Source organism: Calypte anna, chromosome 24 (genome assembly GCF_003957555.1).
Source record: "Calypte anna isolate BGI_N300 chromosome 24, bCalAnn1_v1.p, whole genome shotgun sequence".
In the NCBI taxonomy this organism is placed as follows: domain Eukaryota; kingdom Metazoa; phylum Chordata; class Aves; order Apodiformes; family Trochilidae; genus Calypte; species Calypte anna.
The window spans coordinates 5206977-5323061 of NC_044269.1; the positions used below are offsets into that span (position 1 = coordinate 5206977).

The following is a 116085-nucleotide window of genomic DNA, read 5'->3' on the forward strand; positions in this document are numbered from 1 at the left end:
TAACATGGCACAGCCTGGGAAGGGTAAGAAAAGGCACTGCTGGCATCTTTCCTGCTTTGCATAAACCCAGCTCTACTTGTAATCTAACAAACCAAAAAAAGCAACTGAATTACCAGATGTGTGCTTGAATACTGTGAAGATTGGTAAAGGACAGTGTGATAAATTGTGGATACACTACCTACAGAATCACTCTGTAGAGAAAGGATGCAGTAAAACTCTTGATGTCTTCACTGGTGGGTGTCCTGCCTGCTACTTCTTGGCAAAAAGCCACCCAGCACTGAGCAGCCCTCACAAGAAGATTCAACAGGCTTTGTTATCAGTGGATAACAATCTGAACAAAGAAAACCCAGATTTAGCTCAGCTGAGCTGAACTTTATCTCAGAGACCAATGCCTCCTGTGACACATTGCCATTGCCATAGCAACGGGAAGGCCTGGGCTACAAAGGGTCCAGACTTCTTTCTACCCTTCATCTTTGGTGCTTTAAACTATCACTTTTTCACCAAAGTCATAATTTTCTGGGAAAATGGACATGAAAGAAAGGTATTTGGAGATCTGGGCAGGTATTAAGGAAGATAACCTGTGCCTGCCCCCATAGTCCTGCACATCCCTGACCCTGAGATGTCATTTCCCTACTGGTACCATGTTCACTGTAAGCTTTGGGCTTTCCTTTAAGAAAATCTCTCCTCACATAACCTGCAGTTCAATTCAGGAGGTCTGAGCAACTCTTGTCACCACCCATCAGTGTTTTGTTTGTACAAGAGAGCACCTGGAGGGAGGCAGCTCGGGAGCTCGGTTTCCCTGGGAACTGTGGAGATTCCCCAGGGGTATTCCTGCAGGTGGGAGCCTTGTCCCATCAGCTGCCCTGCTTATTTCTAGCAGAATCAAAGCTACTACAAAGACAGGCATTTTACAGAGCTCACTCATATTGCTTCACTGGCTGATCAGAAGCTGATGTGTTCAATTAGAAATTCAGCTCAAATTTGTCATTTAACACAACTGAGGCTGCAGCTTTTCTTGAGACACCCATTAGAAAACCCTACAACAACCATGATATCAGACCCTTAAATGTGATGTCCCTTGGATGCTAATGCCAGAAAAGTGTTGCAGTTAATTGCAACTTGTGGATGGAGACGGATGGAATCTTGCTAGGAAAGAGATTCCTGTTGGTGGGTACTGTGTCAATATTTATGTGCTATCTGTGGAGGAATGCCTGGGGATCAGAGAAACCACACAAAGTCAAATGGACTCATCAAAAGAAACCACGAATGAAAAGCAAACATTAAAAAAAAAAGAAAAAAGAAAAAAGAAACCAAACCACCAACAAAGAACCTCCCTTCTGAGTGAACCAAGAGCCCAGGTGGCACTGAGGTGTTTTCCTCAGAGAAGATTCAGTTTCTATTTTGCAGGTGCCTCTAGATGATGGGAAATATATAATGGGAAATGTGGCCCAGACCATCTGAAATGTCAGGAAGCTGATTTTCATGGAAGTGCCATGTTGTGTTAGCACAAGGGAGAAGAAAGGCAGCATTTACTGAGAACACAAGCACAGCTCTTCCTCAAACACAACAACTTTCAGCTGCTGTCTGCTCTGAACCCAATATTTTGTCCTGGTCACGGTTTAGAGCCCTTATTCCTAAATGTTTGGTAGCAGCAGAAAGGGAAAGTCAGTTTTGTCAGTCAGAAAGTCAGCACAAAGTGTTCTGTCAGTGATGGTTCCTTTTTTTTTAGCTTTATTTTTTTAACACCATCAGATATCCCCAGCACTAAAACAACATTAAAACTTTGTAGGAAGTTTGCAGCATTACATTTATTTATACTGTAACTAAATTTTAATGGATTTTTTCATTACAGATAACAACAAGAACAGCATTTCAACAGAGAGAGATGCTGAAAAATCTGTAGACTCTGCTTTTTTCATGCAGAAGAATGCTGTTTCTTGGGAGCTTTAGACACACAGCAATGTTAGCAAACAGCATATGCACTGGCTATAGATATGGGCTGCCTGCCAAGCATGGAATTTCCATGGGGTTTTGCTTGATCACAGTAACAGAAGTTGTCAGCACCAGCAATCAATATCCAGAAGGTCACTGGACTATCCAGCAGAGCTCGTGTCTTGTCAGCCCTTTGGCATCTGGTTTGGCAAAACTCCATACCACCAAAATATAGCAGAGAGACAGAGCTCTTTATGTCTGGAGAGTTACTGGGAGAGATAAACACAGATAGAGCACAGAAAAGTAAGTTTAATGGCCAAACTTTGAGTCTTCTGTTACATTCTCTGTACCAAAATGATTTATTCACACACCAGGGAACCACACAGTTCAAGTTCCATCCAGTTACCTATTCCTAGCACAGTGATTAACTACTCCTTAGCCAGCAACTTTGGTTCAGAAACTTCTTTTGAATTACATTTTTTTCTTTTCTTTTTTCTTCTTTTCTCTATGTAATAACTAAGATTCAGCTTTCTCCTCAGCCTTTGGGAAGGGAGTTTTTTCGTGGCTGTAAGGAGCACTCTCTTCTCATAGAAATGCAAATCATTAACTACCCTTCCCTGCCCATGGACTGTGGAAATAATGGATTTCCAGGGCAAAATACAAATGAGCTTCACCAGCATAGGAGACCACTCTCTCTTCTCCAGTTTTGGGCTGTACCCTTATGGAATATTATAATTTACATCTCAGAATCCATACCCTGATGGATGTGCTCATGTTAAGGTGAATTGTTTGACAGACCAGGCAGAGCTGTGGTGCAAAGGCTTAATTAATTCCTAGGAACATGCAAGGAATGTACTGAGGAACTCTGGAAGGATGACTGATAGGTTTGTGTAGGAAACTTGGAGTGTAAAAGCAAGAGGGGATGGGAGAACTGAAGGGAGCAGTAGGCAGAAGATGGTGCTGTGGCTCTCCAAGAAGCCAAAAACCTGGAACAACCAATCCTCAGAAAAACTCCAGAAAATCCACAGAGCATGCTTGGCAAATGCTGAAACAAAAATGTCAGCACCTTGCCAAGCCAGCAGAGAGAGACACAACTTGGGAGCCCTGCCTGCCACCAGTGTGTCCTTAGCACAGGCTGGGAAAGGACCAAGGACCAGTTCTCCAGGAACCATCCCCCTCCCCAGCTCCAGCTGCAGCCTGGGTTGGCATTTTCCTGCCTGCCACATCCCAGCCCAAACCAAATCCCTGACTTCATGGGCAATGTGCTTTGCAAGGCTGTGTCAGCAACCAGACCATGCAGTGTTCTGTGGCTGTCTCACACCAAGATTCATTACCTTGCCACTTTGTCCAGGCTGTTAAACGGTGAACAAGGGGTGTGCAGAAAAAAGGATCTGTGGTTAAACTGGGTTCCCTCTTTCTCGTGGATTTACTAATTCTGAAATCTGCCTCCAGCAAAGGCAAAAACTGCAACAGCCCTTGAGCCCAGCTGGTAAGCTGTTCCTTAATGACACAGGTCTGGACAGATGAGTCTTTCTTTATGGTCACTCAACCATTTCAAGATCTGTTCCCTTAATAAGGTGTGCAGGTGAGCAGAGAGGCTGTAGGAACAGACAGACAGGCTGGGAGTCAGGAAATAGGGAAGGGCTTGGATGGATTTAAGTCCTCCTGAGACTCGTCTGGCTGGACAGCCAGGTAAAGTGCTGAGCCAAAGCAAACCACTCCACAGAGTATAAACTCTGAGGGATGAAAGCCAATGGTAACCTCCTTCCTCTGGCTTTAGAGGGGCTTTTGAGCTGCTGCTCTTTTGGGATTGCTCTGAATTTCTATCTCGAGGCTGGGATAATGGTGTGAGTAACTTCACACGTTACAGAGATCTTAAAGAAGTGTGAGAGGAAGGGCTCTAGAATGGAAGACATTATTTATGTTCTAAATGTGCAGCAAGTATCCTCCAGGAAGATGTGTTTTCCATATGTAACACTAAAGGTACTATAAATAAACAACTCTGCTCCCTCTGCTGAATATTTTGATCTTTGTAGCAAGAATAGGAGCTGCTGCTTGAGCCAGACAGAGGGTTGCTTAGCAATGGGAAAGGGTCAGCTCCTGTTCTGTCCAGGAGAATAAAGCAAAGCTCTCCCTTAATGCCTTTGACAATGCACAGGAGTGTGACAAAGAGTTTTGTGAGAGTTCAGGTTCCTACCTGAATAAAAAAAATATCACTGCAACAAAGAGTGAGGGTGGCACTGCCATGCCATGTCCTGATGGCTGGGCTGTGCCAAGGGACTCTGAGCAGTACCAGCTACTACAACAAGTCCCTGTCTTTCCCAGCCCTTTTCTGGACCTGTCACTCAGCCAGCAGTGAGTACCTGCCCTGAAATCTGTCAGTCTGGCCAAATATTTGCAAGCTCAGGTAGAGGCATCACTGGAAGGACTGGGTGCACCTATTATTCATACCATGTTTTATCCACAGTGTTCTACAGGGCAGTGTCAAGATCACAACTGCAACATTCATCAAGGCTGGACAGTAAATGCAGGTAGAGTTCAAGAATATCTTTTTTTTACCATGGGTCTCAAGTCAGCTTCAAGGAGCATCTCAGAGGAGCTCTGTAGTGGTAACCCTGGAGGATGCTGGCTTAGTTGGAACTTGGTGTAAAAGTGGCCCTTTAGTATTTGCCTCAGTGTGGCTGATTTGTTGGTACTTCAAGCATGCACAGAGAGATTTAAAGTCAAACACTGCTAAGGAAATACCAACCTGACTCCAGACACATTGCCTTTGGGCTGTGTTCAGGATCAGAAGCCTCTTTAGTGGTAGGATTATTTTAGAAGTCAAGCTTGGTCAGAAACATAAAATGGAAATCTGCAAAACCAGCAGTGTGATTTCCTTGCCCAGTGCACCAACTTTCATAACCACTTCACCTCTTTAAAGCAAACACTGGCATCAAACTGAAGCAGGTTACAAATAGCTGTATTTATTAGCCTGATTACATGGACTGACTCTTAGTATTACTGTGAGAGAAATACATTGTGGGTATTGATTGCCAGTGTAATTATGAGTCATTTCCTTTGATATAATGCTTGTGCCACTGAGGCTAGGATGCCCAAGGGGCTGGTTTAGGCTTTAAAGAAAAGGGAATAGAAAGGGAGTGTGCTCTGTAGAATGGCAATGACTTTATTTCAGACAACATCAAGGAAAGTATTTATGTCCCTTTTGGAATCGTAGGAAACAAAAGTTAGAATAGGAAAAGAAAGCAAGATACCAATAAATATTTAAAACTAAAACAACCCTTTGATTTAGGTCAGGCTGCAGCAGATACTGCTGTAAATTAATTCCTATTGCAAAAGTCACTGTGGTGAGCAGACAGAGCAAGGAAAGGTGGTGGGGAAGGCAGGGAGGCTGAGTTCTGAGCCTCCAGTGGTTCTGCAGGCAGCCTCTGAATTACTGACAGCTCTGTAATAGAGCTCTCTGCAAAGTGGATGAGGGGAAAGGGGAATAATCTTTTGTTGTTCCTGCATTTAATTCCAATGCTGGCTTTTTGGTTAATGGTTTACACTGAGGCTCAGGAGATCAGTTTTCAGTTTTTCTATTGGCCAGAGATTTCCTGTGGGGAAGCAAAAGGCACATCACTAAACCTGATTTCTCAGTAGGTTTGGATAAGGTGATTTTGTTTTGTGTATTTAGATTGTGCTGTCCTGAGCAAGGACTGTTTTTTACTGTGCTTTTACAAGTTACTGAGTTTGGTTCTCCTAAGTGATCCATGGTTATATTTAAGACTTTGGGAAACCAGATTTTATATTAGTAATCATCACCAAGATTAAACTAGAAATATGACATAATAGGATCATGTTGAATTACACTTTCTTGCCAGCACTGCTAATGGGCTGCAGAGAAATCCACACCATATGAGCTGTATTTAGGTGTAATGAGATGTTTATCTGCATGTGATTTATCAAAATAAGTTGTGTACCTTAGGGACAACCCCACTGCCAAATGTGGTGTCTTCCTCTGATTGTCCTACCTGCCTGGGATTTTTTTTCCTTCCCAGAGCTTCTCTAGAAAAACCCTGGTGTTGCTTTGCAGATAGCAGACATCTGCAAAATAAAAGCATTGTCTTGCATCATCTGGTATTGCTCATCCTCACTGGAGGCATGGAGCCACACTTGTGTTGCCCAACAAGTGTCTTGTCAGAGACAAAAGCTCTTCTGTGGAGAGAGTTAATGCCATGCATCCCAGACATTGCCCTAATCCTGGTTTGATTTATGCTGCCCTAGGAACTTTTACCTATGTGTGGAGACAGAAACTGCCACATCTACTCATGTGAAATGCTTTAGATGGCAGCCAGTGCCTTGCAAAGGTTTGGAGTGTTGGTCTCCATTGGGTGTTCCAGAGATTATTCAATCCTGTGTAACCTTGGCTTGAATGTTTCCAGTGCAAGAGCTGCAGTTACAGAAACTGACTTTAAAAAAATCAAGGAAAGGTTCATCAGACAAACCTCTGAGAATTGTCTGGAACCGAATGGGCAGCAGCTGCACTGGCATCACTTGGAGAGTCTCAGGAGTGGATTTGGCCCCTGTGTGTGCTACCAAACTGGTTGTGGCAAAGATTGAAGGACTAACGTGGTGCCAGAAGATTTCATGGTTGAGCTTTAGCATCCCAAATGAGGCAACTTCTCAGATGTGCCTGGGCAGTTTCCTCCAAACAACCTGGTCTGCTTCCAGGATATTGTGTTCCAGGGTCTAGATCCAGTGTTTGGTGGTAAAGCAGAGAATATGTTCAGCTCAATAACAATTATTCTGCCTCAACAGCAAGAATTTATCAGCATTCTTTCTTTCTCACTGCATTTCAGCACCATCTTAAGACCATTATGCAAAAATAAAAAAAAAATTCCTCATATTTTTACCCTCTCTACAATATTTTTAGAGAACTGTAAAGCTGAGAACACAAAATCAGACATTTAGAGGCTGTTACTATCCTTACTCTTCTGTGCTTTAAATCTAGTTGCAACCAAAAGTGTTAGGAAAACAGAAGGCAACCCTGAAAGGGAAGGAGAAATGCTGCATGTTGCCTTAAAGTGTGCTCTAGGCTGATGTTTAAATGGAATATTTCCTTTTTCTGTTTGAGTGACTTTCTACCTGTGGGGCTCTTTATGCAATCAGTGTAATCCTATTTGGTTGCCTTTCATCTAGAGGAAAGTTAAAAGCATGGTACAGCCTGGGTTTATTTCAGGGCACTTGGCTTCAGAGGTGATTCCACTCCTTCAGCTGGTGACCCAAGTGCCAGTTTGGGGCAGAGCAGAGGACAAAGCCTCCTGGTTGCTGTTTAGGACTAGGATGGGAATAACAGAAATAAGGGGGAACGGTGAAAAGTTGTAGTAGGAACCTGGAGAGAGCCTCTTTCTGGTCAGCTGGAGGGGGTTTTAAGAATGAAGCTTCTTGGCACTTAATTTTCTAAGGGGAAAAATCCCCAGCAATTTGCAGTCTTCTCAGGCTACACTGCAGATGGGTCTTCTCCAAACTGTGTAAATATGAACTGTGTGTTGGTGATGAAGCAATATGGAAAACTGTTTGCATGGCTATTATGTCTTCTTTAATGTTTTATTTCCTTTAAAATATTTTCCATTCTATATTTGTCCTGTGTGCTTTTCCTTTCTCCCTGTGATGCAGGCAGATGTTTACATTTTATTTATAACTTGTTCCCCCCTCTCTGCTCTCTCACCCACTTGTACAATTTTCTCCCACAGAAATTGAGAGAATGGCAAGATTCATCTTCTGGAGCCTTGACTTGAAAGAAGCTGCCTCTGCCCTCTTCCAAAGAGAGCAAGTCCCACTCCAGTGGGGAGGAAGAAAGAGGAGAAAAGGATTTTAGAAGGTTTTTTTATGCTGCCACTTGGATAACTTGTTTCCTATGGGGGCTGGGGGAACCTCAGTTAGGTTTATGCTTTAGATCCACTTCTGTGGAAAAAGAAAAAAATCTGTTTAGCTTTAGTCTCAATGTGAAATGTTGATAGAATGTGGTTTCTCATAACTTTCATATGTGTTTGAACATTCCTGACAGGCATATTTATACTTTTTTAAATAAAAGCAGACTGAGGGATGAATTTTTCCAATTAAGATAACCATTTATTGCTTGCTACCAACCACTTAGCCAGTGACATCCCAATGGTTTAGTCTCTTCTAATTCTATTTTTGCATGTACTGCTTTTACACATGTATTACACCACACAATACAATGGTGAATCTTCTAATTAACATTAGTATAAATACCAACACAGCTAGAGCAGCTGTTTCTTTAAAATAGTTAGGTATTAGTGATGGTTATGCTATTATTCAGAGGCACTGGGTGATGGGTGTGCTTCAAATGCCTTGGCTAATTGGAATGCTTCAAATTAAAGTAAATACTGCTCTTACCATGGGAAGAGTGGAGAAGAACAGGGATCCTGAAGGACTCCTCACACCCCCCTTATTTTCTGAGGTTCTCTGATCAGCTGAATTGAAACATCAGAGCTGACTGGGCAGATTAAAAAAGGTGAAAATTAAATATTCACTGCACAATGTAATTTTATCTGAAGTTCTGATGACTTCAGCTGAGTTCTTGTGGTTTTTGACATCACTGGAAGTTCCTCAATGGTTAATTTTGCAATCTGTATTGCCTAACGAGTAAAGGGAGATCCTGGTACTTGTTTTCTGTATTAAGACTTCCTTACAAAATGATCTGTGAAAAGAGAAGGATATTTTAAGGACTATCTTTGCTTGTATTGCCTACCTGTGAAGCAGAATATTGATCTGAGGTGCATTTTGCATAGTGTTATCCATCATAACAGAGATCTGCACAGAACAGGTTAGCACTTGGGCCAGAGGAAAGCTGAGGTGTAGCACTAATGTTATGTCTGTAGCCTACAAGTAAGTAATAAGTCTTTGTGTTTTGTAAATCTGGGGTCTATTAGTTCCTGTGGAAAATCCTAAATAATTCTTTGCAGACTCCCTCTCCTTAATGATGCCAGCACAAAGAGCATGTTGATGAAAACGACTTTGGTTGCTTTTCAGTGATTAACAACATGCAGCATCTGTCATTACAGCAACTGTTATTACTGCCCTGTTGCATCAGGTTTGAATCTTGGGAAATGACATCAGTAGCAACTGTAAGTTGTAAACTTTTCTCCTCAGACTGACTACAAAGCATAACTGTCTGCTGTGTTTTGGTATTTTTAATTTTTTTTTATTATTATTTGGCAGCTAAGTCCTCTCTTGACCCCACATGATGCTTTCATGTCATAGAGAATTTCCAGTGCATCCCGTAATGATAATCTTGCCTGAAATGCCAACCAGTGAACAGGAAAAGCAGAGTGCTCAGGATAGAGAGGGTTATTTCAAAATCTTTGGATTGGAGTTAGGGACTTGGGTAGTTTTTGTATCGTTGACTTCCATGTGAGTACTTCCCTTTACTTATCCTGAGAATTAATTCTCCTATGTCATGGACTAATGTGTGACTTAATAGGAATAAAGATATGCTAGATATCTCTAAGAAATTACTTCTTATGGTATATAATGGTTAATGCTATTTTATTATATGTTAAGTCTTTCTTTGCATATCTTTCTGTTCCAGCTTTAAGCACTGCCAGCTTTTAGGGGAGAAAAAAAAAAGCTGTCTTAACTGATTCAATGTTCTTTACTTTGACACATACTTATACTACTGTCTTACAAGTATTTGGCTGTTTTGTTGATTTTTGTACAGAAGATGGTTAAGACTTCATAGGAAGATCTCAGTTGCAGCTTCTAAAAAGTTGCATCTTGTAAGTTAGTGTCATAACTTCTTTATTCAATACATAGACCCGTGCACTCCTGTGATCTCTTATTACAAGTGCTAGAAATGTAATTTTTACAAGGTAGTTGACTATCTAGATGGTCTTTATAGTGAAGGAAAAGAAATAGACACTTGTGTGAGGCCTCTGGGAACTAGAACTAATTCTACAAACTATTTCTGACAGTGCTAATACCAGCATGACAACTCAGTTTCTTCTGTGTAGGAAATGATGGAGCATTAATCTGCCTGAATGCAAAAGAGTTTATCCAAGTGCTTAGGGCAGAGACTCAGAAATTCCCCAGTGCCAGGAATCCAGCTGGTCGAGCTGGTATTAAAAAGAACAAAACAAAACAAAGCAAAACAAACCACAACACCACCTCTAATAGAACCATCTTTTGTTATCCTCTGGGCTACTTTTTATAGGGCAAGCTCATTGTGAGAGTTGATGGCAAAGAGAGGGGAGACCCAAGGAGAAGCAGATGGCTTGTTGCTGCTGCCCCACATTTGTCAAGCAGCAGCTGAAAGGATGGAGAAACAAGGTGGGAATCTTGCAGAGCTGCTGATTTGATGGATAACAGAGATCCTACCTTTCTCCTCTACAGCCACAAGTTCATTGAACTTGCTAAACTCCTGTAATAATTGTAGTCATTGCACTGTTTATGCTAAGGGGAAAAGTACACAAAATATAGAGAGAAATTGACTTTCTTTTCAAGCTAAAGGATACTGTTTCTCCTGAAGTTTGGTTGTTCATTTTAAATCTGAAACAAATACTCTTAGTGAGAGGTTGGTTTCCTACTCCAAAGTGGTCTGAGCTGTGCATCTGTATGATGTGAAAAACTTGAATATTAGCATCTTCCTGGATGAATGACCTTGTGTTACGGGGGGAATGCAGAGTCCAAAGAATGCAAATCTGCAGAAGAGTTGGGGATTGGTGTGAACTGAGAGAGCAAGAGGGAGGAACAGCACATGGCATGGCTGAGCAAGGTTGCTCTCTGCAGATAATCAATCCAATATGAGGCTGTGGGCTCAGAGGAGCAGGGCAGGCATGTTTTCAATCACTGGGCAATAAGTGATCTTGTTGTTTCTTTTAGGGACGGATTTTTATAAAATGGAAAGGGGGAAGGGATTTTTCAAACAGAAAAGGATAAAAGAATATGATCTGGCCTGGCCTGATCCTTCAGAACACTTCACAGCAAAGGACTGGAGTGGATTGACAAGATGACATTATTGTTGAAATGCTGGTGTTGAATTGTGTTCAAAGGGTCTTGTTTCTGTAAGTAAGAATTATTCTCACAAAAATGGTTTCCACTTGGCAATGTTCTGCTAATAAAGTCTCTGTGTCATTAGAAGTCCCTACATGTTCACAGCTACTCCAGGTATTTTGAATTTCATTTTAAAATAACTACTATTAGCCAACTCAACCAAATTATTTTGCATGCTATGACAAAGGTCTACTTCAGTTGAAGTGCTGCTCTCTGATACTCATGAAATGAAAACACAGTCTGCAGGCTATGCCTGAATAACATTTTAATATTTTTAAAGAACTTTCTCCCCATTAAAGCACAGATCCCAAAGCAAGAAAACAACGTTAGGAGGGTTCTTAGAAGTTCTTGTAATTTGGGAATGTTCTGGAGCATTACCTTTAGACCATAATAATGTGAAGAAGCCAGGCTTTATTGTTTGTAATGTAAACCTAGTTGAAAACTGACTTTTCACCATTGCCTTTTTTCTGTACACCTGGTACTGAAGCTGTGTTAACTTTGATGCCTGAGTGCCCACTGCCTCTCAGATCTTGAAGGAAGGAGAGATGCTGCTGGAGGTGGTGGTGTAGACAACAAGCTAATTGACAAGGTATTCTGTATACGTACACAAATAACTCATTAAAACGGCTTTGATGCACCCAGTGTGTGGGCTGGGGGTGGCTGGAGGGCTGGTGCAGAGCTGTGCCAAGGGAGACCGAGCAGAAATGGCTCAGAAGTGGGCAGAGCTGGGTCTCCAGCAGAGCATCTCTTCATCCACGCTTCTTCCCCCGGCTTTTGTGACAAACCTTGGCTCTGGCAAAATGGTGCCTGGAAGAACCTCCTGGCTCGGGGATTCTTGCTGAGCACGTTCCGTGGTTTCTGAGCAAGCTCTGGCCCCCTTGTGCAAAAACGCAGAAAAGCCCAGGGTAGGCACAGGGATGGCTACAGCCGCCTTCCCTTTCACTCTCTTTGTTTCCCACCTGCAGGTCTGCCCTGGAGCCGGCGGGGCTCTCCCTTCCCCGCTTCCCGCACGCCGGGAATTGCTTAATTTCACTTTTTGGCAATAAAACCACCGCCGAAGGGGCCCCTCCACCGCCCTGCCCCGAGCCTGGGGCGGTTCCCCCGCGGCTGGGCACGGGGCCGCTCCCGAGCAGGCTCCGCGTTCCTTACGCACCTCTAACCCCCCCACCCCCCTTTTCCCTTACACACCCCCAACCACCCCCTGCGCGGGCTGCGCTGCACTATTTGCGGCGTGCGCGGGTGGAAGAACACGGCGGTGCCATCCGCCGCGGAGAGGCCGTCGGCGCAGGGATCCGTTCCGCGGTGCTGAGGCCTGTCAGTCACCGCGGCGGCGCCGGGACGCGGCCGGGGCGGTGCGGGGAGTACGCGCGGTAACGGAGCCGGAGCGCGGCCGGCAGCGGGCAGGAACGGCGAAGGAAGAGGAGAAGGGAGGGGGGGAAAAGAAAAAAAAAAAAAAGGAAAAAGAAAAAAAAAGGGTGAGGGAAGAAAAAAAAAAAAAAAAAAAAAAAGGAAATACAAAAAAGAAGCGAGCTGCGTTTCTTCCGAACTGCAGGAAAAGGGTATTTCACTGAGCCGGCTGCGATGCTGCCAGCCACCCTGCTGCCCTGGACCTGGGTTTTGCTCGGAACCGCAGGTACGGCCGAAACCGGGGCGCTGCCCGGGGCTGGGGCGGGGTGGTGCCGGGACCCGGTGGGGCGAACAATGGGGTCGGGCGGACCCTGCGCTGCCGCGGGGCTTGCGGGAGAAGGAGGAGGGGGGGGACACAGGCACAGCCCGTGGTGGGGTCCCCTCTCCCAGCCGCGCCCGGTGTGCGTGATGGGGGAGCCCGGTGGGTGCACATTGTTCGGTGATGGTGGGAGTCGGAGGGGAAAGATGGCTCGGGCTGTAGTAATTTGACAGAAGAAAGCGGAGAAGGGGGGGTAGGTGAGAAGGGCGTGAACGAGCGGCTCGCTCTGCGCTCCGGTGCTGCCGTCCGCGGGTGCGGCCGGGGGGGAATCGCTCCCCCGGGCTGGGGTTTGGTTGTGCTGCGAATCCCAGACAATGGAGATGGGGAAAGAGGGAGGCGAGCGATGCAGAGGGGATGCTGCGTGCGCCGTGGCAATGGTGTCGCCGTGCGGGAAGGCGCTGGATTGTCGTTGTCGCGTCGGCTTCATTGTGAATATTGGGGATGCTACTGCGCTACGCAGCGGTGTCCGCTCCCCCCCTCCCTTCTCCCCCCTTCCCCCGTCGCCGCCCGTCCGCCCTCCTCCTCCTCCTCCTCCTCCTCCTTGCAAGCGGCGCATGTGTGCGGCAGAAATTGCAGCGAGCGCGGGGAGAGAATTGCAATGAAAGGTGGGGGTTAGAGCAGCTGCACAAAAATTAGGGGGAGGGCAGGAAATAAAAAAACAACCCCAAACCAAAATAAAACCGGAGTGGCTGTGGAGGAGAAAAGCGGGGCGCGGCGGGAGGGGGGTGGGCAGGGGTGCGGGGCGGGGGCGCGGACCGCAGCCGTTAAGGGAGCGGCAGCGGAACGCACGGGGGGGGGACGCGAGGGGGGATCGATGGCGGCCGCGGCCAATGGGGAGCGGGGCGGCCCCGTTACCGCGGGGGTCGGCGGCGTTGGTAACGGCCCGGCCCGGCCCGGGAGGCGACAGGTTGCTCGGGTGCGGTTACGGCCACACCTGTGCTGGCACCGCCTTCTCCGCCAGCGAGCCCCGGGTCCGCCCCGACGTGCCGCCCGCCTGTTGCCATCCCTCAGCCAGCTTCCTGGTCCCCAAGCCCTCCTTCTGCGCTCTCCTTCTCCGTTCCCGTTAGGAAGTGTTCCCCGGAGCCTCCTGCACCCCGCTCCTTGTTTCACCGTGTCGGTGTTTCCTGCCCGTCCTGTCCTACAGCTCCTCAGCCATGCCCCCCTCATCCCTTTGCAAGCATCCTGGTCTCAAGCACTCAGACTGATTGTCCCTGCTGGTTTTACTTGTCATTGCCTTCGTCTGGCCTCTTCTCAGAGCATCTTTTTGTCACTACTCCCCAGTCGCTGCTGTTGCTGTCTCAGTACAGCTCTTCCCTGCGCAAAGCCCTGCTCTCCTGGGACACCTCCTGTGCCCCTTTCTGGGTCCATGCAGTGTCTCCCAGCTGCTGCTCACCCCTCACTTCAGCGCTGTCCTTAACTTCTCAATGCCTCCTTCCCATGCTGCTGATCCCTTATCTCCTTAAGCAATTCCTTCTGCTGTAGGTCTGTGCACTAACACAGTAACCATTCCAAGCTTGTGCCTTAATTCCAACTCCAATGGTCCTGCTGGGGACCATTGCCACCAGCATGCTCAAATTTGCTGTTGCCAGATCAAGCCACCTGTTTAACCTCAGCACAACACCAGTTCTTGGTGACACGCAGCTCTTCGTGTCATGAGCACCTCTGTATAGCTTCTCTTCGTTATAATTTTTTTTTTTTTTTTTACAAAATACTACTGCTTATTGGAGGGTACATATAAAAAAAGAGTGGGTGGTGGTGTGGTCTTTCCATTTCCAGCACAGGGAAGACCCTGTAGCCAGCTCTGCATCTGTTTCAGCCACACCCTCTAATCACCATTTCTGCATCCACCCTTGATCTTCTCTATTATAAAATGCCAGACTACTGTCCACGATTCCATTGCTGTTGCCTCTCTGACACATGCACACAGCCTTTCTCAGCTGTGGGAGGGAAGAACAAAGCTTTTTTTAATTTTTTTTTTCGGGGGAAATTGATGGGAGTAAGCAAAGAAAAATTATCTGCATGTCATCTGTTGCCCCACTCAAATACGTGTTTATCCAATAATAATAATTATAAATGCGTAGGGTGCCTAGGGAGCTGCACAGCTGGAACTGGACTGTTAAATCAGCACAAAATGGAGAACACAAAACCCAACTAAAATATTAAAAAGCTAGAACAAAGCAGCAGCACTGTTTATGGTAAAAGCAGAACCCCAGCACGTTAGTTATGCTTTCCACCCTAAAGGATGCTTTGGTCTGCTAAAGCTTGTACCCTCTTTTTTCCTGACCTTTCCATAGTTTGTGATCAGGGGGAAAGACCACTGCCTTGGGCTTTGGGAGAGATGATGGTGAAGGAGGTATCAGTGGAAAAGGGGGAGAAGCTATGATGGTGATAATAAAGAAACCCAAACTGCATCTTTACAGTGGTTTAAATATAAGAGGAGGCAAGAGATGGTCATTAGTGAAGAGTCCCTGAGGAGGCTGTTTGGGTGGCAGGTTGAGAACAAAAGTGTCTTTACATCTTTCAGGATTATTCCATGTTTTGTATGTATTCCCGTGGCCTCTGATTGTGATGATTTATTTAATCAACTATTAAACCATTCTGTTGCAACTCAGAAGCTGATTTATAGACACAGCAGATGGCACATTTCCTAATTTACGTCTTGAGAACTGTGGTTTCGTAAAAGAGAGTATTTTGGTATAAACTTTATTCTCTTGATGTATGAACTAGAGAAGTCCTGACTTGACTGTTAGTTTTTGGGGGATGATTTTTTTTTTATGGATGGGAGTTGGTCTTTTTTTTTTGGTCTATTTGTTTGGGGTTTTTTTTCTTAGTTTGGTTGGGGTTTTTAGGACCTTTAAGATAATAGTCATTTAATGAATACCCAGGGTTGTGGCTGCTCTCCAGACTGAAAGTGCCTTCACTTTTTTTTGACTCATCTCCAGAAACATATTTTAAGGATAGACTTTTATGCCATTGGGCATAAGTGATTGATTTCTTGTTCATAGACAGTGGCACGGGGTTTGGTTGGTTGTTTTTATGTTGTTGGGTTTGGGTTTTTTGTTGTTTGGTTTTAATTTTTTGTCTTTTAAAAATATATATATATTTTCTTTAGTCTTATTTTGCATAATCCAATGGATTTGCCTTAACTGGCTGGCAAGAAAGCAGAACCAATTGATGGGGGAGGAGGAGGGGACACTGCATCTGCTGCCATCAGTCTTCAAGGAACAGAAAAATAGCTTTAGTATGAGACAAAAGCACATTTTATTTTCTCATGTAAAAGACCATCCTGCCTGTTTACCCATTTTAAAACACAGCTGGTGATCATGTTTATATAGAGAATGTGCAGTTCTTGGGTGTTTCTTGCTGTTGTGTGGGTTTTGAAGTGCTGTTTTTTCAGGGCAGGATGAAAATGCTTCAGGAGGATTTGATCTGTCAGTAACAATTCTGTTGTGCTCTGACTTACAGCCTGACAATAGTAAGGTGGATATTCCCTTCTGTGGAAGCAGGCTGGGAGAAGCTGTCTTTGGGAGTGTGTGTCAGAGTTTTCATCCAGGGAACTGTAAGGAAAATCCAAGTAGGAGATGTTATATTATTCCAGTGGAGTGGGAAGATGGGGTCTTTGTTGTTTGCACCAAGATCTGGAACGGGAGATGAAATAAGTAAAGCGATACAGCTGTAAATATAAAAGTTTGAAAACAATCAGGAAACAAGATCCTGCCTTTTGTCTTCCTACAATAGCTTTCTGTTCCAGAGGGAATGTCTGGGAAGAAGAGCTGTGCTGAGGGTGTGTCTGTCCAGAGAACTACAGCTCCCAGGCAGCTCCCCTCTGCTCAGAGCTCTGCTTTGCGCATGTTTTCATGGCACTCAATGTCTCGGTCTTTATCAAAACACCCTGGAGCCCTGGAGGGAAAAAAAGAAGAAAAAAAAAAAAAAAAAAAAAAAAAAAAAAAAAAAAAAAAAAAAAAAAGAGCCACCAGGCAAATAGACTTTGAGACATTAAAATCACAGAATCAAATTTGAAGGTCAGCTCCGTGCCGGCTCTTGCTTCTTTTGTTTAGGAAAACACATTACCATCGTTTCAAGCCTTTGGGGATGCAAAGGGATGTAAATGAGGTGGGTTTGGCAGTGCCATTATGCCCTTTCAGCTCCTGGTGTTGCAGCTGCTCATTAGGAACGTTCCCTTTTGAAGTTACCCTGAGAGCCAAATGGCAGGACAGGCGCTCAGCCCCTCCGAGAGGTTCTGTGTCAGTCCCTGCTCAATACCACAATGAGATCTGTCAGTGTACAGTATAGGTGCCTAAAGAAAGTGGAGTTGATAAAAATGAAGGATAAACTAGAGATTAAAATATTTTTTTTTCCACTTAGTTTGAGTCTTACAGCTTCCACTGTACATGTCTAAGCTGGTGATGAGATGGGAGATAATTGTTATCCTTACAGTGAATCATAGCTGGAGCTCCCAGGGATAAATGAAAGAGAAGAATGTCACAAAACACATTGAGGTGTATGAGGGTAGGTAATGATATGTTTGGAAAGGACCAAGGCTACCTGAGAGCTTCCAGTACAGCATTTTTTGGACCTCAGCATGGGCTTTGGCAGTGGATGTTGCTTTTATTTTGCAGCAAACAGATATGTAGTAGAGGTACTGTGGCAAAGCTATGGCTTGGACAAATCTAGAACATCAATAGCCTGAGTCCTACTGACTTCAGATCTTCAGGCAGCTGCTGCTGGAATAGCCAGCAATGGAAGGTTTGTTCTGCTAAACAAGTGCAAATTGCTTTAAGATACCAAAGGCCTTCTCTGAGGGAGCAGCAGCTGTATGGGGTATATTCACATAGTGCTGTGTAACAGCTGGATGAGTTACCCAGGTCCTTGAGCCATCACTGAAAAAGTGAATAGTTGGTAAGGACATCCAGTAATCATGTAGAGCTGCATACCTGCAGCAGGAAGAAGGGAGAAGAAGAAAATAAGATGCTTGTGCCCTAAGATCAATGTATCTCAACTTTACATTCACAGCGAGGCCTCAGATTTAAAAATAAGGGGGAGAGGGGTTTTCAGCTTAAGTCTGTAATTCACTTTTTCTACAGTGCAGGTTCTGTGTTACTTCCCTGTCCAGATAACCAAGGAGCTAAAGATCTGCAAGGCTCTGACTGTCCACAGAAGGCAGCAATGAACTTGGCATCACTTGGCTTGAGGCCAGGTCACAGAGGGACCCAAAATCAGGGAATAGCAGAAACTGCTCCTGCAGGTATTTCTGCCAGCAATCCATAATGGCAGGGATGAAGCCCTATATCTGTAAATCTGATACAATTTAGGGTAGAGACAGTAATGTAATTTGGGTCCTAGCTGGTCCCTTAGCTATCTACATCCTAGATCTTATGGTGAGAGAGCTAGAGAGGTGAGCAGGGTGTGCTATGAACACTGGGAGCTGCCTTAGTACAAACTTGGTAGAATGATGTGGAAAATAAGTTGGAAATTTCTTGAGGTGGTTAATTTCTTGGAATAGAGAGACCATTTGATTTATTTTGACTTAAAGCAAGTGTCCATCCTTATCTGTTTATTGTTTGCCAGGAGGGAATGAATATAAAGTCTTGACTGTTTAAAGTGTTCAGGAATCATCAGTGTCACAGTATCTTGAATTAAAATATTTTGAAAATGAAAGATCCTTTCCATAGAAGAGTCCTGGCTGAGTTTTACAGAGAAAGTGTAGTTGACCAGGGGACAGGATATAGAAAACAGTGATGAAAATTTTATACAATGGAAATAAAGTCATTTTCCCTGTATCTGAATGGGCTGTTCTGGATGTTTACATATTGAACTTCTAGTCTCAAATGCAACTCTAAAAATAAATCTATGAATGTTACTGGAACTGCAATATATTAATATATTAATACAGGTGTTAGTTAATTGCCCCAGAAATTAGTTTGTAATATTAAAGAAAACAAGATAGTTTGCAGTAAGGTACTTTTTAAAATAAAAAAATGCAGACTTTTGTAGTGGGTTTTAAATGCAGTCTTTTGAAGAAGAAGATTGATATGCATTAAGGATTCAAAAATTTAAATCCTGTTTTTTTTGCAGTGCCTTCATAGCCAGGATAACCACGGCTGCATTTCAATATGATACAAAAGATGAACAGCCAATTTGGTGATGTTTACACAACACTGGCAAATTGGTCTTAATGTGTGGTATTATTGTATAATCTTATGTTTAAAATAAACAGGGGAAATAATTGAAGAAACCTCAGAATTTGGAAATGCTTGTTGGTGGTTCTTCACATCCCACTAAAAAGCCCTCTGTCTTTGCATATTAATCACTCTTTCAAAGGAAGTTTGCCTTATTTGCATTGTGCATGCACTGAGGAGTCCCATAGTGTGCCTGAGGAGGGGAAAAAAAAAAAAAAGAGAGAGGAGGGAATTGGAATTGTTGTTCTCAAAAGGGTTTTTATTCCATTCAAGTGGAAAGGCTGAATGCAGGAGAATTAGCACAGTGTTTTGTGGCAGAACAGCCCCATTGGGTCATCGGGTTTCATGGGGAGCAGTCCTGGCTTGTAAGGAGTCTGAGCACTGGGGTAGGGTTAGGAGGGGACTGACTCATCATGGGCTGATGTCATCTGCAGGATGCAAGATGCTTGTGATTAAATGTGCAAATACTCGGTGGGTTATTGAGCAATTGGGGTGGAAAATGAAATATTGGTGAAACGCTCAGGGTTTGCCTTTTATGAATACAGTGGCCAAAGCTCCACTCCTTGGTACCTTTGGAGAACGTGTGGAAGAGGTAAAGATGGTGAAATTTTTGAGGTTTTTGCATTAACAGTTTCTCTGCATCACCCCTCTGCTAATGTGGTTTTGTGTTGCTTCACCTCTTCCTTTGGAGCAATGGGAGGTGATGTTAAAGGGTCTTGCTGCCTGTCCTGTTCTGGCTGCAGAGCCAGGAAAAATGAGCTTTTCTGATACCTTTACATCAGCCAGGAAGCTGTCTGACAGTTTGAAAAAATCTCCAATTTTTCCCCCCATATTTTGAAACCTGAATTTTTGGGGTGATGGTAGAGATGTCTCAATAAGTGATAGCTCTCACATTACTTTGTTTTCCTAGGATGTACAGAAAAAAAAACCAAGGTGTGTGTGTAAATAGTAGAGCATAGTGGGAATTTTATTTTGAGAGGAGCTGTGGCACAATGAATGGGAATACTGCCCTGCAAAGCCAGCCTGGGATTTGTGGTGTTTATGAGCAGCATTATCAACAGCTTGTGTTGTAAGCACAGGTGGAACCTAATCCTGTGGTGATGTTGTTTCTGCTGAAGACGGAGAAATAAAGGCAACTGTTGGAGGAAGAAACTGCACTCCATACAACTGATATAATCACTGGACTGCCCAAATCTAAAGATGTTATCAGATGTTTGTGTTTAGTCAATAGATTGAGCTCTGCTGTTTGCTGAAGCCCTCGTTATATATCCGATAGTTTCCTATTAATGGGGAATTCACAAGGTTCCAAGTAAAGTGAGGTAAAGCAGTGGGAGGTTCAGAAGCAGCTGTCCTCTGAACTAAGGACTGCAGAAAAATCTTGCATTGATGTGCTGGCTGGTGTAAGGCTCATTTCATTCTGGAAAAGTCCTTCCCAAAGTCAGGAATGGGAACAGAGCTTTTGGTGGGTTTGTTGGTGCCATCTGTAACACAAAATGGTAGCATCTTGCCTGAACAGAGAGTTTGCTGTTGTTCAGGAGGAATTTCTGGGTAAATTTGGTGAAGCTATTAGTGCAAGAAGACAGGGAGAGCATCCTGCTGATAATCTGTCACAGGTTTGTGTGTTCTAGTGGGAACAGTTGGTTTATGACACGTGTGCCAGTCCATAGAGGGTAGAAATGGAGATTTTTTCAGGCTGTATCAAAGCTTTGTCTCCATGGCCTTGTGGTTACACTTACACTCAGAAGGAACAAACCCAAAGCCATCTGTACAATACATTTTGCATTATTTTCCACATTTATTTTCTTCATATCTTTTATATCAAGCCCCTTGCAGTCCCAGTGCTCAGAGGCTAAGTGTAGCAGTAACAACTAATCCATACAACTGCTGTTGATGTTACTTTTCCATCTGGGATGCATGTTAATGAGAGCAGTCCCTGCATTGTAGTGCAGGCTGGGGCTTTGTGAGGATAAAACAATGCCCTTAGCACAATGCACTCTGTGTCCTCTTTGAAAGCCTTACAACCCTTTTTACAGCATCTCTCTAGCTGGGGCTATAAATAACAGTTTTCTATGTGCTTAAAACTTCCATTCTTTGCAGTTCAGGATCTAGCATGCAAAATGCATGCTCACACTGCTGGCTAATTATCATTTCTCATGAATTTAATTTTGTGCTTTTGAATATCTTAATAGTGAAAGAAACACTCATCAGACACTCGTGTGTGCTGTTTTAGAAAAGGATAATCAACAGCTGCTTGTCCAAGTAACTTATTAAATTATTATAATTCACAATTCAAAAGCACAGACTACTGTAACCAGATTTCACTTGTAGTGTTTTCAAAAGATAATCTCTGAGAAGTATAACATGCTTTTAGGGGTTGTGAACAAACATACAGAATTACTGCTCCCCTGAATCCTTTGAAGGTTAAGCTCTTAATGATCTGTGGGATGCAACTTGAAGGTGTTTGGCATTTATTATATTCTCCCTAGTGACTCCTATACGTTAGGAAAAGGCCCAGGTACATTAGCATGCTATTGAGAAAATCAAATGCAAATATGTGTTTATTGTGGACACTTATTCTGCAAGAACCAGGAGATTTCTTGTGGGTTTTGTTGTGGAAGGGCTTTGGCCAGTCAACTCTATAATTTTATTATTTCTTTTTATTTCTCTGTAAAATTAGTGTTTTGTCAAATACTTCATTTGTACAATCAAATTTGGAGTAGTTTGTACTTTCTGGACAGAAATAATGCCAAGAATGGGGAGTTCCAGTGCATGCTTGTGTTTGCATTTAGGGAAAGATTGTAATTTTCTGCTTCAAGCTAGCATGAATGTTAGCTCCAGATTAGGGCTGTAGTGTGAAATGGTTCTCTTTAGTAGAATAAAAGTTATCTGAGCACTTGGAAATGGGTATGGCTGCTGGGAGGATGCTTTTTGTAGTGTAGGTTTATTGGTCATGCTCCTGTTGAGTTTGCTTTTGCTTAATGAGTGACAGTCATAGGAGGTGGGTCCTGCACTGGGATGCAGACAAACTGGGGAAGGACTCTGCTTTTCAGTCAGAGGGATGAAAGTTGTGGAAATCTTTCTTACACCTGCTGAAAAAAAGAAGGATTTAATTGAAAGAGGGGAAAAAAGTAGCCTTAGGAGATAAGCTGATTTTTTTTCCTGCACAGGACTTGCCTTACTGCTGACATCAGAATTCCTTCCATCTGTTGTTTCCAGGGGTGATTTGTTGTGCATGGTCACATAGGGAAAATGTATATATACAGTGATGTTTTTCTTGCTCTCAGGTCCTTTAAATGGTAGCACTGTTAGTCCAACATTTTGTGGTGCTTGACACACGTTTTCCTCTGTTGTAGGAATGAAAATGCTCCTCTTATTACCACTGCACATCATCAAGTAATGCATTAAAAAAACCCCTCACACCTGTCTGATTTATTTTTATTCAGTTTCTCTGCCAGAAGGGAATTTGCAGTGCATTGAAGTGTCTTAATTGGACCCCTTTTTTTTTAAACAGACATTTTCTGTAGCAGTTATATTTCCATTATTTTGCTAAATAGACATTGAATACTCAAGTTAAAAAGGTGCTTTTTATACTTGGAGGAAAAGCTGTTGAGACAATATCTGAAGTGTGTTTACTTTGCATTTTTCCTGTAGTTTGTGCATAATCACAGGGCAAACACACTTGAAATATTTCTCTTTTTTTTTTTATGATTACAGTGGGTTATACACTGCTTATACAATGACAGAAACAAACATTTTAGATACAATCCTCTTGGGTTTGTGCTTGCATCATCCTATTCTTCAAATTAAAACCTGTGGTAAATGCCAGAACTCTACTGGCTGTGCTGTCCTGAAAACAGCAATAAATGAAAGCAGTCACCCTCTTCTTCCCATGTCCACCTCCATTTCTGATATTCTGTATTTTGTAAATGTTAATCTGCAAGGCAATCAGAGTATGATCATCTACAGAGGAAAGCCCTCATGTATTCTGATTTTGAAACTTATTTTGGTTAAAATAGACAGTCTGTATCTGGAGAATACACGTTGTATGAGAATGGATCTAGATTTAAATGATGCCATAAGGCAAATGTGTCTGAAGATCAGCTTCTGTGGTGGCTCTGCAGCTCCTGTGGGCAGTGTCTGAGAAGGGTTTGTGCCATTTTCAGAAGCCTTTTGTGTATTCCTGGTTGCTGTTTCTCATGAAGCTAAATTGGTCCATACCAGCAAGACTTGAGATAAAAATAGCAGATCCCTCACTAACTTATTTTGTGTGTTAATGCACTCTGTTATTCCTGTATTTCTGCAATGCCTTTGGTGTGGAAGTGCAGCTGTCATTTATTATTTACTGGGGCATCAAGAGATACCTGCAGAGACTACAAAATAAAGATCCTTTTCTCATCAGGTGAAGGTTGCAGTGAGTAGTGGGAGCAGAAGAATTTAGGTGAAGTGGTGAGTGAAAGCAATGCTGCTGATTCCCTTGGAATGTAGCACTTTAAATGGATTAGAACTAAAAATACCTCTGTCAGATCTGGCATCAGGTCCTGAAGTGTCTCTGCATTTACATACTCAGTGTCAATTTAAAAAGATTTCCTCACTTGAGCTAGGTGACAGCATTTCCAAAACTGCTGGAGAAATACTTACAAATTGATGCAATATTTTTTTCCCTTAGAGCAAACATTTTTGCCCCGTAATTACTGCAACTGTTAGAATTCATCTAATGCTGTATTTCTGCTGATGTTGAAGAGGTTTTGGTCTTCATTTGTTGCTTCTTCAGATTTCTACAGGTTGAGGAAGAGCCAAGTTGATGCTGTATTGGTGTATCAGCTGTGTGTGCTGCAGGGAAGGTCTTTGGAGTTGTTGCTGCTTTCCTTTAATTCAGATGCTTACAGAGGTCATAAATTAAAGGCTTCAGAAAAAGAAAAGTACAGTTTGAAAGCTCTGGTCCAGGTGACGATTTTGAACTCCACTAGGTGGCACCAATTTATTGTTCTGTTAATAAAGTTGTTTCCTCTGGAAAAAGCCTTCAAATGCAGTTTGTGAGTAATGGTTGGTGGTTTTTACTTTCAGAAGAGGAAGCATAAAGGAGGTGCTGGTCAGTAATACTCATCTATTTATCTTGTGTGTACATATCCTTCATGAGCCTGGGCTTTTTGGAGTGCAGAAATGAACTGGTATTTTGGATGGTATAGACAAATATTGCTAATTATTAGAATATTTATGCAGTTATTTCTTTTGAAATTATCTTCCCAGTTCTAGCTTTTTTTTATCCTATTTGCTTAAGCATTCCCTGCTGAGCTGAGGTGGATTATGATCATACCAGTACTAGATCAAACTTATTTCAGTGTGATAGTGCTGAATATGACATGAGCAGATTTTATTCCAGCACTAAGGGTAGAAATAGCTGTGACAGATACTTTTTTTTTTTAAGTTGATACACAGGGAGTTCTCAACATAGATTCTCTGGGTTGTGCTAAGCCAAGCTCTATGAGCTCTGTACAGAGCTGACAGCCTAATCAGAGGAGCTGGGCTGGTACGTTCCCTCTCCATCCTTGAAAATGTTATTCTGAGAAGGACAATTGGAATAGTCTTTGACTGGCTTAACACTCAGCCATTTTTGCCTTCTTAAAAGAAATTTCCTTTTGCAGCTGATAGAATGTTTAGCTGGGACAGAGAGTTTTGCATGAGGTGTAGGGGTTGTGCTGATTACACTTGTGGCAGGGTAGAAATGAGCAAGTTAGCTCACTATGGCTTGAGCAGGCAGTCACTTTATTGCTCTTGTCTTTCTTTTCTTTTTTTTTCTTTTTTTTTTTTTTTGCATTGTCTCTGCTATCAAATACTGCCTCTGATGGCATTGTAAATGCATGAGTCTCATGTGGACCTTGGTTTCAAGCCAGTAGGGGAGATTTTTCAGATGCTGCATGAGAATAAATTTTGAATAAGGCTTTGTTCTACCAAACAGAACCTTATTTCTTCATCTAATCTTGTTTTCCATCAAGCTGAGGGGGAGCTATAAGCAATGTTGCAGTTTTGCCTTTGTTGATTTTAAAAAGCCCACCAGTTCTGGGTTTAATCTGGTGCCATGCCAGAGAAGTGGAGCTTCTCTTAGGATTTTTGTCTGAACTGAAGAGCTCTTGTGCTTGGAGAGCACATAAGGTCCATCTCCAGTTGCCTCACTCCATGAAGGGAAGGCTAAGAAATGCCATTGCCTCTTCCTTCCAGGCAAGTGATCTGGGAGCAAGTGGTTTCCAAAGAAAAGTGGTTTCCCATTCTTGCTGTTGTCTGTACCCACTTTCTGTCTGGTCTCTGCTTGAAGGGATGAAGTCTTCCAGGAGAACCTGCAGTCCCAGAGAACATCTGAGAGTGAATATCCATCCATTTAGCAGTGGATATCCAGTAGCAGTACTGGAGGTGTTGGATGGTTTGTACCATGAGGGTTCTGAACCTGTAAGGAGATGTTTGCTTGGGCAGAGGTTTGTTTAACCAGAGCAGACACTGCAGTGGAACTGCAACACGTTTTTGTTTAGCTGGCAGCCTGCCTGCAGGCATTTGTGGTTTAGGTACTGTGAAACAGCTTGATTTATGTGCTGATGCTCTTTGTCTGGTTTAGGGTTTGTTGTGGTGGATTTTTTTTTCTCTTAAACTGCAGATTCACTGGGTAGGCTGGCTCATAATGCATAATTCAAGTTATCTTTCCCCAAAGTACAGTGCAGTCTGCACAGGCTCCTCCCAGTGAAATTGTCAGTGTTTGGAAAAAATACTTCCCCCCCCTTAATGCTATTAATTTTTAGATACATTTGTGTGCTTTAAGAATTTAACCCTTTAGGAAGCAGTTGGTGATATGTTAAGGCTTTGAATTTTGTGCTTGTCCCAGTGGTGCAGTTTCCATTTTTAGTGGATCTCTGGTTTCATGACAGAAGGATTTTCCTTTGAATGAAAATGGCAGATGGGTAAATGCTGTAAAACTGTCCCAATGCAGAGTTTTCAGACAGTATGTAAAAGGTATGAGCTGACAAAATGTTAATTCTTAGCATCCTATTCAGGCACACGTTGCTAAAGATTTTACAGACTTTGTGGGGAGTTGTTGCATCAGTAGATTTCCTACTGAAATTTTCCACTCCCATTTTTTCCCCTCTTCTTCACCTTTTCTGCCTTGTTTGCTGCATATTGTTTAGCAATTGGAAGTTTTGGTACATGGATTGTTGATAACTCTCCTGCCCAGGGTGGGGAATGGTCCCTGTCTGCTCTCTGGGGCTGCTGGGGACTGGATCCCTGCTGTTCTTTGGACACAGCACAAACCTCATTGTAAATTAGCCTAAAAAAGGGGAATTTACTGAAGCGTGTCCGGGTCTGTTTGATTTGTTGTGTTGGGATAATCAATCAGGAGTGACAAGAGGTGGGCAGGGACATGGGCAGGGCAGGGGGTGAGCAGGCAGAGCATGAGTACAAGGTCTGTTCCCCAGAACAGAAGGTGGAATAGTGATTTATTATCTGACATTCTTTGAAAACATATGGAAAATACCAGGCTTATAAATTTCCAAGGGAAATCATTTTGGAAGCAGTCTTTGCATATGTCCTTCCCCCCTTTATTGCATCCTTGGGAAAAGTGGAACAGTTCAGTCCTTCGTTGTTATTGAAAAGAAAGTTGAATGGTGGTGAGTTGGGTCCTGAGCTGGAGAGCACGGATGGTCTGCAGACAATCCAACATGAACCTGTTAAATAGATTGGAAAAGTGTAAATAAACCAGGAATGGCTGAGAACTACAGTGAATTCTGGGAGTTATGCATAATTCTCAGAGCACAATTTGCTTTTTTTTTCTTTTTAACATGATCCAAGGGAGTAGCAAGAAGCTCTGGAGCCATTCTGCCCATTTACAGTAATTCCCCATTTCTGTGCTGCATCGTGGTTTGGTTTTACTTGTTTGTGGCATTTTTCAAGGTGCCTGCTAATTCAGCCTTCATTCTTGTGTTACTTTCATGTTGCCACAGAAGTAAAAGACAATTTTGAAGGTTTCCTTGTTTTTTTTTCCCTTTCAGTCAGTGTAATTACCAGGTAATTTCCATCCTCTACAAATGCAAAGCAACTGCTGCTGGATTTAAGGTCCTGGCAGAGCAGTGTGGGCTGCAGGTGATCACAGCACAGCTCAAGTAGGACTTGAAGGATGGATTCTCTGCATTTCCTTCTTGGTGTAAGCATCAGAGAAGCACATGTCTGGGCTTTGTCATATGTTCATCAGCCCCTCCCAGAAAATTATTTTACTAAAAAAATGATTCTGATTAAAAACTGCAAATCACCCCCTATATTTACCCGGTCATTAACTTCTTTTTTTTTTTTTTTTTTTTTTTTAATTGTTTATTGTGGTAATTGCAGCTCATTATCTCTGTTCTGATGAAGTAATGGAGGAGGATGTCCCAGGAGGCACTGGCTGATAACAAAATCACCTTCCAAGTTGTGATTCAGAAACAGGCCTCCTGTGTGCATTTTATAATGAGCTTACACAACAGAGATGTATTGTCCTTTACACAAACAATTGTGAGCTTGTACTGTTTTGGAACTCTCTGATAGGACAGAATTTAATTGTCTTTTTTTTTTTTAATATTGGCATTTCTTCAATAGATACAAAAGGGAAATCATTAAACTTCTTATTCCATTATTTGGGCATTAGTGATACAATGCTGCCATTACATTGCTTGTTAGAGACAATATTTGAAACACTTTCCAGAAAGTACAATCAAAGCAGTAAAACCAAGACCTGTCCATGGCAGGGCTGTGTTTACACCCTCAGCAGCCTGGTTGGACTTCACTGGTGTAAGACCTGGAAGGCACCTGGGGCCAGGTGAATCAGGGATATCACAGTTCCCATCAGCTGATTATCATGCCTACAGCTCTTGTTTCTGTAGAGCCAATCTTGTCCTTACTTGTAACAGGAGGCATTTTTCAAATACTCAGTTAGCAAGCTTGGATTTTTATATTTTTTAATTTTTTTATCTTTCTGTTATAAATCTTAAGTAGACAAAATCTGCCTACAGCTGAGATTCCCTATGCTAACCTATGCACTAGGTATTTTCCCCCTTATTTTATGGCAGCCTAATTGCATATGCATTAAACAGAAGGATGTGTCCACAGATGTTAAGCTCGGGGTCAAAACTCCTTCTGTATTTTGAGCTTATTTTTCTCTCTTTCTGTGTAGACACCTGTGTTCCTGGGGAGTTCAGATGTCAGCAAGTCTTCAGCAGGAGCAGAGTGGTCTCAGCTGATGGCACCACCAGGTGTCTTGTCTTGGATGATTAAAGTCTGGTTAAAAAAAATAAATTACAACTGGAAACAACCTGCAAAGGATGTCTTCAGTGTCAGTGTAGGAGCTGGGTTCCATTCTGGGCATCCAGTCTGTGTTCTGCAAAGTCTGATGCTGGAACACAAGCCTTGTTCCTCTGGGCATTACGTCTGTTGTTTTGCTCTGTCACTTGCTGCCTTTTTGCTCTTGTTTGCTGTAGCTTCTCTGTGCCTCTGTCTGTGGAAGGGCAGTGGGAAGCTGTATGTGGATTCATCTGTTTGTCCACTGAGCTAAAGCGTATGTGACGAGGTGGAAGACATTAAGAAAGCTGTGTTGATTCTAAACCATTCCTTTAGATGATAATTTGTCTTAATTTCACATTATTTTACATGTGCTCTTCATATCCTGGCAGAAGCTCTGGATAACTGGCATCCAGACAAAGATTTGTGGATCTGTGAGCTCAAATCATTTCTCCCCAAAGATCAAGCCTGCACAGTGAGATTAGTACCATCTTCCTATTTGTTTCTCCAACTTCAGGTACTTCAGAACTCTTTGGAGATCTAATTACCCCTCAGGCTGGAAGCAAAACCTAGAACAGTTTGTTTTACAGTATCTGAATTTCAGGGAAATGGATTGGTGTCTGCTAAGTAACCTTCCTCCTCTGGAACGTGAAGTCTGTGACCAGGTTTTTGGCTTGTCTGACTTGCAGTTGTGGAAGCTTTGCTAAAGGAAGTATTATCTTCCGTGTGCACAGATGATATAAAATGAACATTAAAACACTGTTCAGTACAGATGCCCTCTCAGAGAAGTGACATTTCTTGTGCAAGCAAAACCATCGGATGCTGCCAAGGAGCAGAAAAACGGAAATAATGAGATGCCAGCAGCACAAGCTGTGCAGCAACCCATTCAGCTGCCTGCCCACAAAGCACTTCCAGAAAAAGTTAGAGCCAAATCTTAACTTGGCAGCACTTGCCTGATTTTCACTTTAAAAAAAAAAAAAATTATTTTAAATTATCAACTCCCATAGAAAACCTCTGACTAAATTTCCTTGTTCTAAGGCTTATCAAAACTGAGCACTTCAGATCTTTTCCTTTTGATGTGAGCGGCCTGGAAACAAGTGAAGTTTGTAATTGTGGGTAAGGTTTTGTCAGGGCTGGGATTTTCCCAACGATGTGATGATAATGGATTTTTCCATGAGTGGCAAAGCCAGTCCTCATGTATCTTGACTGAGCATCAGTCCAAATGGTGGTGTTGAAGGCATTGGGAAAGAGAGTTCTGCTTAAATAACAGACAGAATTAATGTCATGGGGAGGTGAGTGGGGAAACCCCTTCCACTTGTGAGCTGGGAAGGAGCACTGCTGCATTTTGGGTTTAAAATCTTCCAAGGAGACTTTAGAGGTGTCTTGAGACCCCTCCAAGCCTCGGGTTCCTGTAGCTGGAGGAACAGCTGACTCTCCCAGACTTTCCCTGCTGAAAGGCACATTCCTGAGTGATGAGATGGGCACGCAGGCTGATGTTACTCTCAACCATTATTTTCTCCTGTTTTCTCTGTCCTTTGCCTGGCTGCTGGGTGCGTTCTCCAGGGAGTGAGCTGGAGACATAATCCTGGAAAGAGTTCCTTTGTTCCAAGGTGCTGGGGAGCTGGAGCCTTCCTTTGATGTACCCCAGAGAAATGTCTAAATTGTTGTTTTAAAGTGATGGGTGTAGAAACAAAGTAACCATTGACCTTTGAAAGGAGAAAGGATTCTCTTGTCGGAACAGAGGGAGTCTGTTTCCAGCGGGATAATTCAAGTGTTTGGTATTCTGATTTATTTTTACTTGCTATAGATGATGCTCTGTGTGTCTGTGTGGAATACTCATAGGGCTTTAATGTCTTTAAAAAGCTTTCTTACCATGCCACTTGAGTTGCTGGTTGATTTTTTTTTTTTTTTAATTTATCCCTCCCCCCCTTTTACTTCATTTAGCACTGTGCACAAGGTATTTTCTTTCTTTTATAATGAGTATAGTGCCATTAGTTGGGCAGACACAGGAATACAGTGTCAGTGTAATACAAAGAAAAATGCTGTTTCCTTGTTCTTTGAAGCTTCCATAGCTTAAGTGAAGGATCTGACTAGAAACCTGTGCCTCCTGATGCCACAGGATGAACAAGAGAGATGTTAGTAATTACAGGACAGTTCTCTTTACAGAAACAATGGAAATATTTAATACTTAACAATATGGAAAAATAAATCAGTGACAACTCTTGTCCCAGAATGTGTTTGAGCTGTTTGGCTTGTCCTTGGTTTCCTTCATCCTGGAAAATAAATTATAGAAATTCTCCTTTTTTTTTTTTTTTTCCTCCCAAGATATGTGTAACATTTTAAAAATAGAATCTGATGTCTTTGTGTATTAAACACTTTGGTGTTGCCAAAAATATTGGAACTGAGTCAGTGGCTGTGTTGAATTAGGTCTTGTGCATTGATCACTGGCTCAGAGGCGTGAGGAAATGTTTGTGTTTGGGGGATTTTTTGGTCATTTTTGTTGTTGCTACAGATCTCTGGCACTGGTGTCTTTTTGTGTCTTGGGAGGAACGTAGCTGCCAGAAATGATAAGAGGACCCTGGACACGTGGTGTTGGGTCCCTTCCTGCATTCTTTGTGCACGTGAGAGGAGCATTACATCAGTTGGCTTCTGGTTTGTAAAAAAGTCTGGAAGGGACTTGAAGTCACATTGCCTGATGCCAAAAAATACTCTTGTGGTGGTTCTTTCAACTGCTAAAGTTGGATATAATCATAGAAAATTGCCGAGCCTTGAAAATAAGGCTGAGGTTTTTCTCTTAGTTGTGTTTTATCTTGTGGCAAAATGTTTTCTTGTGTCTGTTTGTTTAGCAGTGGGCTCACAGCCCTCTGAAAAGCTGCTTTAAATATCTGTGACGCTGGTCAGTAATACCTTGTGACTTTGATGCAAGTAGATTTTATTTTTATTGATGACCTGTCAGAAATGCAGCAAGGTTTAGGTTTTGTGTGCTCGTTTCCATAATGAAGGAAATGGCAGTGTCTACACATCTTCAGATGTTGGTACCAGAGAAGGATGGTCAGATCCAATGTCTGTTCTTAAAACATGAAATGGGACAGTTCAGTATGGAGGAACAGAACGTGTTGAAGGACTGGAAATAATGTTTTAAAGAGCTGTGGGGTTTATACACAGGGTGGGCTCTGTTCATAGTGGAGCCTCCAAGCAGAGCTCTGCTTTCTGCATATATACAGGTGTTTATCTTCACTTCCTATTGTTTTAAAGGCAGCTTTTGCTGCACTTAAGAATCAAATAATCCCAAAGAAATCTGTCTTTAACCTACAGCAATTACTTAAGTAATGGGTTTCCTATGGGCTGGTTCTGTTCATTTGAGGGTGCAGGAAGAGTAAAGGGGCAACTGTTGGCTTTTCACTTTCAGGTTTGTATTGGTCAGACAGATCTGCTCAGCCTTTTGTTTCCTTGGGAACTGGATACCTCCCTAACATGATTCCCACTTAAACTGGGAAGTCCAGGTCTTCCTCCATGTCTTGTTCCCCTGCTCCTGCAGACAAGTGGTAGCTCAGTGCAGGGTCACTGTGTGTCTGAGCCCTTGCTTGGCTGGAAGTTGCCATCTCTGCTCCTGCCCATTGGATCAGGTTATTCCATGACTTCAACGCTTTCCTTGGCTTGGTGAAATTTGCTATGAGGGAAGTGATTCCATTTGGAAGATTAGTTTCTGTAACTGCATATTGCTTTTCATTAAAATTTCATGGGGCTTTTATTTAACATGCATTCTAGACTTGTTTATATAGGAGCTGTTGAAAGTAAAGTGGATTAGACCATTTAAGCCACGTATAAACCATTCCCTGGGGACTTCTGGAAGACTGTTCCCTACCATATGTCTGGCCATAATTTTTTTTCTGTCTGTCCAGCTCTCCCCCCCCCCCCTCTGCTCACAAGGAACAGGATTTTTTAAAATAAATTAGTACTCTTTTCATTTCATGATAACAAACTTGTTCCAGGTCTCTCTCCAGCATACTTAGCAGCTGAGTTTCCATTTTGCTTCTTACAGAATGCACAGTTTTGGGTCTGGAGTTTTGCCAGTTCTGGTTCTGTTGTTTACGGGAGCTGACACAGAGATTTCCTCTTTGTTCTCAGCTGACTCTGGGGAGGTGTTTCTTAGCTTGGAGATACAAGTTTGTTCAGTAATTTCTCCTCTGTGCTGGGTCTGTACAGCAAGAGTCTGTTGTGCAGGCTGGTTCTGACTGCTCACTGAGGATGCTGCTTGTTCTCATTGAGTCAGTAGACCAACCCCACATTCCCCATTTTATTCTATTTCTGCCAGGTTGGAAGTAACTGAAAGCTTGGATTTTTAGTTCTTGCTTTTTCTGAAGGTTTTGGTGTGCTTTTCCAGACATAGTACATAGGCCCAGGACTTCATGGCCCTGAGTTTGCTTCTGCTGTGAATCCCACCAGCTATGGATTCTGGAAATTTGCAGTACTTTGTTAGGATGACAGCAAAGTTTGACTTCATAGTACAGATAAAACATTGTTCTGCATACATTGAGCTTTATTACAATACACAGCAGTCTTCCTCTGGCTATACTGAGTAAAAACCATTACTAGTATTTACAACTTCAGACAGGGACTGTAATCAGTTGCATCCTACCCCACAAGCTGGGAGCTGTTTATAATAAATACATTTAATGTCTTTTGTTGGTATTTCAGAATTAAACTTCAGAATTCTTTGCTGAGTTGATAATGAGGATGTAGTCATGGTTATGAAATGGAGCTGTTGGATGTGAACACTGCTTATGGCCTGTGCTCTGACTTTAGCTTTGCCACAGCTGATCATAAAGCAAGGAAGGATGATGAATGTGGAAGTGGTCTTGCCTCACGATTGGAAGGAACATCCCAGCATGTTCTTGATTGTCAGTAAGAAAGCACAGAATTCTTCATGCCAGATCTGGATAGGATGCCACTTGGCTGTTCTGTTAAAATGGCTAAATGCATGAGTGCAGTTCAGTAATAACAGCAGCAGATATTATGTCCTCTTCCATAATAAGGGCTCTGCTCTGTGAGTTTTCAAATGGAGATACCCAGTGTGTGCAATCTGGCAATGATTTACTGTTTTACTGTTGATCTGGAAACTGAGGAAGGGGCCTTTGTACATCTGAGGTGCTTCTAAAAGACTGAGATGCACTTTTACCCCTGAACTCTCATACTTTTTTTCTGATCCTTGAGCAAACAGAGAAATGGTAGAAATTCAGAAGCTTGCTACTTGTCTTCTGCAGATGCTTCCTTTTTAATGGAGCAAACATTTGTTTATGGAATGAGTCTAAGGGCTTGGCATTGGAATTCAGTCCTGGACCAGCAGGCAGTGACAGTGGCTTAAGGGCACAGAGTTCCCATTGGGAAATAAGAGCTAACACTGGTATTCCAGGGCTACCTGGTGCAGGCTGAAGGACAGCTGAGAAAATCCCTTTTGTCTGACCTGTCTGCTAACCAGCTGAGCTTATGCTGAAATGTTTGGCTGCTGCCTGCCATCTGAGCTTGCTCCCTTCTCCCTTGGGAAGGAGCACAGCTGATGTGCCCACGGAATACAAGTCCAGCTCCTTTATTCCCACGTGATTTAATGACCAGTCACATCATGTGCTGATAACCATTCCATTTATAACACAGAACAATGCAGGCTGGGCTTGGGAGGGTGTAATTAATGTGTGATTCAGTTTTAGAAAACTGCTGCATCCATTCTGAACATCTTTAATTATAGACTCCAATATGTGGTGTCAGAGAACTGGGTAATTCATTTCTTATTAGAAATGTTCCCATTCCTAAGCAAATATTCATTATTAGGGAAGAAGAGAGAGAAAAAAGCTGTCAGATGTGAGATCCACTTTGGAATACTGCAGTGGAGACAGAGCACATTGCTGTCCTTCCTGGGGAGAATTCCTGATAGGAATAAAGCCCAGATCATTCCTGCATGCAGCATAATGCTTGGGAAGGAGGATGTGTTCTCCTCTCAGCCTCTTGCATTAATGGGCTGTAAATGAATGTACACTGCTTATTTTAGTGGTCTGTCCACCTATTCCTGATGGGGCACTTTGCTGTGGGGTTTCAAATAATTTCTTTCAGCTCCATTCTCGTGCCCCTGCCTTTTTTTGACTCTTCTAGTCTGAAAGCTCTTTTCAGGACTGTTTCAGTGGGTGTGGTTCCCTGGACAATACACCACTAATTTCAGGGAAATTCCAGCCCTGGTGCATGCCTTAGCTTTTGGCCACATCTGACCTTTCAAGACGTTCTCAATTAACTAATGGGAAGCTCAGGATCAAGTGTGGAGAGAGAGAAGTCCCTTTCCACAGCAGCTGGCTGAGGATCTTAGGTAGCAGTCCCCAGTTTACCACTGACATTCACATGGGAATTTCTGATGTAGTCTTGCAGAGAGTAGCAGTTTGTATGGAAGAGAAGATCTGTAGTGCTACAAAAACCATTGTGAAATATCAGTCCTGAGATGGAGGGTGGGAAGAGACAATAATTGGCAAGCAGAGATGTTAGACTCTGATTGTGGACTAATTGTGAGATTTATCTAGTGGAATAATGTGTTGAGTTTTTAGCCATGTTGATCCATATCACTCATGATTGTATGATCAGTATTAAAACCAAATGAATTAAATTTTTTAGTGGTATTTTTGGGCCTCCTCTTGGTGCTTTACTTGTGCTGCCATTGCTGTGGACACAGCTCCCAGGGCTGGGCAGTTGAGTTACCAGGTGGAATTAAAGGAGTGAGGAGTTTTTCTTTCCCCCAGATGCTGAACTCTTCTGATTTTCATGGTGTGGAAGGGCCCAGTCAGCATTAGAGATGTGTGGACAGATTCTGCAATTACAGCTGTGACAACTTTCTGCTCAGCATCCTCAGGAAACAATAATTTCCCTTGCTGTTGTTTTAAGAAGTTTTTTCCACTGGGATCTTCAGTGTGATGCTCCCTTCACCAGTGCAGCATTCCTGTTGCATTGCTTTGTCATCTCCTGTCCCTTTCCTCCTCTTATTTTTATCTGTCCTTGTCTGTGTTGTCCTTCAGTTCACCAGAAACAAAACATCCTTTGTGGCTGTAAACTCAGCGTGCCAAATAGTTTGAATAACTGTAGCCCTCCAAGAGTGGATGTGAAACATAAAAGCCACAGTAAATTCCTTTTAATGCCATCCTATAAAAACCAGAATTCCTGGTTCAATAATTGGGGCAGGAGAATGGGTGACCTCCTTGTTTGATGCAATCATTAGCTTGCTTGGCTTGGTTCACAGTCTACTTACATTCTGTATTTAACTCTGCAGCCAGTCATTTAGTGTTAATGATGCTGCATTCATTAACATCCCAATGAGACTTCTTTTCTTTTTCATGCTTTTCTTCATAGGGAAATCATTCAGGTACCTGAGCCTGGCTGCCCACGTGCTGCCATGGAGCATGGGTGGGTTTTACTGCTTTTGTTGGGCTCTGGGAAGGGAAGGGCCCTGGAAGCAAATTGGTTTTCATGTCTGTGGCTGCAATTTGCATTAATGCTTCTGATAGACACAGGTGAAAAAGTAATTGGATGTTACAGTGTTAAGAATGCCAGTTAGCATCAGCCTTGAGAAGATTGCATGGAAGTTTATTATTATTATTATTATTATTAATTTTCAGCCATATTTCCTTTTCTCCTTAGAGATGAAAGAGCATAAATCATACACCAGAGTAAAGAAAGGGAAAAATAAGTTATCTGTGGATATTAAAAACAATTGGACTTGACTAAGCAGGCTGAATCTGGGGCCTCACAGCAGTTCTAAATCACAGAGGAGAGATCTTGAGAGAAAATAAGGCAGCAGCTTGGCTTTTGTAGCACACGTGTGGTTGGCCCAGGCTGTTCCCTTGCAGATCACAAGTGTTTTGTCTGTTACATCTTGCTGGTGGCTGCTCTGTGATGCAGGGAATATCCCCAAAGCTGTGATTTACCTCTGCAATAGGATGTGGGCAGGGGTATGCAGTGTGAGTGGGCTCCAAGGTTTAGGTCAGTAATTTGTGTGATTTATGTATGTTATGTATACTACACACCGAGACAGGCAAGTGTGGCTTGGTTTTAGGATCAAACCCTGTTCTTCTATCAGGGCAGCAGGGATCCTGCTGGCATTGCCATCTTACTGTGCCCCTGGCTAAGCATTCACTGCTCCCCAGACACCAGCTGGCTCTGCCATGGACATGGAGAGCAGGATTTATTTATCTGCCTCCTCCTGGCTCTCACTTGAGTGTCCCAGAGAGGTCCCTATGGAAATCCTGGCTAGCAGCTGTCCCCAGGGACCTCAGAGCAATGTGTAAAGCACTGACCACTGTCTGGAAGTCAGCTTCTGCCTCTGAGCTGAGCTGAGCTGGCAGGGAAGCCAATTACATCTGTTACCATTCCAGATCCTTCGTTCTTTAGGATCACTTTCAGTGTGTGTCATCTGTAGGGATGCTTGCAGCCCAGATGCTTGCTGCCTCATCTCAGGAGCCACAGTCAGAGCAGAATTTGCAATGTACAGTCTGATTTTTGAAGGGCTGAGGAATGGGCATTGGGGTCACATCTGCTGCTTCCTCAGCTCAAGGAGGGAAGGAGCTTGTGTGATACATTTACACGTTTTCCCTGTGGCCACAGGAACAAAACCAAAAATACCTCTTGGAAATGAGGAGTTAGTGACCAAGTTCTGATTTCCTGATAGGAAAAGTACCCCCGGTCTCCCAGGCAAATGAAAGGCATTTTGTTGGTTTGTGGGGTATACAAAGGAGAGCTTGGACTCTCTCAGTGGTCTCTAGAAGCAGACAAAGGGCCTCACCTACATTTATGATCATAGCAAAAAAATTAATAAGTAGATACAGCAGTGAATGTAGTGCTGTAGCTCCACCTGGTTGTTTTTTGGGTTTTGTTTTTGCTTTTAATTTTTTTTGGTGGGTTGTTTTTGTTGTTTTATGGGTTGTTTTGTTTCGTTTTAACTTTTTTTCTAATATTGCAAATGGAGCTGTGTTCCCAGTTTCTGAAAAAAATCTGATGTCCAAGATGAGGCCACTGAGGAGAGTGTACTTGGTAGTGACCTTGAAGTGCCCATTGCTGTTGTTGGAAATCACTGCTGCTTTCCTTTCATGCTTCAGAAACTTGGGTTTGTGGGTAGGCTTCTTAATGGATTGACCCAATCAGAACAGAAGCAATTTAGGATTAGTGGACATGTTTTTCTTTCCTGTCAAATGACTCTTGGATAAGAAGAGTTTATTATTTTAATTCCCTGATCTGCCTTGTCTTCTTGCAGACTGGCCTAGCTGTTTTTCCCTGTGATTTTTGGGGAGGGGAGAGTCATCTGGCACACGTTTCTAGAATTTAATTGTGGCATACAGAAATACACTGTGGCTCAAAATAAACCCATCCATGGCTCTTGACACTGGAAGAAAGCTTTCCAGACCCACTGTGGTCTTCATTACAGCAAAGAAAGCAGTTGTTAGTGGCAGGAGAAATTTATTCAGGAGATTGCTATTTCTGCAATGTCAGAGTTGTGCAGCTGTGTCCAGGGAGTTGATAATATGCTTGCCAGGGCCCCCATCTGTTTCCAATAAAACATGTAGGGGAAAAAAATGCAAGTGTGTCAGGAAAGAGCAGTTGTGCAGTGCAGATTGGGAGGTAAGTCCTAGCAGTTGTCTGCTGCCAGGTTTCCCTCCCTCTCTCTCCATATCTTCATAATGAGAAGTGAGCATCTACGTTTTCCTCTCCCTTTTTTTTTTTTTTCCTAAGAATAGGTATTATTATTATTTATGCTCTGACAAATGAGCTGGAGGGAAGTACATTGCATAGCTGTGGTCCTGGGCAGCCAAGCAGCAATGAATCTCATTAGGCCCATGCAGCACTCAGTGTTCAGTCCTCTTCCTGCAAGTAAATGATCCAGGGTGGGTGTCTGCTGCCTCTTGGAATGCCTGGTCAGAAGATGCACTCTAGCAGGGTGGGTGGAAGTTTTACTGAAATGCTTTCTCCTCTACAGAGATGAAGGGGTGTGATGTAAGGCAGAAAATAATGAGATTATTTTAGGAAGAATTTGAAACTCAGTTTGCTTTCACTTGAAAGTCACAGAGTGCAGGCAGCATTGTACCTTCTGTAACTTTTCTTCAGTTTTTCTAGCTTTGTAACACAAAATCCATAATGTGATTAATTGTAGTGAAACCAGTCACAGATGGGATGAGAGGCACTTGAGCCAAAGATTTCGTGGATCCTCGTATCTTACATAGAAATTTTTAAGCCGTTCTGATGGGATTTGGCATCTCAAACCCGTTGTTTTTGGTGGCTGCAAATGAATATTACTTTTCCATGAGACTGAATTAACTTTGGTGTCAGCCCTTCGTTCCACATCAAGGCCTCTTGAGACAGTGGGAGAGGGAAAAACGGGAACAGAAGGTCCTTCTTTGCCCTTCCATGGCTATTAACCTTCTGTTGTCTGCCTGAGTCAAATGTCTGAGTTCCAGTGGGAAGGGTGCTCGTCCCTGCCTGCAGTGCCACTGCCTGGGGCTGTGTTTGGAATGCTCAGAATGTCTTTAGATTTGGGCTCCCAGGAGATGGATGCTTTCCAGTCTGTTCCATCCTGAGCTTTGGTGGGTTTGTTGGTTTGTTTGTTTGTTTGGGTTTTTTGCCATGCAAGGTTTGGTATAGGAGCACGTTAGGATCTTGGTGTATGAAGTGTTATGTGAACATAGGATAAAAGTAACAGGTGGTGCTTTTACAAAACTGAATTTCTGTTGGAGCAAAAGGGATGGAATGGATTGAGAAGTGAAGAGAATAAGGAATGGAATAGGTGGAAACAGCCTGGAAGTTGGACAGTCTCCTGAGAGATCAGAAAGGCATTCTGGCACCTGTCCTCACATGGCAGAGAGTCCAAATGAAATACTGGTGACATTGTCAGTCCAAGTGAAACACTGGTGATGTTGTCATTTTGCCATTTTGGAAGAAGAAGTAGGATCCTGAGCAGTTCAGCAGCAGTGAACTTAGGCTGTAGAATCCCAAGTTTCATCAGATAAATAAAGCATTACAGGCAGCACCTTCCCGACAGGAACAGGTGACTTTGGGAACAGAGGGTGCTTCAGAGGTGATTCAGTGGGGTTTTAGCACAAGGAGCAGTCCAGGCCTTGTGCCAGCTGGGAATTTACAGCTGTAATTGAATGAAACCCTGATGTACAGAGGTGAAAGCAGCTGCTGCTGATTGCATGGCATTAACACTGAATGAAACCCAGGAGTCCACCCAGGGATAACTGCGTGTGCTTTAAGTGCTCTACAGCTTCCCACCAAGCAGATATTTAGGGAAAGGGTTTGCTGACTGTACTTGCAGTTTGTGTCACCCAACTCTGATCCTGGTCTGCAAGGAGCTGGGAGTCTGGTGGTATAATTGTGAATGGGGTCACTTTGTAATACAGGCAGCAAGTGAGTGCAGCTGCAGGGGCTGCATGTGGGGAAGGGCTGACCTGTAGGCACAAGGAAATGAGGTTTTAAGGAATTAGGGATGTGCTTGGGACAGCTGGCTGAGAAACCAGCCACAGGGGGGAAAAAAAAAAAAGCAGGAAAAAAACTGAATCTGGAAAGCAGAAGCAGCTGTTTGTGAAACTGATATTAAGTGTTCTCTCAGATGAAGTGTTTGCTTCTTCTAATAACCAAGGGTATGTGCAGCTTTTTATTTGTTGCTGCTTTTTGGCTTCCCACCCCTCCTTTGATCCACAGGTAATTGGTGTTTGTAGCCCAGGAACCAGATTCAGGTATCCTTGTGCATCAGTAGCAGAATGAATGGGGACTTGGAATGCTCATGTTTCTGAATTAGTTGCCACTGAACAACTTCTGGGGCATTGCTCATCCCATCAAGCTTTTTTTCCTACAACCTAATTCTGCTTTCTGGCTCCTTTCTGGCCTCACCTCACCCCGGAGTCTTCCTCAGCCTCATTCTGCCTTCAGTTCCAGGGATGTTTGCTGTTCCTGAGCCATGGGTTACACACTCCCTCTCGTGGTTTGCTCAGGATGGTGCTGGGTAGGACAGGGAACCCTTCTGGTTCTGTAGCAGTGCTGAAAGCATTCACCCAACCCTGCTGGTAGATGTTTCTTTGTGTGTTTTAAAATGCAAAGCTATTAAGTAATTGCATTTGACATTTACTACTCATTCCAATAAAGTGGGTAGATTTTTTTTTTCTTTAATTTCTCCTTAGAAGGAAATTGCTTCAGTAATTTCTTTGGTTTATGGTAAAATTATTTCTGGTGTCCAGAATAAAATGTTTCTATATGCTGTATGTTTCTGAAAACTTTTCTGAAGGGATTGCTCTTTGTCCTCCCTGAGGTATTGATGTTGTGCATGCAGAGAAGGCACTCACACCCAGGGATTCTGACTCAGGGATTCTCCCTGTGCTCCTGCACTAACTTCTCAATTAATCTTACAGATTGTAGAGAAGTGATTGAAACAGATTCTCTGCAGAAATGTCAGCAATTGCTGCTTTGACATGGAAATGTACAGTTATGGTAATAGAGCTAAATCAGAACAATAAAAGACTGGACTGTACTACACCCCTTTGGATTTTGGGTCAGATAGCTTGGTTTCAGTGTTCAAAAGCAAACAGCAGCCAGGTTGTAGCTCTGGGAGCTGAGCCTGAGTGCGCTGCTCTGCAAGTGTGCTGTGTTACTTCAGGGTGAGATGTTCCAGCTGTAATTAAGCAGTCTTTGCAGCCTTCTCCAAAGGCTGTGTTGGCTCTCAGTCATTCTTACAGAATTTATTTCATTAGTAAACTGAGAAGCCCCAATGTGTGCAGAGAGTGACTGCAGAACTCTGAGATTTTTCTCTTTTCCACCCATGCAATTATCTGACTTGTTCCCTATCAGATTTATTGGCTCTGCTGGATGTAGCATAGGTCCTGCTAGGGCAGTTTGCTCATGGAATAGATTTCATCTGTCTGTGTCCTGTGGAACTGGAATTGTTGGGGGCTGCCTTGCTCCATTTTGGGTTCCAAAGCAGCAACCACAGAAATGCTCTGGCATCCTCCTTGGTTTAGCATTGGTGGAGCCCAAACTTTGCTCTTCTGCTCCATTGAAAGAGAGGTGAGGAGACTGAAGTGTAGGACCACGTTGAATCTTTATGGGAATGTAAAAGAAAAGAATAAAGCTCATGTGAGGGTAAGCTGAATTTTTTCAATCCTTTGTCACTGTGAAATAAAGATAATGGAATTTAGTGCTAACTGCTGCTGCTGTGGCTTCCAGAGCAGATTGGTAATGGGAATTATTGATCACCTCTGCCAACTTTATTGTATCCATTTAGTTTTTATGTAGTACATCATCCTTAAAGCTTATAGAGACTCCCTTCTACATAGTCTCTGTAAGGCCATTTTACACTTCCCTGCTCAGCTGTCTTTTTGTCTGAAATGAATGCAAGTGTTGGATGGATAGAGACAGAGCTGTGCTCATTTTTGCTTAATTTTGCTGGTGATTATTTGCACGGCTGCAGATCTGGATAAGGTTGTGAGATGTAGCACTGGGTGGTTTGGGTTTGTGGTTTTGTTTTTTGGTGTGGCTTTTGCTTTGTTTGGTTTTTTTTTTAGCTGAGAAAAATTAGCTTTTTAAAATGGTGCTAAAAGGCAGGGTATTCATGGGAGAATGGAATTGGAAGCATTCCTTTCAGTATTCTGGAGTTGTGATTGCTCAAATGAATCGTAAAGCCAAATCAATGTTGTGATTATTTTTGTGTGTGTGTTTGCTGGGTCTGGGGTTTTTTTTTAACAAGAAAAAAAATGTGTGTGCAGCAATCATGTCTAGATTTTGGAACCTGAAGACCTCTTAGCAAAAATGGTGCCACTGATAGATGTCCCTGCTTGTTAGAATTAAGGAAATTAATACAATGGAGCTTTAGAAGACAGATAAATAAGCCCCAGCCATTAGCAAATAGAGGTCAGGTGGAGTCTGTCCTTGGCTATACCTTATCCCAGGGATTAACCTTGCCTACTTCTATTTTAAAGGCTGGTGCTGACTATTGTTGGACACCACCTGACTGCCCATGTTGTGACAGAGGAGCAGAGGCCACGATGAGAGACCAGGAGACTTGTGCTAAGGGCTCTTCAGATTGCAAACAAAACAACAGTCTCTACCCTAAAGAATTCAGCTGCAATTCTGGTCTATATAGTCCCTATCAAGAGCTGTGCCCTGTCATTAAACCTCAGTTGTCTTATATTTGCTGTGGTGAATTCTTGCCAGGTTTCCAGGAGACTTCCCAGGACACAGGAGATAAAGTGTTTGCTCAGCTCCTGGCCACTTGGTTTCTGTTTATCCTGTCAGACACAGCTGATGCTCTAAGGCATGGGAGGGCAGGTTGGTTCTGTAGCCTTTTTCTTTCTTCACCCCTTTTTGAGCTCCTTGGCTGTAAATGATGTCTAAATCTGAGTCTGTGTGAACTGTTCCTCTTCTCTGTCGTGGTGCCTGAACGAGGAGAGCCACTGATTTATTGCCTGTAACTTGAAATCCCTCTGACAACTACATAGCTAAAATAGGAATTCAGCAACAGAGAGGAGGCAGTAAACAAACTCTTCCCACTCTTGCCTGAGGGCATTTTTTATTCTCTTCAACTGTGTTGAAGAGTTCGTTCCATCACCAGAGGGATTTCATTGAGCTACTCAGATAAGTGAGGCAGGCAGCTGCCAGCCCTGGTGAGTAGTGCAGGAAGAAAGGTGCACACAGGGTGCAGGAATGAAGACAAGAACCTGCCACACTCTGTAGTGATGACTGAATCCCAGGAAAGAGGAAAATCAGCATGGATGATCTCAGGCAGAGAGCTGCTTGGTGTTCTGCAGAGCTGTTTGCTGACCGTGAAAGGATGGAATTAAACAATCATAAGTGGCAGGGCACTTTCTAATGTTATTGTAAGCTGCATATCAACAACAGCTTATCTGTAGGAGGTGGCATCCAACAGTCCTTTCCTTGTCCTCTGGCTGGGCAGGAAGAAAGGCACTGACAGGATGCCCAGACTGGCTCAGGAATCCCCTAAATGTGTGTTTGGGAGCACTGTGCTCAGCAAGTCCCTGTGTGCAGCATGCAGAGCTCCCTGCTTGTAGTGACCACAGCAAGAGCATCCTCTCCTACACCAGCTGCACATCACCCTCGGACCACTGATGTCTGGGGTTTTGTTTTGGGTTTTGGTTTTTTTTTTTTGGTCAAATGGTTCCCCTCTAAATGTTGCTTTGGTCGTGCCTTTCTCTTTGCATTTCACCATTTCACACCTACAGTAAGCTGCTGTTTGCTTCCTCTCTGAATCCTTCTGTCCTGATATTCCTCCAAGGTATCCCCAGTCCCCTCCAGTTCAGGGCAGAATTACTGAGCAGTTGCCATGGTGATGCAGGAGGGGCTGGAGCTGCAGAGCAGCTGAGCTCCATCCCAGCTGCTGCCTCCTACTCCTGAGCAGTCAGGGGATTTTAATAAAGTGACCATGTACAGGAGGCATGTCTTTGTCTGCTTAAGCCTTTGTTGCATATTAAATCCTGAGGGCTTTCACCATAATCTGCTGAACTCACAAGCTTTACAAATCCTACCCTTACTCAGACATGAAACCCAGTAGTTTTTTCCTGAGCAGTTTTGTTTATTTCTGGAATTCAGCCTGTGCTGTGGAGTTTTATCAGGCAGCTTGCTAGAAATGAACAAAATTCGGAGTCTTTATGAACTGAACCTAAGGTTTGACCTTTAAAATTAGTTTTATCCATATTGTTTTATTTGCCAAAAGGTGATGCCTTTTTTCTTTAGCTTCACTTGCATGTTGCAGAAGAATGTAACCCAGAGGAAAAGCAGTGGGAACAGAAAACTGAAAGTTTGTGCTGTTGCTTCTAGGTTTTAACTTGTAGCTCTTCCCACAAGCTTGCATAAATTCCTTTTGTTTCTGGGTGTGCAAATGGTGTCAGCAGGCAGGGTGAGCTCTTCTGAAAACCTTGTGCTTGTAAATGTGCAGTACTGCAGATCTCTGAAGTGTTTTTAGTGTTCCAGAAGTGTTTTTAGTGTTCCAGAAGTGTTTTTAGTGTTCCAGACGTTCCAGTTTCATGGCCCATGATGGATGCTCAGGAGCAGGGTGTGCATCAGCCCTCCTGTTCCTATGGGGGTGACTGCAGTTCCTCACACTCTGCTTCACTGGAGCCCTTTTGAATATAGAATATAATAGATATAGAACCAATACCAGCAATTAACACACTTTCCTCTGCTTGAAGTGCCACGTTATTTACATGCCAGGTACAGCCTGCTGTGTTAGCCTCAGGCTTAGCCCAGCAGGAAGACATCCTCCTGCCTGCTACCAAAATCATGATTTAATTTGAGCTCATTTGGTTTTGTTGAAATGTAAAACTAATTATATTTGACTACAGATGAACAGGAAGCAGCATTAGCAGAGTTTTTCAAATCAATGGGGAGTTATTCAGCATCATTTGGGGGCTGGGGAACTTTGTAACCAGAGAAAAGATACGGGAGAGGGCAGAGCTATAAAAAGTGTTATTGTGTGATTATGAAGAGGCCTTTTAATGCAGTTATTATGTGATGCTAAAAAGGCCCTTATTGCTTGAAGTTGGAAGTGGAATACAAATAGGCTCACAGTGTCTATTAAATGAAGAGTGCAAAAAATAGTCTCCATTTTCATGAACTGCAAAGCAAAAATAACAATTAAGTAGTGATTAAAATCTGTGGCAGTGATGGGTTTGTTGGTTTGATCATATACTACCAATGTTTAGCAAGTAGGGGGCAATTGTTTGTCTAATTTAAGGCACAGTTCGATGTTAGGATGAAGGTTTTTATCCAGGTTATGGTGTCAGCAAATTGTTCTGCTGGTAAGGGCTGGTTGAAACAATTAGGGTTGAATTCTCCTCGGTGTAAAATAAATATAAATGAGGCTGATGTGAATAATTCAGAGAAGCATTTCTTCTCAGATCATTTGTGACTTCCAGAAGTTATCTCCAGTTTCCCTGACTGGAGGCTGCTGGACAAACACAGCTCAGCTCTTTTGTGTCTAATTGAATCACCAGGGCTGTGCCTCCCAGCCCTTTGTCAACTCACTTTGTAGGAGAAACCCTTAACATTGTTTGCAAACACTTTGAGAATGAAAACCAGGGCAGGTCCAGACTGGAGCAGACCCACAGCCTATCCAGGCTCTTCTCTTGGCTCCTACAGAGAATCCCCACCAGAAGGAAACACAAGAGACTGAGAAAAGCTCTTGAAAGTGCAGAAGAGGTCCATTGGTATATTCACAGTGTTGTGTGGCAAAACAAAAATTAATTTCTTTTGGATCTCAGTTAGCTCAAAGCCATTTTACCACTGTTTGCTGGGAATGCTTGGCTGAGTGGGAAGGAAGCTGATGAGTGGTCTGAATGCACTTTGTGGGGCTGCTCTGGGGTCCCAAGGCAGGGCTGTAGGGGAATGAAATCAGAGTTTGGTTGTGTTCCCAGCTGATATGAAGTTCAGGGCTCAGAAGAATGTCTTGGACAGGCTAAGAGGGGCTCAAGACTTTTATGTCCCCTTCTTCTGAAAGCCTCTTGGCTTCCAGGCAAGGCATCCAGTCAGGCATACCTGCAAATGTTAGCCAGAACTAGAACACACAGTACTCACAGCTCTGGTTTCAATTGAATCTTGGCTGGGTTATCTGTTTATTGCTGTGTCCCAGCCTTTTGAGATGGAATACAAGCATTTATCAGTCTAGCCTGTTAAAATCTGGTAAGAATTAAACTGTGGCATGGACTTTGCACTATTATTATCCTTTGTGGACCCCCACTGGCTCCAATTAATTGCTTCCAGTTTGCTCATGAAGAGAAATGCATGGCAGAATGGTTCTTGGCCAGAGAAATGTGCTCAGACACCTTTATCAGGAAATCCTGCTACTTCTGTCCTCCTAATGGTGGCAGGCAGTGCTCCTTCAGTCTGGGGGTAGCTGTGTATTTCATGTCAAACCTCCCAGCCCATAGGTCTGTTTTGCAGGTCCTGTAAGGAATGTTGCCATTGGCACACACCAAGAGGTTTTCATTTCTGAAGCAGTGTTGTGTTTCTTAAAAACCCAGATGTGCTTGGCAGCTAAAACTAATGTATGCCTCTGTGGTCTGGAGGTAAAATCAGCTTCTGGGAGAGAGGAGTTTTCACACATTACAGCCTGAAAACAAAGAGGGTGACAAAGCATTTGCATGATGTTGCTGAGAAGCACTCCATGGGTTAGAGGAATGGCTGGAATAAGGTGCTTGTTTTCTGCAAGATAATGGCTGCAGGTTTGACATAAAACCTCTTCATTTTGGTCTCTTTAAATTCATGGCTGACCTGGACTTGTTAGGCCACAGAGCTGCTCCAGGATTAAGCTTTAGCTGGAGGAAAGCCAGAATCCAATTACATTTTCTGCCTAATAGGTCATAATTTATGCTGTGAAGAATGGAGTGATGTTGCTGGGGGAAAGGGTATTAGGAATGCTTAGATGTGCAGTTTGGGAGGCTAATTGTGAGTGAAGATCCATGTGGGGGGGGTGCTTTCCTTTCTCACTTCTGTAGGACTGATGTCCTTCAAATCAGAGGATAAGTAGTCAGGCTGGACTGGACATAACAGAGAGCTTATATCTGGTGAGCTTTCATCTTGGCTGTCTAACTTGCTTTGGTTTGATTGTTGCTTCTCCGCTTGTGCAAAACCAGAACTGTTTTAATAAATTCAGCATCTTTGGTTTCTGGGGACAGTTCCAAACTGCTGTGTTCCTTCTCTTTTGTCTATTAAATGTTAATCAGTTTCACTTTTGCTAATAAATGAGGGGGAAATGTTTGTTTCAGTAGTGAGACTCCAAATGTAGACTCTTGGAGAGCTGCTCAGAATGGTTCCTTAAGTTTGAAAGCTCATCTTTTAATTCAAATTCAGATTCAAAAACTGAACCTTGGACTTCTGTTGTCAATGTTGGTCTTTTTTTTTTTTTTTCTTTTTGCTTTCTGTGTGTAAATGAGAAGGCTTTTATGGAGGCAGTCAGTTAGCAGTACCACAAAGCTGAAATCTGGTCTGGAGGAACTTGGAGGTGGAAATTTGAGCCATTTAAGATCTCTTTTTAATACCTTTGCATTCATTCCATACAGCAGAGAACTTTCCAGCATCCCAGAATATGACTCCAAAGTTCAGATGTTGGAAGTATTTGTAGAAGAACAGCTATTAAAAAGAGCCTATAGGAGTAGGCTACTTAGTCCTTGCTGCACTGAATCTAATGAACCTTTAGCCCTTTATTACACTTGGCTCTTTGTACTTGCAGTTAGGTTTGGGATTGGATTACATTAAAGTAATGTAGTTGAGAGAAATTAGTTTACCAGAAATAAACCAGGCTGAATGCAGGAGCTGAAGGACAACATAAGTACAAGGAAGGTGAAAGTACCCCCAGACAAGACACATGTCCATACTTCTTCTGTGTCAGTGGGTAAAGGTTTCAAGGTAAATCAGCCCTTTCTGTATCCTCCCATCTGGTTTTATAAAGGGCTGGAAGAAACTCAGTGTTAATGAAGCCAAACCCACTCCCTGCTGTGCTCTCCCATTGGATGGGTGGAGGATCCCAGGGGATTGGGGAGCTGGCATTGTTTTGCTGCTCCTATTGTCTGACCAGCTCCTTGCACTTCTCTTTCCCAGCCTCTCTTCAGGTGGACATTGTTCCAAGCCAGGGGGAGATCAGCGTTGGAGAATCCAAGTTCTTCTTATGTCAAGGTGAGAGATGGCATCAGCTGCCTCCATCTGGGTTTCCTTGGAAGGGCAAGCAGTGGGGATATCCCTGGGTTAAAAGCCCCAGTGCTGGCTCTGGCTCCAAGTACTCTTGCTCTTTCTTTCTGAGATGCCCTCATGGTTTATAAGGTTGAGTAGCAAAGGCAACACTTGCTGGTAACAGTGAATGCATTCTCCCTTAAGAGCTGGAAGTAGAAAGCAGCTCCAGAAACTGATTTTAAAATTAAAAACCAGGTTACTGGAGTGCTGTCTGTAAGCTTGAGTAATAGCCACACAGTGGCACCTTGTATCATTCCACAGCTCTGTGATCTTTTGAGTTTAGAATCAAACCTGTTGTTTTTCCAAATTATTTCTCTAATCAACTGCTAACAGCTATAATGGGAGTGCTAAGTGACTTGGGGGTTGTTACCTCTGCAACTAAGGATTTTAATGCTGCTGAAAACCTGCATTTCTTGTGACACAATTCACTGCTGCTGCCCCAGGCTGTTCTGCACAACGTGCTGCTGGCACAATCCCTCTGCCCCAAAGCAGCTCCTACAGATTTATGGCATTTTTCCAAACTAGCACCCACGTGTCCTCTCCAGAGGTTTTCTAGAAGGCTGCTAGCCTGGATTCTGATGGGAGGAATTAGTATGTTGGAACACTGACATGGGAACATCCAGAAGCATGACAACAGAGCAGAGAGGTGCTCTGGGAGCAGAATGCACTGAGAGGACCAAGCTCCCTCAGGAGGATGCTGACTGAGACAAGTGACAAGGCTGTCTGATCCCAGGGTGCTTCACTGAAGGGTAATTTGTTAATGCCAATGTATTTAAAAATAAAATACTCCAAGCAAGTGACATAGTGATAGTATTTACATTCAGAATCTCCTGAGATCAATTAAGGCCCCTCCAACAATAGGAGCTTGTCCTGAATAGCAGAGCCACACTGGGAAATGCAGAGATGGGTGCTGCAAGGAGGAGGCAGCCTGGAAACACTTCTGATTTACAGTCTGAAAATTCTGATTTACACTGCATGCAGCAGGAGGTTTAAGCAGGAGGTCAGTGCCAGAACTGCTGCTAAAACATTGTCAACATTTTGGTATGCAGAGTAGCCCAGGCTGCACATAGGGGTGTTTATTGAAAACACGATGGAGCTGAAGCAGGAAAAGATTTTTATTGCTCTGTGTAGTGGAGGAAGTGGGACATGGGACCCCAGGATACAAAGAGGGATACATGAGCTAAAGTGAGTGTAGCCCCTTAGATTAGAAAGCCAAGCTAATACCATTTTTGCAGGGCAGCAGCTGCACATTCACTGTGCCCTGAGAGAGTTTCCTTTGCTTGCTTCATGCAGCAGCAGCCCTTCCCCTGGGTCAGTCTTCTGCGTCGTGTTACTGCTCGTGCTTATTCCCTCTGTGCAGGTTTGTTGGGAACTGACTTCAGTTTGCTGTTTTCCTTCTTCTTGTCTCCAGTGGCAGGAGAGGCCAAATACAAAGACATTTCCTGGTTTTCTCCTAACGGGGAGAAGCTGACCCCCAACCAGCAGCGCATCTCCGTGGTGCGGAACGATGACTTCTCCTCCACCCTCACCATCTACAACGCCAACATCGATGATGCTGGCATCTACAGATGTGTGGTCAGCTCTGGGGAGGAGGGAGACTCCGAGGCCACCGTCAACGTGAAAATTTTCCGTAAGAGAGTGACTCCAAGGCTGTTTTCTGGGCTGCCTTGAACGTGGATGAGGCAAGATTAGGGAGGCAGCAATTTTACCTTCCTCAAACCAGGCTGGTTTCCAAGGGCAAGAAGGAAGGTGGAAAAAAAGGGGGTGTTAGGATTATGCAGCTGTTTTCTTTACCCTCAAAACCAAGAAGGTGGGAACGGGGACCTTGGCCCATCAGGGCACTAAGCAGCATGTCCACTGCTTCAGTTCTTCTGAAAACAGGGGAGCAGGGTTGGATAAATAATCATCATCACAAATGCATGGGGGGAGTAAGCAAAGAGAGCAACTTTTGTGGATGGCAGACGTGCTGTAATGTTCAGCAAAGAGGATCACACGTTCAGAAGGGTTTTAATAAGCTATCAGGATGTTGTCCAGCAGAGCTATAATAGCAGCTCTTCCCCTTTTTTGCTGGGGAGCTGTTCCAGGTTCATGTTTTCCCCTTGCAGTGTGGACAAAAAAAAGGTAGAATATTGGTGTGGCTCCCTGATACACCTGGAAGGCATGGCTGGACAATAAGGTTCCTGTGTTGCAGTGCAGCAAGTCAGACACAGCTTTGTACTCCCCTTGGGAACACAAGACTTCAGAGAACATGTCCTCTGGGTTTTTTTTTTTTTTTGCTTTTCACTGGCTTGAGTCAGAAGCAGAGCTTGAGGTGTGCTGAGAAAGCTGCAGTGACTTTCTCCTTCCATTGTTTTCAGAAAAGCTGATGTTCAAGAATGCTCCCACTCCTCAGGAATTCAAGGAAGGTGATGATGCTGTGATTGTGTGTGACGTGGTCAGCTCACTGCCTCCTACCATCATCTGGAAGCACAAAGGCAGGGATGTTATCCTAAAAAAAGATGGTAAGGCACAAGAAGTGTCTTGGTGCTTGCCCATTCAGGTATCAAATGTCCATCTCCCCTTAGGGCTCCAGTCAGGCTCAGACAAGAGGGGCTCAGGAGAACAAAATGGATGTGGGCATAAGGGAGCAGAGAAGGAATTTGTACCTAACACTAGGACTTAGGATGTGAATGTAGTACTTGAAGGTGCTGTTTCCTGTGCTGCATTCCATAGAAATGGCCACCAAGCTTTGACACTGGAATAGGCCAAGAAATGCCAGGAAAAAAAAATCAGGTAAAAGAAATGCCATTGGACAGAAAAGCTGCATGTGACACAGCCCATTCATCCCCAAGAAAAGTGGTGCAAGAATCCTTGCAAGAATCTTTGCTCCTTGCAAGAATCTTTCCCTTTCTTTCAAACTGCTGCAGACTGCCATGCCCAGAGGGCCATTTTACTGGCAGGGAGGTCTCAAGAGCCCAAGTCCAGCTGAGCACACATGGCTCAGCTGGGTTTCCCAAGCTGCTGGTTGCAGACACAAGGGAACTGTTGTAAGATTTGAACTCTGCCACCCTTGGGCAAGAAAGGCAACTTTCAAACTGCTTATTGTCTGATACTAGTTAAATGTGTTTGTGTGTGTATATTTATCTGTTTCTCTGTGTGTGTGTAAAGCACTAGAGCAGTTTTCCTGGTACACACGTCTGGTTTCTTTCTTGGCAATGTCAGATCCGGTTAGAGCAGCATTAAGTGATGGGAAGGGGAATTTCATTACTCTCAGCCTTGTCTCCACCCAGGAAGGGCAGAGAGGAATAAAAACCTGTAGTGAGCTTTCCTGAAGATCCTTGGGTGAACCTTCCTTTTGTCTTTTCTAGTTCGATTTATAGTCCTGTCCAACAACTACCTGCAGATTCGGGGCATCAAGAAAACAGATGAGGGGACGTACCGGTGTGAGGGCAGGATCCTGGCTCGTGGGGAGATCAACTTCAAAGACATTCAGGTCATCGTAAATGGTGAGCAGCTCAGTGTAAAGCTGGCAGAGGGGCAGGGTGTGGAGCACCTGAACAAAATCTGTTAGAGTCACACTCACGATTTACCATCAGCTTGCTGATCTTTGTGCGCCAAATAAAAATGTCTGTGGAATTGACTGGTAGCCAGATGTTTATGGGTGAAGATCATGTGAAGAGAAACCTTAAGTGTCTCATGACTTCAGAGTGAGGTGGTGGTCTTGTTGGGACTCCAATGCTGTTTCTCTGTGCATCTCCCCACCTGCTGCCCTCCCATCCCTGTGCTGATCACTTTGGAGACCTCACGCATCAAACCTGTTGATTGAAACCTGCAGGTGATGGGATATAAGGGTTTGAATTACTAGAAACAACTGTCTGTGTTGCAGAGATTGACAGGGAGCTTTCCAGCTCACTCTTGCTTACAGTTTCTGTCCTTTCTAACTAGAATGTGGATTGCTTCTCTTCTAGTACCTCCATCTGTGCGTGCCAGGCAGACGACTATGAATGCCACTGCCAACCTCAGCCAGTCTGTCACCTTAGCGTGTGATGCTGATGGCTTTCCTGAGCCAACTGTGACGTGGACAAAGTAAGATGCTGTGTGAAGTATCCTGATTGCGTGTGAGTGTAGATGTTTTCACCAGGCTGGAGGGAAAGCAACATTTTAACTGGAATAGGAGTAATTGGTTGTTCTCTCCTGAAAAAGAATGGCCTCCCAGAGGAGTTGTGGGTAGGCAGCTAAACACCACTCAGCCACTCACTGCACACACCCCAAGTGGGATGGGGAAGAGAATCAGAAGGGTGAAATTAAAAAAATCATTGGTTGAGGTAAAGACAGTTTAATAGATAAAGCAAAATCTGTGCATGCAAGCAAAGCAAAATACGGAATTCATTCAGTGCTTCCCCTTGGCAGGTCAGCTCTCCCAGCTGTATTTCCTCCCAAGCCACCATCACTGCTGTTTATAGCTCTTGCATACAAGCCATGATGTTTGCCAGGAGGTGAAATATTCAGCTGCCAGGAGAGGGATTAGGAATAGATGAAGACGTAAGATTTGTAAGAAAAGGTGGTGGTCCCTCTCAGCCTGAGGAGTGTCAGTGTACTAATGCAGTTCTAGTGGTAACAATTAGCCTAAAACAAAGAGCCTTTGATTGCTTCTCCTTCTAACACAGAATGTGCTTTGTGCTCTGCAGGGATGGAGAGCCAATAGAACAGGCTGATGATGATGATGATGAAAAATACAGTTTTAACTATGATGGCTCTGAGCTCATCATCAAGAAGGTGGATAAGAACGATGAAGCAGAATACGTCTGCATTGCTGAGAACAAGGCTGGCGAGCAGGATGCCACCATTCATCTCAAAGTCTTTGGTAAAAATTCTCTTCCTATCCTCCCCTTTCCAATCCAGTTGGCTTTTGGTAGCTCACTGGTGCACCATGGAAGTAACCTGCTTACCCCAGCTGATGCCTGATGTGGCTCATCCAGAGCTGCTGCTTCCCCATGCAGTGCTGTGCTCCTCTGCCAGGCAAAAGAGATGCTGTCTGAAAAAGGTGCCAACTCCATCCTGCTTCCTCTGAGACAAGAAGCTCAGTCCTGCACTGGGAATGATGTGGGATTCACATGCTACTTGGAATACCTTCCAGGCCCAGAGGACTGAATCCTAATCCAACCAGTGCTGCTATAAACAGGGCTTTAGCACTTCAGTGGGACTTGATTATAACCTGGACAGGGAGATGAACACTACCCAGCCATGATGTGAATGATCTTGAGCTTTCAGGAATCAATCAGCAGCTTTCCTACCTTCCATGTATCTGAGTATCTTAAAGAATATAATTCTCTCTGTCCCATCCCTCTGCAGCCACTTGACAAAGCTGCTGATTTAAAATTAATTTGGGGCAGAGAAAGCAGACAGCAAGGTGGAAGACTCAGCTGATAATTCTAGGGTTTGATCATTTGGAACTCTTCAGTGGGTTCTACTTAAGGTATAATTTCTTCTAGTTCTTTCTTACAAGCCTCAGGTGTAAGCATGTGTAGGAAAGGTCTCTTCTCAAATGCCACTGCTCCCTTCCTGCTATGGCAGCAAACTTGTGCCAATTCAGAGTCCTTTTCCCCCCAGTGCTCCTTGTTTCAAACATTGCTATTGACAGACAAGCTTCATTCTGACCACCAGCTGAATGAAGGCTCCTTTTTCTTTTCAGCAAAACCCAAAATCACCTATGTGGAGAATAAAACAGCCATGGAGCTGGAGGATCAGATTACACTGACCTGTGAAGCATCTGGAGACCCAATTCCTTCCATCACTTGGAGAACTTCCACTCGGAACATCAGCAATGAAGATAAGGTACAACCATTCCCAAACCCAGGGGCTCATCTGCTCAGATCAGTGTAGCTTGTATCTGCTTGGCTCTGCTGGCTCCCAGTGCATGACAGCTGGATGCAGATGCACATGGAAATCATGGGGATTCCTATCTCTGTGGTGAGAACAAGAGCTGTCCTGGGCACACTGTCCTAAAGGGTCACCTCCAGAGCATAGCAGTGCCAGAGATGTCCTGTTGTACAGAGAGCAATCTCAGTTTGTAACAACTGAGGCTTTTCTAGTCCTGCTGGTATCACTTGGAGTTGAATTAACTTCAAAAGCAAGGGGCTCTGGACCCTTTCACAGGAGTTTCCAAAGGGACCTACAGTTGCAGGAAGCTTGTGAAAGGGTTTTCCTTTCTGTTTCCAAGATGAGAGGAAAGAATGAGCATCCTAATTCCCATGTCATCTACTCTGTCATGATGCTAATGATAGGATCTGGGTGGGTGGAGTGGTGTGGGTTATTTTCTCTTAAAGATGCAGTGGACCAAAATGAACCTGTTAATTTATTTTTCCCCTTCTCTATTGTATTCTGATACTGCATGTACTTGAAGCACAAAAGCCTGGCTGCCTTTGTGTTCACCTGTTTTGTTGGTCACATCAATACCATTTTGTTCTTTAAAGGCAAAAATAATTAGCAGTTTTTCTTTTTAAAAAAGAGTGCTATTTTTTTAATTGGCTGCAATTCCCCTTGACTAGGCAAGGCTAGAATGTACATAGTTTGTAACAGTTGCATAAGGTGATCAGGAGCACAGTTTAGAGCCAGAGAAAGCCTGGACAAAAGCTGGAGTGATGAGCTGTTGCTTATTAATGATGTGCTAAGAACAAGATGCTTCAAGGCTTGGACAAACCAGGGGTTCTGACTCACTTTTAAAATAGCAGCTGAGAGACTCAGAAGGTCTCAAAGTGACAGAGGTGTCCTCTGTCAGTCATTCTGCACTCTGATCCTCTGAATGAGTTTTTTCATTGCCTCTTCCCTATGTTGTTAATGTTTAACTCATTAATGAGGGTGCCAAATTTTTCCTGCCTGGATTCTTTCTTAGCATCTTTTGGATTCAAACTGGTGTAAATTCCTGTGATATTTAGAGATTTCCATTGCCTTCCAAAGCTCTGGTTACAGCATGCTGGTTACTACAGCATCTTTGGGCAGGATAAAGTTCTTTATGGTCTTGTCTCTGTCTAGGAGAGCTCTGGGAGGAGCTCAGTGTCCTGGTGCTTCTAGCACTAGGGTTTGGATCACAGCCATGGAAAAGAGCTGTGTCAGGGAGCAGAACACAAAAACTGAAATGACACAAAATAAAGTAGAGGTTGATAGGCAAATCTGTTTGCAGAGTCCCAAGTGTCCAGCCCAATTAAAGTAAGAAGATGTCAGTGGCAAAACTGCTAACCATTTTTGAGACTCTCATATATTCTGATTGATTCTGCTGATTTGGTGATCAGTATTAGGGCAAATGTTACTACTGTTATAGTTTCATTTCTAGATGGGAAGAATATCAAAGGTTTGAGATACAACCATGTGTCTCATGTACTGCTTCAAACCCTGAGGGCAAAGATTTTGTTAATCTTTTTCTTTTTTAATTGTATGCCATGCCCTGTGTAGGCAGGATATTTTTGGCTGTGTTTTAGTTGTTTTTGTTTTTTTTTTTACTTTTCCCCATCCTCTATCTTGGCTGTAAGTTTAGATGAATGGTACAGATGTACAGAAAATCCTGAGGTCAGAATAGTTCTAATATTCTATTACATGGACAACCATTTCCCAGCTCTGAGATAGCACAGGAAAATGGATGGCAAGACCTGTTGAAATCCTAGCATGCAGAGCTAAAGAGTTTCCTTCTCTGGTTATGCCCACATAACGTGGCAGCCCTTGGATAAACAATCTGTTGCTTGGAAGATGCTCTGCAGAGGGAAGTGGCTGTGGATATGCTTTGGCAAAATCAGGTGGTTGGCAGCTGAATATCAACAGAGCTGAGCAGACCAAACTTCCAAGTACTGGCATGCTGGGAGCTTCCTTTTGCTTCCATCCTTCTGCCCTGCAGAGAGTGCAAGTGAAATTTAAAAAAAGCAGCTTATATTTGGTTTACTTGGCTTGCAAATGTAGATGGATTCTTAGCAGAAACTTTTGCCATGTCACTGAGGTTCCTGTCTGTCACCACTGCAGAAAAGAACAAGAACTCTCAGAGCTGGGAAGTCCCCCAGGTGATGGGAAGGAGCTCTTGGTTCCCACTCTGTCCCTTGCCTGGGGCTGAGAGCTTCCTGTGTCTCATTTTCTGTGGGTGAGGGGGAGGACAGAGAATTCAATTCTGTCTTCTGTCCCCCACGGGTCCCTTTACAAAAAAGAGCAAACTCTAGGAGTGTGGAAACAGGTTTTTTTTCCTCTTTCATCTTCCTTTATCTTGGCACATACTGAACACCAGGAGATTAGAAGTGTCCTGCTTCTGGTAGGACACTTTTGTAGTTGATTTTTGGGTTTTGATTTTTATTATTATTATTATTTTATTTTATTTTGTTTTCTTTTTTTGTTTTGTTTGTTTTTTTCTAACAGCCTTCTGTGCTTAGAAGAGACACAGAAACTCAGTGAATAGGATTGAAAAGGGACTTGCATGGCTATAATCAAGGCAGCTTTCTGGCTTGCTCAGCTACAGAGAATGGCTGGTATATCCAAAAGGGATTATGAGGAGTTATTATTGTTGCCAGGATATTTATTTCTAGAAATCATCAGATGATATGAGTGTCTTAGTCCATGCAAGTGTTGGTGAGCTTCTCTTCAGGTGGCTTCATCTCAGGCCTCTGGTTAAAACCATTTGCTCTGTTCACTAGCAGCACTGTGGAAACAATACTGTGGTTTTTAATTCTCATTTCCTAAGCTTCCATCTCCATTCCTGTAATGTCACTTTTGTGTATGCTGTTACACCTGCACATCAGCAATGCTTGTGCCTCACACTCAATAATGCCATCATGGCTGTGATATTAGCAGGTGATTTTTGACTCCTGAACTGAAATGGATCGAGTTGCAATTGAAATAGAGACCAGAAGAAAAAGATTTGTAAGATAAATTATAGGGGGGAAAGTGGAACCCAGCAGCTTTGGTCTTTCTGAACCAGAGTGAATGGTGCCCATGCTGTTGGTAGCATTCTCTGAATGGGAAATTTGTGTTTATTGGTGAGGTTTGTGCATGTTTCACTGATGTCTGTAGCTTGGTTGTCCCAAGCCCAGGAAGGGTTGGGTGTGCACATCCATAAAGAGCTGGGCAGGATAAACTGGAGGGACAGGTTCTGCCCTGCTGCCTCCTGGCCAGGGGCTCACCCAGTTCCAGTGCTTTGCAGCTGAAAGGCTCAGTGTGCATGTAAACCCCTGTACAGATGCATGATTACATTAACAATTAGTGTTAATGTCAATCAGTGTGTGTGGGTGGCTAACAAACCAGTGTCAGAAAGCCAGTTCTGGCAATTTAGTGACCTAGGCCATCAGAGTCACTTCCCCAGCATGCTGGGGACAGGCTTCTAGAATCACTGAGATGTGTCAAGGGAAACAGTCACTCAATTCTTAAAACAGAGGCAGTCTCCTGGTCTCACAAGCCTTTGCTTAATCATTTTAAGACCAATTTATAGGATATTAAATTTTGAAGGTAAATCTAATTAGAAGCTATGCTGGGAAATGGAAATTGTGCTCACCCCACACACGTGAGATGCAGAACTCGGAGCCTGCATGTGCCCAGAATGCAATGTGGTGCAGACACTGATACCTAAACCCAACCTTTGATAAACTCTTACTGCTTTTTTTCTGTTGTTGTTGTGTTCTATATCTGTTCTCTCCAGGCTTCGTGGACCCGGCCCGAGAAACAAGAGGTATAAGATTACCAGAACTTTAGCAAACTCTTGTTAGACTCTTCTTTTGGTTTTGTTTTCTTAAGCATTACAGATTAACAAATCTCTAGTCCAGTAACCACGCCAACTAAACCAGCATTAATAACACAGACAAAGTAAATATCAGTACATAAAAGAAACAGCTTATAGAGTTAGAAGTTGCTTGGCATGTAGTAATGCAGTTTTGGATGAGCAAACGAGCTGTGTTGGGGGTGAGTAGTTCTGGTTGCCACTTGAAAAACAACAAAAAAAAGCAAATACAGAATCTGACATGCACTACTTGCACAGTTGCCTGCTCTGCTACCAGGGTGAATCAAATCTCTCTTCTAGGCTTTTAAGAATTAGCAGCAGTGTGAAATCTGGGGAAGTATTTTTTTCCAGACATTGCCTCTCCTGCTCCAGCCAACTCATCTGTTTGCTCATGGTACTCCTTAAGTTTGACTTTCTCTTAGAGGACAACTGCATCATGTTCTGTTTCAAAATCAATGCAGATAAATATTGCAGAAGTTGTATTTCTCCAGAAAATGCTCCAGATTGCTCAATTTTTGTTTGTCTTTGATTTGCAAGGGTCGAAGAGGGGATGTGGGATAATGCAGTAATTCCGTTTGGTCCAAATGTGGTTTTTTGCTGCTTCGTTTCATATTCAGTGCTGGATTTTAATAATAACAACAATAACAACCTGCCTGTACCTTCACCTAATTTGTAGCATTCTTGCTTCAGAATGGCTTCAAAGAAAGCCTGTTTCCAAGCAAATAAGAGGGGTCTTGGAGAGAACAGAATTAGCCATCAGAACTAGGTGGCTTGCATTTATATTTTTAGGATCAGCTTTGTGGAGGCTCTGGGTATCCTGAATTCTCTTTTATTTTTAAGCCATCTTAAACCATAGGGACTGGCATGGCCTCAACAAAGGGAACCTCTGACTTAAAAACCATTTGCCTGTTTTTTCACATGGGGCTGAGAATATGCTGCCCATTCTTACTTCTTACTGTTGGAATTAGTGAACTGGGGCAAGTGGAGGCACTGGATATTCAGGGCAGTTTGTGTTGAAGAATTTGAGATCTGTGTGGTTGCATCTCTTCATGTTAATTCCTGTTCCAGTTGTTTCTGTTCCCCTTCCCCACCCTCACTGTTTTCCCTGTGCTCTCTGTCTCAAGCTTTATATTAATATGAGCACTAATACTATTAAGCTTGCTGTCTCTAAATTTCTTTCTGTGTCTTGAAATATCCAAGTGGGGTGCTGGCAGAATGTTTTTAAGCTGCTTGTTGCTTTAGACACAGCTTTCCAATAGCTCCTCTGGGGTCTCTGAGCAGTGTAGTCCAGTGGCAGGGAGTTCAGTTTTCAGGGAGCTGAATAAATACAATACAATTGGCATTAAATGTTTGGTTATTACTAATGCATTAGTTAGTTTTAAGTAAGGGATTCTTTATGAGTTTCAGTCTAAGCAGCATATCTGGGTGTGAAATCTTGCTTTCTTTGTGTTGGAGGCACAATTGCAGTTGTGCTTCTTCTTCCTCTAGCCCATGGTGAGCTCTATTTGCTGTGCACAGCCCATAATATCTCAGTTCACCATTGTGGTCCTGGGTACACCAGGTAATTGTTGAAAATCACAGTGGTAGCACAGGTTAACAAAAAAAGCCCAAATCCACGTTATCACCAGCAGATGCTAAAAACTCATAAAGTGGTGATGCCTGCCTGGTGACTGGGAATTAGTGCAGCCTTACAAATATTAGGAGCTGCTCTGGTTAGAGCGGTAGAAGCACAGGGCTTGGAGACACCACACATCTGCACTGGAATTGGTAGCTGTGGTCAGAATTTCTGGGTGCTGTTTTGTAAGGGTGTCCCATGTGTGGAAAGCAGGGGAGGAGAAGGATGTGACTGTGTTAAGGCATGGCTACTTGTTTGTGAAAAGACTGAAAAATCCAAAAGGTAGAGAGAAAGGAGGTGAGTGCCTTTCCTACTTGTCTCTCCTCTTCCCTTTGGCATGGAAGTGTTGAAATCCAGGGCAGCTTTGTATAAAGTGACTGTGCCACACTGCAGTGGCAGAAGTTGGGGAAAAACCCCTCCATGTATCTCAGGATGAGTTGTAGTAATTGTTCATACACAGAACCATCCTGCCTTCTTTTCTGTAGGGCTGCTACAGCATGAGGTATTACCTGTGTCCTTTAGGTTGTCTGCCCATTGCTATGAAGCATTTTGTTACCCAAAATCCTGGAAATCAGAGGCCAAGGTAGCAGGGTTACAAATATGTACATCTGGCTCACATGTTTCTGTCTGTCTTATGTCTCAGTAGCCAGGAGTCATTGGCATCTGACTGTCTGAAGTATAAATAAAGAAAACTAGTAGTGTGCTTTCCTGGGTAGATATTTTTCTCTTCTTTGGAGTATTTTTCCTGATTTTCCTTTTTATTTATGTGTACCTTTTACATTAAGGAACAGAGCTTCATCTTTAGAACCAGCTACATAACTTGTGAAGTTGTCATTTTACCATGACTGCCAAACACTCTTCTGTTCATATCAGAACTTGACAAAGTGAGTAAAAGGCAGGTGACACTGGGTGTAGAACTACCTTCACTGTAATGATCAGGAGCTGATATTTTGTGATATTCATGCTCTTGCCTGCTGATAGGGTCAGTTATAATCTGTGTACTTGTCCTGTATCTCCCAAGGAAAGTAATGCTCTTGGAGTATTAATTGCATTAAGTGTGGCAGCAGGCAACCCAGGAGGGTACCTCAGTTTTTCACTTGTACTTGTGACACTTGGGAAGGTAGATGAGAGAGTTGATGCTTTGGAACTTCCAAGCTGAAGCACAAGCACCAGGGATGAGGGAGGAGTCCATGGATTCATGTGCTTCATTTCTTAGGAGAGCACTAGGGCTTTGGTCAGATATTGAGGCAGGAAAAAACCCCACAAAAAGGTCTGGGGGATCACTGGGTGGCTGCCAGATCTTGGAGCAGATGGTAGCCTGGATTTTACATTCCTCTTCTCTCTGTCAAAGACATTCCCACACTTTCTTGCACGTGGGAGCCGTTTCTAAGCTGTCAGATAATGGATGCAAACTGCTCTAGAATTCCCTTGAAGTATCCCAGTTCCTGGAAATAGGGTTGTTTCTAGAAGGGTCACAGTTTTCTTGCTCTCTTCAGTGCCGTCTTCAAGTGAACTTTTGTTTGAGCTGAATTTTGCCTGATTCATCTCTGAGGTCAGGATCTTATTAATGCCTTTTCGAGGACACTGAACTAAAATGTGCATCAGTCAGAGAAGAGGAAGGTCTGAATTCTCTAAGCAGAATCACATTAGCTGTCGGGGAGGTTTTCTACAAGCTCATGCTGGCAAAACTTCACAGTTCTCATTCTGAGAAGAAGCTTGACGTTATCCAGCCATCCTCAGACATGTAGTGGCATCTGATACTTTGATCCTTCATTTCTTTTTTTCCCCTCTCCTGAGTGCTGTGAGTCACTGCAGGTGGCAGTGTCCTGCGGGACAAGGAATTTTCTTGTTGCTTTTGGAAATGCCTCTGTGTGCCCCTGGTTTCACCTGGCCTCGGGTGATCATTCACAAGTTCTGAGCAGTGGAGGCTTGGGGTGAGGTAGGCTGGCATTGTTGCTTTAGGCTGCACCACAGGGGCAGAGCTCAGCCTTTAACTCTCCTTTCCTTTCCTGCCAGACCCTGGATGGACGCATCATAGTCCGGAGCCATGCCCGGGTGTCATCCCTGACTCTCAAAGAAATTCAGTACACAGATGCTGGAGAATATGTGTGTACAGCCAGCAACACCATCGGGCAGGACTCCCAAGCCATGTACCTTGAAGTGCAGTGTAAGAAGTGGAGGATGGGGTGGGGAGGGTGTTCATGCATTTAGAGGGGGAGACGGTTTTGATTTCCTTTTCCTCTGCCCGAGGCACCTGAGGCTTGGGCAATGTGTGGTGTTTAGGTAGAGGGCATGAGAAGCCACTCAGCCTGATGTCATTTTGCTGGAGAAATGTTGCTGTGTTTGCAAACATGGCAATGTTTGCTCTAGCTGCCTCCAGCTGGGATACAGTTTGCACCTTGGGAAGATGATGAGCCACGAATCTGCCACAGTCCCATGTGTTGGGTGCATCAGAATCTTTCCCAAGGAGAGTTTCCTGGTATGCACTTTCCTAGATGCACAGCGTGCCATCTGCTCCTCCTCCCACTCTGTGAGGAGCAGCTGAAGTTTCCTCCTGACGTTCTTCAGTAATAACCCCACTCAGCTCCCCAGGGGAGGAGACAGTTCCCAATTCTTGTATCAGATTCCCTTCCTCACATTAACCTGGACCCCACCCAAGGGATCCTTCAAGTGGGGTTGACCAGGCTACCCTAAGAGATTTTCTGGCTGAAATTGCTCTCACGAATGTGTCTGTCTTTCAGATGCTCCCAAGCTTCAGGGCCCTGTGGCTGTCTATACCTGGGAAGGGAATCAGGTGAACATCACCTGTGAGGTGTTTGCTTACCCCAGTGCTGTCATCTCCTGGTTCCGGGATGGGCAGCTGCTTCCCAGCTCAAACTACAGCAACATCAAGATCTACAACACTCCATCAGCAAGCTACTTGGAGGTGAGGAAAAGCAAGGAGGGGAGAAGGCATATGCTCTAGTGCTATCAAATAATTTACATTCCTGATGTTGAAGGAGTTAAGTCTTTTGTTGGGGCATCCTGATGGTAGGCAGGAGGTGGTGTGGTGTTTCTGGCACATAAATGCCAAGAAAATCAGGTAATAGAAGACACCACCCCCTCCTTACCTTTGGCTTTCTGCAGTTCTCCCCTCTGGAGAGCCCTCAGAGTGTTACCAGTTGTACTGTATTGGGGCTTCTCCCCCCAGGAAAATGCCAAGAGCATGCACAGAGTGAAAAAGGTTTTCTGATCCAAGTCTGAGCCTTCATTCCTTCCACAGGTGACACCAGACTCTGAAAATGACTTTGGGAACTATAACTGCACTGCTGTGAACCGCATTGGCCAGGAGTCCTCCGAGTTCATCCTTGTGCAGGCAGGTGAGCATCTCAGGCACAGAGCTAAGGAAATGCAGCCCCTGAGCTGAGATGACAGTGTTCTTTTCTAGTTGGTGTTGGTGGCTCAGCAGGAGAGCTGCTTCTGCTTTCAGAGAGACTGTTCACAGGTTTTTGCATTGGGATGGGTTGTAGATAACACGATCCTCAGTATCTCTGTTTCTCTCCTCAGTATCTCTTTAAAAGGGCTGTGATGTTTTTTATTTCTGGCAGCCACTGCATACGTGCATGTAACGTGCTTCTCAGACTCTGCAAAATATCCCTAAGAGTGCAGGTGATGCAAGACAGAAATCTTGGAGCACTCTGTGCCAACCCAAGTGACCTGGTGTCTGACACATGGCAGACTGGGATGGCCTCTCCTGTTCTCTCAGGACTGGCATGCAGACAGATTTAGGAATGCTGGAGCATCCAATGGAAGAGACAATAGAGACAGGATAGCATCCAGGATGCTCTTGCTCCTCTGCTCCAGTTATCCCCTTTTGAAGAAGTATTTTAAATCTCTAATTGTTAGAGGAGAGACAAGATGCAGGTCTCTTCATTACCATTCTTAAAAGCCCTTTTAAGAGCCATTCCCCTCCTCTTTCTAAAGCTGTGACAAGGGTGCATTTTCTGTTTTCTTTGCCACTAGAGCTTGTTTCTTCTGTATCACTGGTTGTTTTCCCTTCCTCCCCAGATACTCCATCTGCTCCTTCCATTGACAGAGTGGAACCCTACTCCAGTACTGCCCAGGTGGAGTTTGATGAGCCTGAAGCTACCGGGGGGGTTCCCATCCTCAAGTACAAAGCAGAATGGAGGGCACTGGGCGAGGGGGAATGGCATTCGAGGTTCTATGATGCAAAAGAAGGTAGGATAATAAAGCAAGATGTTTTAAAACAGCATCTCAAAAGACTTGTTTTCCCTTAGGGTAAAGACAGAAGCCCCAGACAAGTTCTTAAGCAGTTGCTTTGCGATGACACCTTGAATTTTCAGCTGAAAATGGGGGCTCTCACTGTGCCAATAGGAATTTAGGAATGGGAGGACTATATCAGATCTTAATCTTACACTGTCAGTCCTGGCTGGAACTGAAAATCTGCTTTTAGGTCCCCCCAGAGTGATGTGATCACAGCTAGACTTGTTTGTTGTTTTTTTTTTTTTTCCTCATTTCTCCCTTAATAGAAACAGAAATAGAGCTTATTTCTTCATATCATGATGAGCCCACAACAGGTGTTTTCCATCTCCTGTCTGACTACATTATAGATTATTAAAGGAGAGGTGGGTTTCTCTCCTGCTGAGGGATTTGCTTTCAGTTGGGTTGTCCCTCCCTACAAACAAGCAGGTTTAGGTGATATATCTGCTACAGTCAGAGCCCCACGTGGCAATGGTCTTAAATACCATTATTGAAGGGGCTATTTGGCACAGAGCAAAGGATGAGCCCTCTTCCTCTGCACTGGGTGTGTGAGGCTGGACCCAGAGGAGGGCTCTGTTACATGGGGTGAGCATGGCCAAAGTGTATGAAAGAAACATGGCCTGTGGTGGTGACTGGAAGCCTGAGCCTTTCTTTGTTTTGCCTCCCTTCTTTCTGCAACAGCAAACGTGGAGGGCATGGTCACCATCACTGGCTTGAAACCTGAAACAACCTACTCTGTGAGGCTGTCTGCAGTTAATGGGAAGGGTGTGGGTGAGCTCAGCCTGCCAGCAGATTTCAAGACACAACCAGTTCGTAAGTAAAACTGAGACCTCCCTCTGCTTCTCTCTCCTTGCATCTTTCCAGGGAGTCTGTGCCATGCATGGATAACACCTTCTCTTGCAGACCTTGCTTCACTCTTTGTTTTTGTTGTGCTTTTTGATTGTAGCGACTTTCATTACTAATTAAAAATCTTCCTTGAAGCTAGAAGAGGAACTATTTTATTTAGTTTCTGCCCTGGGCTACCAGTGGAAGCTGTGTATTGTCAAAGAAAAGGGGCTGTGCAATGGAGAGTTAAGAAAAGCAGAGAGTTCAGAAGGACATGGGTCATAGAGAATGTCATTGTTGCAAGGATGGGGGTTTTTTTGGAAATCAGAAGCTGAGAGAGGTTCAGCATAGGAGTGTCCAGGAACTGTGGAAAGTGAAGTTGGGGGCAAATCTCTTTTCTGCAAGTCACTGCTTCTAAATGCCCATGCAGGACATAAAGTGATCTCTGCAGCCTTCTGTCTGCTTTACATGAGTAATCCCTGACTCCTATGGCAGGATACTCTGCTGTGGTCCAGCACTTTCCCTCCTGTTTCAGCCAGGAACAAAGAGGCAAGAATTACAAAACCAGAATGCTCTTCAAAACAGGAAGGAGAAAAAGAAAAAAGAAAAAACAAGTCTATAGTGGATAGTAGAGATGTGACTAAGTAGCAGAGGAGAGGTGGTCCTTGTCCACATCCTCATCCAAGCACCAGGATCTCTACTGAGCTGCCCAGAACCCCTGGAGTTGTTCTTTCCCATTCCCCTGGGATTTAGATCTGCAGCCTGTTCTTCTTCCCAGCATTGCACCCACACTTGTGTTCCTCTGAAGCCACCATGCAGGACCTTCCAACAGAGCTAGCCATGTTCCCAGCCCATGTTCTGCATGCTTTGGGGCCCTGTGAGCTCTGCATGGTCTTGTCTGCCAACTTCTGCCTCACCAGATTTGCTGAGCAGGATGGGGCTGGCACAAGTGCCTTGTTCCCTGGAATCCCAGGCTCTGTGCAGTTCCCTGCTCCTCACAACTGATGCCCAGAGCTCCTGGAACCCACCTCACTATTCCCTAGGGTTGCATTGGGGTCAGCTGGTGGTGCTTTGATTTTTTTCCAGCTCCATGTTCCCTATCTCCTCTTCTCACCTCTGCTACATTTTATTTTTCTTGTCTATCTCTGTCTTTTCTTTTTGTCTGTGTTCCATCCATGGAAAAACTGCAGGCATCCCTCACTCACGTAAGTGCCTCTCTGCATTTCTTTCACTCTCTTTTGACATTCCCAGAGTGTCCCTCTAACACACATAACATTAGCTTTTAATCCAGGACCTTTTTCCTCTCTGTAAGAAATGAAGTAACTGATACTATCCATTCCCTAACAAGACTGACACTAGAATGGCCCTCCTGTTATGGGTAGTTCTGCTCTTTTTAGAACAGAATTGGGGGTTAACATCTTTGTCTTTATTGTAAAGCATGCAATTCCAATATTTAATTAGTGATTGTCTAATAATAATAGCTTGTTAATTAGAGAGTGGAGTAGTGGAAGGCTTCATGTTTATGAATCAATTAAAAATATTCAGATTTTAATGAAATACAGATAATTCGGGGGGGGGGGGGGAAGAGAAGAACAAAAACAAAATAAGAGTTTTAGCTAAATTGCAGATCTGGTTTAGATCAATTAAGAGCCAATCAAAACCTTCAGTGTTTTGCATATCTTAACAAGCAAAAACTTCAAGAAAAAAAATCACTTTTTTTGCCTCTTCTCACTTTATACCACCAGTAGTCTCTGAACAGTCTTCCAGCACTTTTGTAGATTGTATCCTCAACCTCATACTAAATGAAAAACTGCATGTTTCCCCCTTCCCAGTGTAAAATGAGAGAGATTTGCTGGGTGTGTTTGTCAGCTGGGTTCTGTGAAACATGGAATGCTGTGTAGCTTTCTGCCTTTCAGATCAGAGTTTGTCACTGGCAGCTAAAATCTCCATTTCAGTGAGCATTATTCTGTTTATTAACGTGTGGGTCCTTGTGGTGAGCTGGTGTTGTTCCCAAGATTGCATGGGCAAGCTTTATGAAGCTGCTGCTGCTGCATTCTTTTGGGTTTTGAAGCTGAAGTAAAAAAAGGAAAGAGGTTTGTTTTGATTTGTTTTGCTTTCACTCTAATTACAGGATTTAAATCCTGCTTGTGTAATATTTCCTTACAGACTGAATTATATGAAACATGTTTCCAGAACATATGTTCACTTTATTGCCTAACATGGCTTAGAGCCTGTTAATTTCAGTAGGAGAAATATAGCCCTTAAATGAAGTTAATTGTCATTAGTGTTATAATTATCAGGCAAATTATTTGCCAGGACCATCTGAATTGGACATAGTCAGTGATACACAAGGGAAATAAGGGCTTAGGTTTTCAGTGTCTGTACAGATCAGTACCACAGGAAAAGGGAAAAGATTCAATTCAGAAGAGAGGAAAAAGAACATTAAAAGCTTTTTTTCAGCCACAGCGACAGATCTGTCTGCAAAGCCTCATGTTCATCACCTGGGGACAGGTACGTGGCTTTGAAGAACATTAAATCACACTTGGAGTAGAGTTTTTTGTTGTTGTTTTTTTTTAAATGTAGCAATTGACTCTCAATCAGTTTGTAGTCCCTAGCTCTGCTCCCTTGTAGCATAACTTCCATTTCTTTTTTCCTCCTTTGTGGGCTACAACTTTTTTTTTTTTAATTTACAAATAAAGTCTGCTCGTGCTCTTTCAAGAACATTTATGCCTTGCAGTTGTGATCCTGGTGAGCATTCAGCTCCCCAATACCTCCTGTTGTCTCTGAGGTGCTCCAAGCCCATTTCAGATCCTCAGCTGGATTGCAGTGACACTGAAGAGATCTTTGCCACAACAGAATTGGCTGTTTTAAATCTCTGCCACATAATGTTACCTGTTTGTGGGCAAAGGCAGGAAAAAGTTGGGTTTCTTGTTGGCATTTTTTAATGCCTGCTGGCAGGATATGTCTGCAGGGGGTTTCTGTGGGGCTTTTTTTCCCCTCATAAAGCAGTTTTCCTATCCTAGAGGCACTTAAAGGCCTGAGTAATTAGTGAAACTTAGACTAGCAGAGATGAGAATGGTGGGGTTGGAAGGGTATCTGTCTAACTTGGCCAGGGCTCGTATTTTCATCCCAATAATTTCCTGATTTTTGGTACTTCCTTTTCCTTGTCAATCTGAAGACAAACAAAGGCTGCAGGCAGACCCTGTGAACAGTTTCCTTTTGAGCCTCAGCTGGTTTATAGTGCAGGTGGGACCCAAATGTGTGTTAAGCCACAAGAGTGTGTGTGTGTGATGTGTTAGGTTTTGATATCAAAATATCTTAATGTTTGTTTTGGGTTTTATTACATTAAAATAATCCCCAAATTCTCACCATGTCCTGAGCTGGCAATGGGATAGTTAGCAATGGAATTTACCAAAACGGTGGCCATGTAGGCTCTGTTTTGCTGCCATACACACAGTGCTGGGCAGAATCTCTGCTGCCCTTAAATGTCCTTGGCTGGGAACACTGCTGGGAACACTGGTGAAGAGCAATGAGTGTGTGCTGAGGGATCCTGTGTTAGGAGAAAGTTGCTTTAAAGGCAGAACACAGAGGATTCACAATTGCAGGTCTGGCACAGTGTCCTTACTTTGCTTGTCCTATGGCCAGAGAGGCCTGAGCTGATAAAATCTTAGCAATTCAGTTTCCAATTTTCTGTCTTTTGGCAGCACTCACCTTCTTTTCTCTTTCTTTAGCAAGTGCTGCTGCACCCACCTCCTGGTTAGCAGAGAGTGAGTATGGGAGCAGGGGCTGTGTCTCTTTGCATGCCTCTCCTCACTGAGTGTGCTGCCTAACATCCCTGGGGGGTTTCCTACTTTCTATGGCTGTATTTTTTTTTCCCCGAGTGAAAACTGAATCTTCAGGTAGAGAAACTACAGAGAAGTTTGATTCTCAAAGCCCCAGACAGAGAAAGATGTGGAGTAAAACTCTGCCCGTGTGACAGCTGGTCGTTGTCCTTGGCCATTGCCTTTTGGATTTCTGATCAGTTTCTGTGCCATTTTTGGGGGATGTCTGACAGGATAAGCACAGCTTTTGTGGTGTGAAACTAAATCACCTGAAATCAACTTAGTGCAGCAAATGAAGAGTTTAGTTTCTCAGTGAGACAGAAAGATGTCCAAGTGATCAGAAGGGGAATGGCTTGTGCTTCCCTAAGCCTGTTACTAGGACACCTTCTGGAGATGTGGAAGAAAACTCATTTCTTTATATCCTGCTTCATCATTTTTTTCATCTGCACAATCAGATTAGGCTGCAGATGGCTCGAGGGTGATTCTGCTCTTCCTGAGCATCAATAGCACATCAACCATGGCAGTAAAAGGAGTCCATAGAATATCTCAACTTGGAAGGACCCATAAAGATCGAGTCCAACTTCTCTGCTCCTGGCAAGACTACCTAAGAGTAAATCATATTGCTAAGAGCATTGCCTGGATACTCCTTGAACATGGGACTGTTTCCCTGGGAAACCTGTTCCAGTGATCAGCCCCCCTCTCAGTAAAATACCCTTTCCTAATGTCCAGTCTGAACTTGGCCTGATTCATCCCATTTCCATTTGTCTCTGTAATCTTTCCTCCTTGCCTGCTGCAGTTGGGCAAAAAGCTCCCAGAAACTTCACTGCCTAATGGTCTAGCAACATCTGAACCTGGGTTGCTATATGAACCAAAAGGAGGCAAAAATGCTTTAGCTTACCCTGAAACTTCAAAATTCAGAGCTTCAGAACCCAGCAGCAGGGACACCTGCAGCCATAGGATGCTGCAGGGAAGGGACCTGGATGTGGCAGCACAGCTCCCTGGGCTGGGAAACAGCTGCAGCAGAGCCCAATTTTTGCAGCCTCTTCAGGTAATAGACATCTGCCACACAGATTCAGTGTCATGCTTTCATCTGTAGACCTCCTTGTGTTCTTCCTATCCCCTCTGCCTCTTTTAACTTGGTTACACAGAATGCTTCACCTTTACACATCCTTTCTATCCTTCATGTTTCCATAGCAACTCAGCCTCTTGCTGAATCCGAAAGCTCAGAGCCACCAAGTGAGTAGATGGGAACTGCTCCCCTTGGACAGGAGTGCTGTTTGTTGTGCTCTGGCCCTTCTATCAAGAGAATTAAAGTGTTGTGCTGCATTATTTTGATTCCTGCTAACCAAGGATCTGGCATTACTATGTTGTGTGAGCATGCAGCTGTTGAGAACCCAGCATGGTACAACACTTCCTCCTCTTACTCTCATCCTACCAAGCATGCAGTGAAAAAATGGAAATACAAGATTTAGAAGAAACACAGAGGGGGAAAAAGGAGAGGGAAAGAAATTTAAACGATCATTTCCATAAGGAATGTTTTCCTTTTTATATTTTTCCATTAGGAATTTTAGTGTTAGAGCTGCCTTTGCAGGGCTATGGGCTGAATAATCTTCTTGTTACCCTGCCTTGCTCTATTTTCTGTAAACTTACAGAAGTAGAGTTGATATTCCAGCAATAGATGTTGGATGTTGAAAGAAGATTCCAATGAGGAGATGGAATATCTTACAGGACAGAGGAGGGTGGGTAGAGGGAGCATGGCCCCATTTTACCACTGATGCCCTCCCTGCCTGTGTTGAGAGATCTGAGGCTTCACAGGGAGTTGGTATCTGAAATGGGAACTCCCTTTTCCAGTTTCCCTTAGTTCTTGCTTAGTACCTTGATGGTTAGACAGCCATTCCCACTGAGACTGAGGGAAGGAAGCAGGTGCTTCTGTGCTGAACCTGAGGAATCTAATGGAAAATAGCTAAAACTTGCATTAGTTGATTTGTCCATAAAAGAACCATTTTGAAATACCTGTTTTAGGCTAATTTAAGAGTTCAGTGAGACACCTTCCTGTACTGAGTGGGTGCATCAAAAGTGTTCTTCTCGTTCCTACTTGTAGATTTATAGCCAATATGAAAGCCAAGCAAATATTTGCAACGTAGTCCTGGAAGACAAAGAAAAATGGTGCATTTGTGTGTTTTGTACAACTAATCCCTTCTACAAAGTCAACTGCTTTCCTTTGGTTTGCAGTAGCTGAATGTGTGTTTTTCTGTGAGTATGGTCTTTACCTGCAGTGGATTAGAAATGGTTCATCATTTCTAAATAGAAAACACTAAAAGCATGAAGTATGTGATTGTTTGGGGGTTTGCTGTAGTGGGGGAGCTTAGAAGGGCTGGTCTAGAGCTGTGATTCAGGTACGTGGTGCCATTCCTTGAGGCTTCAGGCTGGTGGTGTCGGGAGGAGCTTGAGTTAACTCAGGGATAACTCAGTCTGAGCACACTCTGGTTGCAGCTCTTTGGTCCAAAGCTCTGTCCTTGGAAACATTCACATCATAGGTTTTTCCTTTTTTCCACTTGTTAGAGTTGTTGATGTTTAGGAAGACCTTTTGTTTCTGCAGAGGAAGGAACACATCCATGTGGAATGCACAGATTTCTCTTCACTCAACTGCCTGGGCTTCCATTTTGCTCAGTTCCCCTCTGCTGCTGGGGCTGTTTCTGAATAACAATGGATTCCCTTTTTCTTCCCAACAGTTTTGTGGATTCGTTCAGCTGCCCAAGTTCTGGCACACGCTCTACATTAATTTTTGTTTCTTCTTTTACTCGTTATTAATAAGCAGTGGTGCAGCTGTGCCTAACACTCACGAGGCCATAATTCAGTGCTTTCTGTGGTTTAATATCCTTATATTTCCAGGTTATTTTACTGTCTCCCCAGTGTTTCTGATATGTACTGGCTAATTTAATTTATTTTTTTTTTCCTGTTTTATTTAGTCTGTAATTCTGTTATTGGTTTTTTTTCCCTTGCCCATTGTTTACATCAGTTTTTTAATTTTTTTGTATTTTCCATGTGACCTCCTCCACTTTCCTTTCAACCAATCATGTGCGTGCCTATCATGTGACTTTGTCATGTGGCTTGCATGGTGCTGATGATGTCGTCCACGCTGGTGAACAGAAGGTAAAATACTTTGTTCTGATTGGTTGCCTAGATTTGGGGTAAGGATTCCCCTCTGGTCGGTGACCAGGGATCTCCAAATTCCATCACTCCAAAATCCTTCTACGAGACTTTTGGAGGAGTCGCTCACCACTCGTTGCATGTGAAGAACTCCAGTCCTCTACACTGAGTCTGAAAAAAACCTGGAGGGGGAGAAAAAAAACCCCACAAACCCAAAACCCACCAAGACAAAAATGCCCTGGCTCAGTCATTTGCTTCTTTCGGTGTCAGAATCCAAGAGTCAGTGTCCCAGGAAGGTTCTCAAACTCTCTCTGACTTTAACACCTATGGCAAAAATCCTTTTGCCTTTCAGGGGACCAACTGCAGGCTGCCAGGTGATGGCAGAGGGTGGGTAAGATGCTCAGATGATGTGAACACAGTATCTCGTGTTGCTTCAGCAGCATTTTGACATTTATAATACATTTATATAGATGTAGACACACAAATATTCACACTACATGTATTTAGTAGTCTTCCAAAAGGATTTGAAATTCCCTACCCCTGAAATTCAGTTATTGACAATATAACACATTATGATTTAAGAAGGATATATTTCTGTCACGAGAAAAACTTAAACATATCTAGAGTGAGAATCATGTTTTTCTAACATGATGGGGGCTGGACTGCACAGTTTGCATCTGGAAGTCCTGTAGCCCCTCATTCCTCTCCCTCAGTAGCTCAGAACCCAGCAAAGGGTTTAATCTGAACTCTCTTATCAGCAAGGGTTGCAGTAGCTGGTGTGCTCTGTGAAATCAAGAAGCAAATGATTGACCCTGCAGCTTCCAGAGACTCAAATCAGTCTCCAAGCAGAGTGTGTGATTATGAAAGCAATTTCTGCAACACTGATTTTTCTACAAGTTCCATTAATTCTCTGTGCATAATCTAAAGATGAGGAGGGAGGGAAGCTCATGCTTTTCTGGTTCCTCAGCTGAAAAAGTAAAATCCAGTAAGTGCCTGGCTGTTTTTAATCAATGAATTCTGAAATTACCTTACTGTCTTGGAGTGGCACCAGGAAAGGATTTAGGCTGGGGTTTGCCACACAACCAGAACTAACACCAGTAACCTTCCCACATGACTGCATGCTTGGAAGCAGCCCCTCTTCTCCTGGTCTCTTCCTTCTCTGAAATCCAGGAGGATTGGAGACTTGGTTGTCTTGTTTTTGCATGTTCTTCTAGTTCTGTTCCTTATTTTTGATCGTTGATGTTTGCTTCTCTTGTGTGCATTCTGAAGACTCCCTCCCTGTTCTTTCTCACCCCTGTATATTTACCATTCATGGAGACTTTCCATAGGTATGGCTGATGTTTTGTTTGAGTTGTGACACCACAGGTGACAATCTGCTCCTATTTACGTGGTGGTCAAAGACTGCAGAAATCAGCTGCTTCCTTGTTCCTGCATTGCAGAAATCACCACGTGTTGTGTTCCCCAAACACAGTGAGGATGCTGAACCTTTTTTTTGGTACCAGCTGGGCAAGGATTGAAGCTCAGCCTGGTAACCAGTCTGAGCAGCAGATGTGGCAGTGGCTCTGTGATCTAAGGATCCCTCATTTTCTGGATGGAATAGGCAGATTTCTGCAATATCTCCAGACTGCTGTGTGTAAATGGGAGAACCCCAGGCATGTAACACACCTTGGTAATACACTTTTGCTTTTCAGCCCCTGTCCTGTAGGGAGGATGCATGTTCTGTGAGCATGAGTTTCTTCTCTAACCTTCTGAAGACAACCTTTTCTCTTCAGCTACTGACACTTTGACTCATTATAGGGATGCTGATTCTGCTGGACTAAACTTTTCCCACTGAACTTTTTTTTTTTTTACACACTAACTCATTTTTCATTTTACAGCCCTGTGTCTGGATTACATCTGCCTGCTTAAGATGAATTAAATGTCATGTATTTATGAGAGAAAAGTAAAGTATTTATCACCAGGATTGCACTGCTATACCTGTTGGGTTTCAGCTGTTACCAGTGGTTTGTGGTCTGTACCCTCCTGTTGGAAGAGAATGTTTCTCAGAGCAGAAGTGCTATTAAATTACTGGGGAAGGAAGGAATTGGGAGCTAGAAACCAGAGAGTTCAAAGTGAAGCAAAGTTTGAGCAGAGAGGTTAATTAATGACTGGGATGGCTGTGTGTAAGGTACAGCAGCACCTCTGACATTTAAAATCTATCAAGAATGAGCATCTTTCCAAAGGATGTTCCTTCACGTTTTAGTCTTGGTGTTTGATCTGTGGAAAAAAAATCAAGTCTGTGTTAGATAGGAGGCCAAATTCTGTAAGTAGAGTCTTCCCTTATCTCTTTAAGATCTCTTTACTTACTACTAATTATCTCCTTGAGGTGAGGACAGGAAAGGAGATGCTGACCTTGCACTCTCTAGTTAACAGTGAAGCCATTCATCAGGTCTGCTCCAAAGACAGCAACACTTCAGCATTATGCTCATAAATGTTTCAGCAGAGTCAAGTGGCTCAATGTCCAGCAAAATACATATCTACCAGTGCACTGCCCCAAGCTGTTACTGGAAGCTTCTTTCTTGTGGGGAAAAAAGGGTAGAACAAAACATTTGTTTCCAGTTTCATTTAATTATTGGTTAATAGTTGGGATACAATTATTGTAGTAATAGTTTCTTCAACTCAAACTAACTCAGAAGTCAGAGCCAGTAACCTCTGAGGTGATATTTTTCTTCTAGGATTGAGGAAAGAAAAACCATAGGTAACTGCTTGGCTGACCTGGTATTTTCAGCATGCCTGGGTGAGGCACTGCTCATCCAAAACACACTTGGCCATGTTTAATTTTCAGTCTTGCAGTGCATTGTATCCACTGGGAATGCTTTCAGCATTCATAATTGCAGGAGGAACATAGGCTGGGAAGGGCTTTTCAAATATGCAGCCTCAGTATGTTGGCAGTAAAAACAGAAATCCAGCCTTTTGTCTGTGCAGTGGATGGTAAATGTGTTCATCAGTGAAACACAACATTCTCCTGTCTTTCCTCAAGACTTGAATGACCCTGCCCTGGATGTTCTCATGTGTTTGCATTCAGGTTCTTAGGTCAGAATTTTGGTGGTGTTCTCTCTGGGATACGTTCAGAATGGGATCATCTTTTAAGTGTATTTCACAGCACTTTGGTGCATCTGAGAACGTGTGTTCCAGAAACCCATTGCCCAAACCCCAAGGGGCACTGCAGGTACAGACAGAGATGCTTTGGCTGCACCATAGGTCACCTGGAGCTGGAAGTGTGTGCTCAGCATTAGCAAACATCTGCAAACATCTGGGGCTGCAGATGTTTGGGGAAGTGTATTCAGACTCAAGGTGCACAGAAAATGGGAGATGCTTTGTCTGTTGGATTCTCTGTGTGCAAGTTCCCTGTAGTCAGCTCTAAAGGAGCTATGCACCACTAGAGTAATAAACACTTCCAAAATGTATAAAATACACATAACTGTGCTTAAACACAGGTGTAGATTTATTTTTTTTTTCTGGTGGGGAGGGTGAGAAGGATGTTAATGTGTAATAACATAATTTGTGAGTTTTGTTAGGAGAAGTATTACAGGAAGGGTGCAAGACAAAAAGTACTTTTGCTGGGATTGGGGATTGTCCTGTGCAGCTTGTGGGCAGGTTATGGAAGAACTGCTTGGAAAACACAGTTGGAAGGAGAGGGATGGGAAAGGAGGTGGTTGTGAACCAGTGTGCCTTGCAGAGGAAAACAACATTTCAGTTTTCTGAGGATCTCAGGGGTGCAAATGCTACCTTTTTGTTTTAAAAATGGTTATTACAGAAGAGTGAAGGGTCTTTCTCCCCAGTTTGTGTTAATTGCAGTTAGCTACCTCAGTGCAAGCTAAGCAGAGATGTGCTGTTCTTATTCAGCACTGGTTTTTCCAACACCCATTAAAGTGAGCACATCCCCTGGGTCTCTGGTCCAGCAAATACAAAGCCCAAACAACATTCAGAGTGCAAACACAGGGCAGTATCACAAGCATAATGTCCCCTTTTCTGTGATGCTACATCTACATGTCACAGGAGCAGCCAGCCTGTTTGTCACATCCTCCTCTCTTCACATTGTCCAAGTGTCTCACAAGAAGAAGAGCCAGGAACTGCTCCTTGCACTGGGATGGTGTTGGGGAAGGGTGGGATCTTTTTTGGTTTCTGGCACACACAAAAATGGTCACTTCTGGTGGTGAAAACAAACGAGCAAATGCAACAAATACTTTAGTCTTGCAAATATTTGTAGCCTAGACACAGTGTCTTCTGTGTCGAGGTCAGAATGAAGCTGGTACCCTGGCAGATGAATATAATGAAGAATTTTTTTTATTTTTGTGAGTAATTTTTCCCTGATGTTTTTTTGTTACAATTAAATATGAATCCTCCATTGTTCCAGGGGAACCCAGCGCACCCAAACTGGAAGGTCAGATGGGAGAAGATGGGAACTCCATAAAAGTGAATGTTATCAAGCAGGATGATGGTGGCTCCCCAATTAGACATTATCTGATCAAGTACAAAGCTGTAAGTATGACTGACACTCGAGCCTCATTTCTAATGAGCCTGTTCAGTACTTGGGCTTCTCTGTGGAGGCAGCCTGCACACTTTTAATGTGTCTGTCTTAATGCACCTGAGGGCAGGTCAGCTGTACCAGTTTGTTTAAGCTGGAATATGGAAGCTTTCCAGCTCTTAAGAAACCAAATCTGACAGGTGTGGTGCTGAACTATTCCATGTTGGCCATTAGTAATCTTTGCTTTATATGCTACAAAAGAGCAATCCTTAGGGTGAAGCCTCAGAGCAGACTTCCCACGGCAGTCTAGAAGTTCCAAGAGTACTCATTACTGTGACAGTTCTGTGCATTTTATGTTACTTAGAGCTTCTTGGGGTAGGGAGAGTCTTTGGAATGTCAAAAGGACAGTCCAGCATTACAGAACCATTCCAGCAGAGACAGAAAAATCTGTTAGCACGTTCCAATCCCAGAAAACTGCCCCCAAGATTTACTCAAGGTACCCTGGCAGTGCTTTTTGTCAAATTCACCTGGGTGAAATGTACATCTGGATTCTGGAGTAGGAACTATCAAAGTTACTGGTTGTAGGCAGCTTGTAGAATCTCTCTTAAACGTGCAGAATAGACTGGGACTGGTAAGCTAGCACAGGCCCTTTTTAAGAGTTAGATATCTGTCTTGGGTGATGAGAATTTGACGTGAAAGAACACTTCTTGAAGGGCTTTGCAAAGCAGAGACAAACCTCTGTTGCAGCTTTTCCCCTCTAAAGTGGAAGCTGTCTAGGTAGCAAAGGTGAGAGGAGCTGAGGGATTTTCTTCAGGTGTGGTAACAGTGCAAAAAACCAGGCTTCAGAGGAGGAAAGAGGCTGCTTCAGTGTCTCTTATCCTTCCCAGGTAGAGCCAATACCACGTGATGTTTTGCACCCCTGAATTAATAATGTGCTTGTGTAGAAACCTCCCCACTTGCTGTTAGTTAACTTTACTGTCCCCACAGCTGGTTACTAATGCTGTTTGCATCCCTTCCTGTCCCCTGCAGAAGCATTCCTCAGAATGGAAACCAGAGATCAGACTTCCCTCTGGCAGTGACCACGTCATGCTCAAGTCCCTGGACTGGAATGCGGAGTACGAGGTTTATGTGATAGCTGAGAACCAACAAGGGAAGTCCAAACCAGCTCACTATGCTTTCAGAACCTCTCCTCAGCCCACTGTCATCCCAGGTACAGCACTCACAAGCTTGACCATTGATTTCTGCTTCCAATTAATGCGACAGTGCTGCATCCTTTAATGTGCCTGAGTAACCCTGACAACTTGCTTGCTTAAAGCCATGATCACAGTTGGTTACCCATCCAAAGCTGAGTTTTTGCCATGTACATATCTGTACTAAGTCCCTGTTACAGTATGTACAGCACTAGCAATGCACTCTTAGCTATGCTACAGGACAACTCCTTGTCTGCCTGTTTACAGGGGTTTGACAGATGAGAAGAGCAGTGGGTATGAAGCACTTTCTGAAACCAGAAAGCAGGGATTCCCATCTAAAACTAAAGCAAAAGAGACCATTCAGATCTCTGGGATGATGGTTTCTACAATGTTAGATTTATTTCCCTCCCAAATCTGCTCTGAGCTTGCTTACTGCTTGCTTGCCCATCCAGCTCAGGCTTTGAAGAAATAAAGGCATAAGGAGTTGCTAGGAGTTGGAAAGGGAGGGGTTTAAAATCTTCCTTGGAAGGTTTTTCATTAAATGAAGTGGAGGTCAAGTTACAGTAATTTTAAAATGGCACTGATTTAATGCTGAGTAGGGCATTAGGGGAAAGTCAGTAAATAGCATCAGAGTGCTGCTGGAAACTCTGATGTCAGGCAGATTGCCCGAGGGCTAAATGAGAGGCTAGGAATTGAGCAGTTCACTGGGAGGTGTTGAGAGAACAGTTACTATTTCTTTTCTCTACAGGTAGTAGTAGTGCATATAAAAAAGTTAAAATATAAAAAAAACCCAAACAAAAAATCCCAAACAAAAATCTAACACAACTGAGAATTCAATCCTTGCTCTGCCCACACTGCACCCACTCCCTTCCTTTCTGAAGGAAACAGCCAGGACCTTGTGCAGTTTGCATGCTGAAACTCCACTTGATGAAGTCAGCTAATGGTGTGAAGCATACAAATGAGTGACCTACTTGGTTGGCTCCTGAAAAATGTGGGCAGTAAGGAGGAAGAAAATAAGGAGAAAAAGGCAAATGGGGCAAAAATGTTATTGGGATGTGTATATGAACAAGGCTGTGGTTTTGGGTGGAAGGACCCTCAGTAACTCATTAAGCCACTTACTCTCTGATTCTCATTGTCAGCAGCTCTAATACTTACTACCCTCAGGTATTTGAAGGACAGCTGTAGCTGATGTGGCAGGAAAAAGTGAGGATAATTTGGTAATGAGTGCCTTAAGGTCAGTTCAGAGCTGGGGAGTGAAATGTGACAGGCTGGAAACAGCAGAAAGTGGTTCCTTTGCAGTGTGGTGTCTCTCCCTAGGGAAGGTTACAAGTCCTGATCCATCTTCTGTTCTTCCACACTCCTTAGTGTGCAGCTCTTGTTGCCTTCCTGTGCTGATGCTCTTTTAGCCTCTGTTGTTTGTCCAAGGGGACAGGGAAGCTCCCTGGGACAGGTGTGTCAGCAAATCCTGAGGAAGCTGTTGTCTTTGGAATTCAGTGTTCACACTGTGGTGTCTGGCAATGGGAAGAACAATGAGCCCAGGTGCCACTGAGCCCTTCCATCCAACAGCAACTTGGGCAGATGCCCTCTAAAAACGGGGGGAAATTGCCCAGTTCCTTATCAGAGTTGTGATTTTTTTGGTCTCTTTGCTCACTCAGTCTGCTGTGAAGCAGAGGAGGATTTGGGACTGCCACTCAGACTTGGAAATGTGGGGAGCACTGTGAAAAGCACTTGAGTTGGGGTGCAAATCTGCTGCAGGATTGATTGCCCCAATAGGAGGATGTTCTCAGGAGGAACCCTCTGGTTCCCTGGTACTCAGAGCACTGGGCAATGAAATGGGTTCTGCTGCCTATGCTGGATTTATCACTGTGTTTCTCTAGCTGGTGTTTTTCTGGTTTCCATTTTGTGGAGGACTTTGGATTCTATTAGGCTTTCTGAGGTGTTTCCATACTTTTTGGTTTCCTGAGCTGGTACCCAAACTAATAATGTTGGGAAAAATATTTCTGGAGCTGAGGGTAGGTTTTACTGAGATGTGGCCCACAGGGCTCTCTCTTGAGCTATGGTAGGGAAGAGGGTGCTGTGTGCTTGTCTGTAGCCTCTCTTGTTAATTTTCTTGACATTTAACTTTTACATTTAACTTTTACACCCCCAAAATTAGTTGTGTAGGAGAAGTCACAGCCAAATCCTTTAACGTGGCATTGCTCTGCTTGTAGCAATAGGTAGGAATTCCCTGCAGACAAAATGTGGATTTATTATGGAGTTGTTTGTTACCATCATCAGTAGAGTGTCCTTAAAGTGGTTGGAAGGATAAGGGTATTCTTTTCAGTAATAATAATAATTGCATTAAAGAAGTTTGCAGGCAGCTGGAAGGCTGAATTGAGAAGTCAGTCCTGTACTCTTGAGTCCTCTTGCTTCTCTAGGGTTTTAATCACCTGGACCTATTAACTGAGACCTGGGTACAAGTGGCTTTGGGGGAAGGACATGGACAGTCAGGTGGATTGCCTGCTGCACAAAAGCTGCTTTTTTTTTCTTTTTTTTTTTAGATAGTACGTAAAAGGCATTGTTGTCCTTTCAAATAGTAGATAACCATTTTCCTGTGTTTCTCACTGAGCCTTCTGTTCCATCATTTTTAATCTCATTTGCTTGCTGACCCCATGTCCCCTGACTTGGACCCTGCTCTGCAGCTTTGGACATTGCTGAGCTTCTGAACCGACCCTTTTGTCGGTGTGAATGTGCTGCTGCTGCTCTTCTTTAACCTTTAACCATTTTAATTTATGAAGTTAAATGAACCTTTGAATCTTATGTTTTCTATATTTATGACCTAATTTTTTTTATCTATTTTTCTCTCTTTCTCTCTTTCTTTCTTTTTTCTTCCTCTTCCTTTCTCCTCTCCCCTCTCCCTCCTTCCCCTTTATCCCTTTCCTGTGTCTGTCATACATGTCACCTTGGATCTCACGGGGAAACATCCACGCTTGCCACATACACCAAATTTGTTTTTAAACAACCATATTTTCCCCACCTGGGAACCATTGTCTGGCACCTGCAGCGACCTTGGGAAGTCCATCAACGTCGTCCTCCTTTGTTTCATTGCTTCTTTCTTCAGTGACTCTGCTTTTGCTCTGTTAGAAACTTAAAAATAAAGCAATATTTGCTTGGAAAAGCCTGGGTCCCACCAAGGCATGAAAGCAGATAATGTTGCTTCAGAGGATCCTGTCAGAAAAACAATAAACAACCCCCCCCCAAAACCAAACAAAACCCAACAGAAACAACCAACCAACCCCCCACAGAACAGTAAAAAAGTTTAATTTGAAAGAGTCAATATTTTTAACAAGGAAAGAAGGCTTAAGCCAAGCTTTTTCTCATTAGATTTTTTTTTTTTGTTACTTGTAATGAATTTGCCCTTTTTAATGAATGTAAAGAAAATTTTTGTTGTGTTTTTCATCAAAGGGAGGGTACAATATTGAAAGCTTTTTAAGATAACTGCTTTTTACTGATTTCTCTGCACATCTGGTGCTGATCACCACCTCATTGTGCACAAGTTTGCAAAAGCTCCTTCCACAAACCTAAACCCACAGACTGTAAAAAAGAGAAAGAAGATTTGTCAGAGAGAATCCTGCTGGTTGCCCAAATCTCTGGGGGCTTTTGCATGTGGATTCCCATTTTGTGGCCATTAGAAAGAAGGTTTTCCTGACACAGTGGGCTGAATACAAACCTCTTGTGGGAATTACCCTGAGGAGATGTCTGTCTGTCTGTCTTCTTGATGTGGTTGACTTTGCCCCCTGGGTGCAGTCGAGTATCTCATGACCTGCAGTGGGGCTGGGGCACAGTGCAGCCCATGAACAAATACATTTGCACTGGATGCTTGTCTAACATTTTCTGGTTTTCCACTGCTGTGTTATCAGCTTCATAGAGAGATCCCTTTTCTTGCCATTTAACAGGAAATATTAGCTTGGATCAAGTTACCATCTAACATTATTATGATTGCTGGTACTTAATAATGTTCATGGTTAACTCTGCACGTGAGAGTACCAGAGAGGATTAATCCATGGTGTAAACTGGTGCAATATAATGCATCTTGGTTAGCAAGTTCTGTGTGTTGCATTTTGTTGAACGAATTTCTGTTGACTTTTTCTTTTCTCTACTTTAAAAAAAAAAAAAAAAAGACAAAAAAACCCCAAACAACAACAAAAAAACCTCGTCCTCCTCTTTGTGTTGGGAAATCCATTTGGCTGGGGTGTTCTTCTAAAACTGGGTGTGTGTGTGTGTGTGTGTGTCCCTCTGGGTCTCTTTGTGAGAGGGCCTGATGCTGCCAAGGATGAAGCTGCAGACAGAGCTGTTGAGCTGTCTGCACAGGATGTCTCCAACACTCCAGCCCTCTGGAATGGGCTTATTCTTTCTAACAAAATCCTGATAGGGACAAACAAAACCCCCTGCTATCAGTCCTGTTTAACTACACTTCCTATGCTTTGCACAGAAGTCTCTGCTGTGTTTATTGGGATCTTGTTCATGATGATTTGTGAGCCACATCTCTATCTGAATTATACAGAACACTTTGTGCAGGTGTTGCATGTGGGTTTCTTAAACAAACAAGCAAAACCCAACAAACTCACCTCCAGTTTTTTAGATGATAGGAAATTTTTGTTAGAGCTTTTGAGTTTGTATCTTAATGCTACAGAAGTAAAGCAAAAGTAATCACAATACTAAAATGTTGCTTGCCCTTCCCCTGTGGTTTAATTTATTAAGTCTGTCTGTAGAGCTGACACCAGCTTGTGTTGTGGGTTTTGCTGAGATACATCTCACCCAACTTGTAGGTTATTAAAATGATCTTGCCTAAACTAGAACTTTATTTAGTGTTGTGTGGAGAGAGAGCAGCACCTCTGGGGCTGTTCTTCCTGTCCTGGGATGCCTTGAGGCACTGGGATGCTTTCTAACCCAAGGGCATCCTCTCTGTCCTGACCAGGCAAAGCCCAGAGCTCATTCACAAGGCTGAAGTTACTTGAAATGAACCAGTTCCTTGTTGAGACTCTCACCTGCTCATATTTCCCTTTTCATCCTTGGAAAGGGAGTCAGGCACAGGGCAGTAACAGAGCTTGAAGCCAGGAGCCACAGAATTTGTTACAATCCAAAAGGAGTTCCCTAGGATTTTAGGAAATATCCATTGTCCTCTCACCTTGGAAGAAATGCTCCACAGACTGCTGTGTGTTTCTGCTACCTGGTAGCTAAGCATAAATTGTCCACCCTAAATCTGTGTGGAACAGAAGGTGTTGGCACTGGGAGCAGAGGTTGCTGCTGTGTTGCTCTTCTCCTCTACAAACTGTGCAGAGAGAATGAGGTCTGTAAAGCATGGCACCCTTGTTTGAAGGATAATTTCTTTAAGCATTTGCAAGTTAAACTGTTAGCATCCAATAAGAACAAGTGGTTTGGGTTTGAGGATTTTTCTTTTCTAATGCATGCAATGAATTTTTAATTTAATTTTTATTCTCTCTTCTGCCAAATATTGTAGTACCTTTGAAATGCCTGGAATTGGATCTGCTTCTCTCCCTCCCTTTTTTTTGTCTCTTTATCTGCCTGTGCCTGAACTTTGCCTGCACATTCTAGCTGAGACCACACTAGGAAGACACAGCTGAGGGATTCTGCTCTCTCTGATGGGGCAGATGTTTGTACAGAGCTGCAGGAAGTAAACTCAATGGGTCGTCTTATTGTACACTGTAAAATAAGGGCAATTAGAATGGTCAGTCTTACAGAGAGTTTGTTTTCCATTGATAAAAACATAATTTGTAATTAATAAATTCTTCACTTTATAATTAAGAACTCAAAGGTTTTTTTTTTTTAACATCTGTGGTTCCTTATTTAATCTGTGGAAGCATCATTACTCCTAGTTCTGAGAACAGCAAAAGGTGCTCCTGAAACACAGCATTAGCAGCTGATGCTCAACAGCCCAACCATTTATTTAGACACTCCTTTTGTACAGTGAATTGTTTTAGACCCCACTGAACTCATTAGAGAGACCAGGTGAAAAAAAGTATTAGTTTGATGAAATACAACATAAAACTCTCCATAGGATGGATTGAATAGTTCTGAAAGTATTTGTAGATCAATTTAGTTTAATTAAACGTGCCAGTCCCTGAAACTGAATGACATACTGCATGCTTTCTGCATTTTATAGCAACAGCAAAATTCATTTACCATTTATATGCAGAAAAAAGAAATTCAACCTCCAAGCTCATGGGCTCTGTAAGGATTCTTATATTATTCTTAGCTATTGCTAGTCCCTGAAAGACTTGCAGTATCAATTCATGAAACAAATGAGAATTTAGAAGCCATGTAGAACCTTCTGAAAAAATATGGGGCTTTCTTACTAGCCTGGGAAAAAACTATTGCAATTACCTTGGCCTAGTTGCGTTGTCTGAAGCAGAAAATCTGAGAACAGCCCAAAACCAAGGGCATTCCTCTGCAGATTTGCCCTTTTTCTCCTGTATTCTTTGCAGCAGACTTCTCTGTCATAGCTGCCCGTGCTCCCTGGGGCAGAGGGGCAAAGCAGGGGAGGAAATGGTTTGGAAGGGGGGGAATATGCACAAGAGTCACTATAAATTAGTAGTCACTATGAATTAGTAGTAGACTGCCTGGTACTTACTGCACAAGGTTCTAAAAACCACTAAGCACCACTGGTCTGAAAGATACAATTTCTGCTATAAAATAACACAACTTGGGATGAATTATTCTGAATAAAACAAGGGGAACAAAAAGTTCAGGGTATGATAGTAAGAGGCTGAGAAGCTGCAGCTGGCAACATTCAAGGCTGTCCCTGCTGGTTTTGTGATGATCAAAGGCTTTGCCAGGATTAGCTGATGTGTTTATCCACTCCCTGTTTCTAAGAGAATCCCCAGTGTTTTACGAGCAGGTAGAAAGTTAAAGGCACTTCCTCTGAAGTTAGTCCTGTGTGCATGGCAACCCCGTGCATTTTCTAGGGCTCCATCACCACCTCTCACCTGCTGTCCTTTTGTCTACTGGAGAAGGCAAGGTATTTTTTTTCCTATTCTGTAGCTGAGGAAACGTGGTGGAGATTGGGTGTGGTGGAGCAGGCAGCTGCTGTGACCAGGACAGTGTCACCAGAGTGACAATGTGCTTATCTTCACCACCAGCTTCCCTAGAAGGCTGCTCAAATGGTTGTCTGTACTTAAGCCAGAATACTCCCAGAGCATCCACTGGTGACCTCAGCTATCTCTGGATTAGACATGAAAAGTTTACAGGTTCTCCATAGCTGGGTCTGAGCAACATGAACTGTTTTCATTCCCCCTTTTTGTTTTCACCAGCTAAGGGGTGAATTTATTCTGAGGCTCCACAGGTATTGTCCACTGCTCTGTGTCCCACCAGGACAAGTCACCTTAGACCTCTCCTAGTGCCAGGCTGGCAGTGCCAGAGTCATTCTGGATGCTGGACACAGCCTTCATCCTGAGGAGGTGGTGGAGGGAAATGGGAGCCCTTCAGAGGACCATCTGGGGGCTGTGTTAGGGTGTTAGAGGTTCCTGGAGTCTGCTCTCCAGCAGAGCTGGGAAAAGCCCCATTAGGTCCAAGTGAAGCTGTTCCTTTCAGGGAGATTGTCCTGCATGTCTTTAGGATAAAGTAGTGGTTGTAGCACACGAGTGACAGAGAGAAGTTGAACTTTTTTGGAGTTTATCATGTTTGCAACTTAAGCATAGCTAAATCTGAGCCGTAACTATCTCCAAGTCATCTTTTAACTATCATGCTTTATTTTCTTCTCTTTTTGCTCTCTAAAGCCAGCACTAGCCCTACGTCAGGCCTTGGGACTGCTGCCATTGTAGGCATTCTCATTGTAATCTTTGTGCTGCTCCTGGTGGCTGTGGATGTCACCTGCTACTTCCTGAACAAGTGTGGGCTGCTGATGTGCATTGCTGTCAACTTGTGTGGCAAATCCGGCCCTGGAGCCAAGGGCAAAGACATGGAGGAGGGCAAGGCTGCCTTCTCGTGAGTACTGCCCCCACTTCCATTGCTTTTTCTGTCTCTGTCCCCTCAGCAGCTCGGGAAAAGAAACCGTTTGGGGGATTTCTGGGTTCCTCACCTCTGGGGAATGGGTAGAGCATCCCAGGGGGGGTCCTGTGCTGTGTGTAATAACTGGGAGGGGGTGACTGAAGAAGCACTCAGCTGTTTGCAGTGTGTCTTTGCAGGGGCACAGCTGATGTGAATGGGCACCAACCCCCCTGCAATTCCTTTCTTGCAGGAAAGATGAGTCCAAGGAGCCGATCGTGGAGGTGCGGACCGAAGAGGAGCGAACCCCCAACCACGATGGGGGGAAGCACACAGAACCCAATGAGACCACCCCCCTGACAGAGCCAGAGTATGTTGGCATTAGTCAGGCTGAGGACAGGCTCAGTACATTGCCCTCACTCAGCTCCCATAGTCCCTGACCTCTCATGCCCATGACTTACGAAGAGAGGAAGAAAAGCAGCATCTCCCCCTTCATTTGTGACCTCCCTGTGAGGGAGTAATTCACTTTAGGAAGCTGCTGAAATGCTTGTTAATTTGGGGGTCAGGTTTGGTCTTGCTGGCACAAGCAGGATTCTTTTCTTTCAGAAGTGATCACAGTGGTGAGGTGGTCAGGCTCTCTCCATGCTGCTCCCCTCCTTTGGCTTGGTCAGCAGTGGGGTCAGCACTGGTGAAATGGCTCTGCTGGAGGCATCTCCACAACCAGCACTGAAATCCAGATGTGTAGCATTGAGGAATAGCTGGGATTTGCATTGTCTTGATTTTCTTGGCTAGAATGTTTAACCCAAGAAGCCTGAGATGATGTTCTTCAGCACGCTGGCTTCTCATGGGATAAACCATTCGTTTTTCTGGCCTCACATCCATGTACTTGTTAGGGCAACCAGTGCTGCATCGTGGCTGCTAAAGCAGAGTTACACTGTCAGGCATTTTCCTAAAGCAAACCTGATCCCAGCTGACCCAGCAGGATGGAATCTGGTCCAAAGGGCAGAAAGCTGCAGTGAGAGGGCAGTCAGAGCTGCACATATGTATGTGCACATACATCCATAGCTGCATTACGTGTGTGTGTGTGTTTGAAAAAGAATTCCATTCTGTGTGGGATGATGAAGGCCTTGTGTCTGCAGGCCAAAAGTCATGGCCAAGATGAGGGACTGGATTCAGGGGTTCTGCACTGGAACTTGGAGTGTAGTGCCAGATGGCACAGGGCTGCAAGCTCAGGGAATTGGTAGGAAGCTTTCTTGTGAGGTTAGGTGGAAGAGGCTGAGAGTTAGGCTAAAAGAGAAGGGTCTCTGCAAGCTGGCAGGGTTGTGTTTGAACCCAAAATCTCTGTGAGCAAGCCATTCCTGAAGGACATGTCCTCTGTGCTTTTCTTCTCTTCCTGGTTACTCTTCAGTCATCCCAAGCACCCCTTCCAACTTCTGAATGTGCTCCTCTTGAGTACCTCTCCATGTCCTGTGTGTGTTGTAACCTCCTGCCATGCTGCTGCTGCTGCTGCACCACCCATCTGCCTTCTCACCCGTTCTCTGCTTCCTTTGTCCCTCGCTGTCATTTATGGGCTTCATTGTCTCTATTTCTCTTCTGCTCCTGTGCTCTTTGCAGGCACCCCGCCGACACCGCAGCCACTGTTGAGGACATGCTGCCCTCTGTCACCACAGGCACCACTAACTCTGACACTATCACTGAAACCTTTGCCACCGCTCAGAACAGCCCCACCAGTGAGACCACAACGCTGACCTCCAGCATTGCCCCACCAGCCACGGCCATTCCTGACTCCAGCTCCGTGTCTCCTGGCCAGGCTACTCCAGCCAAAGGGGCGGCTGCCTCGGTCTCTTCGCCACCATCCTCCTCCTCCTCCACCCCCAAAGTGGCTCCCCTTGTTGATCTCAGTGATACCCCGAGCTCTGCTCCAGCTGCTAACTTGAATTCCAGTGTCCTCTCCAGCCAGGGAGCAGTGCTCAGCCCCAGTGCTGTTGCTAACGTGGCCGAGACCTCCAAAGCGGCAGCTGGGAACAAGGCAGCTGCCCCAAGCCCTGCAAACCTCACTAGCCCTCCAGCTCCATCAGAGCCCAAGCAGGAGGTCTCGAGCACCAAGAGCCCTGAAAAGGAAGCCGTGCAGCCCAGCACAGTGAAGAGTCCGACAGAGACAACCAAGAACCCCAGCAATGCGAAGAGTGAGGCTGCTTCAGGCAGCACCACAAACCCTTCCCAGAACGAGGACTTTAAAATGGACGAAGGGACTTTCAAGACGCCAGACATTGATCTTGCAAAGGATGTTTTTGCAGCTCTTGGCACGACTACTCCTGCCAGTGTGACTGGTGGGCAAGCTCCTGAGCTTCCTCCTCCCACTGCAGACAGCTCTGTACCTGCTGCACCTGCAAAGACCGAGTACGGCTGCCTTTAATCTTCTGGTGGTTGTGTGCTGTGTCTCCTGTGCACTAGTGCTTGTGCTGTGTTCTTGTTGGGTGTTCTCTTAACTAATCTCATTGTTTCCTTAGCAAATTAACTCCCTTGTGAACCAACTATACAGGGCTTGGCTTTAAAGGTCCAGGAGGAAGGCAGGAATAGGCTGTGCCGGGGAAGCAGAGAATAGGAAAACCCAGGAATGCAGTAGGAATGTGTTATTCTGGAGAGCTTTATGCAGCTTTCTCTATCATAGGGTGTTCCTCTATGAAAGAGATCGGAAATAGCTCGTTTTGGTGCAAAGGAAGTGCTGTGCTCAGAGTTCCTGCAGCTCAGTGGGCACAGCCACCCAAATTCCATTTCCCACCAGATCCCGGAGCCCTTCAGAGCTTCCCTCAGTGTGAGGCAGGGCAGCAACCAGTGCCATGGGGAATTGTGGAAACATGGTACCTCTGGATTTGTCTCCTTAGATTCTGTCTCCTCTGGATTTGTCTCTGAAGTGGCAAAAAGCTGAGGCAGTGTGATAGTGAGAGAGAGGGAGAGCACTCACAGCCCCGTTGGGTCAGGGTAAGTTATTTCTCTGCCTCTAAACTGTGTCATTTTGGTGATTCTTCTTCAGGAAAATCCCCGTAGAAGACAAATCTGAAGTGCAAGCAACGGAAAGGAAGACACCTCCAGCAGAAGTCAAAACGGTCCCTAACGAAGCCACACAAACAAATGAAAATGAGAGCAAAGCATGATCAGCGACAGAGGGAAACAAATGACAGAACAACTTCACCGAAGCATTTAAAACACGAAACACATCTCATTCCTCTAGTGTCTGTTGCCTTTTTTTAAAAAACAAACAAAACAGAAAATAGATAAATGGGGGGGAGGGGGGAAATCTTTCTTTTTTGTTTTGGGTTTTTTGTTTGGTTGGTTGTTTGGTTTTTGTTTTTTGGTTTTTTTTTTAAGATTTCTGGGAAGGTTCTATTTGTTGTGCACTTGCTTTGAAAAGAAAAACGTTTTAAAAACAGGGTTAAACCCACAACCAAATCAGGGCTTGGCTGACCCCGTGTATATTCCAGTAAGCAAAACTGCACCTGCCATTTGCAACATGGTTGGGAAGCTCAAAATCAACTAGTCCTAGGGAAAAAAAGACAAAAAGACCAAAAAAAATATATATATACCCTGTTCTTTTCCTTTGTTAGTATAGCAGATATAACCACTGCACTACTTGGTGTGCAGCTGGTACTTAATGAACAAAGTCCACAATTTATTTTTATACTTTTCAGTCGGGTTGGAAATATGTAAAGCCTCATAAATAAGTTATAATTTCTGTTCACCTTGTATTTGTTCAGTATGCAAAGTGTCTTGAGCTCTTTGTGACTGAATGCTGTTTTCCACATTAGGCATTTATTTGGGTTTTATTATTATCCTTTTTTAGGAAGAATGCCAAAATTGCAGCTTCGGGGGGATATATTTCAATTTGCAGTATTCAGACTCTACATTTCTTTAAATTTTATGTTAATTTTTGCCAAGTTTTGTTTTTTTTCCAGTGTTTACAATTGACAAATATTTTTTTTAACTTTTGTTGTTTAAATGTATATGTAAAATAGCTGCCTTTTTTTTTTTTTAAGTAAATACAGTCTGTAGACACTAGCTTAGCAGCATGCTTGCTTTGCAAAGGGAGACATTTTAAAACACAGATGTTTACAGTAGTTGTTTCCCCTTTTATCTTTTCTTAATTATTATTATTGTTATTATTATTATTATTTCTTACTGGAGTAAGAAGAAAAGTAATGCTGGGGTTTGGTTTGGGTTTCTTGGGGGTGGGTGGGGGTTATTCAGCACACTTGTCACCAGTTAAGGTATTTATCCAGCAGTCCATGTAAACACACACTTAACTGGGAATGAGAGAGCTGCTGGTGACAGTCCTTTTACACTAAATTTACTAAAGAGTCTAAGTCCCTCGCTGGACCTGGGCCTGACTGCATAAGGGAAATACCATCTCTGCTTTTTATTTTTTAGGACATTCTCCCCTTTCCTTCACGGAACCTTCCCGGAGCTTTGAGAAGCAGAAGGGAGATGGTGCAGTCAGGGCTGGTCTGGGCTCCTCTCAGCTGTTTTTTGGCTGCTCCTTGGCACCTCACTAAATTCCATTTCCTTTGACCCTAGGAAGCTGATTTAAAGCAGACTTTTTGCTGGCTCCATTAGCAGCTGGACTAGATGATTGTTGTAGGTCCCTTCCAGAGAAAACCTTCCAGCACATCCTGTCTGTTGAGTCATCCCTGTGTGTTCTGCTGAACCAAAACGTGAAATCCAGAGCAAGTGCTTGGAATTCAGTGCCAAGACTCCCACTGGTGTCACTTGTCCTGGCTGGCGTGGTGTCTTGAGCTGTTGGAAAAGGGGGCTGATGTGGTACATGTGCCATCATTCTGGAGGAGGGGGTATCACTGGGAGTTAGGGAGGAACACTGAGATTTCAGGGTGAAGAGAAAGGAAGCTTGAGCAGAAGGAAGGCAAAGGCTTATAGGGGAAGACCAGCCCATTGTATAGAGATGTTCTTTCTGTTGGGGTTTTGGGTTGTTTTTTTTTTCCTTGTTGTTTGTTTGGTTTGTTGTGGTTTTTTTTTTTTTCCTTTTGTTTTCTTTTTTAATTCTACTTTAGATCTGCAAGCTTGTGCACTGTGGGTGCGTGACTATTCTAGTGTGAAATGTGTTTTTTGTCATAGTATTGAAATAAATAAAGCTTCAACATAGTTTGGATGTGGAAGGTGTAGCGATAGTTCAGATTTGAAAATAAAAAAAAGAAATATTCAGGAAAAAAAAAAAAAAAAGAGAGAGAGAGAGAGAGAGAACAACTCTTGCAAGGAACAGAAGCCTTTAAATGAAAAATCAAACCGAGCTGATTGGCATCCATTCCATTGCACTAAGGTGATGAACAGAAGAATGATGGGGGTAGGTAGACTGCAGTTTGGCTCGGGTAAATGGAGCCACTTTCATTGGTGTATTCTTCTAAGTATGCAGTCTTTTCCAGTGGCATCATGTAATTTCAAACTGTGAAAAATAATGGTCTTGTCATTTGCTAAGTGTGGGGTTTTTTGCTTTTTTTAGCTCCTGGGATGCAAATGGAGGATGACTGGATATGCTGGCATAGATACTCATGTAATACCCATCTTGAGCAGGGTATCAGGGCAGGATGGGTCCTTGCTTCAAAGCCTTGTGTCAAATTCAGCCCATCACAGCAGTGTGGGTATAACTACGGGGAGATTTAGCCCACGGTCCCAAGGATTTTTGTTTTCCTAAGGAATTGATGCATAAAATGCATCACAAAAAGCTGTGGTCAGCCTGTGATTGGAGAGAGCCTTGGTGGCAGCAGGGGACTCGTGGGCTGGCAGGGTGTACCTGCACTGCTGTGATTGACCACAATGATTTGTTCCTCATTTCTGCCATGTTTTTGACTGTTTTTGTCATCTGTGTGTTTCACCCTCCTGAGCTCTAACCCACTGAGCAGCTTATAGAGAGACAAAAGCTGCACAGTGCTGATGGCCAGAAACGTCTCCAGTGACACTGGTCAGCACCTGCTGAGTGAAAGTTGTGGTAACCACCACTTGGATTGTCATTTCTGTCACAAAAGGTAACCAGCTCCAAGCCTGATCCAACCCCCACCCTGGGTTTGGGGTTTGCCCTGAGTTTGATCCAACCCCCACCCTGGGCCTGCCCTGGGTTTGTGTTCTGATCCATTCCAAGGCAGAAGTGAACCCTGAGACTGCCTGAACGCTGGGAAGTGTCCATCCCACTCCTTTGTAATGCCCTCATGACACCTCCCAATATTTGTAGGTGAATCCTGGAGGGTGGTTTTATACCCACCCTTAATGCAGAGTGATTTGGGTTTTATTTAGCACTACTCCATTTCCAGGATAGCTTTAGGCTTCACTGCTTTTATTTCAACCTTTGAAGAGGGACCAGCCTGATGCTGTTCATGCTGTATATGTTTATATATGTATCCATGCCATACATATATATCTATATGGCAGTGCAGACTGATGAGCTTCTAGTTGTGGAGTGATTCCATTTCATGCTGCACCATACGTAGAGATGATGAGGTTATAGTGCATCCAGTTGTTCAGCTTTTAAGAGTGGAGTTTTATTTTCACACTTTTCTATGGAGCCTTCAGACCCCAGATTTTCACACTAGGCTGTTTTGATAGTTGTTCTCAGACCCTCCATTGACATCCTTACCCAGCATTCCCTACTTTTGGGGGCCTTCTATCTTGTTAAAAAAACAAAAAAACAAAAAATCTTTTTACCAAGTGAAACATCGATGATTCCACCTTTATTCCCATTCTCACTGGTGTAAATACTGATACTAACTGAGGATTTTGACTTTGCATTCTGTCAGAATACTGTGTTCAAATAAAAACTACAAAAAAAAAAAAAATCTTGCCTACAGTCTGCTCTTCTTTAGATGCTCTGCTAGGTGCTGTGTACAGACAGGGGTTCTCAGGCTTGTTTGCACTTGAGGTCCATGCAGAGTGAGCACACATGCCCAGAGCATGAGTTAAGCATCTGCTGGAGGCTCAGGGCTGCAGAGAAGCAGGAAATGCAGCTGTCTGCAGAGGGATGTGTTGGAGCAGTGGTGCTGCATGGCTCAGGCAGTACAGCTCAGCAGTGGCTCTGGGCTGCTGGGCTGCTTTTCTGAACTCTGGATGTGCAGAAAGAAGAGTGCCTGCCAGCATGGGATGGTTAGGAAAAAACCCATATTCTATTACTTCGCAGTCAGGAAACTTAAATTGATAAAAGTCACTGTTTCTGTTTCAAGGTAAGTCTCTGAGTTTCCCTTTTTCTCTGTTCCTGGCTTTAGCAGCTGCTTCCCTGAATCACACCACTGGATGGACTCTTCCCTGGTGTTGGGCTCGTTTTCTGCTGTAGCATCTTAATGAGCCCTGAGCAGCTCTGGGGCTCCTTCCTTCCTCCTAGAGAGCAACAGAGGGGCCTGGAGCACTTGGCCTGATTTACTATTGCTGCAGAGCACATGGCCATGTGGGGAGAGTGATGAGTTTTCCTTTCCTGGAGTTGTGCTCAATGACAAACAGACTGAAAGCTTTTTTAGTAGATCTTTGTATTTCTTCAGCTGTTCATCAGTCTTCAGACCTACCTTTCCTGGTAATATTATTTTGTCTCCTGCCCTGCTGAGGCCATGGCCCCCAACTCTCAGTGTCAGCTCTCTGTGTATCTGCTTTATCTGCAGGCTGTGCTGAAGGGTAAGTGAGTGGGTCAGGGGGGGGGTTAAGGGTTAAGGGAGGTGGCTGGAGATCTGCTGCAAAGTTTCTTCTCTCTCTTGCCTCTTCCAGCTGTGCTAGTGAGCTGGCTTGTCATCAGATAGGAATATATAAACACACATGTTTTTCGGGCATCATTTTAAGTGCTTCTGCACTGAACTCTGTGTAAATATTTAGAGACCTGGGTGCTGCTTCAGTAAAGGTGCCTCTCCCCTCTGCACATCGCCAATTAAACCCTTGTTTGTTGCAAACTGAGCCCCCCAGAGCTCCAGGGAAGGAGCAGGCACCACAGCCAAGCTCCCTGCAAGGGATGAGCAGATCTTGCAGCGGAGCTGAGAACTTAATTTGCTGTCATGAAATCTCTGCCTGGCTGCTACATTAATTCCAACTCTTTCTCTTCCACAGCTGCAATATTAGTTTCTTCTTGCTCACAGAGGCTCAGGTCCTCTTCATGCTTCTCTGGCTCCCTGGTGCAGCTTGCAGTCACCTCCCTGCTGGGGGCCATGGCACATCAGGAGCCCCACAGCCCCACATCTGCTGGTTCATCTGTAAGTTTATTACAAGAGTATCGGGAGGGAGCAGCAGTTTTCCATGCAGTGCTGGCAAATCATCCTTTTTCTTCTGTAGCCCTCCTGCAGAGCCTGATGAGCAGGAGAAATAAAGGATGGACGTGATGGCAGGCTGAGATGTAACTGCTGGTGTGGAGAGAGAAGGGGAAGCTGAGTGAGAAGAGCAGAAGACATTTGGATGCAGGTGACTGGGAGCAGGACCTGCCCATAGGGATGCTTCCATGGGCAGAGCTGACATTCAGTGAGAGAAGGGAATTTTATCAGTTTTGTGGAAAAGGGATCCAAAGGGATCTTCTGGAAGGGGCTGGAAGGGACAGGAGATCTTTGCTGATGGTGGAATTGGGCTGTTCAGCACCTTGTTGTAGCCCAGGAGAACATTCCTTCCTTTTCCAGGCAGTGCTGTGGGACACTGGAGAGCAGGAGGGGAATACAGGGGAGGTTTGTCACTTCCCAGTGGGATTCCTCATCGCATGCCCAGCAAACACCAGTCTGGAGGGGATTCTGTGCTATCCCAGCCTTCACATATCGCTACTTTCAGGCACCTCTCCTCTGTCCCATGCCTTTCTCTCCTGCCCAGGTCACAATGTGTGGAATTGCCCCATCCCGAGCGCAGCAGGGACCCGGCGATGCTTTGCCTTCTTTTGGTGGCTCCCATGAAGTGTCACCTCCAACCCCCTGGCTCGGATAACGTGGCCCCAGAGCCCCTCCTGAGGGTGGTGACGAGGACCCCTCCGGCTGGGGCCAGGTACGGGTGTGTGGCTGTCGCGATGGAGACGCGATCCGCGTGGAGAGACGCGAAATGGCCGCGGCTCCGCGCCCGCCGCTTCCGCGCGGTCCCCACGGCAACGGCAGCGACGCCACGGAGCTTCCGGAGGGTCCTGGTCCCGGTCCGGTTCGGCAATGCTGGGAGAGCAGGAGCGAGAGGAGGATTTCCAGCGGTTCCTCCGCCGTGTCGATGATATCAGTGAGTGGGCCGGAGGTTCCGTGGGTCCGGGGTGGTACCGGGCTGGGGGGAGGTGGCGGGTGCCGGTGGCCGTCGGACATCTCTGTTTTCTTCTGACAGGGCACTAAGGGGCTGAAAGAAAAAGGGGTGGGTAAAAGGGTGTTAGAAAAGGTATAGAAAAGAGGAAAAATTCTGCCGTCCCGGTTCCGGGTTTGGTTTCGGTGAGAGCTGAAGAGCTCAGGGGCCCTCGGGCTCTGTGGATGCCAAGAGTTGGTTTCTCAAGCCAGCAATTTCTGTCGTGTGGAAGCTCTGGGAAGAGAGATGAAGCTGTGTGGTTGAATGTTCCCATTCAGAAAGGCCACCAAAAGTGTACATCACACCTGAACCATTGCTCCCTCCAGGATCAGTCACATCCGTGTATATTTCTTTTCTTTTTTTCTTTTCATCCCCTTTTTAGCCAATTTAGTGCAAGGCTTGAGCTCCACAGACCTCTCTGTCAGGGAAAAATCCATTGCTGACACAGAGAAATGGCTCCATGATCAGGAAACTGCCAAGGAGGATGACAGCAAGGTCACGGTGAACAGAACAGTCATCAACACACAGCCTTCTGTAAGGGGTTTTGCCTTTGAAGTCTAAGTTGTATGCACTGAGATCTTTTGAATAACACTAATTCACATTCCTTGCCCAGGAGAAAAAATTTTGCACAATACTTCCAAGTACATTCTGACTGGGACTTTATGTTTTTTTCAGTAATTGTCTTCCTGGGAAGTACTGGATGTTCTGTTGTCCTTGTTGTCAGATTGCTAATAACACAGAATGCTTTTGTTAGGTTTATCCAAGTGGTGCCATAACTTGGAGTCTTTACCTGCACATCAAGAACCTGAGCAAAACTATCTGAGGACACAAAAGCCCTTTGTTAATTTCATCAGGGCTTTGATTCCTGCACCGGGGGTTTGGATTTCAGTGACAAATAGGAGCTTTTTGGTTATGTAAAAACTTACTAAAATTGTACTGCCCTTGAAGTGTCAGTTTCATATTCCCAGTGTTTCAGACACCCTGTAACTTCACCAAGTGTTCCTGTGCTGCTGTGGGTTTTGCTAACATGTCTGTGTGTCAGCATACATCATACATCATCCAGACATCCATGTGCTGTATTTGTTTTTTAGGACACAGGAAAGGTGGAGGCAATGCATGCAGGTAGGAGAGTGCCCTCTCTGGTATTTAGTATCTCTTCCATCTGTTTTAGCAGAGGTGGAGAGTAAGTGTTGCTGTTATTTCATGCAAGACCTAATTCCACTCCTGACAGAGTCAAAGCTAATTTTGTGGTGACTTTAATCAAAATTTAGTCTGACCTAGGAGCACACTTCAGGATCTTACAGTTGTTCCTAGGCAGTAAGCTTCTTGGTGTAGTTTGTTACCATATCCTGGCCTCACAGCTAAAAAGGTGGCCTGCTGAATTTAATAGGAAACAATTTTATATCTAGAGATAAGATACATGGAGCTATGTATGCAACTCCTGAGGGGTAGCTTGGTCTTTATAAAAGCTTGTCATTCATGTTCCAGTTTCACTGTTGAAATGACCCCTAAAATATTTTCTTTGAGAAATGACTCACCAATAATGTAGAAATAACTTTTTTCTAATCTGTAGATCGATCTTAATGAAGCTTGTAATGAAGCTTACATTTTTATTTTATTTTATTTTATTTTTTTCTAAACCACCATCACCTCTCCTGGTCAAAGATGGATTCCTGGCAGTTTTGGAAGCTGATGCAAAAGAACGAGCTAAACGAAGGAAGAGAAATGAACAATTAGCAAACGGTAATTGCCAAAGGCTTTTCTGGCTAATGCCTTCAAGAACTACTTCCCAGGAGCTGGGCTGATTTAAGAGGCTGGTTTATTTGTTATTGCCATCCTTACACACACTGAGTCAGCACTTTGGATGCTGAGATCAATGTCTGCAGCTCTGTTTAGCTGGATAATAGGGCTCTGTATTTCACAGAGTTGCTGCAAGTTTGAGTAACATAGAGCTGGGCTGGGCAGAGACTCAATACTCAGTTTTCCCTCTGAAAGAGGAACTGGGGGGGGCCATGTGCACTGAACAGCTCACAAGTCCCTCACAAGTAATGGCTTAAGGAGAGAGCTGCAGTGGAGCTGGGCTGGAACTCTGATGGTTATTCCAACAGGAGGATTTGGCTTCTGTTTCCTCAGGCACTGTTCAAGGGGATCAGAAACCCAAACGTTGTTTTGGGTGCATGTCTGTTGTTTTGCAGCTCTGAAAGAGGAGGGAAATGATTCCTTCAGGAAAGGGGACTATCTCCTGGCCATCCAGAAATACACTGAGGGGCTGGAGAAACTGAAAGGCAAGCAGGAACTTTACACCAACAGAGCTCAGGTCAGCATGTGGAAATGAGCTACCACTGGTTTTTTGTGTTACTGTGCCTGGATAGAACCCAAAAAGGATTGTTCTGCTCTCCAGGTGAATTTCATTTAAAGTAATGTATGTTGCATTACAGAGAGGTTTTACAAAAGAGAGCAAACAATCTTCTCTTTCCTGGCTGTCCCTCACTACCACCAGTCCAGGAGTTTTGCTTTGCTGTCATGTTGAAACCAGCAGCTGTTTACTGTGGCTGTAAGAGAACAGCAAGACTGAAGGTTTGCACTCTTCGTATGTGTGTATTGAATGTTGGTTTATTAAAGTTATTCCAAATTACTCTAAGGAGGTGGAAGACAACTTAAGAAATAGCTGGTAATTATCCTGCTAAATCGAGGACTAATAAGTCTCTCTCTCTCTCTCTTCTTTTTTTTTTTTTATTTTTTTTAATTAGCTGATGTTTGTACAGTTGTTAGTGGAAATTGTTTGAACTATTCTCATTCTTCTGCCTGGATTCTTTTTGTTTCAGGCCTACCTGAAGATACACCAGTATGAAAAAGCCATTAGTGACTGTGAATTGGCATTAAAGGTAATTCCAGTCTTTTAGGAGCAGATCAAGTGCTCCTGGAGGGTGGGTTTGTGTGTAATTGATGGTGAGGAGACAGCTTCCATGTGGTAATGAGGGAATGCAGTGGTGCTGCAGAGATTCCTGCATCCTGATCCAGGATGAAGAAGTTAATATTTCAGTGCTGCCTTTGTGCAGAAGCTTTTCTGGCTCTTAAGAGCTTTTAATTTAAAGGTTTTTTGACTGATCATAAGCTGTTAATTCCATGCACCATATTTTGCTTGTTTTTCTAAAAAGGGGACAAGGACTCTCTAAGCTCACAAGCTCAGATCTGATGGGAAAGGTAAAGCTTCTATGAGAAGGCAAAGATCCAGTTGTTACATCAGTGATGCCCATAACTACAAGGCAATTAGCAGATTATTTATAACAATGTTGGCATAATCTCAAGAAATCAATATTCTGACACTTAACAACTTTATCTGTTAGTTAAATGCTTCCTCTGTTTTTTTTTTTAATTTTTTGTGCACAGCCAATGAAAGTCAGCTCTTGTTTTGTCCCTGGCAGAACTAATCAAAATGCACATGGAAATTCTGTTGCTATAAAAGTTCATCAATTCTAGACATGTTGATACAGGCCTTAACGTTACTTAATTGCATGAGAGTCTGCTTGTATTGCCTGAAATGCAGTGTTCTAGGAAGATACTAACACTGCCTGCTTTCCACCTGTAAGCAGACCAATGTTCTTTTCTTAGGGAAGGAAAACCAGCACCTGGAGATAGTAATTCTGCATTTCAGGTGCCTCTAATAGATGGTATAAATACCCTCTTTGGTGCTTGCAGTTATTTTGGGCAGCTCTAGCTCTTAAGCAGAAGGCTGGAAAACATATTAAAGGCTCAAAATTTCTAAAGACATAATTCATTATTCCCTTTTTAACACAGTGCAATGGAAAATGTATTAAAGCCTATTTTCTAATGGGGAAAGCTCACCTGGCACTTAAGCACTACAGTGAGGTAAGTGGATTAAATCTTGTGTCCCAAGGACCATGACTTGTTCTACTTTTCCATGATGTTTGGGGTGAGGGAGAAATTCATGACCTTAAGAACTGCACAAATGGAAGTTTGCTGAGACTTGAGAGAATTTTTCTGTGTTATAAAGACTGATAATGCCAAAATCAAGTCACCCATCTTAGCAAAATAGCCTCTATCTTTGACTTTGGTGCACACAGAGTGTAGGAGGACATCTCTGTGAAGCTGTGTAGGGACTGAGTAATATTCAGCTTACACTTTGAATTACAGAAGTTTTGAGTTGTGTGTCTCCAAGATTTTGTTTTTCACACTTACTAAGCAGTGTGGCCCAAGGACGTTTGAGCTTGAACAGGATGACTCTGACTAAGATAGAAGTTTTTATCACCTTCCCATTTTTATCTTAAAATCAGAGCCTATTTCTTTTCTCTGTTAAGTCCAGGCAGTGCTATGAGAAGATGTTACAAACTGATCCCCAAAAGAAAAGCCTATTTGAAGGTGAGAAATACAAATTTATACGTTCCTTGTTTTCTGATCAAGATAAAACTTAATCCACAGCACTGGTTTGCTCCTCAGAACTTTTGATGGAGTCTCTTCATTCATCTTTTGTTTCTGTTTCTTCTTTAAGCTCTGTTTCACTCCCCAGATGGGGGTTCTTCTCTACAGCTGTATGTGGAAGCTCATTGGGTCAGCTTCGTATTTTACTTGAAACTTGACCTTATCAAACCATCTGACTTGGCTGTGCTGTGCTCTCTTTGGTTTTTTTTTTATTTCCAAGATTGTGTGAATGAGGTAAACTTGGAGGAAAAAAGAATGAAAGATGAAGAGAATGCACTGAAGGAAGTTGAGGCTGGAAGTCTGGCTGCTCTGTCCATAAAGGAGCTGCTGGAGGCACTTGGGAGGCCTGCCCAGAGTATCCTCTACTATACAGCAGGGATCAGGCTTTTGACAGGGGCTGTGAAAAGCTGTAAGTATGTGATGGAAAGCTTGTTGCCCTGAGCAGTTGTAGTCCAAGTGGATGAATACAAGTGGAGTAGTTTCTAAAGGAACAGAAAAAATATTCCTGTAGTTCAAACATAAAATCAGTCATGTTTAGTATTTCAAAATGTATGGCCAGTAGATATCTACATAATTTTTTTTTAGAACTAGTCCAGTACTGTAGCTGAGCTGCAAGGCACATGAATCTTATGGATTTGGATCTCTTAAGGGCTGTTTGATTTGTTTAGAAATATATTTAAGTCTCTGTTAAAGCATATTGATTTGAAAATCAATGTCTTGTCTCAGTCTTCCCAAAAAACCTTTAACTTGAAGTCAATTATTCTTTGCAGCACGAGGTGATCTTCAGCTTCAGAGCTGCTTTTACAGCACTCTTGGAATTTTTCCTCTTTTAACTGAGTTCTCTACCCAAAGCTGTTGATTCAGTGACCTTTTCTTTTAACACCGTGTTATAGAAGAGCAGGAGTCTCTGAACAGTGCACCAGCCAGATGGCTCATGGAGCTGATCTGTTTGTCTCTGAATTTTTCAGGCACTGAGCAAACTTTATTTAGAACAAACAATGGATTCAGTATCCTCAAAGACAACGAGACTGTAAGACGGTAAGAGCTCTCAGATGAAAACAGTGGGGTGTTACAGCAGGAGGGAAGGAAAATATTGTTTTCAAGAAATACAATCACTTCTTGAAAAGCAGCTGAAATGATCACAAGATAGTGTAATAACAGATTTTAATATCTGCATGGACTGGCAGCACAAACAGAGCTCTCTTGGATGCACTGAGCAGACCCAATGAACTTTTGCTTCTGTCTCCTGTTTCTGTACGGTCCTGTCATGGGGAGAGCAGATTTGCACATCCCTGTCTGCAAAGGGTTTTTACACCCTGGCTACTCCTGACTTCTCTCAGTACAGAACTCAAGTACCAACTAAAGTTCTGTGCTGCGTCAGGCTCCTGGCTCTGTGTGTGTCAAGGGTAGGGCAGAGCTGGGAGGGCATCTGGGCTCACAGGAGGTCATCAGGAAAACAATTCTGAGAGTCCTAAAAATGTTTAACCAGGTTAATCAGCTGGGTTAAGAGCTCATGAGCTTAAGTGTTCATCTGGGAGATCCTCCTCTCTGTGGTACTTTGCTGATTTCCTTAGCCAAGGGGCTAATTGTTTGATCTGTCCTTTGCTCTCTTTACAAGCAAACATTTCTGCTTTAGGGGCTTCTGTGCAGAGAGAAAAACCAGTGCTGAAGTGGACCTGTCTGTTTCTCTTCTCTTCCTTTGGCAAGCTGTCTGCACAGGAAATGGTAAAACTTTGTAATCAGCATTAATCATTGTTAGTGTGTGGTTAATGAGGTAATTACTGTGTCTGAAGCTGCTGTTTGGCATGAACATCACTTTCCCAGGGCACAGGGGTCCAGACCTTGCAAACTTTTAAGGGTCAAGTGCAAGTGTTGGAGATGAAATTTCTGGTCTATTTCTGTGAGCATCTTAAATCTACTGAAGGGATGGAAAGTCAAGTCCCTGTGATTATTTAAGAGAATATCACTTGTATTGTTTTGTCTTCTCTTTAAGCAGTTCCATCAGCAAAAAAAACAGACTTTTATAGAAGAGAAAGCAGGATTCCTTTGGCATTCACAGTCAGCAGTCACTGGGCTCATAGCCCTTTCCTCTGTTTCCAGGGAGTTCACATCTGTATCAGAAATAGTCTGGGGTGGTGGCAGAGATGCCAAGTGCCACACCAGGCAAATACAGAGTCCTTGGGGTGTTCTCTGGTGTCCTGTGGGCTCTGAAGAAGCACTGGGTGCCTGAGGAGCTGATGTGTTGCTGGTGACAGTAGCAATTCAAAGAGCAGAGCATCTGGTGAGGCAATGGAGCTGAGAGGTTGGTGGGTGTTTTGCCTTTCACCTCTCTGTAGGAGTGTTATGCAAGATGAACACATCAGAGTTAATGAGCACATTAAAGGGTGAAATAAAGACATCAAACCTGTTAAATCAGCACCTAGGAGAAGAGATCATAGGAGTAATAGGGGTGCCATTGTCTGTGACATTGCTCTTGGATTTTTCTTGGTTTTTTTTTCAGAAGAAAATCAGCGTCTCCTGTTGACTCACTGTGCTGTGAATGCACAGCTGGCAGAACTGCTTTCTTCTGGGATACCAGAGATCCAAAAGGAGACCTTGGCACTGATTTCTCTTTACTCAGGCAATGAGAATGGGAGGAGACTCTTGGGCAAGCACCAGGACCTAACCAAGTAAAAAACACTGCTGTACCCCCAAAAAATCTCCTTACTGCCTGGCTTCCCAAATGTTCTGAACTTGTTCCACTCATTCCAGCCTTTCAGGTGTGACAGGAACACTTCTTGTCCTTGAGGGACAAGCTGAGCAAAAGTAAAAGATACATGTGTGGGGAAAGTGAGAGATTCAAGTGCCACATTATTGCTGTAATGGCTGTTAGGGAAGGGAGTGTTTGGGTGGCCTGGTAAATCTACCTTGGGCAAAACCTCACTGCACACAAACCAGTTTAAGATCATAAATTCTATTTGATCTTTAAGAATTTTTTTTTTCAATAACAGATGGCTGCAGGTTTTGATGATGTTTGTCAACAGCACTGATGCCAGGGCTGACATTGCCATGGACATACTGACTGATTTAACTGAGCTGGAAAGGTAACTTACATTTCTTCATTCATTTTTGTGAAGTTGTACTTTGAAATGTACCAAGTGAACTAGAGAGAGAGCTGCTGGCCTTTTTTGCTGTGAGTGTACATTGCTGACTGATGTCTTCATGTTGCTGGTGTGTTGCCTGTGATTTTTGTCTAAAACTTTAAGTGACTTTCTTTATCCCTCAACAGGTTCAAAGCCCAGTGTCGTGTCACACTTGCCACTGATGTTTTAACCTTATTCTCCCAGTTGCTGGTAGGAAAGATCTCAGTTTCTGTCTATTTACTTTCCTGTAGCTGTCTCAGGACTGTTCTTTCCAGGTTTACATCCCATTGCTCCTGGAGAGAACCCCTCTGGGGTAGAACTGCAGTGTTTAATGTGTCTCTGATTCTATAAAAAATGCAGTTTTGTCTTGACACTTTCCTCAGGAAATGTTCTCAGTCTCTGGTACTGCTTGGGCTCTACACATCACTGCTGTCATGTTCAGTGAAAGCTCTGGTAACCTCTCAGTCCAGGATTTTTATGTTATGCTCTTCTTAATGTGACTTTAATCCACTGTCACCAACTGTTCTTGTCATGGATGGTGACTTTTTCTCTTTCCTTCTAATCTGAGAGATGAGAGTGAAGAGATGCCATGAGGTCACAAGGTAATGATGTGCAGTGGTTCAGATCCCTTTCCTGCTTATTGTTTATTTAAACTACAAACTAACAGACTTAGTCCAGAAACCTGTCCCCAGGCAGAGGCAAGATCTGTTCTGTTGCAGATACAACTGGCAAGGAAAATACTGCAACTTCTCCAAACAAGCAACAAGGCAATGCAGTAATTACAACATTTTTATATTGCTTGTTGCTCTTTCCTTTTGAACATACCCTTGCTGGAATTACACCTGCAGCAGAGACTGTTCTGAAAAGAGCAGTAACTTTTCCCCAAGACTCTTAAAACCTCATTAGGTGAGTGATTGTGAAAATGATTGTGAAAAAGGTTTGCAGACCTTGGGCAGTTGGGATTTAACATAGGTGAGAGAGATTCTGGAATCTCATTTTCCCTTGCCAGAGGGATAGGAACATGTATTTAATGTTTTCTTGTCATTTGTTGTTAAATTGTTATCCCACTCTTTCTTTTCAGACCTCTGCCAAGCTGGTGAACCAGGCAGCCCTTGCCCGTGCCATTGGGATCATGGGGAAGCTGTGTGCAGATGGAGGCATTCGGGTGCAGATGGCTGAGAGCCCAGAGTGCTGGCAAGGCTGCTTGAAGCTTCTGGTAACCACACTGGGCACTAGAACAGTGTGCTCAGCCCTGTCTCCTGGGGAAATGGCACCATGTTTGTCTATTAAAGCTCCAAACCCGTGTCCGTGATCCCGGTAGCTGGATCGAGGTCTCAAAGGTGTCTGTGGTGCACAGAAGTTGTGGATTGATGGATGGGTGAAGGCAAGGGAGTGATCCCTTGTTGTAAGTGGCCCCTTTCAGGGTAGGGATGCAGAGTGACCTCTGCCAACTAAAGAATGCAGAGGGTGGGAAGGGATCTTGTTAACTGCTCAGCCATCAGAAGTTTGGAGTCTACCAAGGTGAACCAAACAGAAGGACAAATCTGTATCAAAAAGTCACCATTAGCTCTGGTGCTCACAAGACTTCTCCTTCCTACTGAGCTCATGGTGTAAATAAGCACAGAGAAGACCAAGGAAATGCATCTTCTCAGCCTCTGAATGCACTCTGTTTGTCCACAGGATGAATGCAGTGATGGCAGCACACCCAAATACCACGAGTGTCTGTTTGCAGTGCTGGGCCTAATGATGAACTTACTGCTTGAATCAAACACCATCATCCAGGTATATGAAAGCTCTGGAGATTCTCTGATAGTGCTGTTCTTCTAATCACTTCCTCAGAGGTTCAGAATTGCTGGGGCAGTCAGAGCATCTTCCTCCTTTGGCACTGTATGTGGGCCTGATGCAAGTCACTGGAGTCACATCAGGGCATTCAGACAGAATCAGTGACAAAATGATTGTGGAATCCTGAGACCTTGCAGTCTGTGCAGGGAAAAAGAGCCCTGACTGTGTCAGGTGGATATAGAGCCCTTTTTGACATCAGGTGTGCTGAAGCACTTAGAGGCTGCCAGCCATGGATGGTGTTCAGTTAATTTTTAATTTTTACAGGTGTTTAAGGTTATCATTATGGGTAACTGATAATTTAAGAAAGCTAAAAAGTGAAAAATAATATTTTCCCTTCCCCTCCCCTCAGCCCATTCCAAAATTAATTAAAACTAAGGATCTCATCAAGAAGGAAGATTTTAAGTTACAGCTGAAGTGTTAGCATTTTACTGCCATAGGTGTCCAGATCTCCACTTTGTCTGTTAACCCATTTCTGCTCTAACCTTTGTGGACCTGAGTTTTGCACATTGTTGTTTCAGGACTTTGCTGTGGACATAAGCACCAGGTGCATGTCCCTCCTCAGGGACAAGGATGGAAGGATTGTGACAGTAAGTGGGATATCCATGGACTAATGAAAACTTGTATGAGCTGAGCTCACCTGAACCCTTCAGTGCCAACTGCTGCCCTGTGCCAGTCTCTTCATTAGGCTTTGAAACCTGAAATATTCAGTAGTAAAGTAGTAATATACCACTTAGTCATTTTATAAAATTATTTGATGGAAGAAATTCTCAATGTTTTCTTGAAACCTAATCCTCAGGATGGTTTTCAGTATGAAACTCTTAAAGAATCAATCTAGAAAAACCAGTTTGGGTGTTTAGCAGCTGTTTCTTTTTACAGTTCTTATATATGAATCATACCTGTGAGAATGTTCTCCTATCACTGGTGTGTAACTCCCACAGACAGCAGATATTCAAGGCAAATGGGTAGGAGCAGATGTGGACTCAGAGTCTGTTCTCCTCTCTGAACTCACGTGAATTGTTCTCATCTGTTTTACTTGACTTCATACCACAAGTGCTGAGGTGGTTCCTCCTAGGAAATTGTTTCAATAATAAAAATATGGGGAGTTGTCCTGACCTCAGTTTGGTCTCATCTCTCTCTACACTGAGTCTTTAGAAGCTGTCCTGAGCTCAGTTTCCAGTAACCAATAAAAAAAGCTGTGTACTAAGGATGGTTTTTGTTATATTTATGCAGATTTTTATCACTTAGATATCCTTGGTTTTATTGTGCAAAATTAAAATTATTTGAAAACTCCTTAATTTTTTCTGGACAAATAAACATGTTTTTTTTTTCCTTCTCTCACTCTACTTTCTAACTCAGAGAGCCATTGGAGTGCTCAGTCGCATCCTGCCTGCGTCCTCTGCAGCGGTGGAAGAAGTAGTGAAAGGAGGGGTGGTGAAAAAAATCATCAAATTCTTGAAAGTAAATGAATTTATTTTCTTTAGATCTGCTTGTATTGCTTCTTAAGGAAACCATAGTTGCCTTCTTAACCATGAGTAAGTCAGGGTATGAAATGTCTGGTTTTTAATGTATGCTTTTTTTTTAATTTATCCAGGCTGGAGGACAGATCACATCCAGTTATGGCCTGAAGACCCTTTGCATCTGTACCAGAAGTAACAGACAAGCTCAAGAAGATGTTGTAAAGTCAGATAAAAGTAAGTGACAAGTTTAGTAGGGACTGAATGCAGAGATGGAATCTCAGTGTCATCCAGCTACCTTTTTCCCCTCTAGAATGAAACTGAACACTGGGTTTTACTCTTGCAGGATTTTATCCATGTTTTCTGAGTAATGGGCTGTTTTACCTCCTGAAATGGTGTTCAATGAGCCTTAGCTCTGCATGTGGATGGGAAGAGGCACACTGGGTAATGAGCCTGCACTTTCTCTAGTAAAATGGCTTAATACACTTTTCTTTTTTGTTATTTATTTTGAAAAAGGGCTTGTAAAAGGTAACTGAACTGGGTTGTATTTCCCAAAGTTAGTGGCTAAAATAAGAAACTTCATTTTGACATTTTATTTCCAGAGGCTGGAGCTGTTTATAGAATCCCAGTTTCCTTCAAATTACATGTGGATATTTGTCCTGGTATTGAAAGGAAATGGGTAAGGAGAGGCATGTTACCAGACCAAGTGTCTTTAGGGTATTTTTTGCTATATTGCTTTAGTCATGTGGTATAACACTGCTTCGATTGCTTCAATATCCAGGTTCAATTAATGCTAATGTAACTACAACAGAGAATACTTAAATTTATCTGAATGGTTGTGTCTGTCAAGAAACTGTCAGCTCATGGAGTTCAACCTGAACCCTGAGGATTTCCACTCATTAAAAGCCTCTCAGAGCATCATCTTTCTTTTGTGCACCCCAGATGAGTTTCAGTGTCATCTGGAGATGAAGCTTTCATTTCCTCAGATTAGCAGTAACACTTCACTCATTCTTCCCACCAAAACTCTGAGGATTCATCTCATGAGAAGACACTATTTATTTTATTTTATTTTATTTTATTTTATTTTATTTTATTTTATTTTATTTTATTTGTCATATCTGTTTGCCAACCCAGACATTGCTCTGTTGCTGGGAGCCTGTTGGGACCAAGCTGTAATCCCAGGACATTCCAGCTTGGCACTCCCAGTGCTTTACTCCATGCTTGCCCTGCTAGTGAGAGGCCAGTGCAAGATCCTGCAAGCAACAAAGGTGGAATCTTCAGTTCCAGAGAAAAATTAAATGCAGACACACAAGCTCCATGGTAGAGAGACACTTAGAATGTGGATTCAGTTTTGTGAGAAAGACGTCCAGGCAGGAGAAGCTGAGAGAGCATCCTGGATCCTGAACCTTGCTATGAAATTCCCTTGCTCTTCCAGGTTGTCTAGAAAACCACTCAACATGGAACCATGCTAAAGACAGGAGAAAAAACCAGCTCTACCTGAGCAAATCTCTGTGCTACCTGTACAATAAATCTCTGTTTCCCCCAGGTTTCAGTGTGCTGCTGAAGCTCTTGGACTCAGAGAATGAAATTCTTGTGGGCAATGCTGCTCTCTGCCTTGGCCAGTGCCTCGGGGTGCCTGGAGCAGCAACATCCTTACTGAATTCCAGTGTTGTGAGGACTTTGTTGAAACATGCTGGGGGTGATGCTACAAGAACCTCAGTGCAGGAGAATGCAGCAATTGCCCTGGGGAAGCTCTGTGTCTCTGAGCCAAGGTACTGGGAAACACTGGGGGACTCCTGCACCACCTGCTTCTGGTTAGGTAGTGATTCTTAAAAACCTGAGCAATGAGAGGCAATTCTGTTTATAGAGTGTACAGTAAAGATACAAAAGGGAGGCACTTTGGTTGCTTAGTTTTGTTAATTAGAAATGTCCCCTCATTGCACAATTGTCAAGTGTTCTTTAGAACTTTTGGTTTCTTTTTTTGTGGGGAACAGTAATCTAGAAGCTCCATTTCTTATGCTACTTTAGAGGGAATTTCTTATTGTAGCATTTCAACAACCTCGATGGTTTGGGCATGGGGTATAGCAGAGTAGTGGAAGGTTAAAGCTCTGTATTCTTAGTCATTTTATATTCCCCCAGAAACTTTTCTCTTGTCTTCTCAGGCATATTTTTCAACTGAGGGAACTCAATGGCCTGGCTATCCTGAATTCCTCCATGAAGTATGTGCATAGCACCTGAGGACTTCAAGAGAACTTCAGAACATGCTGTTAACATGACTTGCTGTTGAGCATTTTCTTCTTTAATAAAACTAATTCAAATCTCTTCAGCTTTTCTGTCACTTTTCAGAGTGTTTGCTTCGTACAAGCTGATGAAGTAATATCAGTATAAGTATCAGGAGAAGTAAGTTAATTTATTGTCTAGGCTAACAACTAAAATAACAGTGATAAATCTGGTCTCATTATCAGCTGTGAGATATGCAAGACCAGGCTGTGGTTAGACTCTCAACCAGAGGAAGAAACAGACCACAAGTTGGAGATACAGAACTTCTGGAAAACTTTCTTGAAAGTGTGTAATGTGTAAAGGAGACATTACTGTGTGCTGATAGAGTTAGTGCCCTGTGTGTCAGGGCTGTAGAGATGCCAGGCAGGATAGTTTTCTTTCCCAGATAACTTACAGAATGGAAAAAAGATGAAGTGACCTGACCTTGGTTACCACATTCAGGTGAGTGACATGGCCAGCACTGGCACTGATAATCTCTCAGCACCTCCTCTCTTGTGTTATCTGCTGGACTACACTTTATCAGTTTGCTGAAGGACAGATAATGGATTATTGTTGTTTCCCTCAAGAGCAATCACTTTGTCCTCTGTCTTTTGCAATGTTTTCCTGAGCTGTCATTAGGCTCCTTAGCTGACTTTTGCTCATCTTTTTATGTATTTCCACAGCACTCACAGCAGTCATGGCTGTGTATGGTGTTCTCTCTTATCTCCTTACCCTGCATTGCTCTAAACTTTCTGTCTCCAAGAGTTTTCCTTGCTATTTGTGTGTGTGCAGGTGCCTGGCACTAAAAACATGCCTGATGTATGCTGCTTACTATCTTAAAGTGAGGATTTGCCAGGACACTAAAGCCTTATGGTTAAAAGCAGAAGGGGAGTAGCTGAACCCTTGCCTAAGGAGCCTCTGGTCTCTGTCAGTCATTATCAGAGGAACTTGTGTGCTTGTTAAGCATTTGCTGTGCTTGTTCTTTCACTGTGGTTTTCATTCCTCTCTCCCCAAGATGTTAGTTCAGGTGGCTCAAAGCCAGAGGGGTTATTGCTGAGCCCAGCACCAACAGAAAGGGATTGCTTTGGTGAAGGATCTCCTTCTGGGATGCAGACTGATCCCTGGGTGTTAGTGTCTCAGCACAAAATAGCAACATCTCCTGACCCTTACTGCGTAGAATAACCACAGACACTGTAGAGACCAATCATGTTTTCCATCTTTGCCATTCACGTGAGCACAGTCCCTTCATTTGTTAAAAAAAAAAAAAATCTGTTGATTCTGATTGGTGAAGGTTTTTGGTTTTTTTTTTTTATAAACAGGTTATTGGTTGCTGTCTGGCCTAGACTCTTATAAAGTAACCCAATATTCTGCCCTCCCAGGACAAACACAGCAAAGGCCCATTGCTAAGAGGCAGCAGTGACTCCTTAGGGAGCTGTGTCCTGTCTGAGGATATTGCTGTTGTGGTGACCCAGGAGCTGCTTCACAAGATGCAGGACAGATTCCCCACCTTTATTCTGATTGCAGCTGCACTACTGGATTTAACTGGTGAGTGATGTTCTTATCTCATTTGCTGTCATCCTGCCTTCTTTTCCTCCCTTACCAGTAAGCAGGAAAACTTTGCTAAATATTGTGCCATCAGTCTCATGTGTGACAGCCATGAGAGGAAAGAGCAAAGTCCCTCTGTGGTGCTGTGCTGGAAGGCTCAAGGTCTTCTTTGAGTGGTTTCTGTTGTGGGAGTCTCAGTGAATGTGAAGACAGAAAAAAAGTAAAATGCATAGATAAACCAATAGCCTTTTAAACCATAGATGTGCCTCTTTGCATGATAAAGTGTCTGCTTTTCCTCTGAGAAGTTAAAGGTAGAGAAGTTCCTGTGTTCTGCCTGCTCTGTGCCCCTTCCACAAAACAAACTGTGTCCTGCCTGGTCTCCCTGGATGAATCAAGAAACTCCTGGCAGGACTGGGATACTGGGGGAGGAAGGGTGGCTAAGGGGAGCCAGCTGAGTGATCTCATTCATGTATATATTAATCTTGCTTTGCTATTAGACCTACCAGCCTGTCTTCAGGCAGCATGAGGGGTTTCATCCACCTGAGATGTTTTTTAATGTCCTTGTACAATTAAGTAAAGGGTACCTCTCTGCCTGGTTAATGCTTTGCATCAGTATGGCAGGAGTCTGAGGTTCCAACCTCTGAATGACAGTGAGTATGAGGAGCAGAGGATCAGATTTATAGGAACTGGCTGTAATAATGGCAATACCAGAGCCTCCCAGCCTCCCTCCTGTATGGTTCTGAGAGGAGCCACTGGCTGCTTAACTTTCTGCTCCCTGTTCAGCCTGGTGTAAAGTGCTGCTGCAAGCTGCTAAAAGTTCAGGTACAAGTGCATGGTCAGAGGGCTTGTTTTGTGTTCATCAGGTGCCTCCAGTGATGAACATCACATCAGTGAAGTGTTAAGCCTCAGCCTACCTGGAGAAGACCAACCAAGAGCTGAGAGCAGCCCAGTGCCCAGCAAAGTGTTTCCCAGTACAGATGATACCTCAGCTGAGGTGACTTCAAATTTTCAGAGTCCAGCAGTTGATGCTACCAGTGAAATGCCAGCTGACCTGATTCCTGCCCATACACAGGCAGCTGCAAAGAGAACATCCATGCTGCCCAAGGACTGGGTTACAAACTTGGAGCTGCCTGAACAACTGCACACAGAAGCAAGCTTAAAACTTCAGGCTGGACACACATGTCCTGGCAAGCTCCTGAACAACATGAGGACCATCCCCATCTCCAGGCAAGGACCACAGGATACCACACATCAGGAACAGCCAGACAGGTCACTGCAAGGAAAACCAGAAAATATTACTCAGGCTGGTTTCAGTCCTACCAGCTCTAGTGCTGGGCTACCCCAGCCCTTTCCCAGTGGAGGGACACATCAAGGCTCTCCTGAGTTAGCAGCTGCCTCTTCCATCCCTGTTACCAAGAACATGGAGGTGCCAAGGCCTGAAACATCTCTTCTGACTTCAACAGTAAATTTTCACCCTCCAGGAGAAGAAGTAGAAGCATCTTCATTTCCTGACAGAGTGAAGATTGCTCTGGAAAGTGCAGGAGTGGGTTGGTTACCACCAGGAATGCCTCCCACTAGCAACAGGCTAAAAGACACAAATCCAGAAGTCCAGCCTGGCAGCAAAGCTGATGTGACACCTGCATACCTGAAGGGTATGGATGCTAAGGCTACAACTTTGGCATTCCTACAAAAGCCAGCTTCAGGGGACCTTGATGCAGTCCATTCCAGAATGACACAGACAACTGCTGCTCAGTTTACCCCCGTTATTTCTGTGAAGCAAGAAAAAACAGGCAGTAAAGCCATAAACTCCACAACAGCTGTGATGAGTGGTTCTGGACACCCAACCCAGTTGCCTGCTCTTCAGACACTCCCAGAAGGACACCTAAGTTCTTCTTCATTATTGATGCACCTGGAAGCTCTGGTCCATGATGATTTGCTTCCCTTTCCATTCCAAGGGCCCATCAGCAGAACTGACAGAGAGCAGCCCCTCTCTTTGTCCCAGACTCTCAACTGTACAAAACATCTTTCCCAACATCTTTCCCAGGAAACCACCAGGAGCTCTCAAGAAGTCACAGCTTTGCATAGAGGTGCTGATCATCAGATGATGACAAGAAAACCTGAAAAATCCACATCCTCTGAGAGCCCACAGGCTTCTGCTAATTCATCCTCATTAAGCCAGCCATGGATTTCCACATTAAAACTTCCTCAAACTACTGCTGAGCTAAAAGGAGTAACATCTGCACTCTTTCCAGGTACATCTCCCTTTGAGAACACAGCCCTCCAACCTACAAGCACTTTTGGGTCTGTCCCTGCAGGGCTTCAGCCACCAGCTACATCTTTTCCTACTTACCCTGGATTGCAGCTAACGGGCATCCCCCCCACTGCTGAGAAAGGACTTCACATCCCAGCTTCATCCACATCTCCTGGTTCTGGGACTCAGGTTCAAGGCATTTCTGCCCATCCTCTGTCTCAGGAAGCCTTTCCTGTGATGCTGCAGATGAGCCCAGGAGAAGACTCCAAAAGAAAGAAAAGTCTCCCACAACAGACAGGCAGAACTGGTTCCCCCCCACATCCCAGCCCAGTTCCCAGCCCCTCTGGACTGCCTGAGGAGGGGAACCAGAAAGTTCCTCTTCACAGCTTTGCCCCTTCAGCACCACAGACCCAGCAAACTGACAGTGTGGCAACTTTTGCTCCCAAACTGCCCTCACTCAGTGCACAGGGAAGTCAGTCCAGCTCCAGAGCAGCTTACCCTGAACCAGTGGTGCCCAAAATTTCTGGTGGGATCCCAGCATATCTGGCACAAGCACTAGTGCAGCAGTTTGGGATGTCTCATGATGCACTTAGCAAAAACCTCAGTGCCTACAGAGGTGAGCAACTTCCTATGCTACCATCATCCCCATCCTTGTCCTTTCTGCTTAAGAATAGCAATGGGATGATATGCCTGCAGCCCATGCAAGGTTCCCCTCTACCTACAAAATTCCCAGACACCAGTCTTGGGGGTCTGGTTTCTGTTCAGCAAATCCTGGCAACATCAAATTCTTCACCATGGGACCTTGCAAGTTTTCAGAACCTGAGCCTGTCCAGTTTAATTCTGGTTAGGCCTGTTTTTATCCTTCTGCCCACTGACAGACCAGATTTGTGGGTGGTGCCCTCTCCTGAGGGTGTGGATGGCCACGAAACTGCCCTCTTGTCCACAAAAGAGCAAGATGTGAATTTGGGCAGCCCTGAAAGCAGCCATCACATCCCAACAAAAACAAGTTCCTCTCATCTCAGTAGTAAATCTTTGGGGTCTGAAGCTACTCTCTCCTCCATGTCTAACCCACAAGAGGAGAAAACAACCCAAGCGTCTCAGCCCATGCTAACAAACCCTAATGACACAGCCATCACTACTTTGTTTCAGGCTGTTACCTCCCTATCAAATCCTTTGCTGGACCCACGGGGGAGGATTGGCACAACTCTCCAGGCCATGCATCTGCAGAGATTGCCTGGAGAGATGCAGGTACCTGCTCCCAGTTCCCAAGAGGCCAAAGGCACTGATTTGTTTTTACTTAACCCAACATCAGCAGAGCCCTTTACCCCCACTGCACCACCTCTGGTGCTGGCTGCACGCCACAGCCCTTCTGTTTCCCCCAAAGTATTTTTCACTGCTGAAAAGCCACCTCCTTCTTCTGTATTTCCCTTTTTGTCAGCAAAGGGACACTCAGATTTCCAAGCAGCTGCCCACCCTCCCTTTCCTCTCACAGGGACTGTAGGTCAAGTCCAGCACAGTAAGAAATCAGTGCTGCCAACTCTTGGCCATCACCCAGGCTTGGTGGTGACACCTTCCTCTGGCCATGCACAGTGCACTGAGTGTTTGACCTCCCACTCAGCTGCACCCAGGAAATCCCCAGGAAAGATGCCTTCAAGCACCATGCAGTCCCCATCACAGAGTCTGCCACACACTGAGTCACTGAGCAGGCTGCCAGCACCAGCTCAGCTTGAGCTCAGCACCTTGCTGGCTTCCTCAGCACCAACATCTGGAAATGATCAGAAAGAGTCAGCAGGCAGCATGGGCTGCTCAGGAGGAGTCACTGTGCATGCTAAAGCAGCACAAACCCACACTTCTGTAAAACCTGATCTTACTAAACATTTGGAATTTACTCCCATTGTGCCTAAGCTCTTCACAGTGAGAGGGAGTCCCAGGGCAGTACCAGCACCGACTCCATTTCCAGCAAATATCCAAATGAAAACAACCATTTCTGGGAAACTTCTGGCTACAGTTACCCACCCAAGGTTGTACACCAATTCTCCTGCAAGCCCACCTGCACCTACATCTGCACATGTTTCACTGCTATCAGCCATGAAACATGACCACATCCATCAAGGCACTACTGAACTGCTCTCTCCGGCCAGGATGGGGGAAAATACGAAGCCAACTGAAATCGGCACAAGTGCAAGAAAAATAGGAATTGGTGTGTTCTTGGGCACAAGTACAGCTGTGTCAGCCACCTTGAACAAACAGACACAGCAGCCACCAACAGCACTTTTAGGGAATAAGATTGGTTTCACTCCTGAACACCTATCTGTGCCTGCAGGCTCTAGCATTGCTCTGGAGGCACAGCCTCAATGGGCACAGCTCACATCACAGTCTGCAGTGGTGATGACTTCTCTCACTGCAGCTAAGAATGATTATATCAGCACTTCACTTATTAACAAAAAAATGTTCCTCCTCCCAACAACAACTATCCCACCTGAGCCCACAGTTACCAGAGGGAACAAATCAGCTGCTGTCTCTGCATCCCTGGGGAGGAGTGAGGACATCTTAGTGGAAGGAGATGCAGGCACCACTGGCCAGCTGCCCACTCAGGCACCCAGGGCTTCACCACATCAGGCAGTGGCAAGATTCCCTTTGGAGAAGGCATCACTGGAAGATAACACTGAACATCTGACTGTTCATTCCAGCCCTGGCACCATCACTCATGCCCCTGGGCCATCTACAACCAAAGAACTCCCTGTCTCTGCTAGTAAGCCTGTGAGTGAGGTTACTGCTCAGACAGCTGCTGGCCACAAAGTCCTTGTGAATGATGCTGAGATGATTCTGGCCAGAGATCTGATCCAATTCCCTCCAACCTCAGAGAACCCCTGGTATTCTTCTAAGGATCTGGTGACACTTAGGCCAGAGGGGAATTCCTTGCTGAGTGTTACAAACACTGAGCAACCCGAGGGGCTGTTGTTAAACACAGAGGCAGAGGAGATGGTTGGAACAAACCAAGTAACAGAAGAAGCAGAGGAAGGCTCAGTAACTGTTCTGACACTGCTGGATTCAGAGCCCAGTGCACTGCTGAGTGAATCACACCAGTGGAGGGTTTCACAGTCAGATGCTGCCATCCTGAATGGGTAATTATCTCACTGTGTTGCTGCTGTGTCTTTATGCTGCATGATTTGAGGAGGGGGCTTAGTATCCCAAAGTACTCCATGTGCTCAGTAACCTGGGTGTGCTGCCTTGTGGCTTTAAGGGCACCCAGCTCCTTCAGCACTGACTTTATAGGTGTTAAGGGGTCCTTTCACATTTCAGATATTAATACTCTCCTTCAGACCTAGGGTATTTTTAAGCTGTAGCCTGAGTTTCTCTGCCTCTCTTCCCCAAAACAATCTACATGCAATTTTGCAAATGGGAACCTTTGATATTGCTCAGGTCATCAAATGCACTAGCAAAGAAGGCAAATATTTCCAGGCAGCAAAAACCTTCCAAGTTCCCCTCAGTTCTAATGAGCTGACTGAAGGCAGGAGGGGGATCGTGGGAGGGTCTGTCAGGCTTTGCTCATTTGTTTCAACTTACTGTTTGGTTTCCCTGAGCAAACTCACCCTAATGCTGTTTTATTCCTGACAGGAGCCTAGCTGGGCCTCAGCTTTTTTTCCTTCTTTCCCAAAAGCCTTGCAGTTGTGAGTGATGATGCCTGTGGCTCTGGTAACTACACCGTACGGATGAGCCTGAGCCCTGCTGCAGACTCAGGTCCTGAGCTGGAAGGGTCAGCATCTTCCCAGGAGAATTTCCAGGCTCTGATTGCTGTGCAGAGTAACAGCACCCAACCCCTGCTCCGGATCCAGTCGTGCTGTGTGACACCTTCTGCCAGCCCAGGGGGACCAGGAGCGAGGTGCTGCCTGTTCCACAGGTCAGAGACACAGCTGCAGGGGTGGCCACAGCTTCATCAGGATCTTAGGGGCTGGGATGCAAAGGGGCTCATCCCTGAGGGAACCTCTCTCTGCTGTCCTGTGGCTGCAGTCTGATCTCTTTGGAGGTCAGAGGAACCTCAGAGCAGTGAGAATGAGTCTCCCAGAGTGCTCTGGTTCCTGAGCTGTCTTGTACGACAATCTTTAGGGAAAAAAAAACACCTAACTTCACCCTTTTATTTATGTAAGTAAATTCTCCATGCTGTGCTGTCACAGGTGTCAGGTTTACAGCATCCTCCTGCACCTCCTGCTAAGGGACAGCACAGCCTAGGAGCAGAGCAGTTCAAGGGTGGGAGCCAGGCTTCTCCATAGCCCTCCGTTTCCCCATCAGCATTTCATGGCTGTTCTTGCCTAATCTGTCTGGACTGAGCACTAAGAAACTGGAGAGTTCATTAACTGATGTTTGTAAAACCACCGGGGCATGAAATGTGTGTTAGAAGTGCTACACATTACAATCATCACTAAAAGAGCTTCTTTGATTTCCCTGCATCTGCTAAAGCAGGAAATCACCTCCACAACGCTTCAGAATTTGTCTAGGTCAGGGAGCAATTGTCACACTACAGCTGCCATTTTAATGGTTCTGACAAAATCAACTTCCTAAGACAATTTCTGCTGCTCTAGGACTGTGGCCTCTGTGCAGGAAGAGGTACAGCCTGAGATGCTGATGTTTTGTGGAGTTTCTTCTGACTCTGCAGGTGTAGGTCCCTGTATCATCAGATCCCCTTCTTCCCTGCCTTTATTCAGGGAGAGCTGGGATTTGAAACTGCTTGCCATTTGTCTTTGCCAGGTTGCCATTTGGATGCAGACACATCCAGTTACTGCAGAGCAGTAAATCCAGAGCTGCTGGTTTCACTATCCAGCTGTTCCAGATGCTGAATCATTCCGTGGCCTATTTGCACTGTGAGCTGAATGTCTGTCTGCATGGGAAAACAGAGTGTGAGCAGGTATG

At 44.0% G+C, this 116085-nt stretch overlaps 2 protein-coding genes across 7 annotated transcripts; both read left to right on the plus strand.

Moving 5' to 3' along the window:
• Positions 1-12309: 12309 nt before the first annotated feature.
• On the plus strand, positions 12310-88294 carry NCAM1 (neural cell adhesion molecule 1). Of its 6 annotated transcripts, XM_030464738.1 has the most exons (23): positions 12482-12622; positions 47800-47874; positions 49340-49558; positions 50286-50429; positions 51276-51413; positions 51876-51993; positions 52596-52771; positions 53600-53742; positions 61281-61431; positions 62006-62190; positions 62527-62623; positions 63312-63482; positions 64206-64337; positions 65540-65554; positions 68081-68116; positions 69365-69406; positions 71321-71323; positions 75717-75841; positions 76857-77037; positions 84793-85000; positions 85254-85370; positions 86615-87400; positions 88035-88236. In XM_030464738.1, the coding sequence occupies exons 1-23, from the start codon at positions 12571-12573 to the stop codon at positions 88153-88155; spliced, it is 3435 nt and encodes a 1144-aa protein (XP_030320598.1). In that variant the 5' UTR covers positions 12482-12570; the 3' UTR covers positions 88156-88236. The 6 variants fall into 6 exon arrangements, with proteins under 6 accessions (XP_030320602.1, XP_030320603.1, XP_030320601.1 ...); XM_030464739.1 differs by lacking the exons at positions 68081-68116; positions 69365-69406; XM_030464741.1 differs by lacking the exons at positions 65540-65554; positions 68081-68116; positions 69365-69406; positions 86615-87400 and having other exon boundaries at positions 12324-12622; positions 88035-88294.
• A 5852-nt stretch (positions 88295-94146) lies between these two features.
• On the plus strand, positions 94147-107360 carry TTC12 (tetratricopeptide repeat domain 12). The gene is made up of 21 exons (XM_030464851.1): positions 94147-94210; positions 94647-94805; positions 95363-95386; positions 95930-96007; positions 96460-96581; positions 97090-97149; positions 98063-98134; positions 98584-98644; positions 98925-99113; positions 99673-99742; positions 100341-100429; positions 101205-101373; positions 101695-101787; positions 101973-102036; positions 102908-103042; positions 103507-103608; positions 104187-104255; positions 105025-105126; positions 105260-105359; positions 106669-106894; positions 107285-107360. The coding sequence occupies exons 1-21, from the start codon at positions 94147-94149 to the stop codon at positions 107358-107360; spliced, it is 2124 nt and encodes a 707-aa protein (XP_030320711.1).
• Positions 107361-116085: the final 8725 nt, after the last annotated feature.

Coding starts and splice junctions, on each gene's coding strand:
- NCAM1 (XM_030464738.1), top strand. CDS start 12,571: ATGCTGCCAGCCACCCTGCTGCCCTGGACCTGGGTTTTGCTCGGAACC. Junction 51,994..52,595: donor CCAACTGTGACGTGGACAAA/GTAAGATGCTGT, acceptor TGTGCTCTGCAG/GGATGGAGAGCCAATAGAAC. Junction 53,743..61,280: donor ACATCAGCAATGAAGATAAG/GTACAACCATTC, acceptor CTTTCCTGCCAG/ACCCTGGATGGACGCATCAT.
- TTC12 (XM_030464851.1), top strand. CDS start 94,147: ATGCTGGGAGAGCAGGAGCGAGAGGAGGATTTCCAGCGGTTCCTCCGC. Junction 101,788..101,972: donor GATTTAACTGAGCTGGAAAG/GTAACTTACATT, acceptor ATCCCTCAACAG/GTTCAAAGCCCAGTGTCGTG. Junction 105,360..106,668: donor TGTTGTAAAGTCAGATAAAA/GTAAGTGACAAG, acceptor TGTTTCCCCCAG/GTTTCAGTGTGCTGCTGAAG.